This window comes from Cololabis saira, chromosome 21 (genome assembly GCF_033807715.1).
Source record: "Cololabis saira isolate AMF1-May2022 chromosome 21, fColSai1.1, whole genome shotgun sequence".
In the NCBI taxonomy this organism is placed as follows: Eukaryota; Metazoa; Chordata; class Actinopteri; order Beloniformes; family Belonidae; genus Cololabis; species Cololabis saira.
The window spans coordinates 17,994,126-18,137,352 of record NC_084607.1 but is presented as its reverse complement, the minus strand read 5'-3'; the positions used below and the strand labels follow the sequence as shown (position 1 = coordinate 18,137,352).

Genomic DNA, 143,227 nt, shown 5'->3' with positions numbered 1-143,227 from the left:
AAAAGGTTCATACTTTATAAAAGAGCAATGGAACGTACCCTTGAAATGTACATGTATAGGTAGATGTAGCAAGGAACATTTCTGTTGATGACTGAACTCTTTGCAGTGGAGATGAACGCAAGGTGCCTTGGGAAGAAAACAAATGGATCAATATCGGTTTGAGTTTAAAAAGTGGCCAGAGTACATCAAAAAATCTGGACAAGAGCGACGCTGATCGTGATTTTTGTTCAAGCTGCAACATCTTTCAGGTCATTTCATTCTTCTGACTCACTTGATTTCTATCTTGTCTCCCAGGCTGAGCGTCATGGCTTGCAGCTGGCGCGTGCCCTCCCGCTCTGAGAGGCCGCGGATGTTTGACAACGTTGAACCAATTAAATTATCTCTTGCATCTGTGGATGTTTCCAACACAAAAATACACATGAGCTCTTGTTGCATTTAAATGAGCTAACAAGAAAGAATGGAAAAAGAAATGAAATAAATGTCAGCTGTTTAAAGGAGCTTGAGGCCGGATTGTGGCAGGATTTATGAAAAAAATCCGTATACATTTTAAGTTTTCTAGTAATAATGTCAGATGAAGCGTTCCAAACCCAAAAGAATGAGCCCTCTAGCGTATCTCTCCGTTGCCTTGAACAGGCTGTGTGCTGCAAAATGTGCTGCAATTCGGTCCCGAATTTCCCGCGCTGGGCTGTGGATGTGACGTCACATGACGCTGCATGCGCGTTCTCCCCGTTCTCCCGTGCCGGCTTCACTGTTGGCTGCAGTACCCCCAACGGCCGTCGTGGTGAAGGGTGGCGCTAGAGAGTCTCATTTCTTAAAAGGAGCCTCAAGCTCAAGATATGGAGGCATGTTTTGAACAAAAGATTCTATCTCTCGATCGCTATTTTTAATTTTCCTTTACAGTGGAGGAAAAAAGGCTTTCATCTAAATAAGTTGGCATCTTTTCATCTTTTATTCACCTTCAGTATGGATTTTCCCCACTTCTGGCTGGATGACAGCATCCTGGATTTCCCTCTGGGTACGAGGAGCATCAGCGGACAAGGTTTGGTCTTGGCGTGGCTGAGCTGAATGTCCTGCTCTTACAGAAATACGTGTATGTATCCCTGTTTGCATGACCAAACACAAATGCAATTGTTTAGAGGGTGTGGAAACAAATGGGATCAAGCATTTAGAGAAAGATTTAAACTCACTGCGACTCGGCATTGAGGAAAGCACCTTTGAGGTGGCAGTTGACCAGTTGCCCCTCTGCAGAGGGTTGAACGGTATAATTTCAAATGTGCCATCCGATGTTTCACTGCTGCTAATGAAGACTCTGTCTAGAAGGGATAGTTTGACAGTCTCAAAAAAATCACAATTACGTTTGTAGTCCTAATGACTTCCTAATGCAGCGGTCGGCAACCCAAAATGTTGAAAGAGTCATATTGGACCAAAAACACAAAAAACAAATATGTCTGGAGCCGCAAAAAATGAAAAGTCTTGTATAAGCCTTAGAATGAAAGCAACACATGCTGCATGTTTCTATATTAGTTATTACTGGGGGAAGAATTTTTTTTTCATTATGCACTTTAAGAAAAAAGTCGAAATGTCGAGAAAAAAGTCGAAATGTAGACAAAAAAGTCGAAATGTTGAGAAAAAAGTCGAAATTTCGAGAAAAAAGTCGAAATGTTGAGATTAATGTTGAAGTATAATCTCGAGAAAAAATTTGAAATGTTCAGAAAAAAGTTGAAATGTTGAGAAAAAAGTCGAAATGTCGAGAAAATAGTCAAAATGTCGAGAAAATAGTCGAAATGTTGAGATTAAAAAGGAAAGGAAAAAGGAAAAAAAATAGAAAAAAGGAAAAGAAAAAAAAGTAGAAAAAAAGAGGAAAAAAAGAAGGAAAAAAAAGAAAAAAAGGAAAAAAAAAGGTCAAACATTTTTGAAAAAGCTCCAGGAGCCACTAGGGCAGCGCTAAAGAGCCGCATGCGGCTCTAGAGCCGCGGGTTGCCGATCCCTGTCCTAATGACTACCACCATTAAATCTCAAATTCAGGAACTATTCTGTTCAGACTGTGTAACACTGGAGCATCTCTGTACCCTCGCTAGGATCCTGGAGTAAAATGGTTAGGACGTTGCCGAACCATTTCACATTTTTGTTGGGGTATTTCAAGAGTATGAGTTACTAGGTAGTAACTGAATCATCAACACTGAAATGAACATCCTCCACACGGTAGCTGGGCTCTCCCCTTAAACGGGGTGAGAGGTTCACTGAAGTCACTGCTCATCCAGATCGGGAGGAGCCAAACGAAGTGTTTCAGACATCTGGTGTGGATACCCCCTGTACATCTACCTAGGGACGTTTTTCGGTATACTCAAGACACGCTGGACAGATTACATCTCTCTGGTGATCTGAGAATGCTTTGCTATTCCCTCAAAAGAACTGGAGGAGTTGGCCAGAAAAAGGGAGGTCTGGGCCAACCCGTATTCGGATAAGTGGAAGTTAATCCAGGGATGGATGGAGGAACAACCTCAATAATCATTTGTTATTTTATAAAGCATTTACATTTGACTGGAGTTCAATAAACCTTCTAAGAAGCTGCGAGTGACTTACGACTTTTACAATCTGTAGATGTTAGAACAAGAGAAAAACATAGAATAAGTCACTTTAACTACAGGGAATACCAGACTTTCACCTGCATGTTCCCCGAACACATCCATCTCTATAGCTTCAGGACACTGATAGGCAGTGACTGTTGGCTCCATAGAGACCTTGACGGTGTCTTCTATATACCTGAAAAGGGGAAAAGGAAATATGAATTCACGGGAATTAAAGTTTTTCGCCCAAATTCTCTTGTTGCCTCTGATGAACATACAGCATCTTAAACATTCTTCCAGAGTGGAATGATGTTTTATATGGTAGTTAGCCCCATCTTCAGCAAAACAGAATAAATTCAAACTCATGATGATGCCCTCCAAAAACTGACTTCAAAGGAAGAATTATGAAAAAGTATAAAACAAAAATAAAAGGTTGGACTGATGACACCAACTTTGAAAATCGATTCCTGGTGTTATCATTTTAGAGCATTGTAAGAAAAAAAACATACTCATTTAGTAACTAAAGAGAAAATGAAAACTTACTCAAAGTCAGAATCTGACTCAGACTCAACACGGAGGCTCCCAGAGAATGCCATTCTTCTTGATGATTGTTGGCTGCTCCAAACACACACCTCACATTGCATTGGTCTTAATCAGACACATATTGTTATACATAGGGGTTTTCTCTGAAGCTCCCCTGCACAATGCAAAGTCACTGCTTAAAATAAATTAAAAGTAGACAGTTCACTTCCTGTGAAACTGTCTCAAAGAGCACATCCTGCTCAGGGCTTTTATCAGAGAACTCTCCCAATTATGACATGAAAAATAACTCACATATGCAAATGAATAAAAAGCAGAAGAAGAGATGACAAAAAGCAAGAGGAAACTGCTCATAAGACATCATAGTGTTCAACTATATGGCACTCGACTTCCTTTATCACAACCACAGCTTGTTTGCATATAACACAAACCTGCAAACTTGGATCCGATGATGTGCAGTGAACATAAATATGTGTCAACAATTAGAAAAAGGTTATAAATCATAATGTTTTCAAGTACACACGCTGTATGTCAATACAGTGTTTATCTTTGTAGTCTTGCAGCAGGCGGGCAGTCATGAGTGTTTACTGCCCCCAAGTGGTGACAATGAAGTGTTGCAACAGGACCTTTGAAACCTTTGACCTTTGATGGTTTGCTTTTTTTCCCCATGTACACTCACCGGCCACTTGAGTGCACTTATAGCCACTTGTACCCACGAAATTACACAGTGCTCAATGAACATAGATGACAGCATTTATATTGTTTTCCCTTAGAACCAATCTATTAACATCACCTGATTGCGTTCATTGATGTTTTAATAAAACATTAATAAAACTGTTTAATAACCCAGCACCAGTATCTCCAGATGATTATGATCGTCAAAACAAATACAATCTAAAATCTGCTATTTTAAGCAGGATCAAACAACCCCTGGACCAGTATGCGGTATGTTGTATACTACATAATGTATGTATCTCTGCAGCTTGATATTGGTGTCCATTCTTCGTTAATTCAATATAATTGATTTTTATTTTTGAAACAGACATAACTTAACAATAGTGATCAGATGGACTGAACTGGACTGGACAAACCCCATGCAATTGGCCACAGTTAGCCAGTTTAGCTTGGATGACTTAGTCTGTGCTTTCTTATTGTGCTAATCAATAAGACTTTACATGAATTCTGTTTAAACAAATCACCTCACCTAATTATACAATATGTACAATTTGTGGCTTTACATAGTTTCATATGATGTGGAAGTGAAATCTAACAATGGTCCTGGACTTATTTTTGTTGTTGTTTGTTGAGTTGTTTTTAACCAGATTGACTTGCTTTTGGAGCCAGTGGTCAAACAACTGCAATTTGTTTTAGTTTCACATTGACTTCAACCTGGAAGGGGAAATGTTAGCATTGGATTGGTATTGAAAACATTGAATGGTCATGTTGATAACATTTCTAGATGCTGACATCACTGGTTATTGGATCTAGGCCAGAGTGTAGAGTAAGAGTTTCCGGGTATGAATCAAGCACCAACCATCTAACAACCACACTGAGGCCAACCCAGGTGGAACAAAACTGCAGTTTATTGACTGACCACTGGGAGGCTGGCTCCATAAGAGAGTCAATATCCACTTGCCCTCACCTTAAAACGTCTAATTTTTGCAGCAGAAATGTTTTGTAAAAAGGAAAAAAAAAAAAAAGATTGTTGGTCTCGATAGTTAGATGTCCAGCTGATGCCCAATGGCTAGCCATTGTCAATTCATCATTAGTCATTGTCATCCAATGAAAATACAGTAAAGCAGCCTGCAGTTTGTACCAACTCCTTTGTGTCATGTCACTGGAAAAATATGTGGAAAAAGAGGCTTTAAAGTTTGAACCACTCTTCAGAAACACTGAGTGGCATCATCAATATTCTGAAGTTTGTATATAACTGTGTTGTCTGTCTTAATATAAATGTATATAGCAGACGAGGCGTGTAGCTGGTCTCATCAAGACGTTTATTCACAGACCGATATAAAAACCGACTGAGGTTGTCATGGCAACAACAACAACTGACACTTCCAGTTGGCGCTCTGCTGAAGCTACTGCGCATGTGCTAAGCACCTAGGGCATGCTGGGTAATGGAGTTCCCGCATAGTAATCCACACAACACAATAACCTTACTTGAAATTGCCCCTCGGGGATAAATACATTTTTTCTTTTAGTATGACGTTTGCAGAAAAAAAACCCTTCAAAATCAGTTTTGTATTCTGCGAGTTATGACTGATTAAATGCGCTGACCCTTAATTGCGCCAGCCAGACAGATGACACTGAGTGGAGCGGGTGACCGCACCAAGATGGCGGCCCCACGGCTCGTCATATCTATGGTGCGCATGTGCAGTAGCGGTCGATGACACTTTCAACCGAGGAGTCCCTGAACGCATCAAAGCAGGGGCGGTCTTTGAAAAGTTTTCAGGAAGTTGTTTGATACAACTTTGACAGGAAGCGATTCCCAGACAGTTCGTCTTTTAAGAGTCCGACAGGCTTGTTTTTTTGGGGGGTGAAAAATGCAGAGCAGTGCTTACGGGGCGTCTCTGGCCGGCGGTGCCTTTGACATAGCGGACTTTCTGAAGCGGCCTCAGGTGATCCTGCGCTGCGTGAGCTGGGTGAGTAGCTGCACGTCACCTTATGGTAACAGATGTGCGCAGCCAGGGCTCACAAAAACATCATAATCCAATGGCTTGTTGGTGTTATGTGTTGCGAGACAAGTACATTATATGGACCTAGGCTTGAAATCGCTTTAAAGCCCGAAATAAAGAGTGTTTATAACGTATTTCAGCAGCGGGGTGTTGTTATGAGCTCATGGTGGTAAAGGCTGATTTATGGTTCCGCGTTACACCAACGCAGTACGCGCAGTACGGTTGCGCGTCGCCGCGTACGTTACGCCGTAGGCTACGGCGTAACCCTACGGCGCGGGTACTACGTCGATTTAAGCGTGTCCATTGCTGTGTCGCCACCAGCATCACCTGACCACCTGCCATCCTCGTCCTGACATGGGGGGCCTGGAATTTAATTTAAACTGGAAAAGTGATCATCTAAAACAGAAAAAAAAAGAAACTGTGAGAAGATGTATCTCAGCTTACTGCAGTCTCCCTCTGTGTTGTTGAACACCAGGAATCGAAACTTTAGCAGCGTCACCTGTTGCTGCGGGCAGCTGCACAGTCATCCCTATGATGCTGCTAGCTGGGTTAATTCAGAGAAATCGTCCTTAAAAAAAAATGGTGCAATGAATTGTAAGCCAGACAACGGATTCATTGACGCACATACGTTTTTTAAATGATAAATTAAAAATGTGACTTTTTTTTTTAATTATTAAAAAAATTACCATGACAGCTAAAGACCTATAAACAAGAAAATGTCAATAAAAGTACCAATATTTCATTCTTCCCTCACTTGTCAAACATGACCTCATGGGAACAGCAATGTTTGAGAACAAATACAAAGGGCAGATGTAGGCCTATATCCGTTTTAGGAGTAAAACTGGGGAACTCATTAAACAACGACCTCAAATTAGCCAACTCAATAAAAGCATACAAGATATTATTCAAAGCAAAGGTAATGGACACATATATAGAAGCACAATAAGCAAACAAAGAATTTGTTCTTTTTGTATATTCTATTATGTTAAAAGGTGGATAAGCTTTATGCTTCAAGCCCAGACCTTTTCGGTCAAAATAATCACAATGTTGACCAGGGAAAAACCTGTGGATGTTTGTTGATTTTTATGCTTGTGATTGACCGAAATAAATATTAACTAACTAACTTGTAAACAAGACCCCAAGATATTAAAAACCTCCCACTTCAGGCAGCACCCCACTCCAAACCCAGAGTGGATGTTCCAGCAGCTTTGACTGAGAACCTGGTTCAGAGTTGGAGGGACTGATCCTCATCGATGCGGCTTCACACTCAGCTGTGAACTGCTTTAAGGGAGATCACAACATGATGAAGCCAACAGGACAGCATCATCTACAAAAAAAGCTGGGATGGAGTTACTTTGCTGCCAAATCAGAGTAGTTCTGCTGCATCTAGAAACTCTGTCCATCAAAGTTATGAACCAACTCCCATGTAGAATGAATCCAACTTACTACTGGCAATGCAGACCAATTATAAACTGTCATGCAATTAATTTGTTTTTCACTTTCTGCTCATTTTCAACCACTGCTGGATTTAGATTCTCGGCTATTCAGTGGTGTTTGGAATTTACAGCTTAATCAATTAGGTAAAAATCGGTTACAATTTAATTAAGAATCATATAAATATGGTGATTAATGATTTCTTTTTTTTTCTTAAATACTCAAATATCAGCATAAGCATTTAATAACGGCAACAGAAGATTTTCATTCAAAAAAATAGAAGTCATTTTCTGGAAATGAATAGATATTAGAAATTATGAGTTTGTTGCAATTCAGGTAGGTGTCATCATATTTAAAGGAAAATATTTGTTGCCATAGTTAATTAAAAAAACCAAGAGAATGCAACAGAGAGAGTAGTTTGATATTTGTTTTGATTTTTACAATGTGGAGGAGTTTCTTGGGAGGAAATGAAGAAAGAGAAAACAATTGTAAAGGCACTCTACTGGGACAAGCGGAATACCAGGACAAAGCGGCAGTATTTGAGAAACTACATCGGTCTACACTAACTTGTTCAACTGAATCCTTTCAAGGCGCTGCAGTAGATGTTTTCCATGTGTAACTACTCATTCTGGCTTTCTAAACACAATGGAAATTACCCCATCAAGACTGTAAACTCCATAGACTAGTTGAACCCTATCGGATGGTGTAAAAAGAGGCAGAAGTATGACATTTGCTAGTTTTTATCTATAGTTTTTCAGACAATCAGTCGAGTATTGTGCAGACATGTCTGAGTTAGCTCAAATAACTGAGATCACACAGTTAATTGCCGAAGGCCTACACACAAAATGCTCATCAAAAGCTGGTTGAATATTTGACAGTGGTGCACATCAAGATAAACAGTCATTGTCCAAAGGGATGCAAACTGATTCAAATGATGTGGGCATAATTTTGAAAACTCTTTTTTTTTTTTTTTTTTATCCCAAATTAATGCGTTCTGCTCTGTCAGACAACTATGTCACGACTGTGACAAGCCTTAATGTTCAATTACCCAATTTAAGAATTTTTATGTAAATCTATCAAAATGAGTAAGTAAAAATGTGCATTAAATTTCTACGATTCTGCCATTTAAAAATTATTATTATTTTTTTTTAGGTATTTATCTAACAATAGACTAGACCAAAACCTGGACATTTCATTTTGAAATCATAAATATCACAGCAAAAGTTAATTAACTTTCATGTTTGGGAAGTCAGATGCAGAATACGCTGGCTATGTCATTTGCGAGTTATTTGATTATAGGAACTGAAAGTAAACTTTATTTTCTGTCGACTGATCAGGCCCTTCTGGCACCTTTGGTCTAGCCCTTCGAGTCTAGTGAATAGATCAGGAAATGAAACCTTAAGCTTTGTCTTACATGTCCAGACTGGCTTTAGTTTTTTTGTGTGTGACTTTTAGGTACTTTTCCCTTGTGAGGAAGTTCTGCTGTTAATTGAATTATGTTATAAAAAATGTGTTTGATCCAAACTGTACAGTTTTCCCCACATGCACCTGGAATTAACCTTGCGTGTTTCTCTTTTGCAGTTGTGCTCCATTGTGGTCTTTGCAACCATCACAGCAGAAGGCTACACGAATGAAATTACAAAGGAAGAAGTCAAGTGCATGTTTAACGGCAATGACAGCGCTTGCAGCTACGCCGTGGGAATTGGAATCCTGGCCTTCTTGGCGTGTGTCCTATTCCTTGTTCTAGATGCCTACTTTCCAAATATCAGCAATGCCAAAGACAGAAAATACATTGTCATAGGAGATTTGGCGTTTTCAGGTGAGCCTACTTTCATTGTAGAAATTAAATTAACTTAACCTTTACAGAAGGGTCCCACTTGGAGCAAAAGGGCTGCAAAATGCTGTGTTATGTCAGCCGCTGTTTAAAAGTGCTCTAAAAGCAACAATATGCTCTGCTTTGCTAGAGATGGACACCAAATCTATTTGGCCATTTGGTCTCAGCTAAGCCGCGTCAATTTACAGCAGATTGAGCTGGCAGGAAGTCTGAAAGGGGTATTTAAACCAACAGATCACTGTGTGATTCTAATGTGATCGGAAAACCTTCAGGTAAACTTGTAAACTTATAAATCCAGTCAGGCAGGCAGCTCTGAGTTTGTGAAGTGTTCCTGGTGGGATATGAGGTTATTCTGAGGGAAAAACAGCTGCAAAAGTGGGCCGTGGCACTTCCGCTCCCAGTGGGACTCAGAAGTCAGGAAGTCAAACTTAATTTAAGATAATGCAGTCATGTTATACCCTGTCACCTTTTTATCACCCTGCTTTCAACGTGGCCCAGCGGGTTGGACGTTCTTGTGGTTCGTCTGCTTCTGCGTCCTGGCCAACCAGTGGTCCAAAACTCCAGAAAATCCTGCTCTCCAGGCTGACGCTGCCCGGGCTGTCATAGCCTTCTCATTTTTCTCCATCATCTCTTGGGTGAGCCGCCGATTACTTCCACGCGTCTTCAGAATTCAACCCACAGAATCAGAACATAACACACATTCTGGTTTGATTAGTTTTGTTGTTTTTTTTAAATCTTTTTTTGTCTTTAAAAAAATCTCCCTAAAACTTCTCCCAACAGGGCCTTTTGTCGTACTTTGCATATGGAAGGTTTTCCCAAGGAGTGACTGACTTTAACCAGGAGTACACAGACCCCGTCAGCGACCACACCACTCCCTACCCCCCCAGCTCGTACGGCAACAGCAGCGGCCCCGCGGGCTACCAGCAGTCACCGTTCCCCCAGAGCCAGGAGCAACCAGGAGAGTACCAACCTCCCTCTTACTGAAGGACTGAGGTTCAGACACAATCCAAATGAATCCAGGTGGGGGTTGCCTTGTGCCAATTGCTTTGTTCATAACATTGAGCTCTGATTCGCACTCCCGCAGAACGCATTTGCATACTTCTGAGCGCACTGATTTGTAATTTGCTGCATCGCAATTGCACGTTGTTTGGTGCATTAGTGTTGTTCAAGGTTTAACACAAATGAACTCAGAGTTAAGATGTTTTTTTCTTTTTTTGACATGATTATTTCCTTTTTATAGAAGATATGAACATGGTGGCATTGTTGCCAGAATAAATAGTAGCTTCAGTGTGTGCTCCCCCGCTTTTTTTTTTTTTTTTTCCAATGAGTGCAATTTAAGAACTGCTAATATCAGATGTGACAGTCAAATGAGTTAGGAATCATTTTTCTTCAGAAAATAAGTTTTCATTTAAGAGAGAATGTATTTTATTTACAAATGTGTTACTTGAGTGCATAAAACCACCCTTTTTTTTTTTTTTTTTTAAAAAGAAGAAATTCCTATGTTCTCTTTGTAACTACTGTAATGACATCTTGTTTTACGTCGGCCACTAAAAGCAGGTTTATATGCACTGAAATCAGTTAGTTTTTCTTGGAGGTTTAATCTTTTGCTTCAACTTTGCCTGTGGTTTATCTTATCGGTGTGTCACTTCAATGTAGTCAGACCATTTACTTCTTCTTAAGATGTTTAATGGGCTTTTTTCTTTTGTTTTTAGTTCACGTGCTGTTTTTAGCAAATGTTACTCACATCATCTTTTGGGTTCTGATGTTTTGATAAATCAAATATCTTTATTATCTTATCCCTGTGAAATACAGGTTCTTGACAATCACCATCTTTTCTTTTACATCACCTTTTCCCTTTCATTTCATTTTTTTGGACTGTCATTGTTCCACTTATTCGCTTTAATAACAAGTCCACGTTCAAGTGCCTTGTACAACGGCCTGTGTGAGGCAGGCTTTGCCAAATAAACAGTTCCGGTTTTGATTCTCTGCTGTCTTTATTTTATAAACTCTTTCAAAGAGAAAGATGGGCGTGGGGAACTTCCTACTCTGAACACTCCTTTGACAAATATTTGATTTGGGATTGTGTTGTTGATAGCAGATGAACATGAAGACCTTTATTTTAAAACGACACAAAGGATCTCTTTTCAATTTATATATTTATATATACATTTACATTTTTTTATAACTCACTTTATCACAGCTGGTTGTAGTGTAGAGTTAATAATAGTTAGCTACTAAGATCTGTAAGATTTTCCTCCATTGTATTTTTCTTTCAACTTTCATGGCATAATAAATGGACCATGAAGCAAAAGTAAGTTAAGATAAAAAGGGGAAACTGAGGGTGTTAAAAAAAATACATTGATTTGACATATTTATAGTACAATTTAAAATAAAAAATGCACATGAACACAACTTTGAAATCAAGGCTAGTATCAAACAGCATTCTGCTTTCCATTGCTTTTACATTTGTGCAAACCTTCAAAGTTGGCATAAGGCAGTCTGGAAGATTTTGGTCTTTATTTTTTTAAGCAAATTTGCTGGAATTTATATGAAATTTTGCAAGTGAAATAAGAAGATTACCAACGTATCTGACTTTGTAGGGAAGTTGATCATTAAAGCAGCCAGATAACAGAAAGAGGATGAGTACCTTGTTAAAGTATTGCTGTCAGCTAGTAAAAAAACAATTACCAGAATGTGGTACAAAGTAGACCCTCCGACTGAGGAGCAGTGGATGTGCACTGTGGAAGAGATTTTTTTAATGGAGAAAATTACACATAGACTGAGACTACAAGAGGCACAATTCGAGGATAAATCTGAAAAATGGACTGATTACAGAAGACGAGAAGAGGACACCACCATTGTTACTGAACAACAAGGACACTGATATAAAGATGAGTGCTTAACTATGCATGTTTGATTTACCCTGACACTGTAATTGTTGAAAGAAAATTTGAATAAAAAATAAGTTACAAAAAAAAAGCAGCCAGATAAAAGATATTTTCCTGTTACGGTAGAGATTAAAGTCTCACCAGAAAATGTGACTAATCCCAAAAAAAGATGACATGGATTCATGACAGAAAGAACAGAGAAGCTCAACATTCAAATCAAACTTTACCAAATACACGTTAACTGGATAACACCTATGCAAAATTTTCAGAGGGACTTCACTCACCTTAGGATACTTGTTATTCCAAACAAGTTAATATAGTCCAGTCAATCTAACTCAAAAAAGGGCCCAACCCAGGAGAAATTGCAATAGTAATGTTTCATAGTTTTTGTTGGTTCAAATACCCTCCTGCATGATATATTAAAAGTATACCTTCACAGATTTAGTGGAACATACTTTTTTTCAATGTCAAAAACAACATTTCAACATGTTAAAGTGACCTGGTCTGGGTAAAATTCTGTTAATATAGAAGGGTCTTTGTACACCTATTTGACATGTGTAGTGTATTTTCCTAAGTTTTTGGGGTCTATCTCTCCAATAATACTAATACCAATATAATAATTTTCAGACCCTGTTCTAATATCATATACCTCATATACCCTTTTGGGTATTACTAGCCCAACACCTAATTTTTTTTTTACAAAATTTACACTCAAAGTTTGTGCTAGACTGCTCCAATGGTTGTATCTGCATCTAAAATAGGTGTATCTGCATCTAAGATTGTTCCTGAGAGATATGTTTAGTGTCTACCATGACATGACCCCCCACTGACCCCCATCAGTGGCACACGACGCGCGGGCAGGGTGCGTGTGTGAATCTGGCAGAGACTGTTGTTGGGGGCTGACCTCCTGTAAGTCAGACATTTCTTTACTTCTACCACTCAGTACTATAAAACATATTTATAATCATCACCAGTTTTCATTTTTCCAGCTTAGGTTACTCTTTACTCTTTAATTTTCTAGTTGACACTCTGTATCACCTTGGATTTGGCTGTTCATATTCAGAAGTACAGATGTAGGAAAGAAGTGTTGCAGTAGCACAGAAACTTGAGGTCCATGGATTCACACCAGGACACTTCATGCAATATGTTGAAGACAATGTTGACCATAATATCCGAACAATTGATGGCCATGGAACATTCCATGGCATGGGAATTATTGCATGCATCACCCCCAAAATTGAACAAGCTTCAGTCATTCCACATATCAAGGTGACAGCAAAAGACCTAGCAGATGTTGGACACATTAACATTGTTCCATATGTACAGAAGTCTGGGGGTCTTAAAGACCTTACCTACAGTGAAATTGAAGAGCACTCTGAAGACAATAGAGAGACAGCTGCTGATACACTCTGGAAGCTGTCCTTGCTGCTTGGCAAATGCTTGAGGATTGGATGGTCTGGAATGATGAAAATGCTCAACACCGGAGATCATCCTGATCAGTCATCAGTCATCTTCCTACCCATGATTGACATGGATCCAGGAGATCTGACTTGCATTCATTCCACTCTCCAGTTCATTCATGATCACGCAACTCGTTACCAGGACACTCCAATTCTAACTTTTGATCAACCACTGTGGTGGAAAGCAATGACAATTATTGCAAGTGAAGCACCTGGCAGTCCACTGAAATCTATTGTTCTCCGACTTGGTGGATTCCATGTGCTCATGAGTTTCCTTGGCACAATTGGTCATTTGATGTCAGGCTCTGGATTGGAAGAAATCCTTGAATTAGTGTATGCACCAAATACAGTGCCCAAAATGCTTGAAGGAAAATCAATTGCCAGGGGCCATAAGAGGTCATTTCCTGGTTGATGGGGCACTGAACACCCTTCTGGCAGTCAAAACCTTTCAAGTAAACCTGCCCTGTAAATTGATATAAAACTGATTATATTTAGCTAATTGTTTTAAATAGTATTTATATTTTTCTTGCTACTAACAGCTGTTTGAGATATTTTAGTTTTAAACACATGACTTTTATGGTTTATTTATTTATAACTATTGAGCGCCACCTTAAATGGTTACTGATCATGTTTGAGTGTGTTTCTCACACTCAAACAAGTGTGGCAAGCTACGCTGTTGGCTTGAAGGATGTGTCAGAGTTGACTGAAGATGGTACTATTGCTGATGAAAGTGAAAAAACACAAAATGTGACAACTCCAGATGAACCAGTTACTGATCAGTCTGATGTAGGATCCACAGGCCATTCTAAAGATTTAGAAGGGGAACTAGCAGAAGCCTCAGATCTCTATGACAGTGTTATGGCTGCCACCACAACTATGACAAATGCAAGTGAACTACTTAAAAACATAGCCCATAGCTCTCGCGCTGACTCCCGCTTCCTGATTCAAACGTCTGCCGGCCCCGCCCCCCGACCAATCAGAGGCGCGGAGAGTGGTGACGTCAGAAATAGTCCCAGCTCAGCCCGCAAAGAACCTTGCCAGAATGGTTACAGAAATAGTATCGGCTTGGAGCGGCTCTACCCGTCTCAGCCCCTAGTGCAAACGTGCAAGACGGGGCCGCACCGAGCCGAGCCGGGCGGAGGCGGGACTAGTGCAAAAGCGCCATATCAGCAAGGAGAGCTGTACTTCATGTCTGAACCCAGGAAGTTGCCTTTCGCCTTCATTTTTCAAAAACAATTTGCTACCAAAGATGAAATTGCTGATGCAGGGGAAAGGGCAATGATGCTAATATACAGATGTGGAGAGACAGATTCTCTTAATGACCTCAGGCTGAAACGTTTCTACGCTAAGGTGACTGACAGCAAAACAGCTGTCCACCCTCGCAACTTGCCACCAACATCTTCCTCTGCCAGGTTTCACAGCTACAGAGTGTACCATCAAGTCCAGGAATGGATGGGAAACTCACTACCACCGGAGGAATGGGGCTGGAAGATCCAAGATTCATTCCTCATTCCTGTCCATTAAGACCAGAACCCTGCTCCTCAATCGTTGTTGGAGCTTGTGCGCTGTAGTTGCAAGTCAGGTTGTGGCACTATGCATTGCAAATGCCGTCGTCAAGGACTTGATTGCTCCCTAGCCTGTTCAGAGTGCAGAGGTGTGTGCGCGAATATGTCAGCACAACATTTGGATGAGGACATGGAGTAAATATTACATGTAGGCCTACAGTCAAGCTTGGTCTCATTTGGTTTCAGTCTGTGCTGATATGTATCATAGTTTTTATGGAAAAATATATTACTGAGACAAATTTGGATGGTGCAGAAGATTCAATGATAATAAATCGTTTATGACCTACTTTGATTGACTTTATTTGGATTCAAAAAAGGTAATTTTAGCTTAAGGGTACCCCCAAAGTGCACATATACATTCAGAACAGGTCATTTTTGATGGTTGTATGTGAAAAAACACCATAGAAAACCAATGTGTAGACATAAATTATTTGAAAATAGCATATTCAGAAGTAGAGATGCATCATTTTTTTGTATGACGCTATGGCATGAAGGGCCCAAATTTCAACCCCTGAATTTACCTTGATCCACTAAGTATATAATGGTATACTTTTAATATAATATTTGGATGTCCCTAAGGATCACATAAAACCTTGAATGATTACTATTGCAATTTTCCCTGGGTCGAACCACAGATTGACTGGACTAATATTTTTCTGACCTAAATTAAAGCGACAGTGTTGTAAAATGACTGAATATTGAGTTAGTAATCATTTTAAACACCTAAATATATGCTCTTAAACCTGGAAAAATATGTTTGTACATATCATATCCCCTGTAATCAGTGCATGACATATTTTCATTGACTAAACAGTGACATTTTCTGTTAGTGTATGAAGACTAAAAGGTCTGTTTAACAATTGGTAGTTTTTACAATTGGTCAGTTTTTTGAAGAATAGGCAAGGCAAGTTTATTTATATAGCACAATCAAATCAAGGTAATTCAAAGTGCTTTACATCGACATTAAAAGCGGCAAGACATAATTAGACAGTAAATAAATAAAATGAACTAAAATTATGAGAAAAAGAAGGTAAAATAATAAAAAGCACAAGTTGCTGAAAACTAGGGGCAGTAGTACCGCAGGTACACATCTCATTTGCGGTTTTCAGAAAGTATTTAATTTAAGGGTACGCTTAAATAACAAATACATGAAATAAAATTATAAGAAAAGAGGTAAAATAATAAAAAGCACAAGTTGTTAAAAAGAAGGGCAGTAGAGTACAGGTAAGTAATTAATTTAGGAGTAAGCTTCAATACACAAACCCCTGCAAGTTATGTGTAAAACATGTCTCGGCAGATTAATTACCATCGATAATAAATGTCCACAACTTGAGTTTATTTAGGTCACAACTTTTTTTAGCCCTATTTATTTTGAGAGGGTCACATAATCTTGGCAGCTTCAAATGGGTCACAACTGACTTCCTTTAAAAAGATTATTTACTGTATTAAAGATAATTTTATCAAACATAAAAAACCTAAAAATCTGAATTTACCAACGAAGCTACAGTACAGAACATGTAGTCTGACGTCACGTCAACGCTAGTAGATTTTAGAATATTTACGACAGCGCCTGAACGCAGCGTTTGACAACTCGTGTTGCGTTCAGGGCGCGCTGCCACGACGCGCTGCTGTCGTCATCAGCACATATAGGAAGTGATGGCCGTCCGACCGTACAACCAGAAAGAAGAAGGAAAATAAGCCGATGAAGGAGAAATGACACATCAGCTGCAGCCACACACGGACAGCAGACGCTCTCACATTTGAGGTGAGTGTGAGGCTGCTGTAATTTAAACCTTCAGGTTGATTCTAGGAGCAGATTGTGTGCTGCATCTGTCTTCACCTCCTGGCAGGACACGAACATGAGAAACATACGCGCACAGGTCTTGGCTTTAGTGACTCTTAAAGCACTAAATCAAATGCTTGCCTCCATTAGCAAAGTAAACGCTTTCGGCATGTAGCTTGTTTAGGACAGGCTTGGCTGTTAAGGGATCCCCTAAAACCAAAGATTAGAGAAAACTATTTATGACCCTCTCTCTGTCTCCTTGATCTGTTTCTTTCCACCTCCTCAGATAGTTGCTTTATCTCATATACTTAAAGTAGCCATATTTTTTGCCTTTTCTTTCCAAAGATGACAGTATTTCCTGGTGTCTTAATATAATCTTTGTGATATTCTTTGGTTAAAAATATCAGTTCAAGTACAAAAGTTGTTTTTACTGCTGTTCATAGTGGTCAATTTTAGGGGGCGTGGTCAGACACCTGATTAGGCTCCTCCCCCTTTCTCTGCAGGATCTGCATCTTTTGAAACTGTATCGTCCACGTCAGAGAAACTGTGAATCCTGTATGACGTGAACTTGAATTGAGATAAAAAACAATGGCTACCATTCATGCCAATAAAGCCAATTTGAATTGAATTGAATTGATAAGATTAATTGCCTGAGTAATTTTATTCTGGTCTGGGCCTGTCATGTCACAGAGCCGAGCCAATCAGAATGACCTGTCAAACAACATATTTTCAAACACAGGCGAGAAAAAATAAGTGATAAGACTGTGGCCTATTTCATTCCATCACTTCAGAAACCCATATACAGTATATACTCTTCAGTGGAGAAATAGTCATTCTCTTCAATGTCAAGTCATGGAGCTATATCATAACGGAAGCCCAGGAAACAGCCTGGTCATACATTCATGAGAACTCATATTTGTGATTGGCTTTAATGATCCAGCAAACTACATCAATACATGAACTTAATAATAATACATGACCCAATAACATTGATACAAAATGAAACTATTGATCTGACATAAATGCATGTTTTGAAGTGGCCTTTTTTACTTATACTTACTTATATTGATCGTTCACTCCTGAACTGAATTATGTCAAAATCACATGGGTTCATGCTTTGAAATTGTAATATTGGCTACATTTGAGTTGTCCTATTGTTGGCTTATCTAATATTATGATGTGATAAGACTTGCCATTTCCACTCCTTGTTTACATCCTTTTTAATTCGTGTGCCAACCTGGACTTTTTGAAATTTTATTACATGATTAATGGACCAAACTCTGCATAAAAGTGGCAAGTAAACAATATTTTTTTTATTATTTTTTTTTTAAAGGTACATTACATAATCATTTTATAAAATGCATTGTAATCCATAATAATCACACCACCAACTGTCAGTATGATTACATCAGTGATAGGCCAGAATTAGCTGATTGAATTATTTCCTGAGTATTTTTCTCTTCTCCCCCAGTGTGGCTGTGAACAATGTGTTCATAGATGAGGACTCTGCCATCAACAGGTACATTCTGGGGTTTCTTGCTTCGATTAAGTGTTTGGGTGCATGGTCAGAGTCAAAACAGCAACAATTAGAAAAAAAAATACACAACCAATAATAATAATGACGATGATGTCTTCAACTACCAATGTTTTTGTATCACTCAACCCTGTACTTTGCATCTTTTTATTGTGCAACATTTTGATTAGAAACATAGTTACCTTCAGTGTGACCAGAGGTGGCATTTTATGCCCTTCTCAAGCATAAAATATCTTTATAAGCTCACGCTCATGGGGAGTTGGTAAGAGGATGTTCACTTTATAGTCACTATGTTTTTATTATCAGGTTGATCTGTGTCTTCACTCAGCTCAAAGTACATAAGGAAGTGTTGCACCATCCCTGTTAAGTAAAATTCCTGCTACTGTAGTGACTAAAGTTTAGACTTTAAGTTCCCTTTCACCTTTAACCCTCTAGTCCTATTGTTAAGATACATGTTGCCCTAACCCATGGCCTTTTATAGATTACTCTGATGAATTCATTAAACAGGGTTGGCCTCCAGTAGCATTTGCCCTTCTGGACTGGCTAATAATCTTCCAAGTGTAGGTAAAGTTCACGAGTATTGTAGTAAAAACTCCTAGTCATGGTTGCACAGCACACAGCCTGTGAGCAGAGGGAGCGTTTGCAGTTCAGGACCTTCTCTGAGGGTATAGTGAAAGGACTCTAATGGCACAAGATTCTAGCAAGAGGCGGCGAAGAGGTGAGCCCACCGCTTTTAGTTTCGGTGAAGGTAATTAGGGCAGAATTATTGGTTGTGATTCAGAAATGTAGCCTTAGAGATCGAGCCGTCATGTCAATGCCATAATGAGCTGCTTTTTGGCTCCGGGCCCCCCCAATGAAAGAGTCTTTCAGCACTTTCAGGAAAAAAAAAAGCACAGTGTTTACGTCGTGAGTAGGGCTCCTGAAGCAAATCTTGAAGGTCATTGGAATTTGTAGCCAAGCAGATCTCATACAAGTTTTAAGTCAGAGAGCAGTGTGCAGTGACCCTCTCACAACAGGGTGCACGGCTGCGGTGCTTGGCTTTTGTTGAGATTATTGACTCAGCTGACAGGTCACAATGGTTTAGACTTGTTGTTTGTTTTTTAAGAAAATATCTGTGCTCACAAAGGTTTATTAAGTTTGCCATCAATATGTGTAGTAACTTGACACATTGAGTGTAAAAGCATTGCCTCAAGTGTTTTCAGAGTTCAATGTAGTAAATTTAGTAAATAATAGTTAAAGTAAAACATATATCTGTCATAAAATCTTATACCAGGCAAAACAAAAAAGAGAGATTATATAAAGATGCAAAAATGTGAATAAAAAACAATATATAACGCTCTGAAGATAATTTGAATCTCGTCATCTGGAGGAAAATATGCATAAATGCGACTAATTAAATATTGAAAGGCAAATTCTCATTCTGTTGTCATGGATAAGAAATGTGTTAACTCAAAAACGCTAACTCTGTGTTGATGGTACCTGATGGTAAAGATGTGCAAAGTCCCCATGTCATTAATGCAACACCCAGTGGAGCTCGTTCTCTTTGGCCATGGGAATGAAGGATGTACTGACCAGCAGGGAAAATAAATAAAAAAGGATTTCCGATTAAGGTGCAGAAATTTTCATGTAAGATGTTTTTAATGCATTGCTGCTGGATAGTCCAAAAAACCAGAACCATTTGGTTCTGATTTTAATCAGCTTCCTTGTAGTCCTACGTAATATAGCAGGTTTTGTAAATAATAAATGAACATTTTCCATGTATTATATCATCACATTGGAGAAGCCGGGTTTTTAGCAATAAAGGGATTATTCACAATCATTTGTAACTAGTTTTGTTACGGATTTTTGCACAGACATTTTACACATCAGGACTGGAACAATTGTAGATCTCATATCAGTTGTCTGGTTGTGTATTTCTTGAAGTACCTGTTCATAACCAGCGTCATAATGTACGCCCAGCTGCCACGTAGACGGGGCACATTGGTGGCCACCTAATCTTCGCCACGCCTAAAGAAAGGTTTCTTGCTGCTTGTGATCATGGTCTAACACAAGCTCACTTGTAGGAGCTCTTTTTAGAGAGGAAAAAAAAAGACAAGTTACAGTTTAACTTGAATGACCTGTACCTGCCATCTGGACTAAAGTTGTTAGAAAAGTCTACTTATGGAAAGTATGTAAGTACCATGTTGCTGAGATCTTTAAAAGAAATTTGACTATCAAATACCTAATGGCAACGTTTCATTGCAGGTAAAGTTTCCCGCAAAGTTATAGGATAATCCCTCATGTATGTGTATGCTCATCACTGATTTATTAGATGTGTGGTACATGACAGGACCCAAGAACACATATTGTGTGTTTGCTCACAAGCCAAAATAAGTGTAACAGGCACGGTATTCCAAGAGAGCAGGCATAAATGTAAAATACCTTTTTATCTTTTATGTGCCGTCACGGCACTACCGTGAAACTTTCTATGGACTGTTCAAGGGAGGGGAAAAAGGCTTGTAAAACCTGAATGGTGGCACCAAAGGAATATGACCTATTTACTAAGGAAACAATGGTGGCACCTTAAGTGTAAGCTGATTAGAAGAAAAACTTCCAACTTCTAAAGTGATTTGATATTGCTGTAGTAGATTGAGAATAAGTCAAAGTTAGTTTTTTAAAAAAAACTGTAATTTTAGAAGTGCAGGAAGAGTTAGAGGCATGGTTAAGATCCCCAAATATTCATGCATGCATTGAGATGTTCAGATGACAACTGAGCAACAACTGCATTGATGTTGCATGCAGCATCCGCAGGTTTTAAGTAGTAGTAGTAGTAGTAAATATTTATTTCGGTCAATCACAAACAAAAATGAAAAATCAACAAACAAGATAACACAGGTTTTTCCCTGGTCAACATTGTGATTTGACCGAAAAGGTCTGGGCTTGAAGCATAAAGCTTATCTTGCCCACCTTTTAACAGAATAAAATATACAAAAAAACAAATGAAGTATCATAAGTCTACACAGAATAATAATAATAGTAATAATAATAATAATAATAATAATAATAATAATAATAATAATAACAATAATAATGATGGTGATGATAATAGTAATAATAATAATAATAATAGCAATAATATGATAATAATAATAATGATAGCTCTGAAAACAGAAAGTGAAAAGATGCTAAGGAAACCGGCAAAACAAATTTAAGTTGTCATTTTATCTCGTGCATGTGTGCATTCTTCATTGTTTGTTTATTGTGTTTGTATATATGTGTCTATTACCTTTGCTTTGAATAATATCTTGTATGCTTTTATTGAATTTGCTAGTTTAAGGTCATTTTCTAATGAGTTCCACAGTTTTACTCCTAAAACAGATATACATCTTCCCTTTGCATTTGTTCTAACTGTTGTTGTGTCAAACATTGCAGTTCCCCTGCAATGTTTGTTAATCTCTGTTAAAGGTGAATTCACCCTTCTTAATTATATGTCCAGGAATACACCATATTCTTTTTGCAGGTAATACAATTTCTGTTTGGTTTCAGGCCATAATATGTTCCTGGATCCATGTTTTGGTGAATCACAGTACTTTATTCCCAGCAGACCTAATTTGTCTTCATCAGGTCTCTGAGCTTTTTCAATTTTATGTGCCAGTGATCTCACATCCTTTTAGAGTTTATTGAAAGGATGTCTTAAACGTCTTTCTCACGCAAGGTTTTGCTCCTGTTCATTCTCCTTTAGCTTGTCGTCATGGGTCTAACATGGGTATTGCTTTGATTTTAGCAAGCTTAGTCAGCTGCTTCCATGTGTAAAAAACTGTACCCTTGTCATGGCTACTAGAACCCAGTAGGGCTGTTCGATTTTGCCCAAAAATAAAATCTCGATTTTTTTTCTCTCAAAATCCGATTTTCGATTACGATTACGATTATTTTGTGAATTGACAAAAGGCAAATAAATGATTTCAAATATGCTGTTTTTTTATTGAACATTTGCCCCAAAATGAATGAATAAAGTGCAAAACTCTGTAAAATAAGTTGAAAAAAAGTTTTAAAAAATATAATAAAATATAAAGTTTTATCTCTGAAAAAAAATCAGCAAATCAGCACTTGCAAACATACAGTAAGTTATATTTCCAATAAAAAATAAAAAAAAAAAAAAATTACTAAAAAAAAAAGTGAAAAATCGATTTTACGAGTTTCACGTTTTAACATCGTTCTAATTACATAATCGTGATTATGATTTAAAATCGATTAATCGAACAGCCCTAGAACCCAGCATCCAAACTATCATGGAAAAATGCTCAAAGAAATCTCAAAAAAAGCTCAGTAGAAATCTCAAGATGTGAACTATAACCTGATATTTTGTTTTTGTGACAGATAGTACAACACTGGACTGTACTTACTCTCTGTCTGCTTTACCGTAGGTGCGTCCAAACCTCGGCCCTCCATGCCTGCTTCCCCAGGCTACACTCGACTGGAACAAAATGACCCTATGAACCCCTTGCGAATCTCTGTAGGAAACCTCCCCATGTTGGCTTCCATGGCCAACACCACCGACCCCCGTTTCCGCCTAAAATGGAAGCCCATCGTGGCCGTGTTCATCACCCTAGCCGTGGTCTTGCTGGTGTTTATGCAGTTTAGCTCTGGTGTTCGTGACCGTTCTTACGCGTCTCACAGCTGGAAGGCAAGTCGAAGCGACACCCAGCAGTCCACTTCCCATTACAATGACACCTACCCTCTCAGTCCGCCTGAGCGAACACCGCAGGGCACCCGCTACCGCATCGGGGTCATCGCAGACCTGGATACGAACTCCCTGAGCGACAAGAAAATGACATGGTTCAGCTACATGCGACGGGGGTACCTGCTCGTGTCCCAGAGTGGCGACAAGGTGGCGGTCGAATGGGATGATGAGAAAGTGGTGCTGGAGAGCCATCTGTCAGAGAAGGGCAGGGGGATGGAGCTGTCTGAGCTGGTGGTGTTCAACGGGAAGCTGTACAGCGTCGACGACAGAACGGGTGTAGTCTATCTTATAGATGGAAACAAGGCTGTGCCCTGGGTTATCTTGCCTGATGGGGATGGAAGCGTTGCCAAAGGTTTGTATTATTCAGGTGTAAGTTTCAAGTATAAATTACCGTATTCGCATTATAAGGCACACCTTCAATGAATGACATATTTTAAAACTTTTTCCATATGTAAGGCGCACTAAATATATGGTCAGAGGTGGAGAGAGTACTCGACCCCAGTACTTGAGTAAGAGTACAAATACTACTGGTCAAAATTTACTCCGTTACAAGTAAAAGTAGCTCAGTCAAAATATTACTCGAGTAAGAGTAGAAAAGTACTTGCTTTTAAAGGTACTTAAGTATCCAAAAGTAAATGCTTTTAAATTTACTTTAAGTAAAAGTAAGAGTAAAAGTAAATTTCTTATTTTCCACATCAGTAAATTACTATATTTTTTCTAAATTAATTTAAGGATCTTTTAACTCTTGTTTCTGAGAATTCGATGTTGAGTTGTTGAAAGCAGAGAGGTAGTTCTGCTTCGGCAGACACAATAAACATTTGAAAATAAATGTCTATGGTTTGTATCTGCTCTCGTTTTTTACTCGGTCGAACTCAAACATTGAGTTAAGATACGGCCAAGGATTTTGTGAAAGTCCCTGCTCCGAGTCCGGCTCATTATCAGACTCAGACGACTCAGCGGATTGTCTTTCTTCTCCTGACGCAGGCGTAGCCATTGTTGCGGCTCTGTCTTCACTTGTTGCGGCTCTGTCTTGACAAACACAGGCTACTTTGGCGGTATCGTTTTGAGGAGGCTTGACGTATTTCCGCTTTACGTACATCCCAGTGGAGAGCGTGCACTGTGATAGGTCTCCTCCTTTGACAAAAACAGCTTGTGTCCAATAGGATTTTAGGGAAGAAGAAAAAAGAGCAGACCTGAAAGTAACGAGTGCTTTTCAGCCTTCCTAGAAATTTACTCGAGTAAAAGTAAAAATATTTGTCTCGGAAATGTATTCAAGTAAGAGTAATAAGTACCAAAGAAATCTAATACTCAAGTAAAATACAAATCCTCTGGATATGTACTTAAGTACAGTACTCAAGTAAATTTACTCCGTTACTGTCCACCACTGTATATGGTAAAATACCATACTATAGTGGCTGGGGTTGAGTTAGCATCTACCTGATGGAGCTGTGCTACAGGAAATGCTACAAAATCCTACAGCAAATGCAAAAAAAAAAAACAAGAAGAAAAGTACCGTATGTCAAACTTTATTAACAAAATAAAAATCAGCTTTTACTCCGTCTCGTCAAAGTCGCCATTATGCGAGTCAGCGTCGCTGCTGTTGTCTTGAACGTCTGTGATGATTTCTGACGTTTTTAGCGCCATTACTTCGGCGACACAAACTATATTACCCACAATCCCCCTGACTACAGTAACAGAAATTACTGTAATGATCATATATAAGGCGCACTGCCGGTTTTTGAGAAAATTAAAGGCTTTTAGGTGTGCCTTATAGTGCGGAAAATATTTTACATGTACATTTACATGTAATTGAGTACTTCGACATTGTTGACTGAAGTAACACGTGCCATCTTCTGATAGGGTTCAAAGCTGAGTGGCTGGCAGTGAAGGATGAGCACCTGTACGTTGGTGGTCTAGGGAAAGAGTGGACCACCACCGAGGGCGAGTTCGTCAACAACAATCCGGAGTGGGTAAAAGTGGTGGGCTTCAGGGGGGATGTACAACACGAGAACTGGGTTCCTCGGTACGCAGCCATGAAGACCGCCGCAGGGATCAAATCGCCAGGTGAGGATTCAGATCTGCCCTTTCTTATGACTGGCAACATTTCTCTTCACGAATAAGTCCTAACTGAATTCCTCTGGAACTCCACAGGGTATTTTATTCACGAGTCTGCAGCGTGGAGCGATACCCTGCAGCGCTGGTTCTTTCTCCCTCGCCGCGCAAGCCACGAGCGCTACGAAGAGACTGCGGACGAGAGTCGTGGTACGAACATCGCCCTCAGCTGCTCGCCAGATTTTAAAGACATCAAAGTGAGCCAAGTGGGCTCGCTGAACCCCACTCACGGTTTCTCGTCCTTCAAGTTCGTCCCCAACACTGACGATCAGATCATTCTGGCGCTCAAGTCAGAGGAGGATGCCGGGAAGATCGCAACGTACATCATGGCTTTCACACTCGATGGGCGCATCCTTCTGCCTGAAGCCAAGATCGGGGATGTGAAATATGAAGGATTGGAGTTCATATAATGTCCTCCGAGATACTGAGTCTTGCTGTTGGTGCCACTATACTGTGGCGTTAATTTGTTTACACTTCAGTCCCTGCTGAACTTACTGCACTGACTGCTTCTCGTAAAACCTTTACTCCGACCCTTAAAGGACTGTCTTCGTTACAAACAGTATAGCTTAATGCTACGATGAAGAACACTGTCTTCTTAAGGGCTTTTAAAAAGTCAGATCGAGTATTACCAGCATGTATTGTGTTGAATTATCTCCTTGCCAAGACAGATCTGGGCTTCACTGGGCTTCACAGTACTGTAGACTTATTTTATAATGAATGTACAAAGGATGGATTTCTCAAAACTGTGATTTTTTTTTTCTTTTTTTTTTTTTTTTTACTTTCATTGCACATAACTGTACAGATGTTTTTTCTCCAGCTTTTCATATTGAACAGTGCGATTCTGTACACACCAGACCTGATTTTAATTCAACATAATAAGAAGGACATTTTGATTAAAAGTTAAATTCTACTGTATACAATGTCTTTTCTGTGATGCTTTTGGTGACAGTAAAATCTAAATTCATAATCTTTCAGTCTTGTCTTTTAATCTGTACATGGGTCTTTGATTATGATGTGTTCACCAGTAAGGTACATCAAATAGATCCTCGAATAGCCAACAGAGGTACCAATGTATTGGTACCCCTAGAATAGATTGGAAATACTTAGAAACATGTGAAACCTAGGTGTGCCCTGTAATTAGCATTGCAGGTGGTTTCAATCTTGCAGTCAGTCAGTTTGACTATTTAAAGGGTGAAAAGTCATCAGTCTGCTGTTTGGTATCATGGTGTTCACCCACACTGAACATGGAGCAAAAAAAAGTCAACGGAGAGAGTTGCCTGACGAGATCAGAAAAAAAGTGATACACAAGCATGTTAATGCAAATTCAGAAGTTTAGGCTTCACAGGACTGTGGCCTCAAGAGGAAAAAACAATTACATGTTTAAGAGATGGATAATATGAATGGTAACTAAAGAACCCAGAACAACTTCCAAAGAGATGAAAGGTTAAGTCCAAGGTCAAGGTGAGAAACAAACTTTCTGGGAGATGGTAAACCTTTTAAAGCTTTTTTGTTTTATATATAAATACCTCAACGGTTTGGACCACCTTCACCTAAAGGAATTTATTAGATGAATTAACAGTATTGTTAGTACCAGATTAGTACCATTTCATGAGGAATGGACCAAAAGGCTCGTCTACAGGTACGGAAGACTCATTGACAATTACAGAAATGGTTTGATTGCAATGAGTGCCTCAAAACATTGTACGAGAAAATGTGGATCCCCTCAATTTTATCCAGGTCAGTTTCATTCATTTGTTGGACTCACACAACGCTGTATACGCATCAACTCAAACTTTATTTTTAGAGCACAGTATAAAACATCTGAGTTTGACCAAAGTGCTTTATAATTTAAAACCAGCTGAATAAAAGGCATATATTACAAAGATAAAATAAAAAGAATAAGATAAGTACAAGATACAAGAATACAATGAAATAAAAAATAAGAGTAAAATAATAAAAAATGTGATTAAATTTTTTTCATTTTTTGGCAAAAATAAAATTTTGCCAAAATTCACTAAAACTAATCAACTAATATGCATGCATGCACATGTCTTCAGTGTTTGAACAGATTTCATTGTATTTTGATTTAGAATGTTAAAAAAAAAAGTAAAAATAATGTGACCCTTTGAGTCAATATTTCCTTAGTTGATGGGAACACAATCTTTACATTTAAATTATGTAAATATCAGATTACAAAGAGTGTTTGCCACCCTGTTTTGTGTTAGATGAATCCTTGGCAATACAACATGTTCACTCATCAAAATCTAGCAGGTAAAACCTTACACTAGGAAGTTTATTCGTGACATGACTGTGATTCAGTTTTGCACATTTTATACGTGTATTTGTCTCCTAATTGGGATCATTCAGAGGAGGTTTTTTTAACATCTCTTTCATCTCGGCCTGTGTTCGACCACAACAGATCTCTGATCTGTATAAAGGTGATTTGAAGTTGTTCTATTTTAGGAGTGATTCAGAGAGCGTGTTGAGGCTTTTTATAACGGGATATTACTCAGGACCAGGAAAGTGTCATCATACATTTTCCTGGAGCCTCATCTGTTATCTGAGAAGGGGACTACGGAAAAGTTGCATTTTACTTTTATTCATCCTCCACCAGATGGCGGTGAAATGATTGAAATCAGTGCGGTACCTGCTAGTGGTGCTGGAGCTCAAACTCAGAGAGAAAGGAGTATGGAGCCGTTTTAGCTGCTGGTGTTCAACGGTAAAGTGTTGATGGCAGAATGGTTGAATAGGTGGAAACAAGTCTGTGCCCTGGTTTATCTTGCCTGATCGGGATAGGAGTGTTAGTAAAGACTGATATTTTGGTCATTTAATATTAACTATCATTTGGAGCCAGGTTGCAAAATTGCAGATTGCAACAAACATTACGGCCTTATCCAGGATTAAAGAGTTGATTTTATTTATATACGTACAACAGTTTGTAAGGTATTCCAGGTATACCTGATAAAGTGGTTGGTGGGTGTATGAGACTCCAAATATGGTACAAAGCTGTGTGGTTGGCAGTGAAGGACATCCTGTACACAATAATACAGTTACACATCATGGCCTTCACATTCAATGAAAGCATCTTTTTTGTTTGATATTAAGTTTGGGGAAATGTGTCATGTGAAGGCTTGGAGTTCAACTAAAGGACTCAGAGATGAATACTTTTGCTTACTCTTTATGCCATGGCTGTTTATATTTCAAAAAGTCACTGCTGAACTTTGTACGTTCGATGCTTCCTGACAAACTTTTGGGACAAAGGTAAAAAAAAAAAAAACTAAAAACATCAGAAACACAGTTGCGAAATGTGTTTCTATGTAAAATGAAACTTGGTGAAAGCAGGGGGAGTGGATTAATGAAGCTACAGTGCATATTAAGCAGCCTCCAGTGGAAACAACTGCATTTGTAGAGTAAACTTGAAAAGGGAGCCCAGTTTAGGATCAAGAATTTAAAAAAAAGTGACAAGAAGGTATGTGGCTTTATTACATTTAAGGATTTCATATACAAATTTGTCATGTCAGTTTTCTTTTGAACATTTATTCAATTGCTTTCTGATGTTATAACAAGTCAAAAAGTGGTTTTATATTCGTTCTTTGAAAAAAAATTTATTCTCATGCATTATTTTTGTGTTTTAAATATTTTACGTCAGATTACGCTAATACACTGGCTGTTGGAAATGTTTGCTGATCGGCAGCTATGGACTTTCTTGCTGCTTCTTCTTCTGTCTTTTTCTGGGACGGCATACAGATTCGACATGCTGAGTGGGTCCTCCAAACTATATCTAATTTTTGTGAAAAAATATTGCACATAGAGTCTGTGAAAAAGAAAGTAAAACCTCTTTCAATTCTATGTATCACCAATAATAACAGTAATTAAATATATACATTTATAAATAAAGTAAAACAGCTTGTTCATCACATCAGACACACACACACACACACACACTCATATATATATATATATATATATATATATATATATATATATATATATATATATATATATATATATATATATATGTGTGTGTGTGTGTGTGTGTGTGTGTGTGTGTGTGTGTGTGTGTGTGTGTGTGTGTGTGTGTGTGTGTGATGTGATGAACGAGCTGTTTTACTTTATTTATACATTTATATATTGTATAAAAATGTATATATTTAATATATTAAATATATTAAATATATATATATATATATATATATATATATATATATATATATATATATATATATATATATATATATTGGAATAAAGCATTTCTTCACCTGTTCTCATGAAATGATTGTAAATAAACATCTTATCTTGGCCTGTGTTTGTTTTCAGAACAGAACTCTGAACCTCGGGACGGTGATGTGAGGCTATCTGGCTCTAGGAGCAATTCAGAGGGCCGTGTTGAAGTTTTCCATGATGGAAAATGGGGAACGGTGTGTGACGACGAGTGGAATGTTGCTCATGCCCAGGTGGTTTGTCGTCAGCTCAACTTTCCTGGAGCCAAATCCGTTGTTTTAGGAGGGGACTACGGAAAAGGTGCCTTTTACTTTCATTCACCCTCCACCAGATGGCAATAAAAATCTGCTGCGAAGTGTGAATCCAAATGTACAATCCATGTCACCTCTTCATGGCCACCCTTTTGTGTTATTTGTTCATGTGATTTTTTTTTTGCCTTTTTTGTTTCAAATCATAGCTCCTGGACCTATTTGGCTAGATGATGTCAAATGCAAAGGCACTGAAAACCATCTAGTGTCCTGTGAATACCAAGGCTGGGGTGTAACTGACTGCACACACAAGGAAGATGTTGGAGTTATCTGTGAAACAGGAAGTACGCATCTCAACATTGGGTGCAATAAAAACGGATTCTATGCCTGCACCAAGACAATGACTTTGCTCCAATGCAGTTTCCATTGATCCAATGACAATGTGATTGCAGGTAACAACTTGACCAGGAGTGATTCTCCTCAATCACTGGACCACAGAATCAGCCTGTCAGATGACCTCGGTCGAATCTTTGACAGTGGGACTGGCTGTGACTTTGTGATGGTTCTCCAGAGTCCTACTGGAACCAGTCAGGACGATGGCACCCCGGAGAAGGTTGAGACAACAATCTGTGCACACAAAATTATCCTCTCCCTGTTCCCACTCTTCAGATCTTCAGAGGGGCTGACTAACATCACAGTTGACATCGGTAGCCATTGTCAACCACATTTCTCCTCCTTCATCAGGTATGGTGACTCTTATGAGACAATTTGAACCATGCAAACATTTTGTTTTGAGAAGCTGTTACAAAAGTTCAACAATGTGGTCTTTGACAGGTACCTTTACACCCGTAAGATTGATGTTACCTCTTCCAATGCGCTGTGCCTCCATCAACTGGCCTCCAAGTTTGAAGTAAAGCAGCTGATGGAGGACATAGGACGCCTTTTCTCTGTGATCCTCCCAGATGACACCTCCTTCTACACCCAGGTGTCTCTTTACCAATATGCAGTTGAGACCAATGACTTAATCCTTGAAGAAAACTGCATCCAGTACCTGGCTTGGAACTACCAAAACCTGAGCAGCTCTGCACTCTGGACTGATCTCTCGGTGGAGTTACTTGAGAGCCTTCTAAGGCGCTCAGATTTGGTGGTACCGGATGAGTATTTTGTTTTTCAGAGTCTAGAAACATGGATGACAGAGAAGGCCAACCTTACCAGTCTGAAAACCATGGGTAACCTGTTGAATTACATCCGTTTCCCCATGATCCCTGCTGAGAAGCTGTGTGAGCTGGAGTCCAGCTCTCCCCTCTTCAAATCTGATAAGAATGCATATCTCAACCATGTCTTGAAAGCACTTAAATTCAATATCCTGCTCTTTAGTAATCTAACCAACCCAAAAAGTGGCAGAGAATCTGATGAGTACAAACCCAGGATCTACATTGCTGAGCCGTGGAGCACCGTTATTGACATGTCGCGCACAACATCACGCAGCTCATCATCACAACAGAGACAAATGAGATACAATGGCAACAGACAGGCGTATTATAATAATGGTTATAATTATGGTTATTATCCTACTACTGCCCCTGACACTACACACAGGTTTAAAACACCTCTCCATTACAGCCTGATGTTTCAAGGCAGCACAACATCCTGGGAGGCAAATGTGTTCAAAAGCCAGACTGATTGTTCAAGGAAAGGTCTGAGGTGCGAGTCGTTTCCTGTGACTAGTTTGGATCGCCTAAACTCCTTCTCCCAACCAAGCAATGTCCTGTTTCGTAACCGCCTCCTGGTGATGTGCCAAAACAAGTATGTCTGTCAGGTTCAGGGTTTCAAAGGCAACCTGGCTTACGTTTCTACCAATGACACCCAGGCTCTTTCCTGTCCCTGTCCTGATGACCAGTACACCTACATGTTTGTAGTGAGACCAGAATATATGTGATTGAGTACTGGGGGCAGGTAAATACTGTAACAATCAGGAGCAAATGGGTCACCTTTTTTTTCATTATCATGAATAAGTAGATTGCATTGATTTTTTTTTCTAAATCATGTTATAGTGTCAAATATGAAATTTATGTATCAATCAGTAGAATACTTTTTTCATTTATGGCAAATTAATTAAGTGATTTCCAGATCATTTTCTGTGTCTGTTGCCAATTAAGATTTATTCTAGTAAAACTCAGTGAACTAGAGGTTTTACTGCATGTACTGTATAACAACGTATGAACAATAAAATTTCAGTTCCTCCTGTTTCAAGAAAAGTTGGTGTTTAATCATTTTTATACATAAGGAAACTAACTTCAGATGAGTTGAATGTAGATGGAGGTTATATTCCCGCAAAAATAAACCTCTTGGACCTGGATTTTATTGCAGTAGAGTAGTCAGGTTTTCTGATTTTGAAATATACTGAATTATCTGATACTCTACTTTTCATGCAGTACACTCATCAAGCAACTAGCCATGTTTAATTGTCAATAACAATATAGTAATTTGCTATTTATACAACACAAATTATATATATATTTAATAAAACAGACAGCAGTGGCTTTCTCAACACAATGCAGATTTACATTTTTTTTAAATGACCAATTATCTTTTTACCTTTTCAAGAAACTGAATGCACCCAGAGAAACACACACACACACACACACACACACACACACACACACACACACACACACACACACACACACACACACACACACACACACACACACACACACACACACATTATGGCTTTTTTAACCCATCAAAATTGAAAAGGTTTTGATTAAACTAAATGAATTCTACCTCCTGCAATATCTTTTTGGTGATCGTCAAATTATGAATCTTGTTTTCTGTCTGTTGTATTTTAATGCACATGTAACATGTACAACAACAACAAAAAACAGAAAGCTCTAACAATGTTGCAACAGACCCCAAATTTGTTGTGCAACAACTTGATAGTTCTGCTTCAATGTAAAAGGAAACTAAGAGAAAGCAGGGAGGTAGACTGCTGATGCTGCACATCTCCTTTTACAAAGAACTGGATTTGCATTGCAGACCTGAACAGAGAATCTATTTGAGGACAACATAGTTCAAATAAAAGAGAGAAAGGATGTCTCACTTTGTCTCACCATTTTTGTTTTTAACAGATATATGATTGCATTCTGACTTAGATAACTAAAAAACAAATGGTTTTAGATTCATACTTACCGGTACATACAAATATACAAAAAAAGTTTTCTTGTAATAAGTGAAAACAAAAACCTGTTGTATTCAACAAATGATGTCACAATGTAAATCTCAGCAGACAAAGTATGGGTTGTCATGTTCTATTTTTTATTTTGTGTCAGAATACGATGGAAGATGGAAATGCGTCTTCATCAAAATGAACAGATCCTCTGGTTTCTCTGTTCTTGTGTTTACACATACACATACAAACTGAACATACTCAGTGAGTCCTCCAAAATATGTCTCATTTGTGTGGAAACATATTTATTGATACAACAAGAAGTATGTATATATATATAGTACGTAGTACTATATATATAGTATGTATATATATACAGACATGTGAAATCCTGACCAGTTTTAAAAAATCTGATAAAAACGTCAGATGATTAGCAGAACTCCAAAGACACAATTTCATTTTTTTACTTAGTAAAAACAACAGCTAGATCCAGAAGTATTATCAGAAAAAATAACTATATGTATTAAAGATTTTAAAGAGATATTCCTCCTCCTCCTTATGGGTTGCAAGGTGTCCAGGTAGCTGCGAAATGTGTCCCTCCAACACGGTGCTTGGGCTACAGAAGGTAAAAGCTGTTTATTTTGCAGGATACGTTTGTTTTCACAAAACATGGCATTGGGAATTTTTGGCCAAAATTTCTACTCCTTTCATATGTTCAAAAGACATTGTTCGTGAAATCTTGTGGTTTCCAAGAATACAACTTTTCAAACTTTGCTGCCATGCTCTTTTTTAAGCAACAGGTAGTTGAGATATGGGAGCTTATTCTTTCTTTTGTTCATTTTTATTACTTATTGGATCTTCACTGATATAAACATTTAACATGCTGAGGCCTTTAGGTACTGAGATTTATCCATCAGATTATTTTTTTTGTCTTTTCTACAAGGCAGTTTAGCCAAGGACGGTGACCTTGGTGTGAACTTCCTCTTTTTTTTGGACATTTTCTTCTAGAAAAAGAAAGATGCTGACAACGAAGCTACCAAGCAGACAGCAAAAAGGAAGTTTGATAGAAATGGTAAAAGAGAACTTGCAGCTAGTTGATGTGAGAGTTAAACAGAGGACAGGTCAGACAGAAGAGAATGATTCCTGAAGGGGAAAAGAGAAGAAAAAGAAGAAGAAGGCAACTGTCTTTCATGTTGTCCACTTGTGAATAATCTTTCTTTCAGTCAAATGGTTAATTCAAATGTGTTTGGTACATACCTGTCAAGTTTTGGATTTAAAAATATGGGAAATTTGCGCTGTCCTGCAGATGTGACGTCACATGACGCTCCATGCGCGTTCTCCCCGTTCTCCCGTGCCGGCTTCACTGTTGGCTGAAGTACCCCCAACGGCCGTCGTGGTGAAGGGTGGCGCTAGAGAGTCTCATTTCTTAAAAGGAGCCTCAAGCTCCTTTAAAGGAGGCGTCGGAATGCTTTTTAAAATGTATTATATTATAAAACGGGAAATTTATGGGAAAATAGTAATACAGGAGGATGATGGGAAAGAGAGGTAAAATACAGTAATTTCCCGGCCAAACCTGCTTTTCTTCGTGTGGGGCGCAGCCATGTTGCCCAGCAAGCTGATGGGACACGCCCAACACATGTCCATCAAAGTTACTTTTGCTCACAGCTCTTCAACCGAACTGCGCTGAAATATCTGCAGAGCTGCTGTCAGACATTTACAGTCGGATATAACGTTTTGTTTTGCGCATCTTGACTCAAATCAAAAATGACTGTGTCATTTAGCTGATGCTGGGTTAATAAAAACGAGTAGCTGCTTCGCTAAGATTACGGATGAGTGAGTGACAAGGGCTAGCCATTGGCTGAACCAACTGTTAATCAGTCATAATTGAAATAAATATATTGCTTGATATAAACTCTCATGGTGTGGTACAAAAACATTCAGCCCCCCTCAGAGTTGTCATGGGTGATGACTGAGACCAAAATGGTTTTTGAATAAATGCTAAGCTATAGGCTAAATATTTTTATTTTTGTTCTTAAATTGGACATTTTAACTCGAGTCAGTGGTGATTGACTCGTTTTTGGAGCCAGCCTCTAGCAGTCTGTCGAGGAACTGCAACGGATCAATCCGGAAGTAACATGGTTGGTGCTTCATTTGGAAACAGTTTCGCAACCCTGCTTAGATTGCAACAAATGCTTCTGTGAGATCATTGCTGATGTCATTCCTATTTGGCAATGTGTGACAACAAACTCATGAATGGCAAAACCTGCAAACTGCCCAAAAATCGACTTTAATGGATTTGCAACTGCTCGTCTGCAGCTCATTTTATTGGCACTGGTTGCAATGTATCATCTGAATTGGACTACAAGTAGTAACTTTATTTTCACACACTTTCTGCATTCAAACCAAGCTTTTGCAACATAAATAATGGCACAATCTTGCAATTCAAAGATATGAAAGCACTAGATGATTTTCTTTCATTTGTAAAACCTGTGGCTACTTTCTTATCACTTCTCTAACTGTATCATTCATGAACATTTCTGCACTAATTGTATTCTGACTGCGATCAACCAGCTCAAAATGATGCTTAGACTGCATGGATGTTTGTTCAACATCCCTGTTATCTTGGCCTGTGTTTGCTTTCAGAACAAAACTTGCAGAACCACAGGAGGGTGATGTGAGGTTCGGGTCTTGGAGCAATTCACATGGCTTGTTTTCCATAATGGGAGATGGGGAACGGTGTGTGACGATGAGTGGGACCTCACTCAGGCCCATGTGGTGTATAAGGTCAACTTTCCCAGAGCTAAATCTGTTGTTTATGGGCAGAACTATGAAAAAGGTGCCCATCACTGTCTTTTGTCCAACAGTAGGTGGCAGTGAAAGATTTGAAATAATCTTGGAAGTTTGATTAAGATCAACGCTTAATCATTTTATGTGGTAAAGTATTATGTTTTATTTAGTCCTGTGATTTATTTTTTCTTCTGTATTTACTTTTTTTTTTTTTCATCTTAGCAACTGGCCCTATTTGGCTAGACGACGTTAACGTTGCAAAGGCACTATCTAGTGTGTTGTGGATTTAGAGGTTGGGGTGTGAATGACTGCATGCACGACGAGGATATTTGGAGTTATTTGTGAAACAGGCAGTAAGTAAATCAACTTTTGCAAGGCAAAAGGTCCTGTTATTAAGCTCATCCCATCACATCTATAACTGTAAAAGCAGATTCTTTCTCAGGACCAGTTTTTTCCCTTGTTCAGCAGTTTGCCCCAATGATCCAATGATTGTGTGATTCCAGGAAATAATTTGGTCGACAATGATTCTCCTCAATCCCTAGACCGCAGCATCAGCCTTTCAGATGACCTCGGTCAAATCTTTGACAATAGTGCTGGGTTTGACGTTGTTATTTTTTTGTGGAGTCCTACTTGAAACAGAATTAGTGATGGGACCCCATACATGGCTGAGACAGAAGTCTATGCATACAAAATGATCCTCCCCCAGTTCCCAGTCTTTAGATCTTCAGAGCGGCTGAATAACATCACGGTGTAGATAAATCAGCCTGGCTAGAAATATTTCTCATCCTTCATCAGCTATGATGAAACTAAAATGCTTTTTTTTTGCCACACACCAGTACATTTTTAATAACTATAATAAATATTTAACAATGTGGTCTTTGACAGGTACCTTTACACCCGTAAGATTGATGTTACCTCTTCCAATGCGCTGTGCCTCCATCAACTGGCCTCCAAGTTTGAAGTAAAGCAGCTGATGGAGGACATAGGACGCCTTTTCTCTGTGATCCTCCCAGATGACACCTCCTTCTACACCCAGGTGTCTCTTTACCAATATGCAGTTGAGACCAAGGACTTAATCCTTGAAGAAAACTGCATCCAGTACCTGGCTTGGAACTACCAAAACCTGAGCAGCTCTGCACTTTGGACTGATCTCCCGGTGGAGCTACTTGAGAGCCTTCTAAGGCGCTCAGATTTGGTGGTGCCAGATGAGTATTTTCTTTTTCAGAGTCTAGAAACATGGATGACAGAGAAGGCCAACCTTACCAGTCTGAAAACCATGGCTAACCTGTTGAATTACATCCGTTTCCCCATGATCCCTGCTGAGAAGCTGTGTGAGCTGGAGTCCAGCTCTCCGCTCTTCAAATTGAATAAGCATACCTATCTTGACCATGTCTTGAAAGCATTTCAGTTCAATACCCTGCTCTTCAGTAACAACTTGACCAGCCCAAAATTAAATCGAAAATTATGATTACAAACCCAGGACCTACACCGCTGAGCTGTGGAGCATGACTTTTAAAAGTCCAAGTAAAAATTGGAACGAAACATTATCATATCAAAGTCGAAACCGATTCACATCGTACATAGAGGCCCGTATACTCACAGCAATCCTAATTATTATTCCTTTTCCACCGCAAACACTCCAAACAGGTTTAAAACACTGCTGCATGAAAGCCTGATGTTTCAAGGCAACACAACATCCTGGGAGGCAAATGTCTTCAAAAGCCAGACTGAGTGTTCAATGAAAGGTCTCAGTTGCGAGTCGTTTCCTGTGGCCAGGCTGCATCACATAAACTCCTTCTCCCCACAGAGGAATGCCCCATTTGACAACCGCCTCCTGATGATGTGCCAAAACAAGTATGTCTGTCAGGTTCAGGGCTTCAAAGGCAACCTGGCTTACGTTTCCACAAACGACACCCAGGTTCTTTCCTATCCTTGTCCTGAAGACCAGTACACCTACATGTTTGTAGTGAGACCAGAATACTGATCCAGCATTAAGGCCATGCTTATATAATAATCAGAAGCAACATTATCACTTTTTCTCTCTTTATTCAGTACATTGCTTCGATTGATTTTTCTTTCTTATGATTCATTTGAATAATGGCAGTCTTAATGAATGGTATCCTTTCCTGTATATATGACAAATGAATAAAGCCATTTGCAGATCATATCTGTGTGTTGTGGAGTCCTTTAAAACGGGCCTTAAAACACTCTTCTATAAGCAGGCTTTCCCCTGAACTCTTCCCTTGACCCCCTTTTTATTCAAATATTTTTTAATGTATTTTTTATCTTTTTGCTGCCCACAACTTTTTATCTTACTTTTATCTTAGTAGCTAGGTTTTGTCTTAGTTTCTTACTTTTATCTTAGTAGCTAGGTTTTGTCTTAGTTTCTTAGTCTTGTTTTTAGTGTTCTTTGTAAAGCGCTCTGAGATCTGTCGTTTCAGGTGAAAAGCGCTATATAAATTGAAATTATTATTATTATTATTATTATTATTATTATTATTATTATTATTATTATTATTATTATTATTATTATTATTATTATTATTATTATTATTATTATTATTATTATTATTATTATTATGTTGTCTGGAGACTGTCAGATAGGAAATGTGAATAGAGTGAAATTAATGGCAGTTTGGGCTTGATACCTTTTTCAATGGACTTATTGTCTTCTGAAGTTTCTGGTTCAAGAAGCATCATTGTGCTCTGACTGAAACATAAACTGCAAAGACTCACCTAAACCTGGTATGTAAAATCCCACCTCTACCAGTACCAGTTGGTGAAAGGGACATTTTCCTGAACATTTATCATAAGAAATAAAATTATAGATATGTTTGGAAAAAATATAATGATTCGAATTTGAGAATTCAAATAAAATTCACCCCGTTCCGGTGAATCAAAAATAATACCATCTTTATGAGTTTGGCATAAAAAGATGGACAGAATTCAGATGATTTAGCGCCTGAGCCTCTGATGTGGATCATCCTCTTTTCTGTCACAGATCAGATAATGTAGACCCCAAATGTAGGACACTGGATGGCAGAAATTTAAATGAACAGGTTTTAGTGAACCAAAAATCCTGCAACAGGCCGGCAACCAGAAAGAAAACTCAAACAGATCCAATGGAGACAAAGTGACAAGAAAATGAACTGAAAGAACAGAAACCTCAGCAGGATAAAGTACGAACCCACATGGAGGAAATATGACAAACTCACAGGGTTTAACTGGACACAGGTGTAAATGACCTGGCCAGATTAAGTAAGGTAAGTTAAACAGGTAAAAGCAGATAGGAACCTAACAAACTAATTTCTTACAAACACATTTCGGTTTAATATATTGCTGCCACAAACCATAGACTTCATCGTCAGCCGCGTTGTCAGTCCTCTCCTTGTTTTATAATACTATTTAATTGCATGTTATGCTATTTTTCATACAACACAATGGTAAGGAAAAGTCATTGTTGATAAAGATAACTATAACTGGCCGTTGTTTTAAGCCAAATAGTACAATTATAGTTTTTAAATTTGACAATAGTTTAGTTTCCCCATTAAAGCACGGCTTTGAAAAATTAAACATATTTGTACAGACCCTTTTCTTTAGCAAAGATAATAGAAACAAAACGAGTGTTGACAATGATTTTACTAATACATTCGAGAGAAACTCAAGGTAAAATGAATGACGTATGCTTTAAGCAAAACCTGTTTACAAAACATGTACAGGAACATCAGTATTTGCACTTGTAAAATCTAAAACAACTGCATTTGTCTTGACAAACACATAATCTAATCCAGTCCAGGGTCCTTTCAATGCGTCCAGGGACGCATTGTTTATCCCAGTGGCTTTTGCGTGAGAGAAATCCACTGGGAACAACTCAGATCCTACCCTTAAAAGCTTTCCTTTTGAGGTATCATCTGATGAATATCTTACATATTCTTTGTTGCTCTCTTCTTTGAACATGCCTGGCCTTGACAATGCCCGGATTTCAGCAATTAGGGAGCTGCTCTCAAATTATGAACATTTATGGTAAAACAGTATAATCTAATGTTTAGAGCACAATAGAACAAGCCCATAAGGCATGCAGATGAATTCATAATCCACAGTGGCAGAAGCTGTATTTATTTATTTTTCTTGCTTAAATCAGTCTCACATTTGGACACTTTCAGGGCCAGTGGGTGTACAGAACGGCTCATAATTTGACATTTTGAAGAGAATCACATCCAGCAGATATCTAGAATGACTTTTGACTTCTGACTTGATGGTATTCCAAGACATTCTGAAGGTGCTGCAGCAGAAAATTGTGAGCTGGACACACAAATGGTTAAAAGTCAGATCGAGTAGACGTCAGCTTCAACGAGACCGAGCCTGAGACTGTTCATGTGCCCTCCAGTGGTGACCAAGTTCCTTCTGCCCCCACATGGAAAAGTTAAAAATGTGCAAAGTAAGTTCTATTGCCCACCGTGTCCTAGTCGAGTGTGTGGTTTTTCTATGTCCTCAGCCTGCTTAAAGCATCATTTCCACGTGCTCTCATGTGATACATCCAGAGGTGCATTCACTCCTGTGGAAACCTCAGTAGCCTCTGATGTATTTGATGTAGCTTTTTTTCAGAGCATAAAGTGGCCGGCATCATTTGAAAATTTGTAATGAATGAGGTGGATTTCAGAAAGAAAATATAGACCTAGAATTATACTCAGCTTTATCGATACCGCGGGGATGACTCCCTCTAGGAAATTCAGTCTCCAGCTGTTTATACAACAAGACTCAGAGGCACACAAAGGGTAAAAAAGAAAATAAATATAATAAAAACGAGATTGGATAAGAAAATATACACTCTTAGAGAATATAGAAGTGAACAGTGGATAATTGACCGAGTTATTTAGTAAGATTCAATCAAATTAAGTTATTGCACTGTGGTTGATTAATGCACACATGCCGACCATTTTCATAGATAAATAAGTATTGCTGTTGAATAAAAGGAAAAACAGCAACTTTTTACTATGATGAGGTGGATAATGGCTACATGTTACCTCCTCCGCCCAAGTGAAGAGTTTTACAGCCTGATGGCCTGAGGGACAAGGGAGTTATTTAATCTGTTAGTCCTGCACTTGGGAAGGAGCAGTCTCTCACTGAACAGGCTGTGGCAGCATCCATAGGTAGCACAACACACACACAAACTTATTTCACTTGTTTGTAGTAAAATTGCACAGGCAACAATTACAGGTTGTAATAAGAAATTGTTTCTCACCTTTCAGAGCTCAGAGCATGGCCCATCTTTTACAGGGATTGGCAGAAGGGAAGTGAAAACAATGTAAAAGCCTTCAACTGCAAGTGATGAGTGAGAAAATTATGAATTGCTTATCAGACTATCTCACCTCACTGTCAACATTCAACATAAATTTGATACTATATACTTTCTCATAGCTTTATACAACTAGATAAAACTGCAACATTCAATTTTTCATATATATCCTTACAAACAGGGAAACTTTTGGACTTTTGATAGTATTTGTACTTTTGAAAAATAGTAAAATCATGTCAACTATTTTGAGCAGCATTGGTTTGCTGGTCAGCACCGTTGTCTCACAACCAGAACGTTCCTGTTTTGATTTATGGCTGAGGCCTTTCTGTGTGGAGTTTGCATGTTTTCCCTGCACATCTGCAGGTTTTTTATTCATTTTATTTATTTGTTTCTGGTTACTGGGGTTTCCTATAGCGTGGCCGGCCATACCCATTCACTTCATGAAAATGTTGTCTTGTTAAATGGGTCCGGTATCCCACCAAAAAGCAGCCATTTCCATCGGTATGTAACATACCGAACCAATTGCAATGAGGCATCTCCTAATAAGGAGATGTATAACTTCTGCATTAATTGGTACTACTCCTTAAAATGCTAGTGGAATCCTCTGGAACGAGACAAAATCTTTGTATTCGAAGTGTAAAAGAATTGGATATTTGTAAAGGCTAATAAGGGGGATCTGGTTCAAGGAAAATTTGCTTTGGAGACAATCAAGATGCTGGACCAAATTTTTCAATGCATTATATGAGTTTATGATGGGCTGTTGAGTAGTTGGTATGAGAATATTTATATGTTCACTACTGTTTACAAAAAAAAACAATCAAAGTAACAAATCTGGTTCCACAGCTTCAAGTGTTTATCTCGGAATTCAACGTAGAGCTAGTTTTCCATTCAAGTCATCAAATGATTCACTTTCCTTTCAAGATGAAAACATTAAGATAGCTGATCAGGCTACCAGTTTCTTTTATTCCCATAATGAGAGTGAAGGGATTTGAATTGCCTTGGATAATCATACTTCCTAGATCAAGGAATTGTTTAAAACTATTCTATTTCCAACACATAAGAGACTGTCTCCTTGTCTGACCAAATTTCAGCTTGACACTAGTGATAGTCACGCTTTGATGACATGCGGCCTGCGTGCCTGGGCAGGTGGGTTAACATGTAACACATAGTGACTCACTCACGCTATTCTGAAGGTGCAAAGATGTTGACGGATGAATAATGTTTACACGAATAGATGATTCCTCTCTAGCTTCTCTTCAGCCTTGTACACATTTACAGCAATTGTTCAACAGAGCGAGGAAAGTGATGGATCATGCTCAGATATGCCAGCTTACAGTAATGCCATGTTTTCACCAGGAGGAAATAAATATGATATTTCATCACATCGTGGATATTGTGTAACTTTTGGTCGTAGTTTATGGTTGTGTCATTTCAAGTGAAACATTCACTTGTGTCATAGTTTCGGCATATTAAAGTTTGAACTAATGGACTTTATGAAGAATGAAAATGATAATTGAGATTAACTAAAGTAAAACAAAATTCCAGATGTTCTGATGCCGGAAAGTACAAATTTATATATATATATATATATATATATATATATATATATATATATATATATATATATGGATAGATAGATAGATAGATGTTTTCAAATACATTTAATATGGAGTCCGTTCTTCTGTTCTAACGGTAACAACTTCCACTTTATTTCCTGAAAGGCTTTCCACAAGTGTTTGGAGTGTTTCTGTGGGAATTTGTGCTCATTCATTCTGTGGAGCGTCTATGAGGTCAGCCACTGATGCTGGATGAGAGGGCTTGGCTCACATTCTCCATTCCAGTTCATCCCAAAAGGTGCTCAGTGTGGTTGAGGTCAGAGCTATTGACCAAACTCATCAAACCATGCCACCGTTATAGTTGTTGCTTTCTGCACTTTGGCCCTGTCATGTTGGAGTGGAAAAACTGTTGCTCCTAAGTTGGATGCATAGCGTTGTCCAAAATGTCTTGATACGATGAAAGATTAAGACTCAAAACCTGACAAAAGTCTTATACCCTTCCCCTCCCAACTTGACAGTTCTTACAATGCAGTCAGGCAGGTAACCTTCTGCCATCATCCACTAAATCCAAAGTCACCAATCTGATTGCCAAACAGAAAAGTGAGCTCCACAGAGCACATTTCCACTACTCAACAGTCCAGTCTACTTTAGATCACACCATTGGATATGTGTCATTAGACTTGATTATGTGAGGCTTGCATGGAGCTGCTTAGCCTCAGAAACCCGTTCCACGAAGTTCAGAACCCTTCAGCTATGGAATCAGCAGAGCGTTGGTGACTTTTACACACCGTGCTCCTTACTCTGGGATTTTGTGTGGTCTTCCACTTTGTGGCCGAGCTACTGTTGCTCCAAAAAACTTCAACTTTCTAATAATAATACTAACAGCTGACTGTGGCACATCCAGCAAGGCATAACATTTCAGGGCACCTATTATCGCAAAGGTGGGCATCCTATCAAAGTACCATGCTCACCGTCACTAAGCTGTATGTACAAAAATGTTGTATCACAATTATTTGCAGTCGGAGACTGGACGGCTAGGTGCTTGATTTTGAAATACCGACAATACAATAATAAACAAGTGCAGCCGAATATGTTTTGTTAACAAACAGCTTAATGTGTAAAATGCAAAAATAACCACTTACTGTACAGTCACAGAACAAAGGTGCATTCATAACATATATACATTTACACCAATGAATTTCATCCGTGTACCTGTCTGACAGCACTAAATGGCAGGTATCATAAACTTACAATTGACATATCGGTGCACTGAGCAGCTTCAGAGCCAGTCTGTGTTCATTCTCAGTCCCCTTGGTTGTGGCAATCCTAAAATTTTTATTGTGTTGCATTTAGGAGGCTCCAAAAGGGATGTAATAGATATATTGACAAACTTTCTGGGTCTGGAAAAATTGAGTTCTCTCTTGCACAACACCAATTTGTTGGAAAGACTCTTAATCATCAAATGTCAACCACGCAATTACTGTAATTCACCACTGGTAGTCGTCTCCGTACAGGACGTGACTGTCCAGTTATATACTAACAAATTAGGGTTTGTTAATTAAGTTAAAAATTCCAGTGAATTCATGGTTTAGTATCTCAGGGCAACAACAGTTCATCCTCGACACGCTCAGGAAACTTTCCGGAGCTCATCAGCAGACTCATCATGACTGACTGACAGACATTTTGTCACCGCCCTGCGGACAGTTGAAACCACCTGACCCCAGAATCCGTAGTGTGGCTTTTTTTTCTCTAATGTTTCCAAGCAGATGTTTTCCTCCTCCTCGCTGTGCCTGAAACACTTTACCAAAGGTGATTCACAGCTCCACATTTTCACCAGTGATATGTGTATAGCTGCACTGATGAATGGAATTTTTTTTGGAAATACCCCTTGGCTGTGGGTTGGAGCGCCACAGGGGGATGGATAGTCGGAAAGTTGTGTGGCGGTCAGGTCATGTGCAATGGATGTAGACACCCGGGCACAAGGGGGTGGGAGTCAGAGGATGTGGGTCACTGCCACAGCACCCACCAGTTCCCACAATGAGTGAGACCCTCTTTGTGTGTCTTACTGGGCACTTTCTTTGTAGAGTATTTCTGGCCTTGCAAAGCTGTAATTTAAAGGATGGAGGTTCAGGCCATTTTTAAGCCCCTCTTGGCATATTTAGTGGGTTACTTAGCCAGAGGGGGGCTGCTTACATTGCAGTTCTCAAACAAATCTGCCCTCCTTCAACAAATTAAAACCAAATGTTGATACAATAATGCAGATCTCAACTGCCGAGGAAAACTCTGTTCTCGAGAGAGAGAGAGGGTTGTAATGTGGGAAATAGCTCAATAGCTGGCCCTGCTGTGAGGTAATTTGAAATATGCCCAGGAGCCAAGGAAACGGCCCCGATCTGAGCACAAGCCACCACATCAGTCAGCATCTCGGTGCAAAGGAAGCCAAGTGTTTGGACAAGGGTCGGCAGGCTTCGCCGTGAAGAAGGCATCTTCTGTTTTCTACTCTTCCTCTGGTAAAGTGCGGAGTGAGATGGAGGCGCATTCCCACCCATTTCATTTTGCATGTGTCACTTCCTTTAATGTGTCTTGATCTCTGTCTCACCCCGAACAGCCGTGTAGTTGTGTCCTTTACGTCTTTTGTCTCCAGTAACTTCCACTCTCGGTGTGAGTCATGCAAGTTTACAAAATCGCAAACAGTTTGGTAATTTTCCATATCTAACTGGCACCACTTTTACCCTTAAAGGCAACGGTAGCAAAACAATAACAGAATAAAACAAAACAGGAAAACCACCAGGATTGTTATATAGATGATTAATTAGTTGAATCATTTCACTTTTTCTCACTCTCTCTCTCTCTTTTTAACTCAGACATCTAGGGAGGAAACGGTGGAAAAGAAACCAGGCAAAACTGCTAAACTATGGAAAACAGTGGAAATATTTGTCAGAGTGGCCAGACGACTGACAGTCGGTGGCCAAATATGATCTCAGGGAGTGAGACAGCCACAGTCCTCTTTTCCTTTTTCTCTTCAATGCTTTTCATTATCAATCATCAAACAACATGTCCTGTGATGTCTCCCATCTTAAGCCAAAATCAACAGGGGAGCCCACAAACCCAGAAACTCTGGAGATCCTCAGCCTCCTTAGATGGTATTGGAGTAGAGAAATTTCAAATAAAACACCCGTCTATTTCAGTACACAAGTGAGAACTCAGGAATTTGGCTATACCCGTCTTACTTTGAGAGTAGTAGAGGGCTTTGGGTAGCTTAAGCAGAGGGAATTGCTGCCAGATTGTGTCCATTAAAGGCAAGTGCATGATGTCACTTCTCTCCACCCTGGCCCTTCATACTTCTCCAGTGTTTCACAGGTTACTGAAAATGATTGTATGTGCATAAACACTCTCATTGGATAAAGTCATAGATAACTCCACAGGGTGGGAAGAGTATTACTCAGAATCACCAGTGAAACAATAATGTGATTTAAAAATAGCATAAAGGTTTCAAGCAGCTCCTGTTAAAACTTTTACGATAACATAAGAAGTTGTTTTGGGTGATGAACCCATAGAATCATCACTCCAATTTCAGTTTACATGTCCATCAAGGGTCTTACAACAGAAGACTAATCAAAGAATGATTTATTATCTGCCCATCCATTTTCTATACCTGTTTCATCCTACTCAGGGTTAGAAGTGTCTGCAAGAGCCTATACCAGCTGTCACCTAGAGAGAGGCAGGGTACAAATCTTTCTGGGGTTTAGAGCTCTCCCTTTTAGGGGTGATTATATCATTGTCCAAACCTTCGAATCAATCTCTTTAGTTTAGAGTTCTGACTCTCAAGTGTGGCCACGGCATGGCAAGTAGAGTCGATTGCTCTGATGGGCATCAGTTCCCGCCCTGTGACTTGACACCGAACACTGCATTCCCCTCAATTGCTCCAGTCATACAGGGTCACAATTCAATGTTTTCATAGTGTCAGTCTAAAGCCCAGAAAAATGGGGATTGTTGTGTCAGGAAGCACATCAAACATACAAGTGGAACACGATGATCTACTACAACAGATCAAAAGAGAAAAGCCAAAAGAAGTTGCTTTGGTTGGTGGTCTTTTTGCCAGCATGGGTTAACTTCCTCCCAGCATTTAAAAACACACCTGTTGGATAAATTTGTGGTTCAAAATCATCCACACGATTGATCGTGCATGACTTGTTCTGTAGTTTTATAGTTCCCTTGAGGGGAATAACTAGAATACCTGAATCCAAAGAGACGGGGGAGATTTCTCTATCTGGTGGTAGTGGTGGGATCCTGTGGTTCTGAGAGGGTTCTAGAGGAGCAGGTTAAATCCTGCAGATGACAGGGCTGGAACTACAGTTTTATCAGGAAAATGCAGTGAAATTTCAAAATATCTACAAAAGAAAGTCAATCTGCAAAATGTGTGACAAAGTTGCCCCGGACAACAAGAGAATGCTGCCCTTAAACTTAATCCATTTCGGCCGTTTTCTTCTTCATATTCACTCAGAATGAGTTTGGATACATATCCACTAGACGTGGCCCAAGTGTTCATTTTCTGTTGGTCTCTGAGCTATGTCTGGCCCTCAAAACTCTTGCTATATCAGTTGTAAAAACGTCTTTTTTTTAATTTTGTTTGTCAAGTTCTGTGAACTTCATGAATTTTTTGGACATGTTTGGCCACCATTACACTTGCTGGTGCTGTAACTGAACCTTCAGTGCCAAAAGCAGCCTAGATTAGGCCCAAATGCATCTATTATCTGGGGTGTTATGCAACAAAGCTGTGTTTTCTTATCTCCTAATAAGTCCTTCCAGGAAATACAGCAATGGATGACCAGAACATCCTTTATTTTCCCAGGTTGATTTCTATTTCTGTAACCACTGTAGTCATCATTATTCTAATGTAAAAAAGATGTAGCCATCTGTAACAAATAACCACTGGGAATTTCCTTCAGATGTGGCCAGCATCATGTATAAAGATACATGATGCTGGCCACATCTGAAGGGCTTCCGTGAGCATACAATTTCACAGTGGATTCAAAACCTTTAAGATGACTAATACAACTTTTGATGAATTACACAAGAGCAGGAACTCCTCTTATTGAATCTGTTTCTGCCTAGTTGATCCAGAAAGGTGAACGTGCCTCTCTTTGGTACATCATTTGAACTGTATAGCAGAAACAAAACAGTTCATTCAAGTGTCAAAACCTAATTGGCACATTTCAGATTCACACTTCCAATTTACACAATTTGAATAACTCCCACAGTGCTCTCTCATCTGTTCCGCTCTGTTACGACAGACATCTCTGAGATAACCACAACCCTTTGTTCTTTTTTTAAGAGACATAACTAACAAGTATTCAATAAAAACACAATCATAGGTTTTACTCCTAGAAAAATAACTAAGAAAAATAAGTACGCCTACTGTCCAATATATCAAGTGAGACCATGGAGAAAGTGCTTTTAAAAAAGCCATTACAGCATAGTTGTAAAAATCAGTGGCATTTTGAATGAAGTTTTATTAATTCCTGGACAAAACGCAGATGTTGGTCAGACATTGACTCTCTGCTCTCAGACATTGACTCACTTGTGTCCTAGTGGTTGTCTGGTATTACTGAAGTTACTGCGTGCAGAATACCACCTCTCATCCTTTTCTTTTCCTTTAACGTCACTTTCAATGTTCATTTCATTTTCTTTTTTTTTAAAAGCAAAAAAATACTTTTGCTTTTGCTGACCTCTTGGCCCCAGCTTCTTGCTGTTGGTTTGCGCAACTTAACTGTCACAAGACATGTCATACATAGGAGGAAGTCATCCTGTGCTCCCCAAAGTATATACGTAGGTTGTTTGTCGGACTAAAGGCTGATTTATGGTTCCGCGTTACACCAACGCAGGGCATACGCCGTAGGGTACGCGGCGACGCGCACCGTACGTTGCGCGTAGGGTTGCCACCTTTCAGAAATAGAAATAAGGGACGCCCTGATTTCAGCAGCGCAGGAGCCAAAAAAAAGCCCCAAAACTTCTAAACTGAATAAAAATTTGTTTATTTTATATGAAAAAACAAAATGCTTTGATTTAAAGTTTAAAATGCTTTAATAGCATTGAACTTGCATGACAGCCAACCATATAGCAGCTGAAATAGCCTCCTATGCTACGTATGTCCACATCAGCCCAGATGTAATATAGCCTACAGGTGAAGAATATGGTGTAAAAGTTAATTTATTTCAATAATTCAACTAGAATATGGTGTAAAAGTTAATTTATTTCAATAATTCAACTAGAATATGGTGTAAAAGTTAATTTATTTCAATAATTCAACTAGAATATAATGTAAAAGTTAATTTATTTCAATAATTCAACTAGATTATGGTGTAAAAGTTAATTTATTTCAATAATTCAACTAGAATATGGTGTAAAAGTTAATTTATTTCAATAATTCAACTAGAATATGGTGTAAAAGTTAATTTATTTCAATAATTCAACTAGAATATAGTGTAAAAGTTAACTTATTTCAATAATTCAACTAGAATATGGTGTAAAAGTTAATTTATTTCAATAATTCAACTAGAATATAGTGTAAAGGTTAATTTATTTCAATAATTCAACTAGAATATGGTGTAAAAGTTCATTTATTTCAATAATTCAACTAGAATATGGTGTAAAGGTTAATTTATTTCAATAATTCAACTAGAATATGGTGTAAAAGTTAATGAAAATACGGTACAAATCGTGTCCCGTATTAGTTCAATACGGGACGCAACATTTTGTTCTCAAATAAAGGACAAACTTGCGCGTCGCCGCGTACCCTACGCCGTAACCCTACGGCGTAGGGCTCTGCGTCGATTTAACGCGGAACCATAATTCAGGCTGAATCTTTAAAGAAAACAAGCGCAAGAGATGCCCGAGTGTGACCTCATCAGCGTTGACCAACATGCCACCTTGAGGTAAACATTATTGCCCAACTCTTTACGTAACAGAAGTGTGTCAGACGGCGGGTGACGGGCTTTTGTGTGTGCGTGTGAAACGCCGGGAGCCCCTGCGGGCGGAGCCACGGCCGCATCTGGGCTCATAAAACCCTCTCTGCGCAGGAAAACACATTTCAAGTTGAGACTGAGGTCTGCGACAGGAATGAGCTGCAGCTCGGTTCTTGTACTTTGACAGCTGGGTCGTCTTTTCCCCCCTCGTATAGAAACTGGACACACTGTTGCTTTGTTTTTTTTCTTTTCTAGTGTTAGTAGACTACGCAACTCCCCCCTCATAGCTTCTCTTCCACCTTTTTTCTCCTGTTTGAGCTGAAGATGACCTGGACGATGAACAGCTGTTTTGTCACTGTGGCCATACTGTTTCTTTGGCGAGTGGAAGAAATGGCAGAAGCCTGCAGCTGCTCTCCTGCGCATCCTCAGCAGGCGTTTTGCAACTCAGATGTCGGTAAGTTGACTCTCAGACACACAAAAAAACTTATAATGTATGGAGTCAGAGGCTAAATATCTGACAAAAAGTTTTTGCTCAAACAAAGCTGGAGTTGGATTTAATTTTTTTCTCTTTGTTCCCCCCCACCCCCTCCAACCCCCTTAAATAATCAGCTGATCTCTTTGAATCTTAATTTAGCTTATATATTTCATTGCAATATACCTCATATATATATATATATATATATATATATATATATATATATATATATATATATATATATATATACCTACCTTTTGAAGGCTTGGAGGTCTACAGCTTGGCAAACTAGAGGAAACACAGGCTCCATTTATAACATCCGTGACTCTTTATAATAAGTCTGCCTCCCTATTGGGGGTATTTTTTCACTATGATCTTGAGGAAGTAGTGGGTTTTTTGTCATAGTAAAAAATATAGCCTCAGGCGTTTGTTTCACAGGAAAACATAATTACAGTATTTCTCGCTGTGGCACTATGCAAAAGGAAGTGATTGCCGCCCACATTAACTGAGTTTTCAAGAAGTTTGGGTGTTGGAACTTTCCTGAATAACATCTATAGATAATTTCACTCAGAGGTTGTGTGAATGCCTCCTCTCTGAGTTTTCCCTTTATGAAACACTGTTTCTTAAAGATGGGCCTTAAACTAACGGGAATGCCAACAGTGAGCAGCTTGTGCATTTATTTAATTTGGGGTTTACCTGTTTTTTTGTTGTTTTTTTTTGCTGTGAGCTGTCGAAGTGTGTGGCATTTACACAGAAGGTGACTTATTCAAAGATTTTCCTTTGAATAAGTGAGACTCCTTGGCTCGGGAGGATGAGGAAACCTTATTTTATTGGGCAGTTTACTGCAAGGCAAAGGTTTGTTTTTCATTTATTTTTTCCTCACAGGGACCATTGGACTTAATTCTGGTCTAAATGTTGTGACAACTCCAGCATAACCAGATTACATGGTCTGCAGTTGAATATTACTGCTAAAATAGACATGAATATGATCATTGCTACAATAAAAAAACATTTTTAACCATTTGCAAAGGGATAATTTGTTACTTTGTGCCTGTTGCACAGTAAAGTTATTGTTGAGGAATCTCTTAGAGGTTTTCTCCAGATGGAATAGTGCTGATGTATGTCTGTAATTATTTTCCCCTTGTGCTCATTTAACCATTTTAAATAATGTGCAAAAAAGGATTTGAATGGATTTTGTTGATTCAAAGGTCCAAAACAGCCATTCTTAAATGCTCTGGTTGCATTTTCAGTGATTAAACGAGGCAGACGGCGTAGGGCTCTGACTAAACCAAGGTGCTGATAATCATCTGAACCTCCTGATTGATTCATCTTTAATGAGCGTCTCCAAGGTCAAGTCCCAACATGACCCTGGCGCCTCTGCTCCTGCTTCAGCACCATGGATAGACCCTAGAACCAACATAAACAAGGGAGGCATCAAGGGTGTCAATTTTTCTCCCTGATGTGTTTACATTTCACTTCAGTTTTCATGATAATTTCAGAGTGAAAGGGAAAGAAGTCTGCTAGTTCAAAAGGAATATCAATAAAACCAAAAGTTCAAGAAGAGGTCACTCTTGTGTAAACTTGGACAACTCTTCCCTACTGCTATACATCAGAAAGAAATCACGTGATAGGCTTTGTGTGTTTGCTTTGTTTTTGGTTAGACTTCCCCTTATAGGTGATTGTTATTTGTTCTTGATTAATTTGAATTAAAAATGCAAGAGTAATGAAATTTGCTGAGACGGTGCCCCCCAGAAGCCTCAGCACTGATTTGGAAAGAGGAAACTTAGGTCAGTGTTTCATATATGCATGCGACAAATTATTAAAATGTCTTATGTACTTGGCTTGCTACAAGAGGATATTGAAAATGAAGAATTTAGGAAGAGTTATGGCTAGTATTTATTGTATTTAACAAAAACTAAGAATAAAACTAAAGGTGAAAACTGAAGAACTGAAATTAGAATAAATACTAAAGATTTTTATAAAACTAAATAAAACCAAAATGAACCTTGAAAAACTAACCTAAATGAAATAGAATTGCAGGTAAAATTAACTTAGTCTTCAATTTCGTTTCATACCTTGTCTTTGTTTTTAATGTTTAACATTTCATTTTTCTAATTTCTTATTCTTTTGTTTTATTCTAATTAAGAAATAAAAGTGGGCTTGTTAAACTAACTAAAACTAAAGTTTTAAATATTTAAACAAAATGAAAATAAAAACTATTATGGAACTCCAAACCATTATAACTGATGTAATCTATAGATTTAAATAAAAGCAAAACAAAACAAACCATTGATCCAGCAGTACGGTTTGTTACAGTCCTTCTTCTCCTCTTCTTCCTGTGCTCCTATTACACTTTATGGGACTGCACTTTCTTTTGAAGCCTGGCTCATCTCTCCCACCATTACTGTAAACAAAAAGTGAGGTCTGTTTGGTTATAAACCTCCAACTCCATTTTTCTTATCAAAGCAGGGAAAATGCAAGCCAAAAAGTCTTTCCTCTTAAATCCGTCCGCGAGGTTTTCAGCTGAGGCAGAGGAATGTCTGGCAGTCATATGCTGTTCTCGTTATGTGTTTGCCTTTTACTTCTGAATTTTGCTGATTACAGTGTAACCGTACAACCGTTTTGTACAAGAAGGAAAGTGAATCATTCGACGGCTTGAATGGAAAAATAGCTTTAAGTTGACTTCAGAGATAAACACAGGACTTCAAGCTGTGTAAACAGAGCTGACACCCAAACCATTTGTTTTTCTTTTTCTCTTAAACCAACACTGAACATTAGCAAATTCTCACATCAGCTACTTCGGAGTCCATCTTAAAACCGAATAATGCTTTGAAACAATTGATGCAGCGTCTTCATTGTTCTCTCAAGCGAGTTTCACTTGAAAAAGTTCTCCCATTTTACCCTGGCCAGCATCCCACCTGCTTTCCTCTTCGATGCAAAAGATTTTTCTGGTTTATCTGGATTCGACTTTTGATTTCCAGGGGACAGTACAAACATATAGAAAAAATAAACTGCCTATGGATGCCATTGGCTCAATCATTAAAAAAAAAAAAGCATGTGACACAGGCTGAGCAACAACCAAATATGGTGTGCAGTGGAGTAAGAACGGTTTCAGACTAAAAACTTGTTGATGCAAGGTTTTACTACCAATTCTGCAGCCATCTTGGTTGTTTTGAATATTGGCTCTTGGCCATTCATGGATGAGTCGTCACATGAAGCCAAACTACGTCACACTGTGACTGGCCCGGTACGTTCTGTAACGGTGGAAATGGCTGGGAATGGAAGGGGTATGGCTGGCCAGGCTGCTACCCTTTTTAGTACTCCATGAAAACATTTCTTCACATTGTCATCATGTGCAGTTGATATCTGAAAATACTGAAGTTTGTTATGCTTATTTCCTCCTCTAAGTGAGTAGTGTTTTTGTTAGATATCTAACTTGGCATCTACAGTACATCAAAGTTTTTGCCTCCACAGACGATGGCACTAAACCAATGAGAACATTTGTTTTGTAGTTCAGGCTTTTCTTCCTTTAGCCTATTACCTCATCATGAAACACATTTGCAGAAACAGGACATGAGCAGCTGTTGTCATATTGGATCAATCAGATTACCGATCAGAAAAACTTCCCTACTGGCAAAGAAGACTTAGAGAATACACATTCTCCTCATCTGTGAGACTGGTGTGGCATACATTTGATTTATTATTAGCCCCAGGCCTTCTGTGGCTGAAGCCCAATAATTGGAATATGCCAACTACACATGCACCTGGATCTTTTCTTTTTAGCTCCACCGCTGTAATAAACATTAGACATGCAGATGCATAGGAAGCTGCAGTTGGCCCAAAAGTGCTATAAAGGAAACTGCATGCACATTTGCTATTTCTGTATCAATTTGGATGAAACATGTAGGAAACATAAGGGAAGCAAAGGTTAAAATACAGTATTTCAGACCAGAGGGGTGTGGCACCAATGTACAGTATGATCATTTTATTTCAAGTAGAAGAATAAGATTCTAAATTCTCTGAAACAGTAGGTGTGTGTTGCCCTGCAGAGGGCTAGCTCCAGCAGACCCCCATGACCCTGAGGAAGAAGCAGGTATAGATAATCAATGGATTCATTAATATGGTACAGCAGTATGTATATGATTGTATGGACTTGTTAAATGTAATCTGGATAATTCTGGTCCCAGAACAAACTAACATCTTATCTCTACGCGATAGGATTATCAGATACTTTAAAGATACTAAAATTAAAACTTCCCAGCAAATGGAAACAGATAAAGACATCTCCATATCTGCATCCTTGGACAGCATCCCCCAAGGGAACCACCTTCAGTTTGTTTTTTCTATTTAGGTTTTGACCATATTGTGGCTGCTCAGAGGAAAGTGGATTTACAGGCTCTGCAATTACATGACATGCATTTGCTTTTGTCTTTTTTAAAGCACTCCCGTAGCCACAGTACTTTGTGCAAAATATTGTTTTTATTGTTTGAGTAACTGGAAAATGAGATGGTTCCTTCAGTTTTCAGCCTTTAAAGGGCTTTGTCAGCCTGTTCCAGTAAACATTGTGTCGTGGGAGAGTTGGGTATAAACTGTATATCAACACAGAAGACTGAATCAGCTCAACAGTGGACAAGGAGTGCTTCTGTGGAATGATGAATTTTTATATTGACTTTCATGATTATTGCGTGAACCTCAGGGCTGTAAACATGGAGACTATGCAGATTCATATATCTTTAATTGCTTGAACCTCAGGGCTGTAAACATGGAGACGATGCAGATTCATATATCTTTAATCAGCCTTCTATGGAATGGATCTTACAGAGCCTTTTCTCAAAGGTTCCGCGCTGTATATCCTTTACCCAATCCTCGTGATTCAGTGTTTCTTTTTTGTGGTTATTTTTCACCTGCCCTACTTTACACGAGTAGAAGTCATCTCTTATCCTGCACACTCAAGCAAAAAGAGATTATCCCTAATCCTCTGCTCAAATACAGAACTGTGAGAGTTTCTCATCACCTCGGTGTGTATCAGAATAAGTGTTGGATTTATAAGCCAAGAAAAAAAACATCATGGATGGTGTAGATATCCCTGGGCAAGGCTGATTTCTCCCTGCGGACATTGTTGCTCGTTGGTGACGGTACTGCTTTCCAGAGCTGCCTTCCCCCTGCATCCTCACAGAAATGCCCCACATCTGCAGTCTTACTATTCCTGCTGCCTGTGTCCTTTGTTCCCACGCCTCCTGAATGGAACCACCACACTCCTAATCTGTGCGCACACACACAGTTTATGGTTAGGAAAATTGGGGCACATATGGTTTGCAGCTTCATAACTGTATAAAAGGCAAAATTTAAAGGTGTTTCCAGGATGAAAGCAGGCAAGTGATGATGGTCTGGGAGAATCAGAAGCTGCCACCTTGACGTCAAAGCCTGAACTGGAACTTGAGAGAAAACATCTGGTTAGCATTAGCTCTGCTGCTATTCTCCTCCTCTTGAACTTCATTGAAAACTGTTTTCCTTGTGTTGAATTTGAAATAATCTTCGCATCACTCTGGTAATCACTGGGTATTCACTCACACTAGGTTTTGAGTTTTATTGCTTAAACATTTAGATTTTTTTTTCTTTCTTTTTAAAGAGTTATTTTGAATCCGATGGTTAGATCCTGGGAGGCGGCAGCGTGAAAACAGAAAAGGGCTGATTTGCATGTCAGCACGTCCGTCCACACCAAGAAGCAGCCTGGTAGAGAAAGAGGCCTGGAGGCGAGGGAGAGATTTCTAGTTCAGCTTTTTAGAGTTTGCTGACTGGCTTCCTCCTGCGCTGGCCTCGGAATAGGCAGCGCACATTCCTCTCTCTGATTGCAGCTGATGAAACACTCATGTGCCTCTGTCTTCCCAGCACCTGGAACATGGAAGCCGTTCGCATACAAGCCGCAGCTATGTGTTGCGGCCAACTCTGGCATGCTAAACCTGGGCAGGGCTTAAATCACATGCAGTCCCTTTTTTAACATAAAAACCCAAAACGCTTGTGTGTTCAAATTCAGTGGATGTTGATCTGAGTCTTTTCTGTCTTTTTCCAGTTATCAGGGCAAGAGTGGTTGGAGTCCAGGAGGTTGATGCTGGCAATGATATCTATGGACATCCCATCAAACGGATCAAGTATGACATCAAACAGATCAAGGTATGGGATGGACCAGTTTGAATTCTCTTTATGTCCGCCTATAAACTTCAGTGTAATATAAATCAGAAGTTTTCCTTTGTTTGACTCACCAGATGTTTAAAGGTCCCACCCATGACATTGATGCCGTCTACACTGCTCCGTCCTCTGCAGTGTGTGGAGTGACTCTGGATTATAATGGAAGGAAAGAGTATCTTATCGCAGGTATTAACTGTTAAAGCAATTCTGGGGAACAATTGTTTTGGGTTTTCTTTTGTTTTGTTTTGGGTGTTTTTGCTCTTAGGGGGTTCCTACAGTTCTTGTGTGGTCCTGAATTGTCATAAATACAGTGTTGCATATGGATTTGTTACCAGCTGAAGCCCTGTATAATTAGAGAGACTACAAGGAGCGTTTTAGTTTGCAACACCAACGGGTGGGAAAATCCCCAGCTTTAAAAACAATAGCAACGCAGTGACGTTTAATATAGCCTACTCGCTATATCTCTACAAATGGACATCCATGATTTGAATTTTTTTTTGCTGCAGTCAAGCTATACAAAAGCACTGCACACATGTCATAATAGCACCCTAAAACAAGGAAACAAATAGCAGGAAAACACCTGGTTTACAAGTAAATGGACACTAATACAAATGTGATGCTAAAGGTCAAAAAGCAACAAGTCAACTAAATTTACTTTATAAAATTGACTCCCAAAACATTCATCCAAGACATTGCTCCGGATAGTAGTCTGAGTCACTTACCCACACATTAGTAATTATTAATGTAACAAGTTCACTGCTGGTCTTGTATCCCATTTATTCTTGTACGTCTTTCCAACGAATAAAAACCTGTCCAAGATTTACCCCTGTCCGGACCGTAGCCTACTCTTTCTCTACCCTTTCTTGCTTCTACTGACGTGTTCTTCATGGGTTCCTTTTGGCATATCTGCCATGATTAATGTACGGAGAATAGTGTGCTGACTCGCGTTTTATAGGCAAACAGAGGTGCTCAGTGATCCCAAGATGAAAAAGTATTGTAGTGCTGCTACAAAACATCAAATAATATATGTATATGCATCTTCATTTCAGTATCCATGTCACGTATTCGTTCTTCTACCCTTCTTCCATTGTAGGTAAGATTGAGGCCGATGGGACGATGCACATCACTCTGTGCGACTTCATTGAGCAGTGGGAAGTCCTGAGTGCCACCCAGAAGAAGAGCCTGACTCTGCGCTACGAGAATGGCTGTGACTGCAAGGTAGAAAAGTTGCTTCTACATGAATTCGCCCCTGTTTGAAATTGGCATTAGTATGGCCAAAGATGGATCTCTTGAGCTATAATTTGTTTCCTGATCTTGGTCTCTCCTCAGATCACCCGCTGCACTTCCGTCCCCTGCATGATCAACAGCCCCACAGAGTGCCTTTGGACAGACTGGGTGATGGAGAAGACGGTCAACGGAGAGCAAGCCAAACATTACGCTTGTATCAAGAGGAGCGACGACTCGTGTGCCTGGTACAGGGGCAGTGCACCACCCAAAAAGGATTTCCTGGACATCGAAGACCCATAACTTCCCCGCTGTTGACGTTTTGTAGAAATGGCTCCAGTTGAAATAAAAATGAGAAATTCTTATACATTTTTTTTTTTTTTTTTTTTTTTTTTACTTATTCAGAAAGTTGTCGAGTGGGCACTCCAGTGTGAGGAAATAATAGTTTATTATTGCAGGTCTTATGTTTTCTATTAAGAGTCTTATGAACTCAGCACTTTCCACAACTTATACCCCCTAAATCTGAAGCACTCCCTCTTAAACCACTTCTCCTTCAGTTGAAATAAACAGTACTTCTCTTCTTGTGCTAATGATTTGTGATAATTCATGCTTTTTTCCCTTTTTTTCCTGATGTCTTAATGTATGATTTGTGGCATTTGTTGGTCAAAGTACCACATAGATGCAGTACAAAAGCCCCCCCTTTTTTAAACTGCAGAGCTGTGTTCACGAAACCCAGTTTAAGGGGGCGGAGTGTGCCACTCAACTCAAAATCAGAGAGGTGCCCCTCTTTTAAAACCAGTGTTACAGATTTGTGCAACCTACTGCAGATGTTCAGCAAATGCAAAATCGTGTGAAAGTGGGTGGAGATAAAGACTTCCGAGCCATTGGCTCAAAGTGTAAAACTTTCTGATCTTCGCCACCCAAAATCAAAATTAAAAAAATGTTTTTTTAACGGAGTTATTGAGTTGGTTCTAACTTATAACACCTAAATAAACATTACCAAGATCAGAACAAGTTTTTATGTGTGTCCTCTTTGAGTAAAGGTGTTGCTTAAAGAGAAATGTCTGTTCAAACTTTGGCTCTAGTAGTCCTAAATAACCAAAATTGCACTTTGAACACAAATGCCGCAAGTTTCTAATGGGGAAAATGTATGAATTAAAGGATACTGAATCCTTGCCCCTCTCTCTCTCTCTCTCTCTCTCTTTCTCTCTCTCTCTCTCTCTCTCTTTCTGTGTGTCTCTCTCTCTCGCTGTCCTTTTAACAGCACAATTACGCTCTTTGTAATGCTTCAGAATGTATGTAAGTATTTTATTTAAGGAGGTTATGTGATCAATAATTCTTGAAAAAAGCCCACATGTTGACACCAAATATTAGTAAGAATTAGTATTGTCACAGTATTTGAGGAAATATACTTTTTTGATGTGCAGTAAAGGATAATTTTGAGGCCTGTTTTTTTGTCTGACAGGCTCAGTGTTTAGTTGAATGATGTAAAAACATATTGTGAGCAATTATTTTTCTTTAACTGAATAACTGTCAAGCAAATATCATGTGAATTCCACTATGAGCGCTGAAAAAGACTCATCATTTGAAATTAATCAAGTATGATGCCTGGTGCTGGTTTCACGTGGGACTTTTTGAGATGATTTCTGCATGCATATCCATCTAAAACGTTTCTGTACATTTGACTATTAAATGCCAAACTCTTGTTTTGATGTGCTTTGTGCTGGTCAGTTTTTGCATCAGTATGTGAAAAAAGAAAACATTTGTCATCACAAATATCCAAAGGACGGGATTATGCAGAGATTAAATAACGTTGATGTGTAATTTGTGCAGCAAGAGTCCTAAAAAAAGGAAAGCAAACTACTGCCCCTTGGTGGAGAGAAATAACAACTAACATTAAAAGAAACACGAGGCAACCCATGTGCAGGTATAAGCAGTTTATTAAACATGATCCAAGGGATATAATTGTAGCTATAGAATATTTTTTTTGTCAAAAGATAAGATAAGATAAGATAAGATAAGAAATCCTTTAATAGTCCCACAGAGGGGACATTTCCAGATTACAGCAGCAAAGGGGATAGTGCAAAACACAAGAGGCATCAATATCACACAATAATAATAAAAACACTATAAACAGTATATACAATAATAATAATAGAAGAAGGAGAATAAAAATAAGTAATAAGAAATACTAGTATATATATAAAAAAAAAATAATAACTGATGGATATTTACAGATGTTATTTGCATAACTGCACGTTGCAGAGAATAAAAAGAAACAAAAAGTAGTTCTGCACAATATTCAATTCGTTTAATCTACTAAAAATAGAATCCACCGGGCTTTTAATAAACTTTATTTGTATTGTATTTGTATTTACTTTATTTATATCTCAAATTACGTTATTATAAACTACTGTACATTGAAATCAAAACCCAACTCGCCTGCATACAGACGAAAGGTCTATCAATAACTCTTTACCTAAACCCTTTAATAAAATACATTGGAGAAATACAGAAAACACCACATGGGAGCGTTTAAAGTGCTTGAGGCACTGTCATGCAAACGTTATAAATTTGATCAATGACGCGAATATTCAGGTAAAAAAAAGAAATCAAACATCAATCGCGCCTGCATCAATGGTAAACAGCGATGACTGGAAGTCACGTGTGGTTCTGTACCGACAGTGCAATTCGTTCTGCTAAGCCCTGATTGGCTAAAACGGTCGGCTATGGCCTGACCTGCTCCGTGATTGGTCCAACAACACTGTCACTCAAAGTCGACCCCGCCCTCTCATAATGCAGCATGGGCGAAAACACCAACGTCGGTAGCTTCAGCTGCGGGAGCAGACTCCTATATTTTTGAATATTTTGGCTGATTGAATGAAGGGTGAGTAGAAAAAACACACGCGCTCTTCTTAAGTATGTAATCTGCGTTTGTCCAAGGAGGTGTCGTGAGACTGAAACGAGAGTATTTGCCAGTAGAGGGGTTGTTAGCCGCTAAGCCACATTGCAGCGTTGACGGGGAACCAGCTCGCCACGTTCAGTTAGCACGGCGGCTAACAACGTATACACTCGAATAAGTCGACCACAAGAGACGCCCAAACAAGAAAATATCGGACTATTTTAGCATACCTACGTCTTTGCCTTTAAAAAAAAAAAAAAATCTGAACAATTCATCGCGAGAATTGCCATCACCAAGGTTAGCAATCCAACATGCAAGCTGTGATGACTTGAGGATGATTTATGGTTCCGCGTCGCACCGACGCAGAGCCCACGGCGTAGGCTCTGCGTCGGTGTAACGCGGAACCATAAATCAGACTTGACTGGCCCGCAGTGATCAGTCCAGCCGGTTAGAAGGAACTGATCAGCCGGGGAGGCGAAATTACACACGAGCTGAGAGAGAGAACATCAGTGAAGTAGGGATGGGCGGTATGGACTAAAAAATGTATCACGATAATTTCTGGCATTTATCCCGATAACGATAAAAATGACGATTAAAAAAAAATACCAATTCAACTCCACCTTTGTAACTATAAATCTATCACCACTAACACTGCTCTAAAAGATAGTAAATACTACTAAACTACACCAATTAAATTGAATTAATAAAAACCAATTAAATTAGTCTTTCTTTCTTTCTTTCTTTCTTTCTTTCTTTCTTTCTTTCTTTCTTTCTTTCAGGCTCATATCCTTCCTTCCTTCCTTCCTTCCTTCCTTCCTTCCTTCCTTCACGTACGTTGTGCATCGATTTAACGCTGTCTTCGCTTTACACAAAAATGTCATCAACGGGAATTTATCGTTTTTACTGAGAGATGACAAATTCTTACCGTGGGGAATTTTTTTGACGGTTTATCGTGAACGATAAAATATCGCCCATTCCTACAGTGAAGTCAGGATTTATTGAGCTTTCTGAACAAGCTTAGACTGTGGAGGCTTTTGGAGAAGTGACACCAGCAGCGGCATGTTCAGGAGTTGGCTCATTTGTTCCAAGCTGTTTGTCGGGTGATTGGCTTTCCTATCAATAAAACATGAAGTAAAACCCTTCCACATCAGCACAAGCATAGTTTTTGTCACGCTACGACACTCATTTGTCTTTTTAAAGAGTCCTTGGCCCATCTCTTGCATTTATCAGTAGACTAGTGTCTGTACCAAATTCGTTTTTGTATCCCTTCAAACGTTGAAATCGTGGTATAATAGTCACTTTGCTATAGTATCTTACAATCTTGGCCTGTGATTATGGACATGTAATTTTAGTTTCATAGTTGCCCCCATTAAGATGTTTAAAAACAGCTCAGGAAACTGTCAGATATGTGAATTGTAGAGTTAATTGCACTGTCCTCTGCCCTGGACAAGGAATAATCATAACATATTACAATACTGGCACTAAATATGGCATACATGTTTATTACAATTTTACACATGTAACATTTTGTAAATCTAAAGCAAATAAACAAGGTAATATCAACCACCTTTGGTTTAAATACAATCTTAAAAGTTAAAATGCACACCGTAATGTCCCAAAATCAAGAATTGACAAAATTGTCTGACTGGCAGTCAAAATTAGTTAAAAAAAAAAAAGCAAATTAGTTGCAAAATATGTTGTATGCTGGTAGTGTATATAGTAATGGGCAACTAATTTCAGTTATTCATGTACTTGTTTAAAAAAAAAAAAAAAAAAGGACTTACCCTGTAATAACATTTTTTTTTTTAAATGAGAGACGTGGAGGTTTGATCCCCAGGCTCAAAACTTGTCAAAGCATCTTTGAAAAGGATACCAAATTATGATTTGCTCCTGCTGTATCAGTGGTGATTGTAGAAACGACGCTGGTTGGGTTGTTGAGCAGGCTGTCCTCTTCATCCAGTCTCTTTTATATGACTCCAAACCCCAATCTGCTCCTGATGGTGGATGGGGAACCCTGCATGAGGGCTGCATCATTACTGGTGTCCCTGGGTTTGACAGTAGAAAACACTGGGCAGTGATTTGCAGTTTTCCACTTGTAACCAATCTTGATAATAAAAAGTATTCTGTGATGTTATTATGACACATTACTTACATAATCAGAATAAGAATCATCTTTATTGGCCAAGTTTGAACATTGTCCGACAAGGAATTTGACTCCGGTTATTTCGCTCACTGCACCCAGATTTAAAAATAGCAAACAGTAAATAAACAAATCTGGCACTTATTAACATATATACAATTTTAAAAAAAAACTGAAAGGTGCAGCAGTATGAGGATAATGATAATAGTAGTCTGTAGTATTAGTCTTTCTTTAGTCCTCATTGTGAACTTATAGTACAAAAGGGGATCAGTTATGTTTTGTGTATCCTCAAGTACCCAAAAGTAAAGGTAGACTAATGTTTTTTAGCTGATGCTGATTTTTAGATATTAAGGCAGTCAATGGGCTATTAATTATGCTGGTTTTTATTTCTTTTTTCTCTTTATGTAATAGTCGAAAAATACCAAATGGTTCATTGAAGTGTTTAACTAAGACGTTAAATACATTTCAAATGAAAATTCATTAAATAAAACTGAGAGGCGATGTTCCGTGTTTAACAACACAGACCCTGTTAATCAACCAAATATTTTCATCCCTTGCCCGATTATTAAATAAAGGTCAATTATTGGCTGGATTCATTTGATCTGCTTCTACACAAGAGTTGGCATGAGCCTTCTTGATGTAAATAGTGTCATCACGCAGTGAAGTGAGTCTTTGTGTGAACATGTGTGCATGCTTGTTGGTTTATGACTTCAAAAATATGTGTACAGTGGATTTATCTGGTATAAGCATGTGCAGCTGACCCGACCTCTTTCTGTAATCTCTGTGCACTGCACCTGCATAAAATGGTTGCTCTAAAGGTGCTTTAAAGGTTCTGAGTTTGTTCCCTTGTCTGTGAACGAATAATCAGACTTTTATTTGGTGGTGTCTGTCTTAAAAATGGAAAACAGCCAAAAATAAAATAAAAACAGCCACGGTAACATGAGTAGTGTCAGGCAAAACAAAAATGTTTTTTTAATTAATTCCCTGTGATAAACACTTCAGAGGCTTCACTCAGTGATCTCTGAGTCTTGATGTGAGGGGGAAAAAAAATCTTTAATTGCCTGATTTCAAATAACTCCACTGTTTATCATTTCAAATGCATATCCACATACAAGTAGCAGTTTTGGTATACCGTGTATTCACAATATTGATGATTGATATGACAAACTGATTGATCACCACGTTATGGACACCGTATCAGCACCCGTCCAGCAGTCGCATCCCTGCAGTTTGCTGCGTCCTTGTGGGCTTTATTATTCTTGGTTGCATCAGTATCAGCAGCATGAGAAGGTCAGTGTGTCCTTGTGCATACAATGCACGTTCAGCCCTCCTTCCTCCTCATGACGTCACTGCCCACTCTGATGAACACGACTCTCGTGAAACTCTAGTGTCTTTGCCGTTTTAATGTACCACCGAAACGTCAACGTGATGCTTTCCCTTTTCAGAGGGTTTTCTTTTATTGTGGGGGAGGGGGGGTGTGAATGAAGGGTGAGTGCTGTAGTCACTGAGCATGGAGCATCTTTTGGTTGAGAGTAAAACTCGAGATGTCTTTCTCTTACTGTGATTGATGGCTGTTGGTTCGGGAAATGTACACGCTGTATCTGTACTGGAGGAGCTATTTTCAATTCATTCAGCTGCTCCGTCTTTAAAGCATCACCAGAGAGCAGGTGTGAATGTTTTCATCATTTTTTAAACAGTGTATTTTAACCATGGTTTCTTTTCTTTTCAATCCCCCCTCTTGCTGAAATGAAAGTCATTTAGTAGAAAAAATAAAATTGTTTAATTATAACTTGACAGCAGGTTTTCTCACCTTTTTTGTAAAATGCCCGTAATGCATATGCTGTCCCTATAACCCCCATCCCCCCCTCACCACCACCACCACTTCATGTTGCTTACATCTGATGTCTTACATAACCATAGGGACAGCTGCCAAGACCCAATTGGCTCCTGATATACGGCAAGTTCTGAGGTGACGTCAGCAATTGTGTCCTTTTAGAGATATCTACTAACAGGCATCCAGACAGGAATTGTTATTAGGCTCTTAATATTTTTAGCAGAGAGACAAATTTGGCATCGGTTTGATTTATTTTCAGTGCTTGAGCACGAAGAAATACTCAAAAGCACTTCAAAGTGCTTTTGAACTGGTGTATGTGGAGTACTATGACACATTTTCCTGTGAGGTGAAGATGAGTTTATACTTGTCATTTTTGTTTTTACCTGAAGAATAGCGGCACACACAAAAATGGATGTCACACCTCTGAAGTTTTGTAGCTCAAGCAACACATTTGTAAAAAAACATCACCGATGGGAAGAGTATCCAAGCCGATCCAGGTCGATAGGTTTTATGGATGCTTAATAGAAATAAGACTTATAAATGTTGCAATTACATAAAATACTGTAAAAGTAAAACGGACTTAATGTCTTTCTCTGCAGTGATGTTCCAACAATGCCGATAGTGGATAAACTCAAGGAGGCTCTAAAACCTGGTCGAAAGGAGACGGGTGATGAGGGAGACCTGAATAAACTGTTGGCTTCTTCTGCCAAGAAAGTCCTTTTGCAGAAAATAGAGTTTGAACCTGCCAGCAAGGGTTTCTCCTATCAGCTGGACAGCCTGAAGAACAAGTATGTGATCCTCAATCCCAGAAGTGAGATCCTCAATCCCAGAAGTGAGGGCGCCACAGGGCAGAAAGTTGCAGAGTCTGCTCAGATAAAGAGGCAAGGTAACTGGAAATTTATTATGGTTTGATAATTCACTGTTAACTTTTTTTTATTAAGTTGATATTTCTAGAGGCCTCATTTCCTTTTGTTCTGGTTATCTTTTCTTTAGTGTCAGAAAATGTGGTTGGGAACCAGAGCGATGGGATCCCCGCGCCGCAGAAGATGCTCTTTCCAGGGAACAAGCTCACTCTTAAATGGGAGCGTGTGTACAGGGTGGGAGCTGGCCTTCACAACCTAGGAAACACCTGCTTCCTCAACTCCACCGTGCAGTGTCTCACCTACACCCCGCCCCTGGCTAACTACCTACTCTCAAAGGAGCACAGCCGTGCCTGTGAGTACTTCAACTGCGCACTTGGAAACTGTCTAGCAGATTTACTTATTAAAGTTTCCAACATTTTTCTAGACACAATAGCAAACTTTCTCAGTTTGAAGATTACTTTAACTTAATGTCCGATGACACGTGGCTGAAAATGGCTTTGCATTGCAAGTCGAAGAGAGGCATCACATGATGAGCTTTTGGATAGATTTTGCTTATTTTATTGTTTCATGTTTTTATGAATTATATCAAGCCGATCCTGACTTTGTTTATGATGTAATATTTTGCAATATTAATAGGTTTTATGATTATTTGCTTTATATTTGAGTAACATTCTGAATTTTGTGAATTCTTCTATGACTGAAATTGAAGTCTTTGTCAGCTCTTGAGCTACTTCTCTTTTCTGCGTCTTATTGAATAGACTGCAGTATTCAGCTGCCACATTTAGCTTCTCAAATTAACTTTGTATTATAATCGTTCTGGTAATGCACAGATATAAGGTCTCACATTTTGTGCTTCAAGTTAATATAAGGCACTCAAAGTCTTTTCTTTTTTTCCCCCCAACAGTTCAAACTTAAAAAAAAAAATAGTTGTGGTTCCAGTAAAGGCTATATTAGTAATGTTTACACAACACAATTTATTTCATCAGTACCTTTCTCACCTGAAAAACGTCAGTATCGCAACATGGATGTTACGTTTTTTTTCATGCAGAAACAACTTCAAGTTAGTAATGTGGAAATTATGAAAGTCTTTCTTTCAACAAAGATTTACTAATGTGATACTTAAAAATACATACATTTACTTTTTTAGTGACTTTTAATCTCCTGTTCATGTTTCAGGTCACCAGTCAGGCTTTTGCATGATCTGCGTCATGCAGAACCATATCATCCAAGCCTTTGCCAACACAGGCAATGCCATTAAGCCTGTCTCCTTCATCAGAGACCTAAAAAGTAAGACTACCCTTCTCTCTGTATGGCTCTCACATCTCCAGATTGTGAGTAAGTGGTTGCATTTTGCAACCAGTTTTTGAGCTAGTGCAGGTATTTCTTTTACAACTTCCCACCTGAGTGCGACCTGATCATTTCCAGACTTTGTTGAAAGTCACGCAGTACGTTTACATGCATTAACAGAAAGTCGAATTGTTGCCTTTTTCCAACCGATATTGAATTTTTAAAAGCCATGTATACACCTTAGCCAGGCTGTATTCGAACCGAACTGAAGCTCTTGAGATCGAGCTTTTAGTGCCAGATACTGTGGTCCTAATCCGAGTTATTCCGGCATATATACGCAACCCATGCTTAGCCAAGCTAGTGACTGCCCTGGGACTCCCCCTTCCTGAAGTGACGACGCAGCTATAGCCAGAATATCAACACAGTAGGAGAAGAAGAAGACTAACAACAAAGAACTAACTGGAAGAACGCCAAAAGTGCGTGTCGCGCCACCTAACATTGCGGAGTTGAACGCACCTCACTCAATAGTCAGTTGTTTTCTTGCACATGTATACTTGGAATTCTTGGAAACTCCAGTTTAATCCATAGCTAGATTGTTGCCAATAGCTTGATTTAGATGTGCATGTAACCACACTGACTGACTTCTCTTCAGTTCAGTATATCTGGTCCTCCATCCACTGAGTAATCAAGCCTTTACTCAGTACATTGCAATTGATGTCAAGAAACTAGTTTAGGTACCAAGCAACCTCATTGCAGCGGTGCAATGACGGACTAAAGGTGTAGACTCTCCGTTTGAACTGACCAAATCTTGAGGATAGAAGATGAAAAGTCTTTAAGAACAAAAGAAAAAGAGGTTCAGTTGCCTTGTTTGAAGCTTTTCAGAGTCCCTCAACGACACATTGCTAATGTACGTGGTAGCTGAAGTCTGTATCCTGAGTCCACACATCCAACACCTATTCCCACAATCCCTCTGCTCTATGTGTTCATCCTTGCTGTTTCCATATGAGCTGAGTCGGTTTCAAGGAGCGGTTGACGATGGCAAAGGTAGCAACATTGGCCCGGTTTCCCAGATCAGTTAAGAAGCTCTTAACAGCAAAAGGCTTCTTTCAAACCTTCTTAAGGAGCCTGTGAAAGAAAAACGCGTTTCCCAGAGTCGCTCTTAGCTTAAGAATCTCTTTCATTAAGAAGGAAATGTAAGATGCTGCTGACCCAGTCTTTACACCCTTCTTAGTGAACTAATGGCGCTTTTGCATTAGTACCGCCTTAGCCCGGCTCGGCTCGTCGCGGCTCTACCCGTTTGTCCCCGTGTGTTTTTCCACAGCCAGGGGAGAAGTGGGGGGGTTTGGGTGAAGCTGCTGTGACATACTCGATTGCGCAACACCTTTGTTCGTGTCGGCGCTGATGAGAAATCAGCTGGAGCCGCGAGCGGCTGAGAAAAAAACAGCCCGTCTACATCCCTTTTTTAATTCTCTCGTCAGCCACCAGGTTTATGAACATCTGCACCTCAGAGTTGGATCACCAAACAGACGTTTGCGCTGTATAATAAAATCGCTGCGAGCCGCGGGTCGCTCTCGTGCTGACTCCCGCTTCCTGATTCAAACGTTTGACGGCCCCGCCCCCGACCAATCAGTGGCGCGGAGGGTGGTGACGTCAGAAATAGTCCCTGCTCAGCCCTGATTAGAACCTCGCTGAAATGGTTACAGAAATAGTATCGGCTTGGAGTGGCTCTGCCCGCCTCAGCCCCTAGTGCAAAAGCGCAAAACGGGGCCGTGGCGGGTAGAACCGAGTTAAGGCGGTACTAATGCAAAAGCGCCAAAAGACTCACAGATCCAGGCGCGTCAGGCAAATCAATATCACACCAAGCAATGAGATATTAAAACAATGCACACCGCATTCATTGGTGACAGCAAAGGGAAAAAAAAGAATTCAAGGAATAACAAGTGTGTTCCTGTATATGCTTTATGCATTACGCACAAATAAAACGATCATCATGACTATCATTTATCACACGTGTGAGATACCATGGCTGCTATACAGCATATTCTCGCTGCAAATCAACCGCGTCACCCTGTGCAAATCAGAACTGTTTATATGAACGCATTCGTGCGTCAGCACTTCAATCCCCTGGACGTGCTGTCGGACCAGGCTGTCCAGATGAGGTACCGGCTTCCACGGGCTGAGATACAACGGCTCATCACGTTGGTGTCTCCACATGCAATTTTGCCCTGAGCCCGGAAGGTCCAGTTAAGCCGGGCATACACTGTGCGATTATCGGCTCATTCTGAGCCGATTTTCCAGTCGTGCGACTTTTTTTTGGATCGGGATGGATTTCGACCCAATCGTTGCTCGTGCCTCGTGCAGTGTACGTGGGGTAACGACGAGAGATTAACACCTCACGACGAGCTCCCGATCACAAATCGTGAGGTCGCAAGAAAATCAAGCGTGTTTGAAATCCTGGTCGCTCCTCGTAAAGGAATCGCACAGTTGCAGCAGCTACGACCCGATTGGCCTCATCCTTTCGCAGAGAGCATGCGCAATCTCTGACACGTCAAAAAATATTATTTTTAGTTTAAGTGAAAGACCGCATTTCCATGTACGGTGTGCGTCGCCGCGTACCCTACGCCGTAGGCAAGTGTCCGACCGATCAGCCTTTTTTTTCGACTATTTCGATCACGGATTAGGGGAAATCAAAAAGACCGATAGCCGATATCAGCCGATACGATTATTACCCTTTTTTACCTTTTTGGGAGAAAACAAATTTCAATACAAGAATTCATTTAAATGAATGGCGAGCAATTTATTGCTTTTAACTAGAACATTCTTAATACAAAAAGAAAATGCAGTATTTCAGTAAATGATCACATTAGATGCAATCCCCCCCCCCGCCCCCCCTTCCCTCTTCTTTACACCAGCATTCCTCAATAATGATAAATAAAAACAAAGCTGCATGGGAGAACTTAAATAAGAGGAATCTTCATACTGTAACTCAAACTGTGTAAAGTGTAAACAATAAGTCAAAGAACACCACAAGTCAAACCCTCAGGTTCATAATATTATTGTTTATTTATTTATTGTGGAGTAAATGTCCAAAAATGCATGTTCTGGTCCTGGTTTTACCTGGTTTTACCCGGTTTTACCCGGTCTTACCTGGTTTTACCAGGATGAGCTGCTCTGAGCAGGAGGGGCCCCTTAGAGCACCTTTATATTAAATTGTAGGTGCAGGGACTGCAATGTTTCATCCTCTCCTCCTTTACTTTGCATCACTTTCATTTATTGTTAGAAATATGACGTCATATAGTCTTGTTTGACTTTGTTTTGATGATAGTGAATGATTTCATGTGGCCACATTTAAGCAACACGAGGTGACGTTTCTCAGCTCTGAAAGAGAGCGGCGACGCGCGCTTACGACGTAGCTCTGCGTTGGTGTAACGCGGACCATAAATCAGCCTAAATGCTCGGCTGCGCGTGTCGCGCTGAGCGGCTCTTCCGCTCTCCGGAGCCTTGCGAGGAGAAAACATCCCTCCCGTCTTTACTAAACCGGTTTGCTTTGAAAAGAGTCGCGTAACAACCGCGCGGATGAGCTCATGGCGCAAACAGGCCGAGTTTGGAAAAGTTAAAGCGAGCGGCGGTCCCGTCAGCAGCGCCGACACCTGCAGCTGGTCGGGGGCCAATGATAATGCACACACGACAGCACGTGACTGACATGTGCGACAGGGTGCGCTTGTTTTATGTCTCAGAGAAGGAGAGACGAGATGAGAGAGCGAGAAAAGCCTGTAAGCGTGGCGGCTATGATTTAGCAGTGGCGGGCCGCCACTGCTAAATCATCAAAAATGTAAATATAAGATATGCACTTTATGCAGCCGATTTTCTTATTTATCTTATCTAAATTATTTTTTTTCGATTTTTTTTGGGGGGGGCCGATATCGATTATTAATAAAATTATGAATATCGAATTCGATAATCGGCCATGGCCGATTATCGGTCGCCCACTACCGTAGGCTCTGCGTTGGTGTAACGCGGAACCATAAATCAACCTTTAGTGTGCGCTCTGTGCTGTTCTGAACACTTCCCTCCGCCGAGACACAACTTTTGCGGTATGCGTTCATTGTTGTCTAAAAATGATGCGCAGTGCCCACCCAATCAGAAACAGTACAGATATTTGGGGATTTTTTTTATATATATATATAAAAAAATAAAGGATCCCCATAACCTTTGATCGGGTGGGCAGGACGCAAAACCGGCCTCGAGTTCCAGCACACAGATGTCCGACGGGAGGATTATGATCGTATAGTGTGAGCAGACGGGTCGCATCAGAGCATCGGGTCGTACAGTGTGAGAACATAAATCGTGGGCTGTGAACTTTTGAACTCTGCTATCTAGTCGTGCAGTGTGAGATGGGGTAGTCTCAAACGATTTTAAATATCGCACAGTATATGCCCAGCTTTACTGGCTGCACTGAGCAAGGCGTCGGTGTCACGGAGTGTGGCAGCCGTGACACCGATCATCCTGCGCCGTGCCCAAGCGCACCTATATGTGTGATGACAGGGAATTAGTGCATTGAGGAGCAGCGCTGCGTGTCTCCACCAGTGTTGTGCTAGTTACTAGTTACTTCATTAAAAAGTAACTCAGTTAGTAACTCAGTTACTTAGACCAAAAAGTAAAGCGTTACTATGAAAAGTAACTTTTTAGTTACTTTAAATAAAAACATTATTTTAAATGCTCCCATTAATGCCCCTCTAGCCTTCAATTCAGCAGGTACTGTATAGATTTGCATTGTGCTTCGTGTTCTGCATTCTAAACAGTCTCGCTTCTTCACTTCCTGTGTCAATAACGTTGGTTGCTTAGCAACAAGCTGAGAACGGCCAATGAGCTTCAGCAGCAGCTGAAGAACAGGAGCCTTTGATGAATCGTTCATTACAGTCTCAAATATAGCCAATGGTGGCATGTCTGTCTATAAGAATCTTTTTGCCCAGAAGAAAAAAAGAGCGAAAACAACGACCCATAACTATTTTCTTCTCTCGAAAAAACACAGCTACACCGTGGCTTTAGGAGAAAAAGGCGCTACAGAGTCGGGAGGCAGCGGCTCAGAAGAGCAGTGGAATACGTGCGAGGCGGGGCTGATCTCCGCAATTTGAAGCCCTCTATAATAATTTTAAAAAGAATTTCACTTATCACGGGTTCTTTTTGGAACATAAGCCCTGCGAAAAACCAGGGATTGCTGTAATTCCACGTTGCGAAACTCGCCTTCTTTTGGCTCGCCATGACCGTCATGTTTTTGAATGCACACACACTACATTTTCTCTGGTCTCCGCGTGCGGGGAAAAAAAGCTTCACTGTAACCAGAAATAACGGAGTAACGCACCGTTTGGTAATGGTAATTGTGTGACTGAATTTAAAAAGTAATGCGTTAGAGTATTAGTTACCACAAAACTAACGGCGTTACTGTAACCCGTTACTAAATAATGCGTTAGTCCCAACACTGGTCGCTGTGTCTCCAAACATCCGCAAATACAACGTTGATAAATGCTATAGTGAAAACGGTCAAGCAGCTAAATAAACTTCAGAATATTTTTTTGAGGTGAAGGATTCTGTTTTACTAGTCACAAGGATACAGTGTGGTCCTATGATACGAATGATCGTTAAGTTAATTTGTCCTTTCGTCCATCTTTCACATTTAATAAAAACAATTCATTTCCTCATTATTCTCTTACCAAGACTACTTCTTATTTAGTTGCAGTCTTGTTTTCATCATGAAAAAGGGTCATTGAAGTATATTTATTATCTTAGTTTTTCATTATAACAGACATAACGCACAGGCAGCAGGGAATTAGTGCGTTAGGTAGCAGTGCTGCGTGTGAAAATGCGCTGATAGTGATCGGTGATCGATTTGCCTGGCATCGATTGATTTGGTTTCAGAACCGCGGTGGTGGACAGCTCCTCCAAAGAGCGAAACTAAAGAGCAGTCCTGAGAACGGTGTTAAGAAGTCATCTGGGAAACACTCATATCTTAGGGTCCCTTCTTAGTTGAACCCTTCTTTGGACTCTTCTTAAATCCTTAAGAGAGGTTGGATCTGGGAAACCCGACCATTTTCAATTACTTTATAAGAAACAGATGTGAAGGAAGTAGATTGTTAATATTACAACAGATGGAAGAATGAAGAACAGAATAAATAAGAACTTGATGGGAAATTCGTGGATAAGTAAGAGGTTCTCTGTGTGTTTAAGATCCTCAAATGTCTTGACTGGCTTTATAGTTAGACCCTCCAGAAAAACGCGGGCAAAAATCCTTGATTCCGCGGGCTAAAATCCTTGATTCTGCGGGCTAAAATCCTTGATTCTGCGGGCTAAAATCCTTGATTCTGCGGGCTAAAATCCTTGATTCCGTGGGCTAAAATTAGGGCTGGGCGATTATACGATCTCGATTTGTGATCGCGATCAAATTAAGTTCGATCACGGTGATCAGCTGTGGGTCTACTTTCTCGATCACGTGCAAAACATGCTGCAGCAAAGTGCACGAGAACCAATCACAACCCGCTTCCCTGGCACCGCGCTGTCTGCATTAATTGATCATGCCCATGACATGCCGCAGCAAGTTGCATGACCATAGGCAGTAAACTAGTCACATCTGCCTCCCCTGCACTGGTGGGAGCAAGCGTGACCAGAGAGAATAAAACTACAAGACAACAACCGCAGGCTAGCGTTAGCTTAGCTTCGAGCCGACCGGGACTCACGGTTTGCGGTTATTTATTTATTTATTTATTTATTTCGCCGGACAACTTCTTCCAGGCGTACAGGAGGAGGGTGTGATGGATTCACAAAATGCCCTTCGTGATGGATGTATTGTGTTTTCGAACCGCACCCATTAAAGTTGTGATTCGCTCTGCTTGTACCACAAATTACTCATCACCGCCGACTTCAGAAACTCCGCGGCCCCGACATGGGTGCGTGCGTGCGTGCGTGCGTGCGTGCGTGCGTGCGTGCGTGCGTGCGTGTGTGTGCGCGCGCGCGCTCAGCGGAGTGAATGTGTCGGAACGCGGAGGCAACAAGCAGAGCTCACCAGATGACGCCGTAGGCTCTGCGTTGGTGGGGGACCAACGGCGGGACCATAAATCCGCCTTAAGTTCCTTTAGGTTAATACTGTGAGAAATAACCTCTCATAATAGCGGTACTACAGTTAATAAATGTAATAAAACTGCTGTTTCTGCTGGCTACTGAGTCCCGTAAGTGGCGAGTGAGTTTTAACTCCTTAATTACCAACCAGCGTCAGAGTCACGCACAGTAAACAAACAGTGATGTTAGAGAGCCACCTTTTGGTCAATTTAAGCAACCGCATCACCAGCTGCTTGACAGTGGCTCAACTCAGTTTACTGTTTTTGTTGTTAATAATGTCATTGCAATTGTATCTATGCAATTGTGAAAAAAATGGCAAAATAAATGAAAAACTGTGAACAACCGCATTCCGTAGGCTATTCAGTACTCAGTATTCAGCCAAGTCTTTAAATTTTATTCCGCTTCAGTTTCGGCCTCAAATTTTCATTTCGGTGCATCCCTAGTTTTTTCGGTGGGTACCACTGGTAGCATTCTGGATTCTTGTTAAAACATGCTATTTGCTTTATTTGTTAAAGGGGGGATCTTCTGATTTTAAAAAATCGTGATTAAAAATCGAGATAATTCAATATGGGAAAAAAAATCGTGATCACTTTTTTTGCCATATCGCCCAGCCCTAGCTAAAATCCTTGATTTTGCGATTAAATGTGCGGGTTTTTTATGTGCTTTTATGCGGTGAAATTGCGAAATATGCAGGAAGTTGCGGATTCGGCGCTGAGCTCTTCAGCAGGTTGTCTCGTCTGATCTGAGGTCGTAAGAGAAAAAAAAAAGGAGAGCGCAGGAGGAGAGGAGAGGGGCGGTCGCAGCCCGGGGGCCGGCCGTCTCTCTCCCTCCAGCCCGCGGCTCAGTGCTCGGGTGATTGCCGGGCGCCCCGGTGCGACGAGGGGGACGAGACAGAGCTCCGTCACCCCGCGCGTCCGCCGGCCCTCGCAGGCGCAGTGGTGCGCAGTCAGCGCGGATCCTGAGTCCCCCGGGCAGCCGCGCCCCCCGCGCAAGCGGGGGCTGGGCGGAGACGGCTCTCTTTTTCCTCTCACCCCTGCGGGTGAGAGCTGCTGTTTGGGGGGTGGCGGTTTCTGCGAGGGGTGCGGAGGTACCCGGGCGGGTCCCACACGTCGCGACTGGGCGTTCCGACATGTCACTCACAACACTCCCCCCTTTTTCCAAACTTTATGCGAAAATGTCGGCGATGATGCAGTGAAATCAAGCGAGCCCCGCATAATTCGCATATTCAGCGCGGACATATGCGATATTAACCCCAGTAAAAGTGATTTTTCTGCACCAGACATTGAAATCCACGGAAGGTCTGTAAATCCACGGACAGCCGTGAAATCCGCGAAAAATTCCGCGATCACGGAATCGCGGATTCCTGGAGGGTCTATATAGTGTTGTCTTTTTTCTGTTGGGGAATGAGAAGCAACGACAGCTCTGAAACCCTTATTTTTATTTATATTTTTATTTTTTTATTTTTTACTTCCAAGGAGGATTATTGACTTGATTGCTGGATTTCCAGATGTTTCATTTGTTGGCGAGGGGTCAGGGTGGGGGACCCATGCAGCTCACATACACACACAGCCAAGGAAAGTCTTGTTCACACATACGACATTGAATAATTGAAGTCCGCATGTATAAACATATTTTCTTCCATTCATGAAGTTCAATGGAAACATAGAAATGTCGACAAAGAAATGGTGTAAAATTGCATGATAGTCCGAGCTGTTTGCGAAAGCATTTGTAAGTATTGCAGGTAAAAATGGGAGGAAAATCTGTAACTGGGTTTTATGTTGATTCAAGGCGTCCCCCTAAATTTTGTGGCTATTCTCCCAGAAAAAATAAATAAATTCAGCTCAGGGCAACAGAGCTCCTATTAAAAAGTCTGGAGCCCTGGTTCGGGTTGAGCAGTTAGGTCCAGTGTTTTCAAAGTAGGCTATGTCAGGAGTCGGTAGCACCTGATTCCCGGTTGAAAGCAGCCGGAGGCGCTATGACGCAACACTTTCCACCGTATCCCATGTGATCACAACCCCCCGCTAAGTGCAGCATGCTGGTGGAGCAGTGAGACTGCAGGTGGTGAAGGAATACCTCATGGAAACAAGGTGCGAGTCGGTCCATAATGCGCTGCGCTGTGGTCTTAATGCAGTTTAGTCCCCTCCCTATCTGCGTACGTCCTCTGTAAGTGCTGCTGCAATCATTTCGCCAATTTGCTGTTTTTTTTTCTGCCCCCTCCTTCCCTAATGCCCTCTCTGTCTCCTTGTGACTGCGGGCTTAAAGGAGCAGCTTTAGGATAAAAATGTTCAAGCTGCTTCTTCACCTTCTCTGCAGATATGCTGTCTCCTGAACATTTATTCAGCTAATGTATTCAAGTGATGTAAAAGACTCGTCCATACAAAACTGAAAAAGACAGATTTAATCTAATTTTTATCACAGGAGAATTAAAGGATTTTTACTCCAACGGATGGTGTAGTTTCCTCTTGATCTCACAGCTCCAACTGCATAAACAAAATTAAAGGACAACACACAAATTAAACGTCCACAGATTTCATCTTTCAAACCACCCCCTCCTCCTCTTCTACTTCCTCTTCTTCTTCTTTGAGTGCCTGAAAGTGTTCATAAGTGCATGGTGCTCTATTCCTTTTCCCACTATGAGGTGGCTCATTTATCCTCTGAGTAACAATGCTGTGCCGGGAACGTGGTGATGATCACATTAGAATTGTGCCAGTTTATTCTTTCTCCATAGGGGCAAAGAGTTTGCAGCTGCATTAGCTCTAATGCGAGACTTTTAGTGTTGATGAGACGCCAGTCTGCAGCAGTTACTAACCATAAGCTCTTATAAGATCACTGTTTGTCTCAGATTGATGAGGTACTAATTGTGGAGGTCAGCTTTAAGTAGCCATTAAAGTGTATGGTTAGAGGTCCATTGTATGTTAAATTAACTTGTTTTTAATTATATATATATATATATATATATATATATATATATATATATATATGACGGGATGTAAAATGTCTTCATTAAATGAGCACAAACCTGTCCTTAACATTTTTTTTTTGTCATACCTAATGTCATTTTTTTGTTGGTTTGTGAAATATATTTTCATATTTCATGCTTTCTTTTTTTGCTGTGGCTGTTATGCTGCTATTTATTTGTCAGGGATCAGTATGTGGTGACCTCTCTCAGAAGAATTGGTCAGTCAGTGGTTATCATTTATGCAGCATTATGAACATCTTTTTGCGTTGTCATCATCTCTGCAAGTGTTTTGGCCAAGGCTCAAATTAGTGGTGTAAAGCATCTAATTTTTGTTCATCTTCTCAGGTTCAATGCTTTAAACTGACAAGACTTTATCACACACTTTTGTCTTCTACAGAAATTGCCAGACATTTTCGCTTTGGAAGCCAAGAGGACGCCCATGAGTTTCTGCGATACACTATTGATGCCATGCAGAAAGCCTGTCTCAATGGCTACCCCAAGTAAGCTTTTTATTATTACTATTATTAAAATGTAAATGTAGTGTCATGAAACCTTTAGTTTGGTTAACAAACTGTTTTCCTCATATTTTAGGCTCGATAGGCAGACGCAGGCAACAACACTAGTTCACCAGATCTTTGGAGGTTACCTCAGGTCAAGAGGTATGTTGCACACAAAAAAGTCCACTTTTAGAGCGGTGAAATGTTTTCGTCTGTTGAACTAAAACAATCTTATGTCTATTGTTAGATGTAAGGATTACAAACTTTCATCAAGGACCCAAATCGCTTAAATCAAAGCAGTTTTAGTGAGAATAGAATATGGTTTTATATTAGCACATTTTAGATGTCATTGACTTACATCAGAAACAAATTGCTGTTTTATGTCTCTGACAAGATTTAAGAATGTTATCCCACTTAAGGACCCTATTCTCACTAAAACTTAAAAGGATCCAAGGTCATTTTAACTTTGTATGTTTACAGGTGTATAAAAAGTACTGTTTGTACAGGCCCACCCCTTGTGTTGCCACCACCGTGTAATAAGTTTGCACAAAGCAGCCTCAATAATCGAGTCATTTAACAAACATTTTAAAAGACATTTTTTGGACTTCTAACAAGGTGAATAATACACAGGCTAAAATCATAGATCATAAATAAATATATGCTTAGATATCCAATAAAATGATAAAAGCCAAGAATGGGTGGATCGCAGTGCTCTGGCTGGAATGTGAACGTCTGTGAGTTCAGATCAATAAGATGCCGCCATCCCTTTTTAAGACTCTTAAAAACAAACAGTAAAATGTAAAACTGTATCCTGAACTATTCAGGAAGGCAGTCAAGGGAAGTCTGCTCCGGAGTAGCTCGATCTCCCTGTTTTTTCTTGGGTCAGAAGGCGTCCTGCTGCAGTCTGCACAGTAGATGATCAGTTGCAATAATTCAGGCAACAGGCTAAGAGGAAGAGGCTAATAAACACCTAGATAGGAGAGTTAATGATCTCTGCTTCCATAGGAGTGGATCAGTATGTGGATATTTGACAGATTAGGCAAATAGTAGGAGAGGCCACAAGGACAGTAGTTTGTACAACATCTGAAGTTGAATTGTAACAATACAATAGCAACTGGAAGGATGTTCCTTTAACTTTTTTTTTTTTTTTTTTTTTTTTTTGGATGTATATGCTTTCAGAAAACTTATAAAGTTAAAATGTCTTGTCTTTTTGGACCCTATCCACACTATCACAAGGCTTAAATCCCCATTTACAAAGCTGTTTGTATTTCTTTGGGTGGAAAGAAAAACGTATTTAACTTGTGCAGCATGCAAATTTGTGATGCTTTTTAGGTGTCACACAAAAATGTTAACTAATATTCGTGTATAAATTGGCATCTATTAATTGTAAAGAGGTTTCCACTCAAAAAATGAATCTGGCAGTCAGAGATAGTCCAGGCTACATTTATTGATAAATATGTTTTTGTCTTTCAGTGAAATGCTCCATTTGCAAAAGTGTGTCGGACACGTATGACCCTTACCTGGACATCGCCGTGGAGATAAGGGTATGTTGCAGAACATCCCAATATAATTAGAATTTCCATAGAAATGTGAAATTAAAATGGAAACTTGGCAAAACCTTGTTTCAGCAGCAAAGTGTTTTTCTTGTTTATATCTTTCAGCAAGCAGCAAATATCGTGCGAGCTCTGGAGCTGTTTGTTAAACCGGATGTTTTGAGCGGAGAGAACGCCTACATGTGCGCTAAGTGAGTTCTGTTTAAGTGGTCTGAGACATTCAAGTAAATCTGCAGCGTGAATGTAAAATATTAATATTTAAAAAAAAAAAAAACTCAAAGAAATGTTCTTGCATTGTTTTCCTTTTCTTCAGGTGCAAAAAGAAAGTGCCGGCCACCAAGCGCTTCACAGTTCATCGAACATCAAATGTACTGACCCTGTCACTGAAGAGATTTGCCAACTTCAGTGGAGGAAAAATAACGAAGGTTAGAGCTGCATTCTCACACCCTTTACTGCTCTGAACGGGCATGGAGACGGTGCATTTCTTACAGCGCTCTCTTTTTCTTCTTTGTATTTCTCCAGGATGTCGGTTACCCAGAATTTCTGAACATTCGTCCCTACATGTCTCAGAGCTCAGGCGACCCCGTCATGTACGGCCTCTATGCTGTCCTAGTGCATTCTGGGTACAGTTGTCATGCAGGCCACTACTACTGTTATGTAAAAGTAAGGCAACCAGAACATCCTTCTCTTTTTATTTTTAGGATATTTACTGATTATGAGAAGCATCTTAGATGCTCGTTACACTGTCTGTACCGTAAATTGATATTTAAAGTTAATATATTCAACAGCTAATCTGTATCTCTGGCGACTTGCTTAATTTTAAATGTGCGTCTCTTCCTTTTGTCCTTGAAGGCGAGCAACGGACAGTGGTACCAAATGAATGATTCGATGGTGCACTCGAGTAACATCAAAGTAGTTTTGAACCAGCAAGCGTACGTGCTCTTCTATCTGAGGTAAGACAGTGCTGCAAGGGATCAAAGAAATCTGTCTGAGCCTCCTGGATGTATTATTAAATAAACTGGAGTCTTTGATTATGGAATGAAGGATCCCAGAAACCAAGAAGAATGCAGATGGCCAGTCCACCAAGTCAGGAATGCTGCATTCAGGGAAGAATAGCGCATCATCGGAGCAGATAAAGAGGGCGAATCTAAACGGACCTCTCTCCTCCCCACAAGTCACAAAGGTAAAAGAAGAGATTATGTTTAACCTTGAATATTCAACCTTAAATACAGTATATTCGGTTAAAGTCCAACCATTTTCAACAGAAACTTGAGCCTGCGCAGCTGCGAAAGATCCAGTCTATGGATGGCGGTCTGGGCTTCCCCGTTTCCAGAAACAATGCCCAGCCACAGCCCCGACTTTCCAACTGGACGTCGTCCACCAACGGTGCAACAAAACTGCCGGGCGGGCCCACAGTTATCGAGGAGCCTTTCAAAAAGGTGAAGAAGCCCTCTCCCCAGAGCCAGGCGCAGTCCCGCAGCACCACTCCCACCCCTTCCAGCAACGGGATCAGCAGGACCGACGATGATAAAAAACAAGGTGGCGAGGGCAGAGGCATGGCAGCATCTACCTCATTTAAGTCTTTGTCTGACTCTTCCTCCGCTGACACCACTGACTCAAAGGTACAAAACGCACGTAAACTTCTCCATGGTAACTTTAGTCTTCCCCGCACACCTTTTGTGAAGTTTGTCCTTTGCAGCTAAAGATCAGCAGTAACAGAGCTGCGTTTGCTCCCAGTCTGAATGGTGTTGATCAAATATCAAATAGGATCTCACAAAAATTACAAATTCATTTGCTGATAAAATTGAAACATACTGAACAGTTTCTGGTGCGCGTTCTCGCTGTTTTAGCCTTTTGCAAGACTAAAGGTGTTATCCTTTTTGCTTTACGTCAAATTACAAATCTATGTGCCACAGTGCCAAAGAATGAATTTATGGATTATAGCTTGTATTTGCTATTTTGCTTGATGAATCAAACTGTTATTTGAGCAATAGTGTGAATAGATTATGATTAGGGCTGAGCGATATATCGAGTATACTCGATGTATCTTGGCTTCTACTCTGTGCGATGTACAAAATGACTATATCGTGAATATTCGAGTATACATTGTCACACATTTGCTTTTAGCCACGGGCACTAAATTACAGGCTTTTCTCACTCTCTCGTCTCGTTTAATAAATGTTTAATAAATACAGTTTTGGTAAATTTGACTTATTCCCCCTTTTTGCATGAAAGTTTAAAATTAGCATATATTAATGCAGTATGAACAAGAATGTTTAGACTTATAGAATCATCATACTGGTGTGATTGTATGCATCAAAGTGTTAATTCAAGGCTAAGGCAAAATATCGAGATATATATCATGTATCGTGACATGGCCTAAAAAGAGATATTAATAAAAGGCCATATCGCCCAGCCCTAATTATGATACATCAAACCTCTTACCTACCTTTTATATATAAACATTTGATCTCAGACTTGTTTTCTGAACATAATATTAACAATTTGTCAGATGATGCATGAAGCCGTTTCCATCCTTTCCCGTCTGTCTCTTCTCTCGGGCAGGACTCTGTCGGTACCAAAAGTGCACCAGTTGGAGAGACTCCCTCCACCCCGCGGAAAGCGTCCAGTGGCCTGGTGTCTCCAGCCAGGAGCGTGGAACGCTCGCAGAGCACAAAGGACCAGAAAACGGCAAAAGTAAAACCACCGGCTCTCAACAATATCACATCTGAAGCCACCAGCACCATGTCACCTCCACCTGCCAAGAAACTGGCCCTGTCAGCCAAGAAGGTGAGCTCAAGTCCACACTGATATGCATATTTTAATATTGCGTTGAATGAGAGGTTTTATTAAGGCATGTAAAGTTGTAATTTTGCTAGTTTTTTTTTTTTGTTTTTGTTTTTCCTGCTTTATGTAATGTTATTTCTCCAGTGTACCTGTCTAATCAGCCACATGTTAGCACTTTCTTTCTTTAGTTTCTCTTTTTTTTCTAACCATTTCTAATTCTTCAATGCCATATCTTTTCCTCTTGTTTTCCTCCCTCCATCTTTTCCTGTTATCCCTTCAAATTTCCCCTTTCCTTGTTTTGATTTTTCTTCCTTATTTTTGTCACATTCATGGTTATTTTCTTTAGACCACCAAGTTTTTATTTATGTCGATAACTGCAGGCTCACAGCAGGAGTCCGAGCAGCATTGATGCTATGCCCCATTTGCCACACCAGCTGTCCAGTGACCCCATGCATCAAAATCAACTTAACTCCTTCACCGTTGCCTCACCAACTCACAGGTATGAGCTTGAACTTGAGCTCACTTGAGAAATGTGGACTTAAAAGATCGTGTCAGTCCTGATATAGCCTATATATATTTGTTCTCCTTCTTGTCTTCCCAGAGTCAGTCCATTCCATTCGCCTAAAGCCCAGTCATCACATTTTGCCCACTTATCTGGATCCTTAGAGCGGCCAAACCCTCAGAAACAGTCCTTTCCCTCTGCATTGCAAAAACCAAACTCCAGCCTTTCTCATAAAACCAACGGGCTTCACAGCCCGGGCCCAAAGAGTTCCAAGTCTTCCAACAACCTCAGTTCTGCGGCTCAGGAGCCAGACCTCAGCTCTGCGGCTCAACAAGTCAGCAAAAGGAAAAAGAAGAAGAAGCGCCGGCATTCGGAGGTGGAGGGCGACCCAGCGCCAGTCCCATCATCCTCTCCAGTCACGCAGCCCAGTCCTGCGGAGCAAGCAAGCGAGATGAGGCGCAAGAAGAAAAAGAAGAAACGAAAGCGGGAGAGTGAGGATGGAGAGAACATGGAAGAGAGAGGAAGTGTCCGGTCTCATTTGGACACATCAAATCAGGAGGAGGATTGGTGTCAGAGTGGCTTATGGAGTCTAACATCTCATTCAGATGCTGAACTGCCTCAGCAGAAACCTGTGCTTTCTGCTGAGAGCCCAGCGCCGCGCAAGTTAAATCCGCAAGAGCACGAAGGAGACTCTGTGAAGAAGAGGAAGAAGAAGAAGAAGAAAAAGATGATTCAGCTGGAAGAAACTGTGCAGGAAACAACCTCTGCTTACTCTGCTTCAGAAAGGTGAGCTGAACCTCATCTTTTTACGATTTTCTTTATTTGTGTAACACTGGGCAGCAAAACAGTGTTTCTGTAGCAACCAGCTGGTTTGCTCATCCTCTTGTGCTCAAAGCCACAATGGCTGTGCTGTATGAGAGAAAACATTTTCAGATGTGGGGGGGATTATCGGGCAAATTGCATCTCTCCTAAACTTTTCCTTCTTCCACTTTGTCCCTCAACAGAAATCTTGAGGAGAATAACAAAGACGCGTATAATAACACGGGAGATTTAATCCTGCTGAAAAAGAAATTAAAAATGAAGAAGAAGAGGCTAAAAGAAGAGATGCGACAGCAGGAGGAGAGCAAACATTGTGATGCTGAGCCCGTAGCAGCAGAGCGTCCGTCCAAAAAGATCACCCCAGACAGCGATAAGAGAGGCAAACAGAGCGCAGGTACGCCAGCAGGGACTTGGAGCACACATTATGACTGGAGTGGAGAGGGTAGTACAGTCTCTTTCCAAGGGTATATGTCAGTCATAGGTTGTTTTTTTTGTTGTTGTTGCTGAACAGTTCTTAGTCAAGTATTTCCAGTATTTTATATTCATTTTTCTGTTATTTCTCATGTTCCTAATGTTGGTTAACGTTAAGAGGAATAGTTCTTACTATTGGTAAACACGTCTTTCACACTCAGGAAGTCGCTCGTGTTTCAGTCAGCTGACAAACGTCTTTTTCTGTCTAAAAAAGATAATAAAATAAGTAATTATTACCCTGTACTAGGGCTGCAGCTATCGAATAATTTAGTAATCGAGTATTCTACTGAAAATTCCATCGATTAATCGAGTAATCGTATAAAACATATTTTTGTTTAGTTAAAGATCAATTATAAATATGCATAAGATGTTAGATGTTAATTGACATTATTAAGACTAAATTATATAATACAGTAGGTTCATGGCTGTGCATTTAAAAACCCTGAACTTACACCAGTTGACCAAATTCACTGCCTTAACTAAAAAAAACAAGGATCTTACCAAGAAATGTTCTTATTTGTAACCTAAAAATGCCATTACACCTGATAACACACATCACTTAAAAGGTTAGGTGTTTTTCCCACGTGTTTCAATTGAACTTTCATTTGTGTCAAGCAAATTTTAAGTTTTAAGTTAAAGTCTTGATGAGATTTTGAGTTTTGGCAGTGTTCAAAATAAAATGATGAGACCTGCTGTATTGGAGCACATTAGGCACCAGCGCTACTTGATGTTTTATCCATCAATGACTACAGAGCTAAAATTGACAACTACTCAGCTAGCTTTATTACGTTTATATTTTTCACCCTCATCCCTCTACAGCTCTTTGTTTTTACAAATTAAATGCGTTGGCCACGCATCACCACTAGTCATAATTAATAGAAACCTAGCCCTCCACAGGGCTAACGTTATGTTAGCAAAGTACCATAACGTTAATCTCAGTAATTAGCGCTACGTTAACTTAATTTTACCTTGTCTCGGGTGACTGTCCTCCCCTCTCGGAGTAAACAGGATGTTCGGTGGAGATGCTGCAGCATTGAGGTGTGGGGCTAGAACAGTCTCATAATTCACAAATGCACACGCCGATTCACAAATGCACAGAACACATGTGCATCATCAATTACCTGCATCGGCAGGACTTGGAGCTCTCCAGTCTCCCGACGGCTCTGGTTGAACGGCCCGACAAACCATCTCTGATCGCGCTGTTTTCTTTACCGAGATCACAAGAAAAGCAGAGCAGTGATCTCCTCTCCATCACGTTTTGCTGTCTTGTTTATTTATCTTTACTCCACCAACTCAAAATATTGAATCACGCGAACGCAGTTCAAACAGCAGGTGTATCCGCCCCTTTAATCTGATTGGTTTACGAGTGAATCGTCCCCCACGTGAGGGTTCGCTCTTCTGATTGGTTGCAGATCCTTCCGTGTTAAAAAAAAAACGTATTTGTGGATTAAGTCACGTTAGGGGAGTCTCAAAAGTCACGCGCAATTCCAGCGCAGCTCACAGACAAAAAAAAGTTTGTAAATCAGGTTATATTTGTGTGTGCATCAAAAATACATTTGTGTATCTTGTCCTACGCACGTGTGAATCGGTCTGTGCATTTGTGAATCCTGTCCTGTGCATTTGTGATTTATGAGACTGTTCTAGCTCCCTATTGAGGACGTACTGTTGTGGTTTGCAAGCACTGTCTTACAGTGAAGACATGCAACAGTGTTCGCCTTGGTGTCCAGCTTGAAATGCTCCCACACTTTTGACATTTTCTGCCTTTTCTTTTAGTTAAAACCAAACATATCCGCCGCCTCTTTCTTCTACCTTTACGTGCGTGGCATCAGCGCGTTGTGCCGCATTAAACGTAGTCCTGCTTTGAGCTGGCAAAATTAAACGATTCCTCGAGGCAGAGAAAATTCCTCTATCATTTTTTGTAATCGAATTATTCGAGGAATCGTTTCAGCCCTACCCTGTACTGAACAGAGCCATTTGCCAAATCAGTTTCGATTAATGATTCACCGATCCATTTTTTATGACTATTGATAGAAAGATAGTGATCCCAATATTAGAGTGTTGCCGTTTATTTTCACATTAAATATTTGCAATCAAAGTGCCAAAACAACAACAATGCTTTTTCTGAGCAGGATAAATCAAGTAAGCTAATTGCAAGAGCAAAACATAAAATGTTAGTATCCAGTCAGTTAGATCAGTATTGATCCCCGACCCAATACTGACTTGTCCCATCTCTTTATTTAGAGCCTCCTATTTTTGTTCTAAGAGAGGATGGCACTGAGAAAGCCAGGTTTCAGTTTGGTTCACTTTTTTATTTTTCACTTCTGATGGTATCCAGCCACAGTGGTGGTGTGGGACAGCCAAGTGAAGGACGGCTACAAACGCAGCCAGGCACCTGCGGCTGAGGGAGAGGCGTTAGGGGACGTCCCGAACCATGCTGCCCCTGCGGCTTGGGACGGGAAAAAGAGCACCGATGTGGTGGAAGAATTACTCAAGAACGCCACCGATAAAGCTTACGGAGCCAATGGTGAGACACAGACTGATGCATAAACCACCACAGGTACTTTTGAACACGTGCTCTTGAATGTATTAACTTCTTTATTCTTTTTTTTTTTTTATTAATCTAGTTCTTAGTTGGGATGGTGAATTCTCCGCTATCAGCAGAGATGCCATTGAAGATGTCCGCAGTGCCAGGTGTGATACTGTGATTGATGAGTGGGATGAAGACTTTGATAGGGGAAAGGTGAGGAGAGAGATGGACATGAAAAACTGAGTAATGAGACTTTCACACAAAGGAAAAACTGAAAGTCGCATAGTTTGTTTCTTTTTCTAACTGTTGTGTGTTCTTATATTTGCTCAGGTGAAGAAAGTAAAGAACTATAAAAGAGAGAAGTGGAGAAGCGGTAGCAGCATCTTCCAGAAGATACAGGACAGGCGGAACAAGTGGTCCGTGATGCCCGGAGGGAAGAGGATTTTCGGAGTCCGACGTTGAGAGTCCAGATTGCTGCTGAGCTCCTGCTGACTGGAAATCTAGACAATACTGTATACCAAACTTCAGTTTTTTGTTGTTTTTTCTTCTATCCTATTTTTTTCCCTCCTTCCTTCCTTATTATGCACACTTGTGTTTTAGGAAATTGATAGTAAAATATGAGCCAAAAGCAGCACGTTGACAGTCTGACCAACAGTCCCATCATCACTGAGGTTAAGGTTCAAAGGTTTGAACCGTTTTTTTAACCTTAATGTCACAGTGAGTCGATAGATACACTCAGTATTTGACAGAAACCCTGTCTATTGTTAGATGATTACATTGTTACCGTTAAGCCTCAGTTACTGCACCAAAAACAGGGATGAAATAATATAAAATCCACCATAAATTGTGAGGAGGGAGCTGGAACTGTCTCAGAGCAAACTGTGCTGCTTTAGCAGACATAAGGGCTCACAAATTAGACACAAAAGTGACTTTTTTAAGATGCTTCTTGAGTCATAATTCTATACCAAATTATAATTATCCTAAAATGTCTAAAGATTTAAATGCATATTTTAGGTCTCTTAATATTATTTTTATGCTTTTTTTTTTTTCTTTTTCTTCTAGCTGTTGATATTTTACTTCCGTGTGTGACACGTGGCTTTTTCTTTTTTTAAGTGCCATATTTTGCCTTCAAACTGTTTGTTAAATTCTAGTTTAAAAAAACTCCACCATCTTCAAAGTATCCGTATCTGAACTGCTTCAAACAAGTCGGCTAAATTGACTTATTTTCGTCCGGTGTCGGTCATGTTGCGATTCGCTAAATTCAATTATTTGATGTTTGTGTAAAGACACACTCATATAACCGGAGGTTGGGCGGTTTTGAGGGCAAATGGCTGTTTTCTACAGTGCAGATTTAAAAAAAAAAAAAAAATGGAGTCCCTCATCCATCCTGGAGATTGGACCTTTTTCATTCTGTATAAGGAACCTCACCAGGAACATCTCACCAATATACTTAGTAAAAGGGTTAGAGTTTATGCTTCAGGCACTGTGTCAGAAGAGGGCGGTCCGTGATCATTTCTTTTTCATGTATATCTTTTTATCTCTATGCAATTTTCTGACCATCCCGCTGGTCACCTGGAAACTGGGCTGAAACTCAGGAACCCAGAGCCCTCTCTTATCCCATCGTCACCTCTGTCAACGATTACCACCCTCTCATTGCATATTGTATATTCTGTAGAAACTGTTTTATACTAAAATACTTCAGGTGTGGGAACCATGGGATCATCTTCCACCACTCTGGGCCCAGATGCATAGAAAAATAAGGAAGAAAAAAATGCTTTGCCGCTGTAAAGACTGTACAGTTCATCTTCTGCTACCTGTTTCCCTCCAGTGCTGTAAAGATCTGCCCATGCATTTCTTTTCATTCTAGAGATGTTGCCTTGAATTGGCTAAAAAAAACATATAGGATTTAATGTTATAAATACATAATTTAAAGAGAAGAGCCAGATCTTTAATGTGATACTAATACTCGGATTAGTTGGTGGATGTTCACTTGAGAATTTATTTACAAATGTGTTTGTGGATAAGAGAGTTCCCTGTGTCACCTCGGTGTGTTCGTTACGAGAGATTACAGCAGTCTAATTACTGTAGGACGTGTTTGTTGGCTGTAAAATTGACGTAGGTTGTTAAATCTCGAAGTGGCGCAGAGGAACTTTTACCGGAGCGAATGGACAGTCGACATGTTTGCATTTATGACTGCACCAACCTTTTTTGACCAGGGGAGAGCTCTTTCATAGTGAAAGCAGCTCTTACCACAGTTAATGAAATGGGTGCAATAAAGTTGTGACTTTTGTGAGTTGACTGTGTATTTCCTGTCTTGCCCTGCTTCATATTTCTTTTAAATGTGCAGCTGTTCAGCTCTCAAGTTTGTCTGTTACTGTACTTAGTTACCTCCTTTTTTTTTTTTTATGAATTCTGAAGGCCTTTGGAAATTATCTAGAGGGGTGGAAATCAAACATACAAAAAAAACATTGATGGAGAGAGCTGTCTAATGTGTTCTTTTTAAATCTATTTAGCTAAGATCAGCTGGGCTTGAAAGCACTGCTGCCCCGCTGTCTCTCATTAATAATTGACATCCATTTCTCCCTGACAGTCTGCTCTCATCCTACCAGTGACTTTGGGAAGAGTTTGTGTTCTATAAATGCATGTGCATCATTTTTACTAACTAGTTTATAGTCTTTGTGAAGGAAGCTCCTCCCATCATCCCACCTGTGCTGAAATATCTTTCAAATTGTATACAAATCTCATCCTCTGACATCAATTAACCCACTGATCATCACTGACTATCACTGCTGGGAGGTCATTCAATTTAATTCAATTTTATTTATATAGCGTCTATTACAACAGAAGTTGTCTCTAGGTGCTTCCCAGAGATCCAGAACATGACCGAGCAATTATTACATAAACAAAAGTGGGTTGAAAAACCTTTAGCCCAAACAGTGGCAAGGAAAACCTCCCCTTTAGGAGGGAAGAAACCTGGACCAGGACCTGGATCATAAGGGGGGAACATCCTGCCGGAGACCAGCTGGGCAGAGCAGGAAAAGAGAGGACAGACAGAGAATGAAGAACAGAAAGGAGAGACGGACACAATGGCTATCTAGTGCACTACAGGGATGACTATATGAGCAGATGTAGACAGCAGACACTGAGTTGGTCAGAGGCGGGACTGAGGGTCAGGATGTCAGCAGGCATCCAGACATCCATACAGACAGGTGGAAGCAGCAGTGGGATGATCAGAGGTCATCTGTGTAAAGAAAAAAACTAACACGTTTGCATTCCCTGCATTGTTCCTCTTGCTTATTATTTTCATTTTATTTTGTCACCTTAGCCTTTAACACCATGTTTTATTGCTGAACACCTTTTCCTGTCTGAAACTAAAAGTACAGCTGAAAGGTGAAGAACACTGATCTCAACTGTGATATGGTGTCTGCTGCCTCGAGTGGCCCACGGAATGACTTGCATCACATTTTGGGCATCATTTGAGCTGCTTGGGCCTACAGGACTGGTATTTTTTTATACGAAACATTTAAAAGATTGTTAATATGTATTAGTTTGGGTAGCTAAATTGACAACCAACCCTAAAAACCTTGAGATAACCACATTACTGTCTGGTAACACGTCAGTCTAACAAGCTGTAAATGAGTGAGCCATTTAGATTAGTTGAGTTTTGTGACATCACAGACCAAGCTCAGATCCACCCACTTTTACACCTGGAAACATTTGCTGTACTTGTAAAGCAGGTAGGGCAAAGCCGTTACATTTGCTACTTTCACACAGCAATCTTATTAAGAAGTACAAGACTCCCTCCTAATGCTGCCTCCACTTCCAGAGGTGTATAATCCAGGTGCCATAAAGCAGAAACCCTGCCATGTTTCTGGATCAGCCCGTACGTTTAGAACTGGTGTTTCCACTAACGACCTACCATCTACCTGCATAGGAGCTGGTTCTGTGATTGGCCGGAATAACTGCTGGACAGGATCTTTACTTTATGGCACCGGGATTATCCCTCTCTGTCCACTTCCCAGCTGTGCCTTCACAGTTATCCCAGGAGGCTCCTGCAGGTTTCTAAGCATGACAGCAGGGTGTACCCAGTTTTAAGTGACCCAGATCAGAATGACAAAATTCTGGGCCAGTCTCTACTCTTCTGAGCATAAAAAAAAATCTGATTTTATTTTTTCTTCACCTGTATGTGACTGCTCTCAGTGGGCCATGTCTCACCGCCCCTTGGACAAACAGGAGTTTCCAGCCCTCGCAACGCGTTAACATGTTTCTACACTTCACACTGCTCATTACGGCTCTCTCACTACCTCACAAGACAGTAGGGCCTATAGCCGTGGAAAACAATGTAAACGCGGTTCCACTCTTGTACCATTCATGGTGGGGAATATGGATTAGCTGTGTGAATCGGGCTGCTCATTTCAAGGCAAGTTTATTTGTATAGCACAATTCAAAGTGCTTTACACAACATTAAAAGCGGCAAGACACAATTAAACAGTAAATAAATAAAGAGTTAAAATAATAAAAAGCACAACTTGTTAAAAAATAAGGGCAGTAGAGTACAGCAGGTAAGTATTTAATTTAGGAGTACGCTTCAGTAAACTAATGTTTTTAAGCCTGATTTAAAGGATCTACAGTTGGAGCAGACCTCAGGTCTACAGGAAGTTTGTTCCACCGGTGAGGAGCAGAATAACTGAACGCTGCCTCACCTTGCTTGGTTCTGGTTCTTGGGAACCACAACAAACCAGATCCAGATGAACCTCAGGGGTCTGGGAGCTTCATAGGAACTAACAGGTCCAGCATGTATTTTGGTCCAAGACCATTCAGGTCTTTGTAGACCAGCAGTAAGATTTTAAACTCTATCCTTTGACTCACTGGAAGCCAGTGTAGTGATTTCATGACCGGTGTAATGTGGTCCAGTTTCCTGGTGTTTGTAAGGACTCTGGCGGCAGCGTTCTGGATCAGCTGCATCTGCCTCATTGATTTCTTGTTAAGGCTTGTAAAGACGCCATTGCAATAACCAACTTACTGAAAATGGATGCATGAAAACATTTTTCCATGTCTTGTTTAGACAGAAACTCCTTAATTCTAGCAATGTTTTTCAGGTGGTAATAGGCAGATTTAGTGATACATTTCAAAAGAGGCACACCCTGCAGAACCCAAGGTAGAGTTATGATGGTGACTCCTTCTACTTCAACCAGCTGCTATGAACAGAGACAAAAAGATGATGTTGGAATGGGTGCTGTTGTTCTGTATGCCTATGGCGTTTTTTTATTTATTTATTTGTCAAAACAGTCCAGACATTTTGATAAAATGACTTGCGTCTCCTTACTTCAGGCGTTGATACAAAATGATTCTTAAAGTTTGTTTGTGGGTGATCTGTACGGAAGAGTATTAGGGCCAGGCAGGAGAAAAATAAAAATATTTTAAAGGAGGAAGATTTCTTTTTCATTATGCACTTAGAGAAAAAAGTCGAAAAGTCGAGATTGATGTTGAAGTAGAATTTCGAGAAAAAAGTCGAAATGTTGAGAAAAAAGTCAAAATTTCTAGAATAAAATCGAAATGTTGAGAAAAATGTCAAAATTTCGTGAATAAAGTCAAAATGTTGAGAAAAAAGTCGAAATGTCGAGAATAAAGTCGAAATGTCAAGATTAATGTTGAAGTAGAATTTCGAGAAAAAAGTCTAAATGTTGAGAAAAAAGTCAAAATTTCTAGAATAAAATCGAAATGTTGAGAGAAAAGTCAAAATTTCGTGAATAAAGTCCAAATGTTGAGAAAAAATTCGAAATGTCGTGAATAAAGTCGAAATGTTGAGAAAAAAGTCGAAATGTTGAGGAAAAAAGGCGAAATTACTACTTTATTCACGAATTTTCGACTTTATTCACGAAATTTCGACTTTTTTCTCGAAATTGTATTTCAACATTAATCTCGACATTTCAACTTTTTTCTCGACATTTCGTCTTTTTTCTCGAAGTGCACAATAAAAAAAAATCTTGTTTTTGTCTTGTATTGTTTTTCTCTTGCCTGGCCCTAATACTGTTCCGTAGATCTGCAACTCTAGCCTGCAGTGTATAAAGTTAGAGGTGGTGTATCGAGCCTGACATCACAGCTGGGACGGGAGGGGCCGCTCTGTGCTCGCACACTTTTCTGGATGCGTTTTAAGCGCGGATCCATCATCACCAATCCGTCTGAAAGGGCAGATGGGGGGAAACTAAACATGAACAAGCCGGAAAGTAACGCATTTGCGTGAACGTGCACGTCTGAGACGGCCGAGGGGAGGCACCGAGCAGGGAGGCAGGTACACGCATCTGCCTCGGCGAGAGAGAGACTTCCCCGGCCAGTGACGCCTGCTGCAGCATCAGGACCACCGGGAGGGATGGAGGGGCTGAATCCAGGTTGGTCTCCATAGCACCGTAAATGTTTGCCATTCGGCTTTGATTCAAAGTCTGAACACGATTACATGCTTTTTAAATATCGCTGTGCCAAACAGAAACGTCGGTGTGTGGTCTAGTGAGCTGGGTTCCTACTGCAACCAGGCTGATTTATGGTTCCGCGTTAAATCGACGCAGAGGCTACGCCGTAGGGTCGGCGTACCCTACGGCGTAGCCTCTGCGTTGGTGTAACGCGGAACCATAAATCAGCCATTAGTTTATAGCATCAACCTGGATTCTGAGTCTTTTTTTTTTTTTTTTTTTTTACTGTTGCTCGTCTCTGCAATGAGTTTCAATGCGGGCTTTTCTAAGTAAATCCACCAATAGGAAAACGGCATCATAGTGTGCCTGAACTGGCTCAAAAACAGGTGGCTTCTGTGGTATTCACAGCCAGTCCGATATAAAAAGATCTACATGCTGAATTATTGAGCATCACACTGCAGTGTGCATGACTCCATATATTTCCTCTTAAATGTAAAGGCAAACACAGAACTTGCTCCTCTGAATTATTTACATCTGGAGAATGCAATATCATCACGAGGCATGTTGGCTCAGCAGATCAGTGCAGCTTTCCTACCATCGTGTATGGGATGACCTCCCTGATGATGTCAGGCCATGATTCATGATGAGCTAGCTGATGGCTCAGCCAGGGCTATGATTGAGGCTTCATCTCAATTATTTAGCAGTTTAGAGTTTCTGTGAGCTTAATGCATCTTGAAATAGAATCTCCAGCAATGGCCTCATTGCAAGATTTCGGCTAATGCTCTGCTGAATGGAGGGAGGGACGGGTGTCAACAAATGTGTCACAAATAAGAGAAACTTTTGGGTCATTTCAGATGATAGATTTCTAGTTACATTCTTTTTGTGTGTAATCTTTCTGTGTAATCTGGACATGCCCTAAAGCGTGTTTCCTCTAGGTCTCAGAACAGCGGAAAAACTTGTTAATGAAGTTAACCTTCTTGTGTTACTTAATTTATATGTGTAAGGCCACTAAAGGAGCAGTTGATGATTCAGTAATTACCAGCATGAGTGTGAGCTACAAGAGAAAAGGCTCATTAAAGCTCTCAGGACATCCAAGTCATACTTAAAGGGTCCCTGACACCCCCTTCATCCAACTGACAGTTTATGGATCTGAATGAGTGAGTGGAAGTCACATCATCTCTTCTGATCCTGTGACTCCTAAACCCAGTGAAAGTTTGACACTGAGTGAGGATGGAAGCAGTCAAAGCTACTTCCTGTAGTTTATACTTCTGCAACAAATTTGTTCTGTGGAAAATCTGCATATGTTAGAACCCAGTATTTGTGCGTTTTCTGTCTAAAATATATGAGAGGATTGTCATGTTATACTTTTGCACTGTGGTGTCAGTGTTGTTGCTAGGTGTTGGTGCCCTAAACTTGCTATCTTGGGATAGGGTGCGGCTCTGTTTCAAGACTCAGTTCAAAGCCTTTGAGCTGCACGGCGTTAAAATGTCTTCATCTTTTTACGTGCATTTTGGCATCTACCTGCACCTGCCGCTGCTGCGTGGTTTCTCTTTGCATAATAAAATGTGCGCTTACAAAGGAAACCGTGTATTTGCTCATAGGCACAGTGCTATGCATTCGCAGGTACATGTGGTTTTGTGGTTATGGGTGTTTTTCTCTCTGTTTCAGCCCTCCTCCCTGGCAAACTGATTGATGTGAGAAATATACCTCTGCTGGGCTGTAATATTCACGTGTTGTCCTCCTACTGTCACTGTCTATCTTTTTGATGATAAAGCTTTAGTCAAACTCCGGCGCTCTTGACGTTCAAAGCTGGCTCTGACTGTCACAACAGCAGCAGCAGCAGCAAAATCCCAGCAGACTTACTCACACATGTCTTTTTCCCAGTTATAATGCATATAAAAGACCTAGTTCAAGGACATTTGAACCAAGCTTTTTGTTTAATCATGGCAGATACATTCCTAAAAATAAACCTATTGTTTTTCATGACTTAATAAATTATTCATGAAAAAATTGTACACCAAATTACAAATAGATACGGATAAGCACACAAAAGCAGCAGATTAGAACTTTTAACACAGCTGAAGTAAAATCCTGGTAATATATGCTGCTACAATCAGGAAAATGTTGTAAAGCACATTGAGTCTATATTTAGAAGTAAAAGCTTTATTCTTTGTGGGTTGTATTACTGGAAATGCTGGTTCTGCCTCCACTCAGCCAGTTGTTAGTCACCAGGGGTGATGCTGACATTCAGCTGCACACAGTGAGCTCACTTTCATTTATTTATTTATTTTTCATTTTCAGATGGGAAAGTTCCTTACAAAGTGACAAATGCAAGATTGATTTCCTTCAGCATCTCTAGTGGGTGGACTTCTGTGGCAGTTGGGGGTTTTCTGTGTGTCATATTTGCTCAAAGAGGCTTCACTCACACATTCAACCAGTGCAAAAATTAATAACTGAAATGAACCAACGTCTCCTTAACCCTAGAAGCTTCTGAGCTCCCTTGGCATGCATACTGAGAATAAAAGTGTCATTGCAAGCTACATCCACCTGGCGGCACATACATCTCAAAGAAGCTGTTTACTGCTCATAGTCCAGAACGAGTGGAGTTTGGACTGTGTGCAGGAAATCACACTCCAGTCAGGTGTTTATCTCATAATCCAGCTGCTATTCAGTCACTGAGGTGTGGCTGCATCACACTATGTAAGAAAAGGGAAATGTTATTGATTTACATGGTAAAACATTGGTGAAACACTACACGCTGTGAAATCATCTGCAGTCTTGAAAACTGTTAGAATGTAGCTTTATTCCTTAATGTAGATTTTTTTTAATTTTAAGACATGAATGGAACTTTTTTTAACATGGAAAGTGTATGTCAATGTCAAGCCATGATCCATGAAGCTTTACATGAACAGCAGCAACAAATATTATGTTAAGTTCACTTCATGGTATTACATTGACCACCACACAGTGACTAGAGTGGCTCTTAATAGTGAGCAAGGGGGGGATTCATGACACAATGCTTGACATATTTAGGCGACTGACACCTCTATAAAATCTTTACAGCCAATAGAATCAACAGGCGGCCCACAAACCCACGTCACTTCAGACGTTATCCAGTCACAATGCATGTTTGCCAACATGGCTAATAAATATGTCATCTTGTGTGAGGTTGATTTTTTAATTTGACATTAAGACTTTGGATGATATAAATCGAGTGTAGTTTTTCCACCAAGATGTGATCTGTGATGGGAAAACACAGAAGATAAGACTGAATTCAGAGTTGGGCTGTAGAAAGGGAGGTTTTTTTTGGCTCTTTTATTTTTATTTACTCCATTCTTAGGAAATCTGCTGGTGGCTGCATGTTTGGTGACTACATCTGAAAGCAAGTGGGTTATAAAAAAAATTACAAAAAACATTGAATAATTGTGTGACCTAAACAAATTCATTGTCCGGGTGGCTTACTTGTCAAAATCCTTTCTTCAGTGAACAGGAATAGACCCTTTTTGTGTTTTGTGTAAAGAATGATGACGTAGGCCGTATGTGCGTGCATTTTGGTAACGAAAGTATGGGGCAGATAAACAGTGCATTTGTGCATTTTGAAGGTGTGGCTTCAAATGGAGAGCTCTAGGAAGAGGTACTTTTTAAATGTGTTTTTTCAAAATCTCTGGCTGTTTTTTTTTCTAAGCAAATGGCCTTGGTCCTGCTTGTTGGGAAGAAGTTTACTGGGATGACTATGCGTGTTCTGTGCACCAAAACAGTTATTTTTTATTATCTTTGTAGTTTGAACTCCGGATCAAAAACAATGATTAAATTAGATTTGTTTGGAAAGTGTGAGTCCTGCCCCTGGAGCAACAGCATCAATATTTAACTCTGTGACACAAGTCCAGACAAGGTTACTGATAAAAGGCTGGAATTGGAATCAGTTGCATTTGGTTTAGCTATTTGGGCCTTTTGGCTTTCACTAGGGCACTTAAATCCATCCGCACATTCGTCTGTCTGCTTCTTGCATACAGGCTCCGAGTTACTGACGCTTTTGGATGAGGTAAAGAGGAATATGTACCCTATAAAAGCACAATTGCTGACTCATGTACGTTGTTCCTGTGGTGACAGGGCTGTTGTTTTAAATGCTGCAGCATTTAAAACAACTTGGGCTGACTTTGCATTTCAGGTGGGGGTCATCTGGCAATGGAATGGGCAATGATCGCTACATCAGAAAAGAGGCCATATCACCATTAGCAAAGATGGTAAAGTTGAACAACTCGTTACAGACTGACACTAACACGAAGAGGAATTGCCAATAATGAGACCTTTCTGTGTGACTGACAGGTGGGGCTAACTCAAAGAGGCAGGCGATGTGATCCCAGTTTAAGAGCAATGTAAACATTTCAGCTTTGTTCCACAAGGTGAAATAAAATGCTGGTGCCTACGAGCATATCTGTTGTAAAAATCAGCCCTCATTTGCTTCATTTTGACAGAGTTGGGCTGACCACCTGTGTCCTTTGCTGCTCCAAGAGCCTGAGGGGGGATTGTATTATGGCAAATAACCCTCAGAGAGAGTCGGAATAATCTAATGAAAACAAATGGCTCACAGTCTTTTCCTCAGGAACAAATCATTTCTTCACTCTTGTTGCCAGGCAACAATTGCAATCTTGATATCTTTTCTTACTTCTTTAGCTTTTACTGTTGTAGAAATCTTCTGAAGTCCAGAATCAGGAGTGACTCAAAACTAAAAGCAAAACAGGGTCAAAATGGGATTCAGAATGTGTAGGACCACAGTTAAAGATGCCCATGAGTCTGTAAAAGTCATATATCTGCATATTTTTTATACATCTGCTTCTTTTATATATGCAACTGAACTGTGAAGTCTAAGACTGGCTGCTGGAATTGAAACAGACGGGGGTGAGGTGACTGCACACACACAAAAAAAGGAGCGGTGAGAAAGCAGAAGTGATTTCAGCTTTCCAGCAAGTTGCACATTTGATCTGAGGGGGAAGAGAAAGCAGGGGTGTGCGAACGGAGAAGTCGTCCTGCTGGGGAATCAAGTGAATCGTGTGACTCTAGAGAGAGGGACCTCGCAGTAGGAGCCTCGCTGCGGCGCAGTGTGACTGTCAGTGGGCCACGGTGGGGCGCCCGGCTCTCTCAGACTTGTGTATTCCTCCATCTCAGTGGCCGGCGTGAGGGAGGAAAACACGTCCGCCGACGGGGACATACACCTTCACCCACAGACACACAGATTTCACACTGGAGCTATGGGGTCAGTGAGTGAGCTGTGCGTGTCCAGCCTGCAGATGTTCTTGTGTCCAGCTGTGGAGACGAGCCAGGAGGAACCTCCGGGTAAAGTAACGTTAGAACTGTCTGCTTTGAATTGCATAATGTGTTGCAGTAACATGTTAAAGGTGACCTATTATGGCATCTAATACCTATTTTAAACAGGCCTTGAATGTCTTAAAAACAAGCTTTTGATTGTTTTTGCTAAATAAATTAGAAATTCAGCCTCTGAGCCATGTCTTTATCTTCCCATTCTCTAACCTCATTATCTATGCGGGATTCTGAGTGGGCGGGGCTATGACAATGAGGCTCTGTGCTGATTGGCTGCCTGAATGACGCGATACACCGCTACGAAAAAATGGCGGAAGCTCCGGCTGGTGGAGTTAGTTGTGGGAGTGGTTTCACGCATCGGAGGCCAACCTATGTAAATCGCAGAATCTGAACGGCTCGTAGATCCACATCACACTGGACGGCTCATCTGGGCGGCTGTACAGACACTGCAGAATTTGGTTGATTTCCTCCTTCTCTGAGTTGGCAGGCTGAGGGGAGACCACTTTATATATGTTAAAGCAAGAAAAAAATGTGTTTTTCATTATTGATGCACCGAAATGAAAATTTGTGGCCGAAACCGAAACCGAAAATAATAATAAACACTTGGCCGAATACCGAACAATACCGAACATGGTTCTTCAGCAGTTTTTCATTTATTTTGCCAATTTTTTCACCATTGCATAAATCAAATACATTTGATTTAGGCATGCTTTTCAAAGAAAAAAATCTTTTACAAAATTACAAGGTAGAAAATATTTATTGAACATAAAAAAAATGAAAATTTTTAAATTTCCCAGCATTATGTTGTTTTGGTTCCACCTCCTGGTGAATGTTAGGTAAAATTCTTATGGGGTTAGTTTTTGGTTGGCCAACGATTTATGTAGTGCGCAATGTTACGGGACGGAGCGGCCAGTCTATTTCCTTATTTTACAACGCCGTTATTAATTGTTCGGTTTTTTTCCCCACTTATTCCACCGAACACCGAAAGTGTTTTTTTGCCATTTTCGGCCGAACAATTTCGGTTACCGAACAATCGGTGCATCACTATTTTTCATAATAGGTCCCCTTTAAGTTCTTCTTCCCTATAACCCTCACTAACTTAAGTCAATAATTTTGAGTGACTCCTCTCTGTTAGATTACCTGTTGGAGAGTGTGTGTTTGTGTGTCCACTGGCGTTAACGCATGGCTTCACCAGAGACAGACACCAACAGTTGGACAGGAATAGAAGGAGCTTAAGCGGGAGCTTATTTGACACCTTGTAAACCTCTGCCCTGTGAGTGACTGCTGTAGTGACAACATCTGAAAAGAGACTGATTTGTGTATATATCATTTAGGATTGGTCATCAGCTGCAGGGTGGCGCGCAGGTTTCCGTCGGGAGTGTTTGGCGTCTGTGTTGGCACGACTACAGCAGCCTTGTTGGGTTGTGGTGAATCAGCTGACTGAGTGTGTACCAAGGGGAAGCTTTGCTGTCTCTGTGATTTTGAAACACTGGAATCAGCACTAGAGTTGCGTGTGAAAAAGAGTTGATTCATTTGTTTATTTCCTTTCGCTTAGGTTATTCAAGAGAGAAGTCGTCACGCATGTTCCGCTTTCAAAAATGCAATGGCAGCAGCTTTGCTGGGATTTATTTTGTCTGACCAACAAAACTGAAAACATTCGTCTTTACCAGAGGTGGGTAGAGTAGCCAAAAATTGCACTCAAGTAAAAGTACTGTTACTTCAGAATAATATGACTCAAGTAGAAGTAAAAAGTAGTCATCCAAATAATTACTTGAGTAAAAGTAAAAAAGTACTTGGTGGAAAAAACTACTCAAGTACTGAGTAACTGTTGAGTAACGTCTGATTTATTTTTTTAACACAAACATTCAAACAGACAAAAGTACAAAATAATCATCTTCAGGCAAATTAAATCAATAAAATAATAACATAAATTAAAATTAATAAAACATAAAAAATAGCTTAAATTAAAATAATCATAAAGTAAATTCAAGTACTTTAATAAATAATAAAATAATAACAGAATAAAAAATAAATTAAGCACAAGTAGCACAAAATTTCAAGCCTTATACTTTTCTTTTTTAACCAGAACTACAACAAGCCCATGAACTCATAGAAACTCTGTGTGTGTTTGAGTCTGTGTAAGTCTGTGTAAATGTGACAAAACATGAAAAAACTAACATTTTTCCCAAAGAATCACCCAGTGATGTCATGAGATTGACGCGGATAAAAGGGATAAAAGAAAAGTAACAGCTCAACGTAGCCTAATGTAGCGGAGTAAGAGTAACAGTTTGTTCTTCACAAATCTACTCAAGTAAAAGTAAAAAGTATAGTGATTCAAAACTACTCCTAAAAGTACAAAATTTCCCAAAACTTACTCAAGTAAATGTAACGGAGTAAATGTAACTCGTTACTACCCACCTCTGGTCTTTACTGCCGCTTTCTATAAATTAATCTCTAGTTTGTCTCTGATGTTTTTCCCTCTAAACTTTTTTCATATGGGCTGATCTTGGAGCCTTACACTGCCAACTACCTGCTCCGTGTCACGTATCGAAGACAGACATTACATCTTTGGCCCTTGTGGGGTGATGATGCTGTACTGTAACTGTGTCTGTGTTTTTAATCGTGAATCACACCGGTGATTCAAGCGTGACTCATGTAATGTTTGTCCAGGGGGCTTAAATTATACCTTTAATGCTATTAAATCAGTCAAAATATATCCAAATGATGGATGTGGCTGTGAAAGGAGCCACCAGTGAACTTAAGTAGATAACCTCATGTAATGATGTCTTGCTTCCCCAAAATAGTGTATATTCATGTCTCCATCCATCTTTTCTTTCACTTCCCCTTGACAGCTAAATCTCGAAACCTGTGGAAAGATTTCTGTAAATGTTACTGTCAGTCACCATTTCCTGTCATTATGTGCTCAAAATGCTCAACAGTGTCAGTGATAGCGGATTAGATCACTCACAAAGACAGGATAGTAATTAAGATGACTATTGTCAGCACAGTTACTATTCATGCTGGGAAACAGGTGCGGCTGGGATTTGCCGGGACAGGCCGTCGTCCTGTGTGAACCCCAGCTGCTGTGGATCTGCGTGGAAGCAAAAGCCAGGCCATCAGCAGCATTTGTGTGTTTGAGTATTTGCTTTATCAGCTCATTTCAAACGAGGGTACAGTGCCCTGATTGCCAGCTTTTCTTTTTTCTTTTTGGTTTGTGACCATCTCTCTGGGGGTTTTTTTTTTAAGCTGAAACAAAGCCTTGTGTTATTTTAATTCAGTGATTAAATATTCACTGAAGGGTAGTTGCAACAAATTTTATAATAAGTGGCTTCCCTTTCTTACATTTTTCCAATCTCTCCAGTCCCTGCCTCCTGATTGACGGATCCCCCCCTCCCTCTCTTCTCTCATTCCTCTCTTTCTTCCTCCTTTTTATTTATCTTTTTATTTACTTTTCTTTTGTTTTGGGTTTTTTTTTTTGTTTTCTTTTTTTTCTCCCCCTTTTTATTCATCTATTTTTTAATTCATACTGTTTAGCTTTAATACTTAAATATTACTTATATATAAGAATATAATAATTTTCATGTATTTGTCACTATTATTTTGTGTGGATTTTTGTTCTGTTCTTAATCAAAAAAAAAAAAAAAAAAAGGAGGTAGACTGTATATCTTTTTTTGTTTATTCCTGTTCAACTGTGCCTTACCCCCTAATAAAAATATTTTAATTCAACTTTAATAAATAACTTCAATTTGCTTTAGCAAAAGTCCTCAGTATTTCACAGCCTACTCTTACATTCCTTGACCCAGCTTCTGTCAGAACTATATGGTACTTCTGACAGAAGCTGGGTCATATATAGTATAGTACCGTAGTACTATATTTGCTGTTAGTTACTGGGAGTTTTTGTTTTCTTTTTCTTCTTCTTTTTCAATTAACTGCAGTGTTATTAGCCTCCCACACAGAGCTTTTTCTACCCTCACAGCCATCAGAAAAGCAACAACAGAGTTCATGTAATCTCTTACTTCAGGTCTGCCCTCCCTCTCAGCCGTACAATTACAGGATAGTTGATCCAAAGGTCTCATTACCTCCAACTGCACCTACGAATAAAGAGCAGTGCTTCCAGAATCAATGTGGGCTGTGAGTCATGTGTAAGACAGCACGGCTGCAGGCACAGCTGATGCCAAAGAATGACTGGCATGTGTACGGTAATCTGCTCATCTTAATGATAGCAGGAGTTTCGCCTTGTGTTTACTTCTTGTTCAGGAATCTTTCTCAAGAAGCTTTTTTTTATTGAGAAATATTTTGTTTGTATGTTACAAGCAGAGTTGCACATAAACAAGCGTCATTATGTTTTACAATTTATATCTATCAGCTCTTCTGTACTTTTTTTTAATTTGGTCAATTTTCTTCCTCTTTGATGACACAAGACATGGACTGACAGTGTGTATTTCTGGCTTTTTTTCCCTCGAACACAGTGTGGTGAGCCTAGCGTTGCCACCCGTCCTGTAAAATACGGAATTGTCCTTTATTTGAGAAAAAAATGTTGCGTCCCGTATTGAACTAATACGGGACACGATTTGTACCGTATTTTCATTAACTTTTACACCATATTCTACTTGAATTATTGAAATAAATTAACTTTTACACCATATTCTACTTGAATTATTGAAATAAATTAACTTTTACACCATATTCTAGTTGAATTATTGAAATAAATTAACTTTTACACCATATTCTAGTTGAATTATTGAAATAAATTAACCTTTACACCATATTCTAGTTGAATTATTGAAATAAATTAACTTTTACGCCATATTCTAGTTGAATTATTGAAATAAATTAACCTTTACACCATATTCTAGTTGAATTATTGAAATAAATTAACTTTTACACCATATTCTAGTTGAATTATTGAAATAAATTAACTTTTACACCATATTCTAGTTGAATTATTGAAATAAATTAACTTTTACACCATATTCCAGTTGAATTATTGAAATAAATTAACTTTTACACCATATTCTAGTTTAATTATTGAAATAAATTAACTTTTACACCATATTCAAGTTGAATTATTGAAATAAATTAACTTTTACACCATATTCTTCACCTGTAGGCTATATTACATCTGGGCTGATGTGGACATACGTAGCATAGGAGGCTATTTCAGCTGCTTTATGGTTGGCTGTCTGTACAGTCATGCAAGTTCAATGCTATTAAAGCACTTTAAACTTTAAATCAAAGGATTTTGCTTTTTCATATAAAATAAACAAATTTTTATTCAGTTTAGAAGTTTTGGGGCTTTTTTTTGGCTCCTGCGCTGCTGAAATCAGGACGTCCCTTATTTCTATTTCTGAAAGGTGGCAACCCTAGGTGAGCCTAAATTGGTAGAAGAAGGCTGGATAGAGACATTTGTATACATTTGGTATATTTTCCATTTGAGGGTTAATAAAGTATTCTATTCTAATTGTTCATCCAGCAGCTATCTCTAAATGTTTGGCGATATTAAACACAAGTATAACTGGTTGTTTGATGAGGATGTTGTCGTCAGTTATGCTTTAATGACGTGCGTCCACGTGATTGAAACCGGGATTTTCCACATGCTTTGTTTGTCTCTCTTGCAAATTAACTTGTAGTTAACAAAAATGACCTGTAGGGGTCACTGTTTACACGTTTTCTCGGCTGCTGTATGTTTTGTACCACTGTGCCCCATCTAATGGAGGTTATTTAAACCTCAAATGCAAACGAATCATTTTAGAAACACTTCATGCTTTGGTCTAATTAATGTGGTATCAGTCAACAACTACGTTATTGGTTCAGGCAAACACCCAGCAAGAATAATGGCATCTTTCCACTGTTAAGATGAACCTAATTGCACACAGTCTTCAATGACCCTGGTGTCTTCATGTACGTTTTGAAATAATAGGATTTCAGCATGATGTCAAATAGTGTTGTAAATTCCAAAGATTTGTGGAAATTAAATTAGTAATACTATAAACTGGGCTAATAGAAAAAATAGTATTATGTATTTACGCACATATGGCCCTCTCAAATAAATAAGTTAAGTAATTCTCATGAAGATGAAAAGTAACAGCTCTATAGTTTAAATATGAATAAAAGCCCTGCATTAACAATCCAACGGTATGCAAGTACCTGTATTAAACAGGACAGGACAGGCCTAAAGTAAAAGCACTCTGTATTTTTTAATATAGTATAAATAGTTAAATAGTTAGTTAAAATTTCAGCTGGAGGGGATTTTAATCACCCTAATTTATACTACAGAGTAGCATTACTAAATACAGCTGGCGATTAGTGGGTTTATACAGCATTTTATGTTAATCCAAATCCATCCTTAAATTTTTGCTTATCTGGGGTTGAGCTGCAGGGAAAGTACCTCTCTCTCTCCAGCTCTTAAAACAACAAGACATTCCCACGGTCCTGGCTCTACCTCTGGGCCTGCGTCTGCTTGAGCACGCCTGCAGCATCCCCAGGAGGCAACCAGACCCATCGGCTCCTCTAAAGTATAAATCTAATCTGGATATGCAGAATGATTAACTGAAGCTTTAACATAAATACTGAGAAATTTAAGGTGCAATATTTGCTTCCAAAGTGTAGTTAAGTAGTTTCAGACAATGATTTCATTTTACTTCACTGATGCTAAAGCTATGAAGTGAATTGTTTCCCCTATAAATTATAAATCCTGATTTATGACTTTCAGAACATAATATATTACTTTCTTCTGTACAATCTAATATTCGTCCAAAGAGCTGTGCCAAGGTATTAATGCACAATTTCAATTTCAAAGAGTTTTTACCATAAACTGCATGGATTTATTATTTGAATCGACCACAAAGAAGAACAAGACATCATGAATAATGTAGATATAAAAAAGAATGTCTCCAAGTATTTTAAACTTTTAAGCAGCTGCATCATTTAACATGCTTGAACAAAAAACCTTTACTCCTGAAAATGCAGAATGATGAATAGCGCTGAAATTATCTTGCATATCCTTGTCATTAATATCACATTTACTCAAAGAGGGGTCTGTGTGTGTGTGTGTGTGTGGATCAAGAAGCTGCACATTTCATGTGTTGATATCAACTTCTGATCTCATCTAAAGGTCGAAGGGTTCTCAGCTTTCATTTGTTCTGGCTTTTGAAGCACGGATGTACGGCATCGCTCGGGGGAATGGATAAATTAGAAACAATGACTTGAAAGTTTGTGTGGATCGAGTTCATTTCACACAGGCTGCATTGTCAGTTGTTGAATTTGTGGCACACAATCGAGCCATTCATGGGTCACAGCTTGAAGATGAGCCCCCTCCTTCTCCAGATGAGGATGCCATGCAGTGTTTTAATACTATTTTCAGGTGGAGTTAGAAAGTCTTAATTCCTGAGTAAGAGCTCAACACTGTTAAAATCCGATAGGAAAGATTCTCTATCTGTCAGATGGAGAGACGCAAAGAGAAAGAGGATCTGTTATCTACCTCTACCTGGCCTCACATTTGGCAGTGAGAGCTGCATTCCTCCTCTATTCATCAACGGGCAGGGACAGGCTCAATCCTATCCAACTGAGAGCAACTCCATGATGCAGGTGTTGTACGAATAACAGACCAGATTTGCAATTTATGCACTTATAAGAAGGAGACTGAGCACTCTGTGTTTCTTTGAGATATGCACCTGAGATGTCTCCTAATGTGAACAAATCACCCTCTATGTTTTAATCTGCACATACATTTGCCAGGCATAAAGATTTGTGTTTGGTGAAACCAGTTTCCACACATCAGATATGACAAAATGCATGCGGTTGACGTGTTTTTGGAGTGTTATGAAACTCTGAGATGTGAAATAATGACTGAAATGTAAATTTTTGTCACAAACATCAGCGATGGTAAAAAAAAAACCCCTGAAAAGATACACCTAGTATTTATCAGCTGTAGTGAGTGGGCCAAGAGAAACATTTTCTCATGGGGGGAAAAGGGTTGTTGTCAGTGAGTTGTAACATTCATGGTCTATTTTTTTTATTCTAATATCTCTCTGTCTCTGCCCCAAAACCGGTGTTGTTGTTATTTTTCTAAAAAAAAATCGTATGCGTTTGTTTCTGAGGTATAAAACAGACTTCAAACACGTCTACTTTCTGCGGATGTGGTAAATCCAGAGCAACAACATGAGCAAAATCAGCAGCAGTCAAACACTGTGCAGCTCTCTCCCCGCCCCCCACTCTGTCCCAACAACAGACTCAAGCCTACATTATGGTTCCGCGTTAAATCGACGCAGAGTCTACGCCGTGGGGTTGCGCGTCGCCGCGTACCTCGCCGTAGGCTCTGCGTTGGTGTAACGCGGAACCATAAATCAGCCTTCAGAGCCCAAGGCAATAGAGCGGCAGCGCGGCGCGTTATCAGATTAGTTTACTCCAGTTTCAGTCTGCGCTCTGTAGACAACAGGCAGCGGATACAGACGAAGAGTACCTTCAAATTAAGAGTCTACATTTTAATCAACATATTTTTGCTTCCTTTGACGTCTGTCTTGCTAAAAACGGAATAATGAATGTCGTTTATTATCATTGAGTTGTTTAACTGCTGTATGCCTCTTGCCTTATTTTCATTCACTATTTCTGTTGCTCCATTTCGCACCCACTCACATCATCTGGTCCCAGGCAAAATTACATGTGCAATGAATCTCAATTATATTTGCACTGTTTTTCTTTCTTTCTCGTACTGCACTAATTGTATTTTCATTCCAATGTATATACTGTTTATATTTTGTAATTACAGTATATATTTTTTACTTTTTTACCCTTTCGCTGCATGTGTGTGTTGTGTGTACTGCTGCTGCACAAAGTGAATTTCCCCACTGAGGGAGGAATGAAGGACAATCTAATCTAATCTAACAAAATGTCTTTGATCTACTCGGGTGTCTTCAACCAGAGATTAGGTTTATGTGTTAGCGGCGACTACAAAGGATGCAATGCATTAAAGACGTTTTTTATAATAGACAAGCAAATTTACACAGTCAAGAATATGAGCTTGCATGTCTGGTGAATAAAAAACAAACAAGCTAAAATTCTAAGGGAGGTGGCACATTAACTCCAGAGTCATCCACAGGTGTACATTAACAATGTGGACACTTCCTCATTACATCATTGGGGAAATAAGTTTGGTGATAACAAAGTATTTTTTAGGAGGAAAATGCACTTAGAGCAAAATGTACATTTAACTTGCAAGGCTCATCTCTCAGCTGTTTTACAAGAACGTTGGAATTAAATTTATGAATAATATATGTTTATCAGTTTTTCTCTCAGATGTAAGTCGCTTTGGATAAAAGCGTCTGCTAAATGACAGCAGTAGTAGTAGTTGTAGTTTGTCATCAGTGAAATAATTCAGACTTTCATGAAAGCAGAAAATATTACTAGAGTTCCAACAGCATTTTTTGTTCCCTATTTTTTCTTGACAAATACCATTAATTCCAACAAATGTAATTTAGAAAGCCAGAATTTTCAGCTGTTAAATACATTTGATTTGTGTCATACCTGTATTTTTCTTCTACAAAATAAACTATCTTAATAAGAACAACAAGAATGGCCATTTCATTTCATTTCATTTATTTGTCAGGGTTTATGTCCTATGAGACATAAGGCCAGACAAGGACATGGTAACAAAAGTCCTCAGCCACAGTGTGTGTTGGACGTGTAAAAGAAAATGACAAATTAAAAATATGTACGTTATTATGAATGAATGAATGAATGAATGAATGAATGAATGAATGAATGAATGAATGAAGTTTATTCAATCATGACAACACAAAAACAACACAACACCAAAAAACATTGTGCACAGCATTGACATTTAACACAAAACTTATAATCATGTGTTGAACAATGACTGAAAAGGCATAGGCTGAAGCAAACTGCTTATAAAAGCCTATCCTATATTACCAACTTTCTTTTTTTGGCTACCAACCTCCAAAAAACCAAAGAGACAATAGAAAAGCAAAGAAACAACAAAAGGCAAAGAAACAACAGAAAAGCAAAGTAACATGACAGATAGTCAATCGCACTTATAAGCTTCACAAATATCTTTACAAACCATTTTCTTAAAAACCAAAAGAGAATGACATGTTTTTAAATTTATGTTGGCATCATTCCAGAATTTAACTCCAGTAATGGAGACACATCTCCTTTTCATACCTTTTTTAGCTTTTTCAACAGTAAAATTGCAGACACCTCTAAGATTATAGAGTCTCCTGAATTGAAAAAAACCTCCCTGAGTCAGGGAGCATTTTTTATTTTGCTCTGAACATAATTTGCATGATTTTATAATAAAACAAATCATAAAATTTAATAACATGAGAATTTAGAAAAAGTGGCTCTGTGTGAGCATAGTAATCAGCCTTATGTTTTTGCAGTTTTATTATTGAATTTAAGGTGGTTTTAAAGGTGGATCCCCACAATTCCACACAGTAAGATAAATAGGGAACAATAAACGAGTGGTAGATCAAATGCAAGGCCTTGGAATTCAGTACATTTCTGGATTTATACAGAAATGTTATATTATCTTCGATTCCATTTCTAACAATGCCCCTTTGACAATCTTTAAAACATTGCTATTATTGTGAAAGTCTCCACAGGAAACAGACCGTTCCATGCTCTTCGGCTTGACAGGAACCCGCTCAGGAGGGAAGGATCGTTAAAGTCCGTCTGCTTTCTGAAACCACTCCCCAGAGCTGGCGGTACAAACTACCGAGGACATTATTACGCTGTATATCGGAACCCTTACAGGTCCACACATAAATTGATCGATAACTGTTAACTATTGTTGGTCAAAGTTTTTTGCTTTTGGAAACCTTTATAAACTTTTTTTTGCGGAGCGGACGTGAGAGACGCAGTCAGCATGGTGTTGAAATCGGAGGACGGAGTAGGTGAGTAGTGAAACTGTCCAGGAACCAGTTTAATCCTCCAAAATATCTCTCAGGGGGGGTCCCGGGACATTTATGCTTCTGAAAAACAACTTTTGAGTACTTTGAGGCTCAGTGGAAGTTAGTGTATCTGGAAGCAAAAACGTGAACCGTGTGTTTCTGCTGTGTTGGTATTTACTCCGCCAGGGTTACTACGACGACTACTGGCGACTGATACGACTGGTTTATTATCTGATATATATATATATATATATATATATATATATATATATATATATATATATATATATATATATGTATATGTATATGTATATATATATATATATATATATATATATGTATATATATATATAGTGTGTGTGTGTATATATATATATATTTCTTTCTTTATATATTTTCTATATATATATATATATATCTTTCTTTCTTTCTTTGATATATATATATATATATATATATATATATTTTTTTTTTTTTTTATTTATATATATATTTATATATATTTCTTTCTTTCTTTCTTTCTTTCTTTCTTTCTTTCTTTCTTTCTTTCTTTCTTTCTTTCTTTCTTTCTTTCTTTCTTTCTTTCTTTCTTTCTTTCTTTCTTTCTTCATATATATATATATATATATATATATATATATATATATAGCCAATGATAACATATCTATCTATCTATCTATCTATCTATCTATATATATATATATATATATATATATATATATATATGATATGCATATATATATATATATATATATATATATATATATATATATATATATATATATATATATATATATATATATATATATATGATATGCATATATATGACATGCACTTTTTTTCAGTTGACTGAATATGACTATTGCTGGTTTTTGTAATGTTGCAGTCAAATTATTGTTCTTCCACAATTCTGTTGGGAACTTGAGAAACATGTACTTATATGCATGTTATATGCATGTTATATGCATGTTATGTGCATGTTATGTGCATGTTATATGCATGCACAAGATTTAGAAAAGGGTTTAACAGACTGAGCTTCAATGGACGTCCCCAGTGCCATTTTTCCCTGAATAGTGGGCAACAGGTGTGACAGCAGTTCTGCTGAGAGTTTAGGTATAGATGCAGTTGCTAGCTTTGTCTTTTAATGCCCTGTCCTGTAACAACTCATTATCAACTTTTGACATCATAACAGCATTACACGTTGATTTTAATTATTTTGTGCAGGGTTGTCCTTTTTTTTTGTGTTCTTTTTTTCTTCTTCTTTCAATATGGTAATAACAACTGAGTGTTCAGCCTTTGGTGTGAAACAGAAGGCCTTTGTTGCTGATTCCTTCACCCCCCCCTGGCTTGGTTAGCCTGGCAGCATTAATTAGCACCCTTCACTTGCGTCACAGTTAATCACGCTGGCTGACTGTGAACCTCTGACAGACTGATCCTCTTGTAGGGTACAGATCCTTTGTTCTGCCGAACTTCCAACGCTTATCCTTCAGTGCTTGTTGCTGAGCCCGCCTGGCACACAGCTGCTCTGCTTTTACAGGCAGGGAGATGAGAGTAGAGCAGTCGATTCTTTTCGAGTCCATTTGTCTCTGCCACTTAGAGCTGGGTGGTCTGGGAACTTAAAGTAGTTGTCACTAATGGTTCCCTAATGAGTGGCGCTGAAAGCTCTAATGGGCCCGGTGGTATGGTGCACCCTGCTTGGCACTAATGCCCTGGTAGTTTGATAATCTTCATCATCTCCCCTTAATCATATTTCAGCTTTCTTTCTGCATGAGTTACAGCTTGCTTTTCCATTCGGCCTGTCATTCGTTTTATGGAGTTACTGGTATAAAGGGACATGGGTTCATTGTACAGAGTACAATTTGGTGTATGTTTCATTTGGTATCTCAGCAATCCTTGGTTTGCTCTGTAGTAGGGATGGGCGGTATGGACTAAAAAATGTATCACGATAATTTCCGGCATTTATCCCGATAACGATTAAAAAATACCAATTCAACTCCACCTTTTCAACTATAAATCTATCTCGCTCTCAGATCCGCCATGTTTGTTACACAAATCAACATCAACGGGAATGTATCTTTCTTTCTTTCTTTCTTTCTTTCTTTCTTTCTTTCTTTCTTTCTTTCTTTCTTTCTTTCTTTCTTTCTTTCAGGCTCATTTCCTTCCTTCCTTCCTTCCTTCCTTCCTACCTTCTTTCCTCCTGCTCTCTCCTTCCTTCCTTCCTTCCTTCCTTCCTTCCTTCCTTCCTTCCTTCCTTCCTTCCTTCCTTCCTTCCTTCCTTCCTTCCTTCCTTCCTTCCTTCTTTCCTCCTGCTCTCTCCTTCCTTCCTTCCTTCCTTCCTTCCTTCCTTCCTTCCTTCCTTCCTTCCTTCCTTCCTTCCTTCCTACCTTCTTTCCTCCTGCTCTCTCCTTCCTTCCTTCCTTCCTTCCTTCCTTCCTTCCTTCCTTCCTTCCTTCCTTCCTTCCTTCCTTCCTTCCTTCCCTCCTTCCTTCCTTCCTTCCTTCCTTCCTTCCTTCCTTCCTTCCTTCCTTCCTTCCTTCCTTCCTTCCTTCCTTCCTCCCTTCCTTCCTTCCTTCCTTCCTTCCTTCCTTCCTTCCTTCCTTCCTTCCTTCCTTCCTTCCTTCCTTCCTTCCTTCCCGTACGTTGTGGATTTAACGCAAAACCATAAATCATTTTTACACAAAAACTTTATCAAAGGGAATTTATCGTTTTTACCACGAGATGACAAATTCTTATCGTGAGGAATTTTTTTGGACGGTACATCGTGAACGGTAAAATATCGCCCATTCCTACTCTGTAGAGTGTTTTCATCTTTTGGAAACATATCCTATACATGTTTGTTTGTTGTTGCCCCCACCCCAATAATGATCCTAGAATTGATAAGTTCTTACCTGTTCCCTTCTATCTTGTACCTTTTTTCTTGGAGTTCATATTTCGACTCTCCTCTCAGAGGATTGGCATTTATGAATTTGCATTTGCGGTTTGCAACCAACAAGTATAAACCTGCCTCAACATTTTTTTCCTCATACAAGACATAACTCTTGATTGCTTCTGTTGATGGCGCCCAGAAATTAAAAATGATGGTTGCCACAGATTCCAAAGTGAAAGCATTTGTTTTTAATTTTTTCTAACCAAACTTGTGCATACTGAAATGCGTTGCTGCTTTGAGATCTTATTTATCTATTCATTCTTTTGCAAAGCATTGTTTTTTTATGCTCTACTTGAACAGAACTTTTGATTATGCATACAGTTTCTTTGTGATGGAGGTGGAAGCTTAAACACAGGAATGTGAAATAATGGATATTTTGTTGCCTTTAAGCTCAGCTTTCACTTCTCGTCAATGACGGCGGCGCACAAACAGGAAGCCAGATGGGAAGTGGAATTGCAGTATATGCAGGTAGTAACAATTTGCAGGCAAGTTTTAGGCTAAATAAAGACTGTGGTGTAGCTGGCAGGCAATGGCCAAAAATAACTAAATAAATAAACAAACAATGGCTTTTCCAGATTTCTCATGTAGTTATTCTGGACATCTAGTTGTTTGTCTGGCAGAAGAGGATGTTGACAGTAGAGTAACTCTGATAAGAATCATGGCTAACTGCATCAGATGGCGCAGCCACGCATTGTGTGAAGAAACAGCACTTCCGCTTTTGAGGGAAAACATAGAGATGCCTCCACAGCAGCCCATCAAAACTATTAATGCCAATATAACAGAAATGGGATTATTAAAGAAAGCTCCTTTTTTGTGTCCACGATGATGGATTGCACGTGCGTGCGTGTGTGTGTGTGTGTGTGTGTGTGTGTGTGTGTGTGTGTGCGTTCAGCCGTGGGAAGTGTTTTCTGCTCGGCCATCTGTGTGTTTGGTTTAGACTGAAGCTATAGCCTCACTATACATTCTCCAGCTCCATTTCCCACCCACTCACATCCTCTGGTCCAACATTCCTGCACAGCATTAGACTCACAGAGAAAATATGTGTGGACGCGGAGCGACCAGATTATTTCTGTTTGAGCAGTTTTATTTTGTGATACGTTTTTAGATAGCCGCAACAGCTGGAAGAAAATATACTGAAAAATGGTCATTATTGCCCTAAAATATTGAAATAATAATCATTAATTGCTTTAATGCTTTATTTTCTAGATTGTTATGTAATTTACCTTTATCTCATCAGAGCTTGAGTGATTGTCAATATTAAACAACTGCCAATTAAAATTCTTCTGACTTTAAGCTCTTTAAAAGTATTTGGACTTTGATCAACAGGGATTAAACTAAATATAGGCCTCTACTAAGGAAGGCAACTGCCAGATCTGTTCACATTAATGAGATGTGTTTTATACACACAGAAAACTTTGGTCTGAGCATGTCTGAGATGTCATGACTTGCATTCCTTCACTTTAAAGAGTCCAAGGCCAGAAAGGCCGGAAACCAAACATGTACAGAACTGGGGCTTTGTAGTCTAAGGTTTTATTTATTACAAGATAATGATAATAGTAATAATAATAATAATAATAATAATGATGATGGTAATAATAATCACCTGGTCCTTAAAATGATATTACAATTATGATATCAGATGGAAAAACTATAACATGCCATTATTTATTTAACAAAAACTAATCCAAAATGTAGACCTGACGTACAAATAAACACGACGAAGTAAACATTAGACCAGAAATGCTTCCAAAGGAATTAAGATTGTAAGTAGGAGCCATGTAGCCTAAGGCCTGGGATATACTTGAAGTTCAGACGCATCATGGCCGCCACGCGTATCCTGCGTTCATTTGATGCGTCGACGTGCACGTTCTCAAAAAGACAGTGAACGCCTACGCGACCTGCAGTTCTCGCTGTGGCCGCGAGTGGCGCTGGTCCCGGTCAGATACCAGCTGGTCCCGGTCAGATACCAGCTGCCACAAGGGACGACGCGGAGGTCGCTGGCGCTGTTTCCTTTGCCGAGATTGCAACCAAAGCAATGTTATAATCTCCTACATCATCCAATGGTGTCATGTTAACTTGTTTGTTGTTCTAATCTCCTACTGCTACTACCGCTGCTACTAAATATTTAATCACTTTTCCAACTGTTGCTCTGCTTACTGCCCCCTATCGGTTACCGCCGGTGCGACGCGCTCTCCTCGTGTACTACGCGAGCGACGTTGTGGTTGGTGGTGCACGCGAACGGACGCGAACGCAAGCACCAACAGCAAGTATATCCCAGGCTTAATGGTAAATAAAAACACTACCATAGGTTAATTGATCAGCAGAGCGGATCAGCACCTCTCTGAGGCCACGTTTACACGTAGCCGGGTATTTACAAAAACGAATATTTTCCCCTCTACGTTTTCAAAAATATCCTCGTTTACACGGACTCGCATGAAAACGCTGTTAACGTCATGCCAGCCAATCAGAATCCTGGAAAAAACATCAACAAATGACACGTGTAACTTCCAGTTAAGGTTGATTTATGGTTCTGCGTTACACCGACGCAGAGCCTACGGCGTAGGGTACGCGGCGATGCGCGCCGTACGGTGTGCGTCGCCGCGGGACCATAATTCAGGCTTTACTTCCAAGACGGAACGAGTCTTTCGTTTGGAGTGACAGAGAAGTGGAGTTACTTTTAAGTGTGACTTTAGAATATAAAACAGGTAAAATACAAGAAAATATTGACGGTGGCCAAACTAATTGTAAACACAGGTTGCACACATGACGCTGGTGAGTTTCTGGTGCATAATGTGACGTTCTGAAGCTTAAATCTCCGTTTTCCTCCGTTTTCCTCTGTTTTCCTCCGTTTTCCTCTGTTTAGACACAAACGTGAAAACTGAGTTTTTGAAAATCTCCACTTTGGCCGGAGTTTTCAGAAATGATCGTTTTTGGGGGCTTTGAGCTGCGTTTTCGTGTAAACGAATGGCCAAAACGCATGAAAACGCCTCAGTTTTTGCTCCGTGTAAACGGGGCCTGAAATCAGAAGATGTGGCATTGTGGCCTTGCCGAGGAGGACAGCTCTCAATAATAATCTTAGATCAATTGTTGCCCCCAAGATGGTTGTCACACTTCCAATAATGGATGCCACAGGCAGTTTACTCAAAATTGGAGCAGAGCTCAGAGGAATTACAGAAGAACCTAGAGCTACACCTCACACTTTATAGGCCTTAGTTTTACATTAAAATTGACGACTGTACAGTTACAGTCAGGCTGAGTAGGCTTGATTGCCATGAGAAAGCTGAGTCTCTAGGAATATTATGACAGCACAGCTTTATACAGAATAGCACGTTTGTCACAAAACAAATCTAACATAGCAGTGTCGTTGGCATCTGTCAAGCGTGGTGGTGGAGGGTTGATGATTTGGGCTTGTTTTGCAGCTAAAAAAAAAGTGCAGTCGTTGAACTGACTGTGAGCTCATCTGTGGACCAAAATACCAACAGAGTGGCTGAAAAAGAACAAAATCAAGTTATTGATTGGCTCATTGAAAGCACAGACCTACCTTAAGAGACCTGTCAGTGACAGACTAATGAACACTAATGAACGCAAACATCGGTGACCTGAAGCAACACGGTAAAGAAAAGTGGACCAGAAACTAGAAACGATTCTTTTTTTAACTTTATATCTGTGCCAAAGGTGATTTTCACAAGCTAATTGCTTATAGGTTGTACTTAGTTTGCTCTCTCACTGCTTCCTGCTTCCACATTTTGGGCTTTTTTTCTTCTTAAATAATGCTATGTGTTGATGTATGTGTATGTATATATAAAATAATGTAAAAATCATACATATAATCTGATTTATATTTGGTGCTTCGCCTGGGAAAGAAAAAAACAACTGCTAATAATTTACACACGACGGTCAGAGAAACCTCAGCAAACGTGGAGATGTGGAGTGTCAGAGTGCAGCCAGCACAGCAGAGGGCTCCACGTTGACTCATCCATTTACACGCAGACATGAGGCAAGCGCTCCCGTCAGACACACCCAGTGCAAATGCACACTCATGTTGCAAATACGAGGAATGCCGGGAACCTTGCACAATGTCTTGACAAGCCTCATTACCATTAGCGTAATGCTCCCGCAGTTATCACACCAAACACACACAGTTGTCTGCAGCACAGAGCCCTTTGTTATGCTTAAGTTTAGGGGTGATAATGTCAGTATGACTAGCCACATGTCTGGCCAGGAGAGTGAAAGCCTGCCTTGTATAACTTAGTCATAACAACAGCTTAGCATTTGTGATTGGCTGACCGCCTCCATTAGAAAATACTGGAAGAGTCCGAATTAAAAAGAAAACCTCAGTTACTTGTATATATTCACATGCTTTAAATGACAGTTCTGGACATGAGAGTTGATTAGACTAGAGATGCATTAATCTCTATTTTCTGGGCCCACTTCTGTTTATCTGTTTTATGTATTTACTCACTTGCTTATTTTTCTTTCTAAGACCTAAAATCCCCCTGCATACAAAAATCACTTTGCTTCTTCTTTTTTTGTCCATTTTTATATGTTATTATATATTATATGTTGATTGAAAATGCAAGTGCTGAGTACATGGATAAGTTGGAAAAATTAGAAAAATGACCTTTCAATGACCTTTCATTTTGAAACAAACCATGAACTTAAAATAAATTGCCATATTTATTCTCTTAAGGATGAAAGCATGCACACTATGTGATAAAAATTGAGCAGTTAGACATCCAAATTTCACATTTTTTTTTTATGGATTGCACAATGAGATTAGCTTTTAGCAGGTTGTGCATGTGGCATGAAAAGTTTTGTTGAAGCAATCTCACTTGCTCGGTATTGTGTATATCAGCCTAGGGTGATTTGTTATAGATTTTCTCTTTAAACTTTTACCTCGACTCCGGATTATAGATGATCCTACAGTTACCGTTTGGTGTCCTGAATATTTGTGTTGCTCTTGAGGCTGTGCAATTAATCAGATTTTATTTTTGGTTCCCAACATCCACCAAACTATGTAATTATGAAAAAAAAAAGGGCCAGATGTTCTGGTTTTGTGTTCTGAAAGACACGCACACTTGAGGAATAGACTTGGGTGTAACAGAATGTAATTTAAATAATGAGGCCACAGTGGTGTGTTTTCGATCAAAAATATTTAAGGGATTATTTGGGCGGCTCTGTCAGCTTCTGCTCTGTTGGCCTCAGTCATTTTTCTTTAGTCTGACTGAAGTCTGCTAAGAAAATGTAATCATTTTTAAGTTTGATGGATTCAAAATGCTTCTAAAGTCCGTAGATAACCATTTTACATCAATGTGATTTCAATGTTGAAGAAAAAGTTGTAATTATGAAGCTTTTAAGACCTGAATTATCACCAGTTTTGTCCTACTTGCTGATTTCTTATCTCGATTGATCAATGCAAATTTCCCCCTTGTGGCTACAACCAGACATATTTAGCAAATGTAGAAAGTGAAAGTAGAAAGTCATTGCTACGTCTGCCTACGCATCGTTCTGACTCTGGCTGTGTGGGGATTTTCTGTGTAAGAGGAGGCGGCAGGAAAAGAAATGACCACTGGGTGGAGCCTCCATGTTGATGGTAGTGACAGCGAAGAGCACGTGGAGGGGAAGAGGAGGGAGGGAGATAGTGGGTATGGCTCTTTCCCAAATGAACTGTGTCAGTGTCAGCTTGCTGCGAGCTGATAGCCCTGCTGCACAGCTGAGAGAGCTCAACTATCTCTCTCTCCTGCCTGGAAGTGAAAGGCTCCCTCCTGCTGCTGCTGGACTTGTGGACGCTTGTTTGGCTCGTACTGAGCAGTGGGATCTAACAGAAGTGGGACAGCCGGCTCTACTTTTCATATGTGAAAGTGGAGAGGGAAGACAGAGAAGATCAACTTTGGAGAATTTCTTATCGAGGTTTGCACTGAAACGTATTTATTTATTATTTATTTGGTACTTGATCTTTTGGTACTTGATCTCTCTCTGTTCCTCATCTTTGTGACTTGTTGTCGCTTGGGACTTTGGTCAGATTTCATTAACTCTGTAACTGCTCCTTCGCTAAAATGCTTAAACAGTCCTAGACATTGTTACATCAATGAAACGAGACCTTTATACATCACTGTTGGTGTGACTTATCTGCGGGACCATCCTGTTATTCTCTGCTGTGCCTTGTGGGATTGTTATATAGGTTGGTGAATGGTGTGTGAGTGACTGACACTTGAGATTTTCAAGTGGTCCAAACAGGTTTTGTCCTCATGTAGAAATCAGGTTGAGATGTCTCTCATCAGGATGCATCATAAGTAAATCGCAATGTTGTCAAATTCTGATTTCTTGTAAATAAATCTGGTTGTCTGGTTGTGGACAAGTAGAACCAAGCATGCCTGAGCCCTCAGTCTCCCAGTTTTGGCCTTGTAGAGGAATGAGGCTGCTGGCAGACACAAAGGGAGGGCTGTGATCATCCCACCACCTTTCCCTCCGTCTCTCTTCTACTGCCATTCGCTGCCCCACGCCTCCTTGGCAAAACACTGGGCTCCTTCTCCCAGCCACCTCCTCCTTCACCTTCTCCTACCCACGGGTCAGGTTGGGATGGATGCCCCTGGGTTTCTTGATCCATAACTGGTGGTCCGTTTCATTCTGGCCATTGTTGTGTCTGTTGTGCTTTGAATGAACAGGTCATAGATGGGCAAGTTCTTTGGAGTGACCACATTTAAGACAGGAATTCCTTTTATAATTTCTCCTCAGTTTTGTTATCAGCTGTGTGGTTCAGAAAGTGAAAGGCTTTGTGAGTGAGAGAGGGGGTGGCGGCGGGTGGGTCGAGGGTTCAAATATATATGAGAGAGAGCACCCTTGGGATTTGCTTTAGTAATGAGTTTCATTCTCGGATGAGGGATCAGCAGATGAGTCGGTCATTTTTATTATTATTAATATTACTATTATTATGACTATCTTTTGTCAAGGCAGCTAAAAGCTACAAGGAGCAAATGCTAGTATTTAATAGAGCTTATTGTGCTGCTCTGTATGTTGCACATCCCTGCTGGCACTATTGATTATTTGTGTTTGCGCTAAATGCGTTAAACCTTATCATAAAGCAGACTGCTTGTGGTTACAGTTGGGACATCTATTGGTTTTGGCAAGAGATCAATTGATTCGATCCCAAAGGGACATTGAGGTGAAGGGTGCCTTTTTGCCAAGTGGTAAAAGAACTGTCTGTGTTACCAAAAAGTCATGCAGCAGTAAAATCAGCTTTATAAAAAACAGTCTGGTGGAAGACGGCTTGATAAACTAATATTTTAAAGATATTTTAGTGAAGAGTTTGCCTTGAAAGAGAGCTAGAGTTGGGCTCTGACAGCAGAGGAGTGGATGAGAGGAGACGTGATGGACTGAGAAGAGGAGGAAAGTAATCAAGTTAAATGGAGAGTGAGGGGGGGGGGTTCTTCAGCAAAAAAAGACTTTAATGGAGTGAAGGGAGAAATTGTTTCTAGCACTGTCTTTCATTTGCATAATTTGTTGTGTGTAGAAGCAGAATTGAGTACACTAACGTGGAGTGGCGTGTTTTTGTACATCCCCTCAGTAGAGATGGGCGATATGGACTAAAAAATGTATCACGATAATTTCTGGCATTTATCCCAATAACGATAAAAATGACAATAAAAATCAACGGGAATTTTTCTTTCTTTCTTTCTTTCTTTCTTTCTTTCTTTCTTTCTTTCTTTCTTTCTTTCTTTCTTTCTTTCTTTCTTTCTTTTCTTTCTTTCTTTCTTTCTTTCTTTCTTTCTTTCTTTCTTTCTTTCTTTCAGGCTCATTTTCTTTCTTTCTTTCTTTCTTTCTTTCTTTCTTTCTTTCTTTCTTTCTTTCAGGCTCATTTTCTTTCTTTCTTTCTTTCTTTCTTTCTTTCTTTCTTTCTTTCTTTCTTTCTTTCTTTCTTTCTTTCTTTCTTTCTTTCAGGCTCATTTTCTTTCTTTCTTTCTTTCTTTCAGGCTCATTTTCTTTCTTTCTTTCTTTCTTTCTTTCTTTCTTTCTTTCTTTCTTTCTTTCTTTCTTTCTTTCTTTCTTTCTTTCTTTCTTTCTTTCTTTCTTTCTTTCAGGCTCATTTTCTTTCTTTCTTTCTTTCTTTCTTTCTTTCTTTCTTTCTTTCTTTCTTTCAGGCTCATTTTCTTTCTTTCTTTCTTTCTTTCAGGCTCATTTTCTTTCTTTCTTTCTTTCTTTCTTTCTTTCTTTCTTTCTTTCTTTCTTTCTTTCTTTCTTTCTTTCAGGCTCATTTTCTTTCTTTCTTTCTTTCTTTCAGGCTCATTTTCTTTCTTTCTTTCTTTCTTTCTTTCTTTCTTTCTTTCTTTCTTTCTTTCTTTCTTTCTTTCTTTCTTTCTTTCTTTCTTTCTTTCTTTCTTTCTTTCTTTCTTTCTCATTTCCTCAATTTATTGTTTTTACCATGAGATGACAAATTCTTACCGTGAGGAATTTTTTTGACGGTATATCGTGAACGGTAAAATATCGCCCATTCCTACCCCTCAGACAGAATATTGTCAGAAGAGTTGAGTATTAAATGTATTTACTGATGTCTACAGGCTATACAGCAATAGATGCTCAAGGTTTTTTATTTTGTTTTATAAGTGCACCCCTGTGTGTGTTTGTTGAACAGCCGCCTCCTTGGTGAGTTGACCTAGGTAAAAAATTGTTAAGATATTACTTTTTCCCCCCCTTCTTCTGGTTTTTGAGTGCTAAGGAGTTCCCTAATTTGGGTCACATCTGCTGGGAGGGGGTCAGAGATATCCTACGAGCACACACGGTTCTAATTTCCTTATTTTCCGAGGAGGATTCTTTAGTGATCTGGGTGGAAATGAGATGTCTGCTTTTTTTGCCAGGAAAGCAATCAGGATTTGTATTAGTAGACTCCGTCGCAGTGGGAGAGGGAGCTATAACTGGCATATCCCTTGATGTCACATCCCTGTTCTCTGCTGACCCGGCCCTCACTAAAAACAGCCTTTTAGGAACCCCTCAGGTTCCTCGGGAGGGGGACAAAAGATAAAGGTACCAGTATAGTCAAAATTGTTGTTGGTCAATGTGATTTTAGGGCTCAAATGAGGCACCTTGGTTTGTCAAAATGTCCAAAAGTACTGCAAGTATAATGTTAAAATCAGTTTAAAATGGACAGGCTGCACTAGTGGAGAAGAAGGCATCAAGTCATGAATTTGGATTTAGCAGCACTTTGAAGTAATGAGGGCCAGGACCTAACTCAGATTATACCATCCCACTTCTAGCAAATGACCACATGTACTTTTGGTGCAAGGACATCTATCAAGGTCCCAGCAGTAGCCTGTAAATACTTAATTTCCCTGGTTCATGTAATTTTTATTGGTCATTTTGGTGCTAAATTTGCATTAATAAACTCTGAGACCTAAAATTGATTCATGGCTTAGTTGTTTTTCATTGGATGCATATGATTTCCCTGAATGACCCGTGTTCCTGGTAGCACAAGTGGAGATGTAGCCATACTCTTTCATTTTCAGCCAGATTAAATCTTTTCATCTAGGCCAGGGGTCGGCAACCCGCGGCTCTAGAGCCGCATGCGGCTCTTTAGCGCCGCCCTAGTGGCTCCTGGAGCTTTTTCAAAAATGTTTCACCTTTTTTTCCTTTTTTTCCCCTTTTTCTTCTTTTTTGCTTCTTTTTTTTCTTCCTTTTTTTCTCTTTCTTTTCTCTTTTTTTTCTCTTTTTTTTTCTTTTTTTCTTTCTTTTCTTGTTTTTTTTGCTTTTTTCTTCTTTTTTTCCTTTTTTCCCTTTTTTCTTTTTTTCTTAATTTTTTTCTCTTTCTTTGTCTTTATTTTCTCATTTTTTGTCCTTTTTTCCTTTTTTTCTTTTTTCTTCTTTCTTTCCTTTTTTCCACTTTTTTTTTCTTCCTTTTTCCTTTCCTTTTTAATCTCGACATTTCGTCTTTTTTCTCAACATTTCGACTTTTTTCTCGACATTTCCACTTTTTTCTCATCATTTGAACTTTTTTCTCGAGATTGTACTTCAACATTAATCTCAACATTTTGACTTTTTTCTCTAAATTTGGACTTTTTTCTCCACATTTTGACTTTTTTTCGACATTTCTCCTTTCACCATTTGTCTTCATTCTAAGGCTGATACAAGACCTTTCATTTTTTACGGCTCCAGACATATTTGTTTTTTGTGTTTTTGGTCCAATATGGCTCTTTCAACATTTATGGTTGCCGACCCCTGATCTAGGCTCACCTAACTGAGATTCTCAGTACGCAGGAAGATTGAATCAAATTAAAAAAACTAATCTTCTGATGGAGATGTTTACCTAATTTGTCTCTCTCTCTCTTCTTTGTTCTCGTCTTTTTCTAATAACAAACCCTTTTAATTGGCCTTGCCAGTGCCAAGAGTTTGAGAGTTGATCTTCATTGGAAAACGGAGGAGAAACAAACTGTTCTCAGAAATGACACCCACTTTCTGCCCACCTCTGGCCATGAGCGTGGGTGGGGCCTTTCCCTGCCCTGTTGTGGTTTTGAATATTTTGGGTGTAGTCAGGAAAGCAGTGATGTACCAGACTAATTCTTTTGGCAAATGTTGATCCTGCTAGCAGAATCTGATGTCTGGTGTAGTGATCTTGGTTGGTCCTTTTCAGTAGAAACGCTGGTTTTAGATGCATGGCCTTGATGCCGCGTTACATCTGTCCCACTGATTTATACAAGCTTCTTGTTTGTGATCATACATGAGGGAAGTGAACAGATTCCATCCAAATGATCACTTTTCTTCCTTTTTTATCCATCTCTTCTGAGCCAAATTATAGTCTTTTCTGGAGCTTGTCTTTTCTGTCAGTCCTTCTACTTTGTGGTCCTCCCCTAAGCCAGGAATGCTGTGGCTGCTCTGTGTTGGTCCCTGCTGTCCTGTGCTGTGTGGTGTGGCTCTCCTCAGCGCTGCCAGCCGCCCAACCTGACATCATTCTTCCAGAAACAGGAATGGACTCTGCATTTAAGCTCATCCTTCCTGTTTCGCTTGTCTTTGCTGTTGAAGACAAGGACAGGCTCGGGATTCGCTTGGAATGACTTGCATTCGTCCGTTCGATCATCATGAGACCACAAGGGTGATTACATTCAGGAATGTTCACACAATATCAGTCCTATCAGTGCTTTCTGTGTGTGAATGTAACTGTGGGTTTTTGTGTTTTGTGTCTTAATGCTAAACATTCATACCCCTCTTGATATTAAACCCTGTTCAGGGAACAAATATTGAAAAATGTATTTAAAAAAAGTATGTTCAAATTCAGAGCCTGGGGTGGTTTCCATGGTTACCCAGAAGCGTTGGCATGGATGCTGCTAGTGTAGTGTAATGCTGTAGGCTTTGAGGTGTGAAAGGTCAGCCCCGATTGGACTGCTCTTCTCCCCCAGATGTCTGAAAACGAAATGAGCAGACAACGTGTCTTTGTTTTGGGGCCCATTAACAGCCTGCCGTAAGGCTCCTGTTTTTTTTGCTCCCATTGTCTATTATTTCTGAGTTGAATATTAACAGGCTTCCCCGTTAATATCATGGGTATTTGCCTCAAGATGTTGAGGATCATGCGCTAGCTCTTATTAAAAATAAGTGGCCTATATCCTGCAAAAAATACCAAACGGGAAAAGTTGGATATCAAGATTAATCGTTGACTTTTGCTTTTTTAGGAAACTGTCAGTTTCGTTTTGCGAATTTGAGTGTACGAGAGTTGTGGAGTTAGTAATATAAGACCTGATGTTTTCCCTCAGGCTGCTTTTAAACCATTACCTTGATAAGCATTTCCAGGGTTCCTCAACCCGACCTTATCCTCGACCTGGTTAACCTTTAAAATTCTGCTGCTCTGGCGATGAACAAAAGGTCACAGGACAGGGCTCTCGCTTGACCACTGGGGAATCAGAGAAAGAGCCTTACATGATTACTGAATACTGTTATCCTAGTCTTGTTTCTCTAGTTGTTTCTGTACAAGGGTTTACATACATTAGGGCTGTTCGATTTTGCCCAAAAATCAAATCTCAATTTTTTTTCTCTCAAAATCCGATTTTCGATTACGATTATTTTGTGAATTGACAAAAGGCAAAGAAATGATTTCAAATATGCTGTTTTTTTATTGAACATTTGCCCCATTGGGCTTTAAGTGCAAACTTTGCTCTTATTAAACCAAAAATGAATGAATAAAGTGCAAAACTCTGTAAAATAAGTTGAAAAAAAGTTTAAAAAAATATCATAAAATATAAAGTTTTATCTCTGAAAAAAAAAAATCAGCAAATCAGCACTTGCAAACATACAGTAAGTTATATTTCCAATTAAATAGAACAAGACATTTTCCAAATAAACTAAACTGGGTCTTTGCATGCTAAATAATAATGCAACCCATGAAGGAGGTAGAGGTGTGTAATGGGGCACTTGTCGCAGGTATTGAGAGGTATTTCCATCAATCATTAATATGGTATCAATCATTAATATGTGTGCAGACAAGGTAAAAAAAAAAAAGTGAAAAATCGATTTTACGATTTTCATGTTTTAACATCGTTCTAATTACAAAATCGCGATTACGATTTAAAATCCATTAATCGAACAGCCCTAACATACATAGAAACTTAAATTCGGCTTCACATTCTTTTTGAAGCCGAGCAAAAAGATTGTGACACAAGAAGTTGGGTGAATGACTAGAATTAAGGGCATTCAAATGTTTTGAATTGCCAAGTGCACAACGGTTGCTCTTAAGACACGCAAGTGCTGCTGATGCCTATTTGTTTTCTAAATAGTGATGCTTACCTACAATATATCAGGGTGGAAGAAGAAGGCTTTTATTTCAGCACTTACTTAAATGAAACTGAGCCTGTGCTCGGAGTGCAGTTATGTCGAGAGTGCTGATGCTGTTGACGACCCTCATGAGCTTTCAGCCAAGGTAGGCCTTTCACACGCACAAGCACTCCTGTCTTTCAGCAAGGACACCCTGCCCGCCTTTCACGGTTGGCACAAAGATAGTTGATCATAACTAGATTTTGTGTCATGGGCAGGAACACTGGCAGCATTTTGAGATTTGGTCACGTGCAACCTTGAGTGTCTTGGCTGATCTGAACTTTTTCATTTACGGTAGTCTCTGAAGAGCTCACTTTTCTTTGCAGCCCACCTGAGTTCTGCAGATTTGGGTCTCAATTTGTAATTTATGATGATGATTAGGAATGGGCGATATTTTACCGTTCACGATGTACTGTCAAAAAATTTCCCCACGGTAAGAATTTGTCATCTCGCGGTAAAAACGATAAATTCCTGTTGATGACGTTTTTGTGTAACAAACTGGTTTGGATTTAAAAAGAGTGACGAGGAGCAAACATGATCTATTATATGCAGAGTCTGCAAAAACAGAAGGAAATGGTTGTTACATTTTGATATAACGTTTGACTATTAGGAAAAGAAATTGCAATAGTATCTAATTTGTGGCATGTTCCAACCACAGGTTAATTTGCACATTTTATTTATATTAGAAGAGGTCATCACTGATAGGATTTTATTTTCAGTGAACTTTTATTTATTTGTCCTGTTTCTTTATCAAGTTGTATTTTTTTCTACTTTGTGATTTTATAAGCTAAGAAAACTTGTTTTGGGGGCTGAATGTGGTGATAGATTTATAGTTAAAAAGGTGAAGTTGAATTGGTATTTTTTTTAATCGTCATTTTTACTGTTATCGGGATAAATGCCAGAAATTATCGTGATACATTTTTTAGTCCATACCGCCCATTCCTAATGATGATGATCACTGTGATATGTTTGAATAATACGTTAAGCTTCCTCTGCTTTCTCTCCTGCTTTCGGTTTGTCCTCATCTCCTAGTGTAGTGTATTATGTGTTCCCAACCGTGGGAACCACATAATCTTCTGATTTCAAAGGTTGTCAAGAAACTCCTATTTTGATGGCCCGATGCACCCTCGGTGATATGCCTCAAGGGTAGATGTGCATACAGTGGATAAGGGTAAAAAGGCTAATGCTTCATCCTCTCTCTTATCTCCTTCCAGTGCCAGAAGACCTCACCCCAGAGGAGCAGCAGGAGCTGGAGAATATCCGCCGGCGCAAGCAGGAGCTGCAGGAAGACATTCAGGTAAGACAGGAAGATGTGAGACTTTCTCTAGATACATGTACAGATCTGTGGTTCTTTGTAAAATGGAAAGGTATAACCACATAAGATGCATGAATGCATTTCAGTATTAGTGAAAAATATAAGAAGAATGACTCACCTGTGTAGTATAGAAAAACTGGAGCTACATTTTGAGTGACTTGAACTTTTATTCATAATTGCTTGAAAACAAAACCCCAAAATGTGCTCATTGGATCTAAATGAAATGACATTGCAGTAGAAATGACCAAATAAAGTTATTTTGGGGGTTGGGGGTGTGGGGGTGTTACCACACTCCGTGTCCTCTTTTCCAAGGAGTCTTTCCAGTCCTGTATTCCTGGTGGAATGTGAGGCATTTCCCATCAAGTGCTCACTTCCCTCGCAAAAAATGTCTGTTGTAGAGCCATTTGTGTGCTTCGTCAACATCACAAACACCTCCATTTATGGATGAGTTTACCTCTTTTTGGACTGCGTTTTAAATGCAGTTTTGAATATAGCTTCAGTGTAAAAGTAAACAAGCGAAATGACCCGACATACAGTGAAGCCTACTTCCTCCTGATTTCCAAGCACAGCCATATATTCAAATCAGCTCTGCAGAATTTCCCTATGGTGGTTTATTAGATTTGTCTGACCGTGATCCATAGCAACTATCTTTCCTTGCTGTGGACTTGATCCCAGTGCAAATCTTCATTGATTCAAGAGAGCTGCCCGGGTTAGCGCTGTCACTCAGTAGACATCAGTTGTGTGTAGGAATGGGAGATATTTTACCGTTCACGATAAACCGTCAAAAAAATTCCTCACGATAAGAATTTGTCATCTCGCGGTAAAAACGATAAATTCCCGTTGATGATGTTTTTGTGTAAAACTGATTTATGGTTCTGCGTTAAATGGAAGGAAGGAAGGAGCCTAGAAAGAAAGAAAGAAAGAAAGAAAGAAAGAAATATATGAGCCTGAAAGAAAGAAAGAAAGAAATGAGCCTAAAAAGAAAGAAAGAAAGAAAGAAATGAGCCTAAAAAGAAATAAAGAAAGAAAGAAAGAAATGAGCCTAAAAAGAAAGAAAGAAAGAAATTAGCCTAAAAAGAAAGAAAGAAAGAAAGAAAGAAAGAAAGAAAGAAAGAAAGAAATGAGCCTAAAAAGAAAGAAAGAAAGAAAGATATCAGCCAAGAAAGAAAGAAAGAAATGAGCCTAAAAAGAAAGAAAGAAAGAAAGAAAGAAAGAAATGAGCCTAAAAAGAAAGAAAGAAAGAAAGAAAGAAATGAGCCTAAAAAGAAAGAAAGATATCAGCCAAGAAAGAAAGAAAGAAAGAAAGAAATGAGCCTAGAAAGAAAGAAAGAAAGAAAGAAAGAAAGAAAGAAATGAGCCTAAAAAGAAAGAAAGAAATTAGCCTAAAAAGAAAGAAAGAAAGAAAAATATGAGCCTAAAAAGAAAGAAAGAAAGAAAGATATCAGCCAAGAAAGAAAGAAAGAAAGAAATGAGCCTAGAAAGAAAGAAAGAAAGAAAGAAATGAGCCTAGAAAGAAAGAAAGAAAGAAATGAGCCTAAAAAGAAAGAAAGAAATGAGCCTAAAAAGAAAGAAAGAAAGAAAAATATGAGCCTAAAAAGAAAGAAAGAAAGAAAGATATCAGCCAAGAAAGAAAGAAAGAAAGAAATGAGCCTAAAAAGAAAGAAAGAAAGAAAGAAATGAGCCTAGAAAGAAAGAAAGAAAGAAAGAAATGAGCCTAAAAAGAAAGAAAGAAATGAGCCTAAAAAGAAAGAAAGAAAGAAAAATATGAGCCTAAAAAGAAAGAAAGAAAGAAAGAAATGAGCCTAAAAAGAAAGAAAGAAAGAAATTAGCCTAAAAAGAAAGAAAGAAAGAAAGAAAGAAAGAAAGAAAGAAAGAAAGAAAGAAAGATATGAGCCTAAAAAGAAAGAAAGAAAGATATCAGCCAAGAAAGAAAGAAAGAAATGAGCCTAAAAAGAAAGAAAGAAAGAAAGAAATTAGCCTAGAAAGAAAGAAAGAAAGAAAGAAAGAAAGAAAGAAAGAAAGAAAGAAAGAAAGAAAGAAAGATATGAGCCTAAAAAGAAAGAAAGAAAGATATCAGCCAAGAAAGAAAGAAAGAAAGAAGGATAAATTCCCATTGACGATGTTTTTGTATTGGTATTTTTTTTATCGTTATCGGGATAAATGCCAGAAATTATGGTGATAAATGTTTTAGTCCATACCGCCCATCCCTAGTTGTGTGTAGTTCACACGGGGGGCAGTCTGTGGATGACTCCACTTCCGCTGGCCCTGATGAACTCCGGAGGTGTGATCCATCACCTCTGTTTTTATTTATCTATTATGACCATCCACCACCTTTGCTGCCCTTCCCCCCCCGCCTCTAACAAGCAGCCCTTCTCACGTCGTCAGTGGTCTGCACGCTGACCCCTCTCCTCCTCTGTGACTCCCACACCACCTCCTCCTGTGGTCCCCCCACCACCACCACAACCCCCTTTCTCTTCTGTATGACCACAGCCTTTGTTTGTGGAGGCAAGCATCTGAGGAATGTGTTGTGATTGCGCAGGCCTTGAAAACACAGATGTTCCCTTTGTGGTTTGGACTTTAGAAAGTTAGTGTCATTCACAAGACACATCACACACAATACATCATCTCTGTCGCAGGTTATGAATCCATTGACTCGATTATTATAAACTTTGCCACGTGACAGAAGCCATATTGTGCCCTTATGTAGGGCTGGGCGATATATCGAGATTTTAATATATATCGATATATTTTCAAACACGATATGGTACGAGACAATATCGTTTATATCGATTTAAATTTTTTTTTATTTTATTTTTTTTACATTTTTTTTTTAATGATTTTGATATAGCTTATTTTGTGACAAATTGACTTGAATGTTTTATTTGAGATTTGCACAAATGTTTTGTTATTTGCACAACTGTCAACCTCAGTGGAAAAGTCTGCCTGTTACTGTCTACATTGTATTAATTGCACAGTGTATTTTAATTTAATTGTTATGCAGGAAAGGGATATTTGTTTTATTTTATTCAAGAAGCATTTTTATTCTATATATGCAGGCAGTTTATTTTTATTTCATTTGTTTTATACATTTTGATATTGTGCAGACCTCTGTTAATAAAGGAACCTTTGTGACATTTGGCACGAGGCTTTGTATTAAAACTGACTGTTTTTTTAAGGGTTTGCCTCAGAAAATAATGAAGCTAACAGAGATGCTAACGGAGATGCTATGCTATAATGCTTTGGGGGAAACCCCAATTAAGGCACAGAAAAAATATCGAGATATATATCGAGTATCGCCATTCAGCTAGAAAATATCGAGATATGACTTTTGGTCCATATCGCCCAGCCCTACCCTTATGCAAGAATTTCTCAATTATTCCACATTTTCAGCCAACTGCTGTCACTTTCCTCATCCATTCCCCCCATCCCCGTCGCCTTCACCGTGCCAGTATGGCACCAGCAGGCCTGCTACGATAAACTAAATCTGCCTCTAAAGCCATCAATCATTAAAACGCCAGACAGAATATAATCTACTTATACGCTTCTTCATCTGTTTGTGTGGAGGTTATCCCCTAATATCCTCTGCCTAGTGAAATCCAGGTTGAGAGGAGTGTTAGGGAGAAAACACACGCAGACAAATTGTCTGGTTTGAGAGTCGTTATTTTTTAATTCAAGGAAACCGGGGTAAAAATATAATATCATGTATTATTATAAAAAGAGACATGGATCTTTGTGTAATGACAAGCCCATCGGCTTCTATATAAAAGGGGATTCAACATCTCTCTCTGCGATTTCATTGGACCTATTTTGCTTTTATACAACTGCTTTCCTCATTGTTCGTGTTTGTCACGCTCGTCCATGCTTCAGTGTCGTATTGCTACAGACATTTTACTCTTTCTCTTGTCATACCCTGAACAGTTTTAGACTTATACTTGTTTTTTTTTGCAGCGGCTGAAGAATGAGATAGCAGAAGTGACCAGTGAGATTGAGAACCTGGATTCCACTGAGGAGAGGTAAGAAAGAAAAAAAAAAGAAAAAAAAGCACCTGACTTCCCTCCATTGTCGCACATTTCCCGGCCCGTTTTGCCTAAGTTGCCTCGTTGCTTCTCCTTCTATTAACTTAGCAAAATGAAGCTGTCAATTATTCATGTTTGATGGCCGGGCCGGGCCTTCCATCACACCAAATACCCTACCCAAATTGGCTTTGCTTTTAAGGCATTTTAAATGTTTCATCAGGCACACCCCCTTGATGGTAGGCCTCATTGAATAATGCAGTGGGTGTTCAGACAGAAGCAGACAATAGATGGTCTCAGGAGATGGACAGCTTGGGTTTGGCCTACTGGAGTGATTAGAGATCCTATCGGCAACTGGAAATATCTGAACCACTCTTTTGCATGCATGTGAAACCCATTAAAGATCAGGGTACCCCATACTTCCATCGTATCCACCTATTACACATTTTGTTTGTTAACACTATTCAAATGGGTATTGGCCTTTTGCAGACTAAAATCAAAGGGGATTTTTATGCCAGTGAATCGGTAGGGGAAGATGATGTTTGACATCTTGTCAACCGGGAACAGAGACGTAACCATGGCGATGGCAGACTTCAGGGGTGCACTTTGACCCCTGAATTATTCAAACCCCGAGAAATGAGACATTCCCATGTGCGGCTTAACCTCTTTACATGTCACTTTATGAACACCTTGTCATCACAGTAACACCAGCCCTGCCAAGAAATGATAATGCTGAGGACGACACTTAAGCTGAAGACATTTACTGTGGTGGGCTGAATAAATCACACGGTGGTCCATTGTCAATATGTGACTTGTATGAAATTAGGTGATTGCTTCCTTGCCTTTTGTTTGGCTTTGTATTGTATAATAGGATGGCAATTCTGTTAGCAGTGTTATATTTTCAATATAATTTAAATAGTAATAAAAGTAACCCCTTTAAAGTAGGTGTTGAATCTGCAAATAGTAAACGATATAGTCTTGACAGTTTTATGCATCATAAGCCATCTTCTGACATGTGATCAACCAATTAAAAATGATTCCTAATAGATCATTTACATTCCTGTAAAGCAGCCAGAGGTGGGTAGAGTAGGCAAAAATTGTACTCAAGTAAAAGTACTGTTACTTCAGAATAATATGACTCAAGTAGAAGTAAAAAGTAGTCATCCAAATAATTACTTGAGTAAAAGTAAAAAAAGTACTTGGTGAAAAAACTACTCAAGTACTGAGTAACTGTTGAGTAACGTCTGATTTATTTTTTTAACACAACCATTCAAACAGACAAAAGTACAAAATAATCATCTTCAGTCAAATTAAATCAATAAAATAATAAAATAAATTAAAATTAATAAAAAAATAAAAAAATGCTTAAATTAAAATAATCTTAAAGTAAATTCAAGTACTTTAATAAATAATAAAATAAATAAAATAATAACAGAATAAAATAATACATTAAGCACAAGTAGCACAAAATGTCAAGCCTTTGTACTTTTCTTTTTTAACCAGGCAGAACTAGAACAAACATGAACTCATGGAAACTCTGTGTGTGTTTGAGTCTGTGTAAATGTGACAAAACATGCAAAAACAAACATTTTTCCCAAAGAATCACTCAGTGATGTCATGAGATTGACGGGTACACGAATAAAAGGGATAAAAGAAAAGTAACAGCTCAACGTAGCCTAATGTAGCGGAGTAAGAGAAACAGTTTCTTCTTCACAAATCTACTCAAGTAAAAGTAAAAAGTATAGTGATTCAAAACTACTCCTAAAAGTTCAAAATTTCCCAAAACTTACTCAAGTAAATGTAACGGAGTAAATGTAACTCGTTACTACCCAGTTCTGAAAGCAGCTAAGCTTTCATCTCAGCATCAAATCAACAAGTAAACAAAACATTATAGAAATATATGTTTTCTGTATGCAACATTGCAGTGAACTCCCATAGCACCACCTTAAACTGATTCAATCCTCGTTTGCAACTAAGAGAGCTCTGACCAATCTAATTGTGGAGAAAGAATAAGCATCCCAGATTGTGTGGCCTTGAGATGTTGGTGATGACCCCACAACCCACAGGAGTCGCTGCGGGTTGGTATGTGTTGGGTTTTTAGCCAGGTGAACGCCTCAGAATCTTGGTCGCACTATGTTGAGGAAGAGGGAAAGTGTCAAAGTAGCATCTCTGTGAGTTAAAGGCTTTCTCAGCAAAACTTTACATCGTAATAAGATGAGCAGTGACACTTCGGCTGTCTGTAGTTTGGTGTGCAACAACTAACGCTGTGTATTCTCATTCTTCAGGAAAAATATGCAAAGGAATAAACAGGTGGCCATGGGCCGTAAGAAATTTAACATGGACCCCAAAAAGGTATGTGGAATCCTCACTTTAAAAATGTTTTATTTTATTTTAAAGATGTTGTGGTAAGCAGGATGTAACTCTGGGTTCTTGTCTCATCCTCAGGGGATCCAGTTCCTGATAGAAAACGAGTTGCTGAAGAATACCAGTGACGACATTGCTCAATACCTCTACAAAGGCGAGGGCCTCAACAAAACAGCCATCGGAGATTACCTCGGAGAGAGGTCAGTCAGGACAACGGCTTTTTTGTTTCGTTTTTTTCTCCCCACTGTCTAACTCTTTTATGCTCTGAGCGTTGATTCACCAGAACTCAACCATGTGACTGATTTTTTTTTTTTTTTAAAACATGAAACGAAAGAGTACATACTTTCCCCGTTGCTTTGTTTCCTCTTAGTCAGACACACACCCATCCTTTCCCAAACACTGATTATTGGTTCCACATTTAAATTATCCTCTCAAGACGATGACCATTACTCAGCAGGCTCCATCTGTCTTTGATTATCTACTCCTTCAAAAGTCGCGTGACCAGAAGGACTCACGACGTGGGAATGCATGTGTTGCAAAGCAATTAAGGATGTCGCTGTAGAGAAGAGACCATTCCTGTTTGAGCGAACGTGTAATGCAGCAAAGACTGAGCTCAGGGTCTTTCAGGGGTTTGCGCTGGTCTTCTATGAGCTTAGACCAGGGGTCGGCAACCCAAAATGTTGAAAGAGCCGTATTGGACCAAAAACACAAAAAATAAATATGTCTGGAGCCGCAAAAAATGAAAAGTCTCGTATAAGCCTTAGAATGAAGACAACACAGGCTGCATGTATCTAAATTAGTTAGAACTTGGGGGAGATTTTTTTTTCATTATGTGCTTCGAGAAAAAAGTCAAAATTTCGTGAAAAAAGTCAAAATGTCGAGAAAAAAGTAAAAATTTCGAGAAAAAACTTGAAATGTCGAGATTAAAAAGGAAAGGAAAAAGGAAGAAAAAAAGAGAGAAAAAAGGAAAAAAAGAAGAGAAAAAAGAAAAAAATAAGAAAAAAAAAAGAAAAAAAGGAAAAAAAAGGTCAAACATTTTTGTAAAAGCTCCAGGGAGCCACTAGGGCGGCACTAAAGAGCCGCATGCGGCTCTAGAGCCGCGGGTTGCCGACCCCTGGCTTAGACCCAGAAATGGAGTTGATGGATGTTCTCTGCTGGGTTTTCTATCAAGCTTTCTGGGAGCGTCTGGAAGCAGGAGGGCATCAATGAGAGGGTGCCTGGGACACCGTGGTCATTTGTCCACTGAAAATGGTGGTGACTGGATATAACTGTAAGCTCCAAGGAGCCTTTTCATGATCCCAGCGGAGAGATCATTTACTCTGAAGGACTTAAAGGTCGGGGATGATGTCATGATCTAGATTACATGATAACTTTACGGGGGTGGGGGGGGTGTACGCTCTCCTCTGCTGGGTGTGACACCCGTTGTATCACATCCCTCTGAAGTCCATTTGAGCCTGATTAAAAAACCTGAGACGTCCCCAGACACCTTTCGGGTGGTTCCTCTGATATCTGCACTTTTCACAACGGAGTCATAGATTTAACCATTTTATCTGTTTGGTTTTTATATCTTTTTTCCATTTTTGTGGATACATTTTCCTTGTTTTGTTTCCCTTAGAGATGACTTTAACATCCAAGTCCTGCATGCCTTTGTGGAGCTTCATGAGTTCACAGACCTCAACCTTGTGCAAGCCCTGAGGTAAGACGTCATCCTTGAATCTCTTGGGCTAGAACTTCATAACTCCCTTTTCCAGTAAATCATATGTGATCAAGTCAGCTTTCAAGAGTCGCCTCATTTGCAGTTTGCGAGGATGCAGCTGTCAGTTTCAGCCTCATAACTTAAAAAAGTTCAGCCTCTTCACAGTGGAAGTGAGACTGTTGCGGACTGTAAAGTTGTGTCCCTTGACAGGCAATTCCTCTGGAGTTTTCGACTGCCGGGAGAAGCCCAGAAGATCGACCGCATGATGGAAGCCTTTGCTCAGCGCTACTGCCAATGCAACCCTGGGGTTTTCCAGTCCACAGGTGCCACCATCACGACACAGCGCTGCACATTTCTGTGCGGCCAAAACTGTCTGGCCAGTTGAAACAAATACAATGAATGAACTTCCGCTTTATTTAGACAATGTGGCTTCCATAGAAGGGAACTGTATTTGTATAAAGTGGGTCTGTGTGCCCTTTTGCTGTATTTGGCATCTGTTAATGTATTTGGACAGCACTCACTTGAGAGTCTATATGTGGAAAAACCCTGAAAGATGACCAATTTTTACTCAGTTAGGTGGTACTTCATGAACAAAAGCACCCTTTAAACATCGTTTTTCACGTTGCACTCGGATCTAATGGCAAGTCAATGAAAGTTGTGTCTAAGCCGCGTTATTTAGCAGACGCAGAGTCTACTCGGTGTCTGGCTTTTGGAAAATGATGCTCTTTGCAGACAGACTCTTACATGGGTGCAGATGGGTATGAATATTGCATAGGGCTTTTCAGGCCTAACGGTCCTCATAAAGTGCTGCTGTGTCAGCTGTGAGCTTTCCGTGGTATCTCCAAGCTAATGCATGCACTCACACACGCACACAGAAATAAACATTCATACTTAATTGGTCAGGTGCAATCTGCCCACTCTTGTCAAACGAGGCTAGATGTACAATATTTGTTAAATTGTGCTTCAACGTGGCTCGAAAAGGATTTGGATTTTATATTTAAATGCTTTAAGCACTGGCACAGTCTTTATGACATGTAAATCTTATTCTGTTTTTGTTACAGACACCTGTTACATCCTGTCATTTGCCATCATCATGCTCAACACCAGCCTCCACAATCCAAATGTGAAAGACAAACCAACGGTGGAGCGCTTCATCTCCATGAACAGAGGCATCAACGATGGGGGAGACTTGCCCGAAGACCTGCTCAGGGTGAGTAGCACTTCCAAACTCTGCTTCTGGAGGCCTTCTCTGTTTGTTTACTTTCAAAAATGCTTCATATTCCTCTCTTACCTTTGCCCTTTATAGAATTTGTATGACAGCATCAAGAATGAACCTTTCAAAATTCCTGAAGATGACGGAAACGATCTCACACACACTTTCTTCAACCCAGACAGAGAGGGATGGCTGCTTAAACTGGGTGAGTGACAGTATCTCGTCTATTTAGACTTAATCGGTCCCACACAGTGGTAATAACATTGTTATTACAATAATTTCTCCCATTGAAGACTTTATATCTGTATTGCAGCACATGACGGCGGATAACAGGTGTCTTCCTTCCCGGAGGTCAATAGCCTGTGAAAGTGTTAGCGTGTGTGTTGTGCATGTGTGAATAGGTGTGTGCGGAGTGGATATGAGACATCTGAAGACGCCTCTGTCTGCTTTAATGTATTATAAATGTGTCTTGAAAACAGACAACCACATGTGGAGCCAGTTGAATAATTTATTTATACACTCGCCTGCACGCTTGCACACAAATACTGACTGGAAACTTGTGAGTCAAGTCAGGTACCATCTTAAGCAGCAAGTTTAGTCTTTGATTTGGTTTTCAATGGTAAAAACTTCCAGATGGACAAAGTTTTAGTTATAAACAGTGTTAAGTTTGGCTTTTATTGTTTTTTGTTTTTTTTTAACTTAGCAGCACTTCTAGGCTGCCTCAGCCTTGGCATTTCTCTCATGTTTAAATCATCTAATCTTTGAACACACGCAAGTACGAACTTGTTTGATTAGAAAATGTTCCACAGGACTCCAACCAGCTCAAAAACTCAACAACAAAGAAGCACAACCTTGGATACCCCAACGCTTTAAATTTTGTTTCCTCTGAGATTTCTCTCTGTTGTACAGATTCACAGTGAATTTGAAAACATGAATTAGTCAAGGTGAATAAAACCTTCGAACCACTGTGAATCTATCCAGCAGCCTGTACGAAGGAAGCGAAACATTACTTTACTCTTTCTCCAGATCTGAGAGAAGCAATCATGGTGGAAGGTCAATTAACCTTTATAACAGAAATGGATCAAAGTGGAGGCGATCTTTCATGTAGTGCTTTACATCCACTTTCACAAGTCCACGTTGAGTAGGGCTCCCTCTGGTGGACTGACATGAACATGTCCATGTGAAAGCTGTTGAGCAGTACATCAAAGCCTCACTGGAAGCAGATTAAAAAGGTCTGTGGTGCTGTAATTCTTTATCATTTAATTTGATTTATGTTTTCTTTCCTCTTCGTTTGTTTGTTTGTTCCCATGATTTTGGCTGTTGTCTTTCCTCAGGAGGTATGTACACCTGCTCTTCCCCAACGCTAGTCCATCTCTCAGGTGCTTCTGGTGGTCTGCCATGCTCTTGTTCTCTTCCTCATATATTTTATTTTGAAATTCTTTTTTTGGCTTGTAGGTTTTTCTTTTGTCTCTTCATTGACTCATTTGAACTTCAGATGTTTGTCTCTTCAGTGTCTCATTGAGCTGGTGGTTCGTCCCCACTTTTTTTGATGTTTGTCGGGCGGTCGCCGGGTGCATTTGCCGCCCGGTGGGCTCGACGCTTTGTGACCGCTCAGCCGAGCAGCTTAGCCTTTTTTCTCTGTTATGCTCTGGTGGTCACTCTCTTTAATCTCCTATTTTGTTTTTTTGGAAGCTGCATTATAGCTTTTCCATTCAACGAGCGCAACAGTGGACTTTTCTATTTGAATTGATCCTGAGCCAGTTAAGGATTGGATAGTTGCTGTTGCATGGAAAGGATATGGTGCACCTTTTCACAAGCGTAGCTCTGCTCCTTATCTCATGCTAGAAATGGATCTGACGAGTGACAGTGTGGCCTGTTGTGCTGGACTGGAATGGATCAAAACTGTGGGAGAGAAGCGCGGCCAGAGGAGCTTTTCCAAAACAGATTTGTTTATTGCGTTTGGATGTTTAATGAATTCTTTACACGTCAAGTAGACGCCATCAGGGAATGTTTTACACTAAATGTAAAACATATCAGCTGAAAAAGAATTCAACTAGAAAACAACTTCTAAATCATCACAATCACTTTGTTCCCAAAGAACAAAGCCATGAACATTTAGATATGATTTATAAGAGTGTTGTACCGGCCTCGGCTCGCCCATCCTCCCACAGTCCAGTCTTGCATGGGGGAGTCCGTCCACTCAGCTCCAGTCCGACCCAGCACCGTCCACACACCCCTGCAACAATCTGCTGGGACGTGTCGCCACGTCCCACACATTATTGCACGGGAACCTTCTTTTTTCTGTGTGACAGGAACCGACTTGTCCGATTTTAAACCAATCACAACCTTGAGAACCAGCCCAATCAAGTCCTCGGTTGTCAGCTGTGTGATTCTGCCATGCCATCTGTGTTTTCTGTTAGTCTGCTTCTGTTTTTCTATTGCAACGCGCTGACGAGTGGAGGCCCGGTGGACAGCCGCAGATCTCCATCTCTGTCAGTTGTCCATGGTGTCTGTAGATACTAAGCGTAGAAGGAAGAACTGACTTATCACGATGTCTGTGACATGGCGAAGTATCATATACAGCATCGCTGCTGTTATATGATGATATAAGTGTGTTCTACATGTCTGTGCAGAAACGTCTCCTAAAATGGTGGAAAAGAGGGTTTCACACTGTAACTTTTTACTAACATTGGTGGTGGGACAGTCTCGTCTAGACGAGGATTATATCTGTGTGCTGTGATCAGAGAGGTAGCCCCTTCCAGCTAAGTGGACACAGCTTATATCTGAGAAACTACATACCCAAGCCCAAACAGGAAATTCAAGTCTGAGATGCCTTCGGAGAAGCTGAGCATTGCTCCCGGCCCGAGCTTCCCGTCTCAGTCCGTTGGCATCCCATCCTCGCAGAGTTAATCTGCGATCAGGTTTCCACTTACGCAGGACGTGTGGGTGACAACGGAGCTAAGATGTCAACCAGAGATCAGCGAACTCTGAGTTAGGGCTGGGCGATATGGACCACAAGTCATATCTCGATATTTTCTAGCTAAATGGCGATACTCGATATATATCTCGATGTTTTTTCTGTGCCTTAATTGGGGTTTCCCCCAAAGCATTATAGCATAGCATCTCTGTTAGCTTCATTTTTTTCTGAGGCAAACCCTTAAAAAAACAGTCAGTTTTAATACAAAGCCTCGTGCCAAATGTCACACAGGAACCTTTGTTAACAGAGGTCTGCACAATATCAAAATGTATAAAACAAATGAAATAAAAATAAACTGCCTGCATATATAGAATAAAAATGCTTCTTGAATAAAATAAAACAAATATCCCTTTCCTGCATAACAATTAAATTAAAATACACTGTGCAATTAATACAATGTAGACAGTAACAGGCAGACTTTTCCACTGAGGTTGACAGTTGTGCAAATAACAAAACATTTGTGCAAATCTCAAATAAAACATTCAAGTCAATTTGTCACAAAATAAGCTATATCAAAATCATTAAAAAAAAAGTAAAAAAAAATAAATAAATTTAAAAATCGATATAAACGATATTGTCTCGTACCATATCGTGTTTGAAAATATATCGATATATATTAAAATCTCGATATATCGCCCAGCCCTACTCTGAGTTAACCAAAGAGCCCCGAGTGGGTGTGACACGGGCCAGATCTTAGTCATCACTCACTCCACACGTTCCCCATTCAAATCTTGTATATTAAACTACATTTATGGACTTCTTCAAATAATGTAATTTATTTGGTTCATTAAGTTCAGTGAGATTTGTAAACTTCATATCGATCCCAGCTTTTTCAGGCGTATCCCTCTGAGTCAGCAAACAAGGGAAGAGAAATGAGGCCAAGTGGGGAGGCTTGCCAGCTTCCAGACACATTCAAGAGATGTAGCTTCATTGTATAATATCCTCATTATCTACTTCGGGTAATGCTCAAAATATGTGGAATTTGGTTTTTAATGGCCATCTCCGGGTGTTGGAATGGAGCTGGGAAAACAGAAAAAAGTGAATATAGTTATAGAGTCAAGACGTTATGTGGTGATGGGGAGTGCACAAGGGTGAAAACTGCTTTGGATAGTCTTCTGGAGCCTTCATCTGTCTGTCTGCCCATACATCTGTCTGCCTGTCTGCTGCTCGACCCGGTGTTTTGGTGCGTGTTTCCTCTCTCATCGCCTCGTTCCCTTGTTGAGCCTCTGAACTCGGCTGTTTACTCCACAGGAGGACGAGTTAAAACGTGGAAGAGGAGATGGTTCATCCTTACAGACAACTGTCTTTACTACTTTGAGTACACCACAGTGAGTACTTATTTTTATTTTTTTTTTCAACCCAGCTGAATTGTGTTGAAGCAGGATGGTCATTGGCACATTTTCACGCTTGTCCAGGACAAAGAGCCCCGAGGAATCATCCCGTTGGAGAATTTAAGCATCAGGGAAGTGGAGGATAAGAAGCCAGTGAGTAGTACAGCTCCCCCCACTGGTCAAACCTGAGATTTAGTTTTCCTTTCAGAAATTGTTCTTCCAGTTGTTCCTAACCTCAATCTGTTTAACACCTGCAGAACTGCTTCGAGCTTTTCATCCCTGACAATAAGGACCAGGTCATCAAAGCCTGCAAAACGGAGGCTGACGGACGCGTCGTCGAGGGCAACCACACCTTCTACCGTATCTCTGCCCCCACTGCTGAGGAAAAAGACGAATGGATGAACAGCATCAAGTAATTTAGTTTCTCTTAATCTATAAACCAGTCATGATACAGTTTGTTTATTTGAACGTAAGGTTTCCAGGCGGAGATGGTTAGATGGTTTTAAATGATGAGATTGTGTCAACCCTCAAGCTAAAATCATAAATGCAACATTTTCACAAATTAGCACCATTAAACACGAACCAGAAAGGCTTTTAGAGCTAGCCTCAGGGAAGATTATTGCTGCGTTACAGCACCACCAAGGAAAACCTAAAGAGCAACTTATCAACCTCCAGAAAAATCAATGATATTGTTCCAATTATGTCCTAGTGGAAGGTACTGTAGTGGTGTGATTTTACTATTTGGACCAGCTGCAGGGACAAAGAGAAAGTTGCAGCGAGGTAAATGTGGATCAATTCACTTCCACCTCTGAGGCAGCAAACAGAACAACGGATACGGAAACGTTTACTGTGGACGTTTGATTCTTCTAGAAACATAATGGCTGTTTATGAGTGAACTAATCACCCCTGTCAGTATCGTTTCCCTCCATAAATTACTCCTCCACTTCCCAAAACGAGTGGATATATGTCAATTGCCTGAATGACCACCTTCTTTAAGGTCAATTTCTGGCGTTTCATCGTATATCCGTATTTTTTATTTTTTTTTAACATGTTTCTTTATTGGGTAATCCATGGAAATTATATTACACAATAAACATTTCTTTTAAAGGGTTCGACAGAATACCCCGTTTTATATTTTACCATACACACTCAAAAAAAAAAAAAAAAAAAAAAATAACTAATTAAAATTAAAAAAAAATAAATAAATAAAATAAATAAGGACACAAAACTTAACATAACAAACACCCCAAAACACACACACTGCAAAATACGTAATTATAAAAAGGTCCCAAAGTAAGTACCGATTACCAATCAAACTCTGACTGAAGACAATAATAATAGGAAAAATAAAGTAATAAACTAAAATACAGGACACGCAAAACAGCAGCAACAAAAAAAAAAAAAAAAATTAAAAAAAATTAATAAAACAAAATAAGATAAATAAATAAAAATTAAAATAAACTGACATAAGAGGAACCCTAAAAAAAAATGAGACATGGTTAGCAATATCATACTTCTCTGTAATTAAGTTCAATCAGATTAAATTCATCTTCCAAGGATGCCAAAGAATTAACAAAAGAAAGAATAGGTTCCCAAATATAAGAAAACTTATCAAAGCAACCCCTAATACCGTATTTAATTTTCTCTAAATATAAAAATGAAATCAGGTATATTTCCGTAAAGAAAGCAATTTGGAGTCAGTTGCAAAGTTGCAATAAAGCATCTTAAAATGATTTGCCGTTATCAAAAAAAAGGCTGTAGTTTTTTTGATTTATATATGTAAAATAGTTTGTCTGGAGTACTTCTGAGTTCTATATCTTTCATGGACATTTTTCTTTTGCATCTTTGTCAACAGAGCTGCCATCAGCAGGGACCCCTTTTACGAGATGCTGGCGACCAGGAAGAAGAAGGTTTCATCCATGAAGAGGAACTAAAGCTGCTTATCTCTCCTAACGTTGCACTTGACAGAGCAGAGGGCCCGGGACTCTGCTCGGCCCACCTGGGCCGGCCCTCGGGCCGCGGCGGAGCTCCACCTCAGACCTCTCCGGGGGATTCCTCAACGATGCATCCCAGGACTGGCTTTGGGACTCTGCAGGCCAGATGAACAGGAAGCATGCTGGGGCTTTAGATAAGAGTCAGGGTTAAAGCCTTCTCTAACCTCCTCTGAATGTCTCTCTCTTCCTCTCTCACAGCTTTGTATGTTCTCTCTGTCTCAGGCGGAAAGGGGATCTTGCTGTTTAACTCAGCAAAATCCCCTTTTGAAGATGCTTTAAAAACAGTCCCTATATACTGTATGTTGTAGACGAACAATGTGCACACGCTCATGCAGCCCCAGTTTGCACATGTTATTTTAACTCAGCAGGTCTGAAAAAGTGTGGCACACCGACCAAAAATTCCTCACTGTCTGAAAGAAAAGCAAAGAGCTTTTATTGATGTGCTTTGTTTTTTGTTTTTTATTGTTAACAGCTTTTATTGTGGATTAAAATGGTCTTTCAGCGGGAGACCATTGTGGGAGGTATGGTTGGAATAATCAGCCAACGGTTTTTATAGAGGACATTTCTGTCACAAAGAGTTGCCGCTCAGGAGATTGCTAAAACGGATGCTCAGAAACGTCTTTTTGCTACATAGCAGTCATGCAAAGAGCAAAGTGCTCAACTGGACCGGACAGTTTTTTTTGTAAATGTGAATCTGCAGTGATGGTGTGAGCTTGTCTGGAGACGGACTCCGCGGTGGTCCAACGCGCATCATTCATTGAAAAACATTGTCCCAGGGATGCAGAAAAAGAATGGCGGTCTCTATCGGCGTATCATCTACGATGTCTCCAAAACTTTTCCCTGCCCCCCCCTACTTTCCTCTCCTCTGCCTCAAATGCAACATCCTTCACGATTACTGTATCATAGAAAAGTAATTTAAATGTCAAGACAACTTACTTTACTGCTGCACAGTGCCTGGTGCCGTACTGTAGATAAAGTGTGATGAGCATTGCTGCTGGTTAGCAAGTGTGATTGCATAGATTGTGTTTATGGTTTTTATTTTTGATTTTTCTGCTTCTTAAACTCATGTTCTTTGTAGTGACTTTTTTGAAAGGGTAAAATCAAACACATGTCAACCTCACTGTTCATTGTACAATACTTTGCGCTTCAAGTTGTTTATGTTTAACATAAATAATGTTCATATGTTGTTGGGGGGGGTGTAAAAAGACCGTCGCCTGCAAAAAAACAAACAAACAATGGGTTGTCCCTCATCTCAGGATGTTTAAACAATGAACAACTCCTTTTTGTACCAGGAATGTACTGTGGTGAAGAAAGAGAGGACTGGACAGCTGACTGGTCACGTTGCAACCGTGACACTTCAGCAAAAGCAAAACTTGTGCCGTTGGTACATTTTTACAGATACAGTCTTAAGTTGTTTTCCCTTCCTTTTTCTATTATTCTTGTCATATCGGTCTCCGCTGGCCACGATCTTCGCTCCCTGTCAGCTCTGCTTCCGGCTTCTCTTCCTCTCTGCGCCCTGCTCACAGAGAATTAAGTAAGAATGATTAGCAGTCACACATTTTGACAGTATTTGTTTATTTATGGAAGTTGTACATATTTAAATGTATAGTGGGTATTTTGTCCTCTTTTATTTTTTATTAGTTTTTCCACTTTAATTTGTTATTCAGTTACAATCTTTAATTTCAGATTTCTATCAATGCCATTTAATCACTTTGAAATAAAACCTCATTTGTCTCAAAGCTGACTTTTATTGAATTTGTTTCCACAGTTTTATTGAAGTGCAGTTTTAAAAACGGTCCAGTAGGTGGCGGTATGTGGCCAAGACATTAATCTGACAAGACAATGTAGCAACAAACATTGAGTTAATTTTCCCCCCCCTTCCCTCTTCTTTCACTTGGTTAATTACACAATTATTTTCAAATCAATCCCATATTAGGGATTTGGAGATTTTTTCCTTGCCACTGTTTGGCTTTAGGTTTTTCTCCTACAGGAGTTTTTACCTGCCATTGTTTATACTAATTGCTCGGGGGTTTATGTCCTAGGTCTCAGAGAAGCGGCTAGAGACAACTTGTGTTGTAATAGACGCTATATAAATAAAATTTAAATGAATTGTCTGCTCTACGTATGTCCACGGATACTAGTACTTCCACTTGAGGGCACTTGAACTCTGATAAATTCTCCTCATTCATTAACCCGCCTGCAATTACATTTGATTTATTTAATAATAATAAAAAGGTCTGTCCTGTAACTGTATAAGTGCCACTTTTATTTACTGTTGCTTAACATTTCCTATAACTTCACAGGCTCACTCTTTTCAGGTATTTATGGTGCAGATGCTGGGGCAGCTGGGAGAGGTCGATATTTACAAGTGAATATGTATCATATTCAGAGATGCCTGGAAAAACAATCAATAGAAATGACTTTCTCAATGGAGCAGACATGCAGGAAACGGTTGCCGTCCCCTGCAGTGTCAGAGGAAAAGCGAAGAC

The 143,227-nt window shown here is 39.5% G+C and overlaps 7 protein-coding genes and 1 pseudogene across 16 annotated transcripts in view; 7 read left to right on the top strand and 1 right to left on the bottom strand.

Moving 5' to 3' along the window:
* Nucleotides 1-1,309, bottom strand: part of LOC133422505 (transmembrane channel-like protein 6) — an 11,809-nt gene extending 10,500 nt beyond the window's left edge. The window contains exons 1-4 of one of the 2 annotated variants that reach the window (XM_061712530.1): nt 1,188-1,309; nt 957-1,100; nt 272-389; nt 39-126 (exon numbers count right to left, since the gene is read on the bottom strand). In XM_061712530.1, the coding sequence (XP_061568514.1) occupies nt 39-126; nt 272-389; nt 957-1,100; nt 1,188-1,200 (363 nt within the window). In that variant the 5' untranslated portion in view covers nt 1,201-1,309. Of the gene's footprint in view, nt 1-38; nt 127-271; nt 390-956; nt 1,101-1,187 lie in introns of those variants that run through there. The other variant, XM_061712531.1, reaches the window with a different exon arrangement.
* Nucleotides 1,310-5,535: 4,226 nt separating this feature from the next.
* Nucleotides 5,536-11,034, top strand: syngr2a (synaptogyrin 2a). The gene is made up of 4 exons (XM_061711106.1): nt 5,536-5,752; nt 8,801-9,038; nt 9,552-9,688; nt 9,834-11,034. The coding sequence occupies exons 1-4, from the start codon at nt 5,654-5,656 to the stop codon at nt 10,035-10,037; spliced, it is 678 nt and encodes a 225-aa protein (XP_061567090.1). The 5' UTR covers nt 5,536-5,653; the 3' UTR covers nt 10,038-11,034.
* Nucleotides 11,035-16,590: 5,556 nt separating this feature from the next.
* On the top strand, nt 16,591-26,082 carry cant1a (calcium activated nucleotidase 1a). Of its 5 annotated transcripts, XM_061711126.1 has the most exons (5): nt 16,591-16,731; nt 18,221-18,268; nt 22,687-23,355; nt 24,864-25,067; nt 25,155-26,082. In XM_061711126.1, exons 2-5 carry the CDS (start codon nt 18,247-18,249, stop codon nt 25,523-25,525), a joined length of 1,266 nt encoding a protein of 421 aa, XP_061567110.1. In that variant the 5' UTR covers nt 16,591-16,731; nt 18,221-18,246; the 3' UTR covers nt 25,526-26,082. The 5 variants fall into 5 exon arrangements, with proteins under 5 accessions (XP_061567110.1, XP_061567113.1, XP_061567109.1 ...); XM_061711129.1 differs by lacking the exon at nt 18,221-18,268; XM_061711125.1 differs by lacking the exons at nt 16,591-16,731; nt 18,221-18,268 and adding an exon at nt 18,515-19,001.
* A 2,686-nt stretch (nt 26,083-28,768) lies between these two features.
* LOC133421494 (galectin-3-binding protein A-like) lies at nt 28,769-31,842 on the top strand. Its single transcript, XM_061711123.1, has 5 exons — nt 28,769-28,876; nt 29,433-29,636; nt 29,794-29,928; nt 30,037-30,328; nt 30,419-31,842. The coding sequence occupies exons 1-5, from the start codon at nt 28,792-28,794 to the stop codon at nt 31,521-31,523; spliced, it is 1,821 nt and encodes a 606-aa protein (XP_061567107.1). The 5' UTR covers nt 28,769-28,791; the 3' UTR covers nt 31,524-31,842.
* Nucleotides 31,843-35,472: 3,630 nt separating this feature from the next.
* LOC133421538 (galectin-3-binding protein A-like) lies at nt 35,473-37,524 on the top strand (annotated as a pseudogene).
* Nucleotides 37,525-49,467: 11,943 nt separating this feature from the next.
* Nucleotides 49,468-58,951, top strand: timp2b (TIMP metallopeptidase inhibitor 2b). Its single transcript, XM_061711726.1, has 5 exons — nt 49,468-49,808; nt 55,900-56,000; nt 56,093-56,201; nt 57,109-57,233; nt 57,345-58,951. The coding sequence occupies exons 1-5, from the start codon at nt 49,679-49,681 to the stop codon at nt 57,540-57,542; spliced, it is 663 nt and encodes a 220-aa protein (XP_061567710.1). The 5' UTR covers nt 49,468-49,678; the 3' UTR covers nt 57,543-58,951.
* A 1,071-nt stretch (nt 58,952-60,022) lies between these two features.
* usp36 (ubiquitin specific peptidase 36) lies at nt 60,023-87,783 on the top strand. Of its 3 annotated transcripts, XM_061711345.1 has the most exons (20): nt 60,023-60,126; nt 64,715-65,001; nt 65,109-65,330; nt 66,155-66,265; nt 76,732-76,834; nt 76,926-76,993; nt 78,305-78,375; nt 78,493-78,575; nt 78,698-78,809; nt 78,907-79,047; nt 79,237-79,337; nt 79,429-79,567; nt 79,650-80,006; nt 80,950-81,174; nt 81,552-81,670; nt 81,773-82,459; nt 82,678-82,886; nt 85,299-85,487; nt 85,588-85,703; nt 85,821-87,783. In XM_061711345.1, the coding sequence occupies exons 2-20, from the start codon at nt 64,728-64,730 to the stop codon at nt 85,950-85,952; spliced, it is 3,459 nt and encodes a 1,152-aa protein (XP_061567329.1). In that variant the 5' UTR covers nt 60,023-60,126; nt 64,715-64,727; the 3' UTR covers nt 85,953-87,783. The 3 variants fall into 3 exon arrangements, 2 of the variants coding, with proteins under 2 accessions (XP_061567329.1, XP_061567330.1); XR_009770693.1 differs by lacking the exon at nt 85,821-87,783 and having other exon boundaries at nt 85,205-85,487; nt 85,588-85,701; XM_061711346.1 differs by lacking the exons at nt 60,023-60,126; nt 64,715-65,001; nt 66,155-66,265 and having other exon boundaries at nt 65,195-65,330.
* A 3,935-nt stretch (nt 87,784-91,718) lies between these two features.
* On the top strand, nt 91,719-142,477 carry cyth1a (cytohesin 1a). 3 transcript variants are annotated; one of them, XM_061712510.1, is made up of 13 exons: nt 91,719-91,879; nt 125,050-125,132; nt 129,099-129,163; nt 131,449-131,515; nt 131,609-131,727; nt 133,143-133,223; nt 133,434-133,546; nt 134,285-134,433; nt 134,530-134,641; nt 138,665-138,741; nt 138,829-138,897; nt 139,002-139,156; nt 140,600-142,477. In XM_061712510.1, the coding sequence occupies exons 1-13, from the start codon at nt 91,861-91,863 to the stop codon at nt 140,676-140,678; spliced, it is 1,188 nt and encodes a 395-aa protein (XP_061568494.1). In that variant the 5' UTR covers nt 91,719-91,860; the 3' UTR covers nt 140,679-142,477. The 3 variants fall into 3 exon arrangements, with proteins under 3 accessions (XP_061568494.1, XP_061568492.1, XP_061568493.1); XM_061712508.1 differs by lacking the exon at nt 91,719-91,879 and adding an exon at nt 96,951-97,231; XM_061712509.1 differs by lacking the exon at nt 91,719-91,879 and adding an exon at nt 107,892-108,126.
* Nucleotides 142,478-143,227: the final 750 nt, after the last annotated feature.

Bases quoted from the DNA above. Each gene is read 5' to 3' on its own strand.
- timp2b (XM_061711726.1), top strand. From the start codon at position 49,679: ATGACCTGGACGATGAACAGCTGTTTTGTCACTGTGGCCATACTGTTT. The intron at 56,001-56,092 runs GTATGGGATGGA...TTGACTCACCAG, and splicing joins ATGACATCAAACAGATCAAG to ATGTTTAAAGGTCCCACCCA. The intron at 56,202-57,108 runs GTATTAACTGTT...CTTCCATTGTAG, and splicing joins GAAAGAGTATCTTATCGCAG to GTAAGATTGAGGCCGATGGG.
- cyth1a (XM_061712508.1), top strand. From the start codon at position 97,147: ATGGGGTCAGTGAGTGAGCTGTGCGTGTCCAGCCTGCAGATGTTCTTG. The intron at 125,133-129,098 runs GTAAGACAGGAA...TTTTTTTTGCAG, and splicing joins AGCTGCAGGAAGACATTCAG to CGGCTGAAGAATGAGATAGC. The intron at 138,742-138,828 runs GTGAGTACTTAT...ACGCTTGTCCAG, and splicing joins ACTACTTTGAGTACACCACA to GACAAAGAGCCCCGAGGAAT.
- cant1a (XM_061711125.1), top strand. From the start codon at position 18,968: ATGGCACAAGATTCTAGCAAGAGGCGGCGAAGAG. The intron at 23,356-24,863 runs GTTTGTATTATT...ATCTTCTGATAG, and splicing joins GGATGGAAGCGTTGCCAAAG to GGTTCAAAGCTGAGTGGCTG. The intron at 25,068-25,154 runs GTGAGGATTCAG...GGAACTCCACAG, and splicing joins CGCAGGGATCAAATCGCCAG to GGTATTTTATTCACGAGTCT.
- syngr2a (XM_061711106.1), top strand. From the start codon at position 5,654: ATGCAGAGCAGTGCTTACGGGGCGTCTCTGGCCGGCGGTGCCTTTGAC. The intron at 9,039-9,551 runs GTGAGCCTACTT...AACGTGGCCCAG, and splicing joins AGGAGATTTGGCGTTTTCAG to CGGGTTGGACGTTCTTGTGG. The intron at 9,689-9,833 runs GTGAGCCGCCGA...TTCTCCCAACAG, and splicing joins TTTTCTCCATCATCTCTTGG to GGCCTTTTGTCGTACTTTGC.
- usp36 (XM_061711345.1), top strand. From the start codon at position 64,728: ATGCCGATAGTGGATAAACTCAAGGAGGCTCTAAAACCTGGTCGAAAG. The intron at 78,376-78,492 runs GTATGTTGCAGA...TATATCTTTCAG, and splicing joins ACATCGCCGTGGAGATAAGG to CAAGCAGCAAATATCGTGCG. The intron at 79,048-79,236 runs GTAAGGCAACCA...TTGTCCTTGAAG, and splicing joins ACTACTACTGTTATGTAAAA to GCGAGCAACGGACAGTGGTA.
- LOC133421494 (XM_061711123.1), top strand. From the start codon at position 28,792: ATGTTTGCTGATCGGCAGCTATGGACTTTCTTGCTGCTTCTTCTTCTG. The intron at 28,877-29,432 runs GTGGGTCCTCCA...GTTTGTTTTCAG, and splicing joins ATACAGATTCGACATGCTGA to AACAGAACTCTGAACCTCGG. The intron at 30,329-30,418 runs GTATGGTGACTC...GGTCTTTGACAG, and splicing joins CATTTCTCCTCCTTCATCAG to GTACCTTTACACCCGTAAGA.